This window comes from Hemitrygon akajei, chromosome 18, assembly GCF_048418815.1.
Source record: "Hemitrygon akajei chromosome 18, sHemAka1.3, whole genome shotgun sequence".
In the NCBI taxonomy this organism is placed as follows: Eukaryota; Metazoa; Chordata; class Chondrichthyes; order Myliobatiformes; family Dasyatidae; genus Hemitrygon; species Hemitrygon akajei.
Window position 1 is genome coordinate 42,563,980 of NC_133141.1, and position 144,179 is coordinate 42,708,158.

General features: G+C 41.8%; 1 protein-coding gene across 1 annotated transcript; it reads right to left on the reverse strand.

The window, feature by feature from the left end:
• Positions 1-43,840: 43,840 nt before the first annotated feature.
• Positions 43,841-101,019, reverse strand: cavin1b (caveolae associated protein 1b). Its single transcript, XM_073071503.1, has 2 exons — positions 100,359-101,019; positions 43,841-47,674 (listed from the first exon to the last, which is right to left on the reverse strand). Exons 1-2 carry the CDS (start codon positions 100,815-100,817, stop codon positions 46,949-46,951), a joined length of 1,185 nt encoding a protein of 394 aa, XP_072927604.1. The 5' UTR covers positions 100,818-101,019; the 3' UTR covers positions 43,841-46,948.
• Positions 101,020-144,179: the final 43,160 nt, after the last annotated feature.

Sequence of the window (144,179 nt, forward strand, 5' to 3'; positions counted from 1 at the left end):
TCAATCATGTATTCCACTAATGACTCTGAGAGCATATTTTCCTACTTGGTTTCCAGCTTTGCAATAGCTGGATGTGAACGGTGTTCATGTTAAAGCAGCTATTCGACATGATATAACTTCATATATCAAAAACCAAATATACCATAATTCTTTACTCTGAGCATAAAGTAAAGCAATTGTTTACTTTTTACCTTGAAACATATGGTATGTGTATAAATTAGGACACAAAGCTTCTCAGAAAATGATTTTTGCAGCTCTATCAAAATTTTAAAATGTAGTCAGTCTGTGAGAGAAAAAAAATACATGCAGCAACATAAACAAATTTTCTTGTGAGATGTAGCCATATTTCATTATCTCTGAGAAAGTAGTTAAGAGCTGCCTTCCCATTCCATTGGCGATGGAGCCATAATGGTGTTTTTCATGGAGCTGAGGTATTTTGAAGGATGAGTGATATGTCTCCAGGTTAGAATGATGTGTGACTTGTAGGGGCTATTGGAGGGGGTAATACCACTATAAACTTCTGGTGCTTGTTCTTCTAGAGGTGGCAATATTATTGAAGAAGGCTTGGAAAGTAACTTCAAAATTCAAAGTAAATTATTATCAAAGAACATATATGTCACCAAATACAATCCTGAGATTCATTTTCTTGCAGACATTCACACTTGAACAAAGAAATACAGTAGAACCAATGAAAAACTACACACAGTGACCATCAAACAACGAATGTGCAAAAGAAGACAAATTGTGCAAATACAAAATAAAACAAATAATAATAATAATAATAAATAAATTAGTAAATAAATAATATTGAGAACATGAGTTGTAGAATCCATAGCTTGTGTTCAGTGATCATTTCTGAAGTGAGTGAAGTTATCCATTTTGGTTCAAGAGCCTGATGGTTGGAGGGTAATAACTGTTCCTGAACCTGGTGGTGTGGGACCTCAGGCTATTGTACCGCGTTCCCAATGGCAGCAGTGAAAAGTAACTGTGGTGCACTTTGTACATGCTGTGCTCTGAAACTATGGTTAGCTAATTGAAGAGAGTAAAGGCCTAGAGTAAACAAATTTAGTGTAAATTTAGTATAAATTAAGTAGACTGGTGGTCCTGGATGGTGTTGTATTTTTAATAGTTTTGTAGCTGTATCACACTCCTAACCCTTGTCTTGTGAATAGTGGAATGACTTTGGGGACCCAGAAAGTGCATGACTCACTAGAGAATACCCAGTGTCTGAGCTATGCTTTTAGCCAGAGTATTATGTGACCGATCCAGTCAACCTTCTGGTTGAGAGTAAGTACAGAACATTGATGGTGAAGGATTCACTTGGGGAAGTCCTGCAGTGATGCCTCTAAGTCAGAGATGAATGGTTTAAGATGATTGTAAACCAGTGACATTTTCCCTTTTTACCAAATATGATTCCAGGTATGGAAAAAAATCTCCCCCCTTGGTTCTCATTAACTTTATCTTTACTATGGCTAATAATTACTAACAATTGTCCATCCTTAATTATTCCCGAGAAAAACGGTGACAAGCCATTTGCTTTGATATAGTCGTAAAGTGAGCTTTTGACACATCGGTCTTTATAAATCAAAGCACTGAGTACAGGAGATGGGTGATATGTTGAAATTGTATAAGATATTGATGAGGCTTAATGTATTGTATGCAGTTCTGGTCACCTACATGCAAGAAAGAGATCAATAAGATTGAAAGAGTGCAGAGAATATTTAGAAGGATGTTCCCAGGACTTGAGGACCTGAGTTATAGGAGAAGATTGAATACGTTAGAAATTTATTCCGTAAACTACAGGAAAATGAGGGGAGATTTGATAGAGGTGTACAAAATTATAAGGGGCATAGAGAGGGTCAATGCAAGTAGGCTTTTTCAACTGAGGTTGGGTGAGACTAGAACTAACTGGGTTAAGGGTGAAAGGTGAAATGTTTAAGGGGAACCTCAGGGGAAACCTCTTCTCTCAGAGGGTGGTAAGAGTGTGGAACGAGCTGCCAGCAGAAGTGATGGATGTGGGTTCGATTTCAACATTTAAGAGAAACTAGACAACCGGGTGACCCGTTGGGGCACCCTTTGAGAGAAAGGTAGTGCAGTCTGATGTGATGTGCTTTGGAAATTAACGAAGAAAAACTCAGTTTATTAAAGTAAGACGCATAGCAGGACAAATATAGCTCCTCCTCGTTTAACGAAGGACACTTTTGATGGCAACATTTCTGGTTGATCTGCCAACCTTCAAGAATACTCTAATGTTTTCATTTCTTTTTCCCCGGCTTAAAGCCACATACAGCTGACCATGCTGGAATACCGGTTTCTCCAGATAGATCAACACATTCTCCATGGTTTGGCCTTGTGCCTTATGTACAATCATAGCAAAGCATGACTGTATCAGGAACTGGCTCTGCTGAAGAGGGACATCTTCCCCTTCTGATAAATTGAGAGTAATTCTTGGGATCATGACAATGTCATTTTTGAACGCACCAATGTTTATCTTTGCTACGATGAGATTGTCGTGCAGTTCTTCCACCATCATTCACATTCCAATGCAAAACCTTGGTGGATCCAAGTTCCTCATTGAAATTATGGGAGATCCCCTCTTCAATTCTGGTTTATTTGGTGGCAATCCAGAGAGTTCAAATGAATCAAGGAATTCTGTTGGAAAATGAGTGGTGTTAGCTCCTTCACTTACGGCATTGAAGGAACAGTATTCTTTCATGATTCCAGGGGAGCGTCTAATGCATGTGAAGTTTATTTTTCGCATCATTTCATTGAGAGGAACCAAGATAGAATTTCTCGAGAACAGTTATGCAGGATTGTCGAATGTCGGGTAGATGAAATCAATGCATTCTTCCATAGCTTTTGCTGGTAGAATCATATCCTCAGGTAATCTGATTTAATCGTTTTCAATTTTTTTCAATCTTGTCTTCTCCAACATCCAAATCTTGTCCTTCTCCCTCACTCAATCACATGTTTCTCTTCAATTGAAACTTGATGAAGCTTCTCCATAAGTAAGATTTTTTTATGCATGAATTCTCCACATCAGCATCATTTCCACGTTTCACAACTGGTAGAAGCTGACAGACATCGCCACAGCAAATGGTTAAAATACCCCCAAAGGCCTCATTCTTGCCGCATACATCACGAGGAGTCCAATCTCTCCCTCCTAATCATGGGGCACCCATCCCAGACAATAAGCCTCGCATTTTGGAGTAAATTTGCTGTATTAGTGTTTTTATCGATGTTACAAAGGGCGTCTTCGTTGACTTTGAGGGGTATTTTGAATCTTGAATGTGATGTCCTACCACCAGGCATCAATGTTGCTGCAATACCTGATGATGCTACAGCAATAGCAACACCTCCATCTCCCCTAAGATTAGCGAGGATCAAATTGATGATAAATGTCTTGCCTGTTCCTCTTGGTGCATCAATGAAAATTATTGAACAGAGATTCCTTTCCAAGCAGTCGCACACATATTCATCTACTTCCTTTTGCTCATTATTCAATAGGGGCTCCTTCTGTGAAACAAATTCCTGCTGTTCGTCTCTATTTTATTGCAGTTCACACAATAATTCCAGATTGCCAGCACTTTGAGTAATTGTACCGTTTTTTGGTGTTGGCAAGTTATATTCTTCAAGTGTTTTGCCCAAGTTCTCAAGTTTCTCTTGGAAATACAGAAGAGCTTGTCCATGATGCCTCTCATCGATCATGATATTAGGATCATTGATAATTCTCCTCTCCATTTGTAAGAAATCTTCAGATATTGCATTCTTGAACTGGTTCCATAATTGCTGTGGATTGTTGATTTCTGTGTTTGTTAGCAAGACAACAAACAAATCTCTCAATGCTCTGGGCATTCTTGTTCTCTCTGCTTCTTCCATAGTTTGCTGGCAATGATCGTCAGCTTGCAACAATCCTCTGTCTCTCTGCAGACATCTTTGAATGATGGAAGGATATCACCATCATGTGTTTTCAATGATTCGAAAGATACTGGTCCCTTAAGTGATGAAGAAGTCTCAAATAGTAGAGGCCACCACTTCCTGGAGAAACGGTATACACTCGACCCAGAACATTTGCTTCAAAAATCCCGGAGTACTCCTCCATTCTTTTCTCCATTCTCCTTCTTCCCATCTTTTATTAGTCCAAGTGTAGAATCTGGGAATATCCGCATAGTACAGGGTTCTTGCAAATGGATCGCGAGTGCAAAGATCCATGAATTCCGTTAAAGTGGTTCTTGCCGTATCATTATTCAGTTGCACAGCAGCATTATCTCGAAAGAATACTTGATGCTGTTGGGGAAGGTGCACTTGAAGGCGAACAACAGCTGGTTCCCTCTCGTGAATTGGAAATCCAAGTATCGATCCAACAGCTTCAGAGGGCCCAATATATCTGCCTGTCAAATACTGTGTGATTTCATCTTCTCTATTCACTCCAAAAATTGCCTGATCACTCCCCTTCATGGTATACTTGATACGTATTTGATGGACTTGACAGATGAGCATATCTCTACATTTAGATGACAATTGAACAGCTTCAATAGTTGGGCATTATAATGCAGGGGTCACCAAACGTTTTTGCCCTGCGGTCTGGTTTAATATTGATAATATTCTTGCAGACCGGCCGACAGGGGGGTGGTGGTGGTGGTGGTGGTGGTGTTAATCACAACCGTATTACAGTTGTTAAGTCAACTATAAGTCACTCATAAGTGGCTAATACACTCAATTTCATTTCTAAAAGGGTTTATCTAACGAATTTAATATTAAGCACACAGCGCATAGTTTCCTCACATGAATATAGTGATAAGTCAATTATAACTCACTTATAAGTCAATAGCATCATAACATTTTAAGTAACGTTTGGATATTAAACACACAGTGCATATTTTCCTTGTATGAACATATAAAATCATTGCAACACACCAATATCGTTGAATCAGTGGGAGCCCTGGGCTTGTTTCCCTGCAACAAGACGGTCCCATCTAGGGGTGATAGGAGACAGCGATACTCGAAGAGGGTTCCTTACGTCCAGTCTATTCCTCAATTTAGTTTTCGTTGCATTCATTGCAGAAAACCCCACTTCGCAGAGATATGATGTTGGAAATGGAAGCAACGTTTTCAGTGCTTTCGTGGCTCTCTCAGGATATTCAGCCTTGACTTTGATCCTGAATGCCGGCAGATATGTTATGTCAAACATACTTTTCAGCCCATCGTCATTTGCAAGCTCAGGGAGTTGATCTTCTTCCCGTGCTGACATAGATAATTCACCGGGGACATTCACAAATGGGTCATGGATCCATTCCTTTGCAGGTCTTGGGTCATTTGCGGTTGGGAAGTAATGCTCGAATTCTGTTGACAATGAAGAGAGGTGATCGCGCACTAGCTGTGGGAAGGACGGTGCAGCCTCAGTCTCTCCCAAAATCCCAGCTAATGTTGGGAACATGTGAAATATGTCCCTGTCCACTCGCCGTCTCCACAGTTCCAGTTTGGCTTTGAAAGCAGACACTTTCTCTGCCAATTTGAAGACAGTCGTCATTCTCCCCTGAAGTGACAAATTGAGTTCATTGAGCAGGTTAAAGATGTCACACAGATAAGCGAGTTTTGCTATCCACTTCTCGTCACTGAAGTGTGCTGCCAGTGGTGACTTTTTTCCTGAAAGAAATCTCTGTAGCGGCTCTCTTAAATCAAAAACCCTGGCCAGGGCTCTCCCCCTTGATAACCACCTGAATTCAGTGTGTAAGAGAAGGCGTTTGTGCTCCGCATCCGTTTCCTCGCAAAGCTGCTCAAACAGATGTGAGTTAAGGTCTTTTGCTTTGATGTGATTGATAACTTCAACAACGTCAGTCAATGCGCTGTTAAGATCAGGTGACATTTTCCAGCTAGTCAGCATTTCCCTGGGTATGACACAGTGTGTAGACTGGAATTCAGGAGCAACCTCTTTGATTTGAGTAGTGAAACCAGACAGCCGTCCAGCCGTCCAGTCATAGCTGTAGCCCCGTCTGTGCATATTCCAACACAGAATGACCAGTCCAGTTTGCCTGACATGTAGTCATTCAAAGACTTGAATAGTTCTGCCCAGTGTGTTAGTTGGCAGCTGAAAGAGAAACCTGTGCCATCTTGTTAGCTGCAGCTTCTCCCAACAGTTCACGGCACATGTCCTTGGCAACAGGCAGAATCAATTCTTCACCAACAGTGAAAGGCTTCTTAGCCTTAGAGATACGGCTAGCCACTAAGTACGATGCTCTCAGAGCAGCGGCGTTTGTGGAGGTGGTGGCTCTCAGCACTTGTTTCTGTCCTGCTTGCTCACATTTTTTCCACTCAAAAAACTCAACAGGTTTGTCTTTAAGTTCAGGGTGCTTGGAGTCAAGGTGCCGAAGCAGTTTTGAGGGCTTCATTGCCTCTCCACATATCACACGCAGGGGGCTTGGAGCGTGCGAGTCACTGGTCACATTAAAGCCATATTTTATGTTCGACTCGTCATATTTTCTGTTGAAGGAAGTTTTCTCTTTTTTTTTGCAGTCTCAGCCTCAGCTGTCTCTGCGTTATCATCATCATTAGACCTTTTATGTCCCCTACCACCTCTTTCAAAGAAACTCTCAAGCGACGTTTTGTTTTTCACTCATTGAGTAGTTGTAGGTTAATGACCAACTGATGACCTCGCGTGGGTAATGACCTCGGGTGCGTTCAAGTTCAACAGTGGGTGTGACAGGGAATGAGGAAAGGTGCAGCTGACTCATATGGTTTCATACCGCCAAATCATATCGTTTCCTCATGGCCCAGTAGCACATTCTTTGCAGCCCGGTACCAGTCCACGGCTCGGTGGTTGGGGACCACTGTATAGGGGACCACCCATTCAGAAGTTATAGTTCAACTTTGTCGTCCTACTTGATGACCTTCGAATCCTCCCAGTTCCACAGACCGTCTCCTATACACAGGATATGAATAATCCCCACACCTTGTATGCTCAATAAATGGCTTCGGGTACCTCTTACTGCATGTACCGTTTTGCCAACACAGTGATTTAGTGGTGCGATACGGACCATGTATCATGTGCTTCAATACCAATTCATGCAGCTCTGGATCTTCGTTTGGGTCTGGTATTTCTGCTTGCATGAATCGATCATAATCTTGTGGTCTCAGCTTGGATGCCTCATCGAGCCACAGCAGACAGTGCAATTGAGGCAGACCCTGCTTTTAGTATTCAACACTTAAAAAGTAAGCGATACACCTACCAAAGAGACCATCTGTTCCAGTGAGGTACTTCATAAACAACTTTCCCTTCAATCAAACACTTTCGCGATTAAATCTGGCCGATGGCTTGGTTGCTGATGCAAAAAAAGATGCTGTTGGATTTCGGGCCAGTTTGGATTGCATGTCATTGTAATGAACAATGAAGGATTACCATACTTCCGTACATACATCATGGCATCCTGACATCATTCCATCATGTATCTCGGTCCACCGACAAATGTTGAGGAGAGGATGATGTGCTTTCCGATGTTTCTGAAATCATCGTCATCATTCAATGCATCAGTCAGGCCTCTGTATGTTGTTCATCTCAAGGTTGCTTGATTCATTCAAATGTAGCTCAGCCTCTTGCCTTCAATCTTAGCAGCCATATCGCCCAAATATTGTTGGAATAGATGTCCTCCTCTGAGAGGGTTATTAAACTCATTCTCATGGTTCATTATTCGATACGCATAATAACGCATTGCAGTCAGTTTCTTGTTGTTTGTCATTCGGAGTTGATGATGCCAGCCATCATCTCCAAGTGGAAAGAGAAGTACATATTGAAAGCTGTCATATGAGCAATGGAACTCTGAAATCATTTGCAAATCACCTCTTCATTCTTTCAACACAATGTGCCGTGATCTTGCTTCAGGTTCGGTGCTGTTCGGTATAATGACGGCGACTTCGTTAGTAATTTGTGCATTAAATCTTCTCTCATGTTCAAATGCCGGTCTCCGGTCAGGACCAATGACAATGGACACCTCTGGCATGCCTCGAATTTGTTCTTTTGCAAGTAGAAGGCACACAATGTATGGGTTTTGTTGTTGTAGTAGGTTTTCCAATAATTCGACAATCTCACGTTGAATTCCATCATTCTGGAGTATCCCCTTTCTCAATTCTACGCTGTCTTGAGGATCCATGAAGTAAATTTGAAGGAATTGGGTTTGTTGGTTGGGGTCTGGCATAAAATGTCCGATGTAATGATGGATTTGGCCTTGAATAGTCACAGGAGGATTCCATCCATTCCTCGTTGGAAGGACTTATTTGGTACCAAAGGATGTCATTCGGAAGAGGCAATTGTATTGTCTGATGTTCTTCCTGAACTCGTTTGCAATAGGTTCATCATTGCTGTATAAATTGAGGAGTTCATTGGGTAGAGGCTGCAAATTGCCTATCCTGACCTTTCCCTTCATACAGCAGATATTTGCGGTTTCTCCAGTGAATAGGAAGGCACAACAGTGAGGGCGTACTCTGGTCATCGTACCAACATTCACAAAAATGTTACGCCGTGCGAGTCATGCATTTTGCCTTGCTCTTTCTCTGTCGAGGTATTGTCGTCGAAAGCGGCCATTGTCATCTTCAGCAACTCTCGCAATAATTACTCTTTGCTGCATATTCTCGAGTTGATCTTTCCTTTTCTTCTCTGTCTCTTCCTCTCTCTTCCTCCTCTGCCTGTTTTTGTCATTCTGGAGACGCGCAGCCCTTTCATCCTTCGTCTCTTCATCTCTTCTACAATTTGTTCTTTCTCTCTGATCCTGGAGTCGTGCGGCCCTGGCCTGATCCGATTCTTGTTCTCTCCTCCTTCTGTGCCAATTGTCATTTTGGAGACATGCATGCCTCTCCTCCTCTGTCTCTTCTTCTCTCATCTTTTTTGTTCTTTCTCTCTGATCCTGGAGTCGTGCGGCCCTGGCCTCATCCGATTCTTGTTCTCTCCCTCTCCTTGCTGCTTCCTGACGACATTTGGCGTCATCTCTTGACCATGATGTCCCCTTTCTCTTTCCATGCAGCATAATTAGGCTGTCTATATGTTTGTATTTTTTCACCCTAATGCTTGATAGAAGATATGAAGCAGTAACACCAAAGCCTCCAGGATGCTGATTATTCTTGATGATGTGGTTGGTGCTCTCCTAAATGGACGTGATATAGTCACCGTTGTCCTTTTGCTCCAGTTGGTGTTGCTGCTGTGAGCATCGTGAGGCGCTGCTGAGGCTGGCCGTGCACATGCGTCATGGTTTCCATGAAAGCTGGAATTGGCTCAGGTTGTGGAAAGCGGAGCCTGTTGATTGATGAGTGAGCAATTTTATACGAATATATAACCCTAAAATTTGCATGTATTCTGTAAGTTAGTGCATTTTAAGTCAATTTAGTCAAAAAAAAGTGCCGCTGTAATGCACCGTTTGGGCTCATTGGAAGTCACAAACAGACAAACAGAGCATGAGGATTTTAGTAGTATATAGATAATAATCTACATATAAAAACAAGCCTGACATTTTTAGATGGGCTGAAGGACATGTTTCTGTGCTGTAGTGTTTTATGACTCTATTTAGAGATAGAACACTGTAACAAGCACATCTGGCTCAATGAGAATGCCCTGCCCAATTACACCCATGTGACCAATTAACCTCCTAATCCGTATGTCCTTGGAGTGTGGGAGGAAACCGGAACACCTAAAGGAAACCGATTCTGTCACGGGGAGAATGTACAAACTTCTTATAGACAGTGGCAGAACTGAACCTGCGTTGCTGGCTCTGAAATAGTGCTACACTATGTGCCATCTTTCCTTTACATTGTCTTACAATTTTTTACATGTGAAGTAATGTGATTGCTCATATCTGGCATAAAACCAATAGGCAGAATGTTTATAAGGAAATATGGAACTACCTTTTACAAACTTTCAAGATTACTTGCTGGATTTTGGCTTGTGTCCATAGCACTTCGGGTAACTACAATGAAAAGCCTTAGGTCATGGGAACCTTGTGTGTAACCATTGTACTCCTATTGTTCTCAGCACACTGTACAGAAATTGTGGGTTTTTCAAAAAAATCAGCATTTTACACAGCTATGCATAGCTACTTTCAAAATAAATGTTATTGTTGTGTTTGAATCCATTGAACGGTACTGTCATGCAACACGCAAAGGACTCAGTCCAGTCAGAGAGAAGTTGAGCATGACTTATTGGAAATTCAACTTACCTTTTTAGGGATACACAAGTTTTTACACAGGGTGAAAAGATTCTAATTCATTCAACTTGGCCATGGGGAGCAGAGTTAGTTGGATTATGATTAATTTTTAAATGCCAAGTCAGTTCAGAAGCTACACACACAAAATGCTGGTGGAATGCAACAGGCCAGGCAGCATCGAAAAGGAAGAAGCACTGTCAACGTTTCGGGCCGAGACCCTTCGTCAGCACTAGCTGAAAGAAAAGATAGTAAGAGATTTGAAAGTAGGAGGGGGAGGGGGAGATCCGAAATGATAGGAGAAGACCAGAGGGGGTGGGGTGAAGCTAAGAGCTGGAAAGGTGATTGGCAAAAGGGATACAGAGCTGGAGAAGGGAGAGGATCATGGGACAGGAGGCCCAGGGAGAAAGAAAGGAGGAAGGGAGCACCAGAGGGAGATGGAGAACAGGCAGAGTGATGGGCAGAGAGAGAAAAAAAAGGAGGGGGGGAAATAAATAAATCAGAGATGGGGTAAGAAGGAGAGGAGGGGCATTAACGGAAGTCAGTTCAGGAGCTGTTGCACAGTTGGGCATGTTAGATCCTACAACCCTTCTCTGGTCTGTCTGAGGAATGTACGATTATGGCCCAAGTACAGCGAGAGGTACTAAACCAGATGAACAGTTTGTTGACTTTTAATAAGAACTGTGTCGAATTAAAGGGAAAAAAAACAATAGATGTTTAGCCAACAGGTTAGTGAACTAAAACTCTCAAGCTGAAAGCTAACACTGACATTGTGGTTCAGATGCAATTACTTTATACTAGATAAATACCGCTCCTTTACAGCTTCAATCTAAATGGTAGTCTTCTTTCCTAGAGCAAGGATAAAGGTAAGCAGGGAGCATTGATGTTGCTGTGCTTATGGTCAAAATTCGACAAGACTGAGACAAGAGGAAGGGAGTTAAATGCAATCACAGTGAAACAATAGTTGCTTTGAACATGCATACTCACAAGCATGATTGCTGACCCTGTTACACAGCCCAACTGCGAGGGTGCTCAGATGGCAGAGTTCATGGTTGTGACAGGGCCCACCTCCCTAGGCGCAGCTCCAGGGCACCAGAGGTTTGTGCCCACCGGTGGTCCTAGATGAGAGATTTGTCCAGGCTGCATGGGCCAGAACCCAAGAACGTTCCTCAGGGCCATACCCCACCCAATCCATGAGATATTGGACCCTGCCTTGCACCCTGTAAGATGCCAGGAGGTGCCATACAGCATAGACCAGAGACGCATCCACCAAGCAGGGATCAGGGGAAGAGGGGCGACTGGAGCAGGGGGGACTGGAGCAGGGGGGAGGTAGCTACTGGCTTAAGCTGGGAAACATGGAACACTGGGTGAACCTTCATTGATGATGGTAGGCAGAATCTGTATGAGAATCTGTTGATAGCCTTCTACACTACAAATGGTCCCATATAGTTCCGGGCCAACTTGCGGCTCTCAACATTCAAAGGAAGATCTCTAAACGCCAACCAGACATTCTCCCCTGGATTGAGAGGAGGAATTGATCAGCCTGTCGGGCATATTGTTTTTGAGTATGCAGCAGAGAAGCCCTGGCTGGTCTCCACGTGTACTTGTAGCATTGGACTAGTTGTTCAGCAGCAGGAACTTCCACATTAATCTCTTAGTCAGGAAAGAGCGGTGGCTGGAATCCCTTTTGGCATTTCAAGGGGGACATGCCAGTGGAGGGTGACTGGAGGTTACTGTGGGCAGTCTCTGCTCAAACCAGTTGGGAGCTCCAGGTCATGGAGTTGGAAGAGACAAGGCAGCTCAGGGTTGTCTCCAGCTCCTGATTCAGCCTCTCAGTCTGGCTGTTGGATTGGGGGAAGGAAATCTGACGAGAGGCGGACTGTGGCTCACAAAAGAGAATAGAAAGCCTTCCAAAAATGGAATGTGGTCCTTGTTCAGACAGCATGTTCTGAGGGATGCAGCTGAACACATGTTGAACTATGAGTGTGGCATTCTCACGAGCCAACGGAAGCTTGGGGAGAGCAATGAAGTGGACAGCCTTGGAGAATCGGTCCACAGCTACCAGAATGGCAGTATTTCCATTAGACAGGGGCAGACCAGTGATAAAATCCAACGAGGGGTGGGAGCAGGGATGGTGAGTCACAGGCAGTGGGCAGAGCAGACCTGCAGTACTTTACATGAAGTCTTGCTCTGGGCACAAGTGGGACAGGCAAAGAAAAGGTTCTGGACATCCTGGGACATAGACGGCCATCAAAATCATCTCTTTATAAATTCTAGGGTCCATTGAATTTCTGGATGACCAACTCTGGGTGCACAGTGACAGGGACAAACCGGTGGTTGGGAGGTCCCCCATCTGGACCTGAATCCAACTGTTGGGCAGCCCTCACCTCTGCCTCTATTCCTCAAATCACTGGAGCAGCATTGCACGAGCGAGGAAGGATGGTCTCTGGATTGTTGATGTGCTCAGAGATATCAAACTGGTGGACGACAGCATCGGCCTTAGTATTCTTGCTGCTCAGATGGTAGGTGAAGGTGAAATTAAGCCGGGTGAAGAAGGAAGTTCAATGGGCTTGACGGGAGTTGAGCCTTTTGATGTCCCAAATGTAGAAGAGGTTCTTGTGATCTATCCATACCAGAAAGGGGTGCTCTGCCCCCTCCAGCCAGTGTCGCCATGTTTTCAGGAGGAGATTTGCTGTCAGGGCTTGAGCTTGACCCAGACCTGTAGACAGACAAGCAGGTTCCCACTCTTGCGGTGAATCGATCCACAGGTCGTATCGAGATAGCCAGGAAGGACAAGTATCAGCGGCAGTTCAGGCAAATTAACAAGATAGAAGGCATTGAGCTGTTCCCTGTTGTTGCCTTCGAACACAAGTTGGAGAGGTGCTGTAGAAAGGTGAATTTTGCTCGTGTCCAGAGGCTGAGCATCCAGAATCTCGACACTGATATTCTCTCAATTGCTGAGTCGGATCTTTCCATCTTTGAGCCAGACATATCCGTGTGATTCCCAGTTGCCCCAGAGTCAATAAATGTCTGAAGCTCATGGGTCTGGGACCACCCCCCTCCCATGGTGAGGAAGCTGGGAGCATTATGTGATTAGGGGAAGATAGTTGCAGGAAGAATCAACCCATCAGAATTCCTCTTCCTGCTGATGGGTATCTCTTTTTACCCCCTTTTACTGGGCACGGAACGTGATGCCCAGAAGTGTCCTGGATCGCCATAGTAGAGGCAGAAACCTGTTCTTCTGCGTCAATCTCATTCCTCCTGTGATAGGTGCATGCACCCCACCTGCATAGGCTCCTCCATGGACTGGGTGCTGGGTGATGAGGGAGGGGGTGAAGACTGACGGTGATCTAATAAGCAAATGCTCGGTTGCATGGTTGTCAATTCGAATGGCCATACTTATCAGGCCATCCAAGCTGTCTTGCTTATCATGCAGTGCGATTTCATATCGAAGCCCTACACTCAGCCCACGCTGCAAAGCAATGATGAGGGATCTCTCATTCCAGTCCGTCTCAACTGCAAGCATGTGGAACTTTACTGCATAGTCCCTCACTGTCCCTTTCCTTTGGTGCAGGTCCAGGAGTTGGTGGGCTGCCTCGAGACCCTGTACTAGAAGATCAAACACTCTCTTGAACTCAACCACGAATTGTTGGAAGGACTGGGCTGCACGAGAATCTTGTTCTCGTACAGCGTTGAAAAGACTAAGTGGCAGGGTCCATCTAAGACATATATGTCAAACTCAAGGCCCGCGGGCCAAATCCGGCCCGCCGTGGAATTATCTTTGGCCCGCCAGATAATATCTAATTACTATTAAAGCTGGCCCCAGTAATCGAAGCGCCTATGGCGTATGATATGGCTAATGCTGAGTTTATTCAGGTACCAGATTTTCAGGGTTTTTTGTGTTTATTCGTCAGTCTTGCTCGGCAGTCTTCTTCATAAGAAACGGAATTTGTAAAGTGAAACACTTTGTAGTTATAGCAGAGACTGAGACACATGAGAGCAGGCTGAAAAAACGGAGGCAACGAAAGCTGCGTTCGCACGCGTCCGACTAATCCGGCCCGCATGAAGCTGCATTTTGCTCAATCCGGCCCATGACCTAAAATGAGTTTGACATCCCTGATCTAAGAGATTCACCGTGTATGCCAGTTTATGTGCACCATCACCGAGCCAATCTGGCTAGGCTTGGAAAGGCAGTTCACATTGGGTAATAAAATTCCTGCAGCCCTTGGGGTCACCAGGGTATCTGACTGGTGGAGGAATATTTGGTTCTGGTCCAGACATTGGCATGAGTGGCCGAGGCTGACGAGGAGGATGGAGGAGATGTTGGGAGTGGGACTGACATGGCTGCAGGCTGCTGAACCGTGGTAGGGAGAGCAGTAAGTGCTGTCACCTGATTCCAGCTGTCTGTGGTGAGAAGCTGAAATGTCACTCTGCGAGCTGACACCTGCTTGGACTGGGTTTGTCAGTCTGAAAGTAGCCATCCCACTGCATGGGTCGCCTCTGCCAACGCAGCCTCCACTGACTGTAACTTCTCTCCTTTCTGCTTAAAGAATGTCAGGGCCATGGTCAGCTGTTTGCTCTTTGCTGGGTCAATTTTCTTTCTGATCTAATCTTGCTGACTGGAATGTATGGTTACGGCCCAAGTGCAGAGACAATTGAAGTAGATGAACAGTTCACTGACTTTTAATAAGAACTGTACAGAATTAAAGAAAAAAAGGCAATAAATGCTAGGTTAACAAGGATGTTGACTAAAACTCTCAAACTGAAAGCTAATGCTGACATTTTGGCTCAGAAGCAGTAACTTAATACTAAACTGGTGCTGCCCCTTTACAGCATCAGTCTACACGGTAGTCTTCCCTCCCCAGAACAAGGACAAAGGTCAGCGGGGAGTTTGACGATGTTGAGCTTATTGTCGAGATTCAACAAGACTGAAATGAGAGGAAGGGAGTTAAATACCACCAGAATGAAACACTTATTGGCTGGAATGTGCATAGTCATGAGCATGATTGCAGAACCTGTTCCACAGCCCGCCTGTGAGGGCATGCAGACCTCACGGCAGAGTCCATGGTTGTGACAGAGGTGAATTGAGTTACCTGACATTATGAATGATTCTTTGACAGAGTAACCTGATGATAATCAGCTTCTTTCCAGGCAAGCATGGCCATTAGGCTCACAGGAAGCTGGTTTGTCCTTTGACAGGTCTTGTTTTCAGTCCTGCTGGTTGCCAAGTAAGAAATCAATTATGTTCTAAGTTGCAGAAAGGAAGAGGGAACCTGTTTTAGGGTGGAGACCAACGTTGTCCAAATGACAATATGATATTAATATCAATTGACGGAGGCAGATGAATGTTAATCGTAGCTATGCTGCCTGTAAGAGTGTTTGGGTGCCTAAGGGAAAACAAGTGGTGGAATTGTGAAATGCAGAACACAACATTTGATGAAAATCTGAAATAAAACTAAATGATACCCAGTAGATTAGGCATCATCTGTGGAGAAAGAAAACCTCAGTTAATATTACAGATGGGTAAACACTGTTCTGTTCTGACGTGAGCAAGGAAGGCTGTTTACCTGAAACTATTGCAATCAATACTGAGCAACACACTCAAAATGCTCGAGGATCCCAGCAAATTAGTTAGATCTATGATAGAAAATAAACTGTTGACGTTTTTGGCAGAGACCCTTCATCAGAACTGGAAAAGAAGGGTGCAGAAGCCACCTTAAGAAGGAGGGAAGGGGTAAGAAATACAAGTTGGCAGGTGATAAATAAGGGGGCGGGGTAATGTGGGTGGGTGGGGTGAGAGGATGAAGTAAGAAGCTAGGAAGTGATAGGTGGAAGAGGTAAGGGGCAAAGAAGAAGGAATTTTATAGGAAAGGACAGTAGACCATGGAATAAAGGGAAGGAGGAGGGGAAACCAAAGGGAGGTGATAGGCATGTAAGGAGAAGAGAAGGCATGAAAGGGTAGCTCGAATGGGGAACGGCAAAAGAGAGAAGTGGGGAAGAGAATGTAACTACTAGTAGTTAGATAAATTGATGTTCATGCCATAGGTTGGAGACTACCCAGACACTCCTCCAGCCCTAGTGTGGCCTCATTCTGGCAATAGAGGAAGCCATGGACATGTCAGAATGGGAATGGGAAGTTGAGTTGAAATGAGTAGCTGCTGGGACATCTTGCCTTTCGTGGCAGCCAGAACAAAGGTGTTTGATGAAGCAGTCTCCCAATCTGGGCCAGTCTGACTGATGTAAATGGGGCCGCACCGGGAGCGCCCAATACAATAGATGACCCCGAAAGATCTGTAATCGGTCCTGCATCCTATGGGTTGAAATACTAGAGGATGAAGTGCTGTGACAGAGCTGGAGTGAAACAGTTAATATTTCAGATCAATGGCCTTTCATCAGAAATCTACTATGGAATACGCTGTACCAATACCAGATGGCATACCATAAGAGACTTGGCCTGACGTATCTTATTAAGAAGCTAAAGATTAATGTGAGAACTAATTCTTGTACATAATTTATGGCACTAGCCTTTAAGGTATAGACCTTTGCACAGTTCCATTCACTGAATGAACAGATGAAAATGTAACATGGTAGAATAGGTGCCAAGAATGCTCGCTGACTCCATAACAGGTCCCAGAGTTTCATCCATTTACTATTCCAGACAATAATTTTGTTTTTAATTTGACAAACACAAGTGTTTCAGGCCAAAAGTTTTCCTTTTCCTTCATAAATCTTAAGCCTTACATGCGTCAGAAGCAAAGATTTGTAAATTAAATATTGACTGCACATTGGAGAAATCAAGCTCTGTTTCAAATCATCTTAAAAAAACAAGAACCAAGAATTTTGTTTCTGATAAATCAGGTCTGCAGTTCTCTAAGTGGATGAATCATAGTCATATTTGCTTTGGTACCAAGCCATATGTTTCAGGAAAATGTCAAGTTTAATCCCGGTTGTGTGCTGAATCGATCGACAATTGAATCCAGGCTGGGAATAGAATAAAAAGCCTTCAATGATTCCACTCTTAATGGCTGTTCATAAATAGTCACTTGAAAGCTCACGTGTGCAGACTTTAGCTGTGATCAAGACTCTGCTGTTTAATAAACTGGTCAGTGCATTGTCTTTTTTCACAAGTGAAAAATTACCTCTTAGCTGAGTTGCAGGAAAACTGCTTGTGTGACAGGACATACAGACCCTGTCTTCAGGAAATGGCATTAGAGGGGAAGGAAAGATTATATGACAAAAATACTTTTTTCCTTGCCCTGACTAATTAGTGATCATTACATACGGTAGTTATAGATTACCTGTAATGAAACTTCAAAAATCTGACATAGGATTTTGTTGGAGCTGGATTAGCAATTTTTTTGGGTTATTGTATGTTATTTCTATTATTACCTAAAAATTTTAAACATTCACTTTCTTTGTGCTGCTCTGAAGTATGATAATACATTTTCCAGGCAACCAGTTAAGTAAACAGGGAGCACAGAAACCAGGGTCCAGGTGAATAGAAAGAGAGCACGGGAACAGGGCTGACTTGAGTTGAACTGGGCATAGAAACTGGGGACCCAGTGTGTAAGAGGAAACAGAAAAATGTAAGCCAATGATGATTTTGTACATAAAAGAGGCTAAACATTGAGTCATTACCATCGTGGAGTCTCCCACTTTCATTTAAGAGATGTTTGGATAAGTACATGAATGGGAGGGGTTTAGATGGATATGGTCTGGGTGCAGGTAGATGTGACTATGCAGAAGATCATGTCGGCATGGACTAGATGGGCCAAAAGGACCTGTTTCTATGCTGTGGTGATCTAAGACTCTATAAAAATAGCAGGTATGGTAGAAATGTGAATATTCAATGTTATTATCTCTGGTAGAGATATTAACATTTTGTGGGCTACTGTATATTTATGAAAGGGATTATAATTAGTAATACACTTTGCATTCTCTTTATATTGACAAAGCTTGCCTCTAACTGCCCTTGAGAAGTGGTGTGGTGAGGCAAGTTCATAACCTGCTGCAGTCCATCTGTTGAAGGTATTCCCATAATGGACTGGGTGGAGAATTTCAGGAATTCAGATAACGTCATCCATTCGAAAACGACTGGAGGATGTGCTGCTTGTGATAAAAGCTCTGTGAAAAGTCTGTTGAGGAAATTAGTAGCTTCAGTAGTGAAGCTTTTCATTGATTGCCTGCAATAATTACCTTCCAAGTTCCCGCAGGCTGAAGATGAGTAGACAAAAGCCATTATGGATAATGTCAATACTCAATGGTAGTGATGTATTTATTCAGGGAATCATCGTCAACTCAAGCACTGAAATAAACACCAATTTTCTCCAACCGCATTTCCAAGCTGCTCTAAACCATAAAAAGAATTATAAGATGAGTTGTTGTTAAGTGATTACTTTTGTAATAGGTGCTTTCCATTCAGTGTTCGGTGTCCATTTCATTCAAACAAGAGTAATATTAATTCAAGCTTTGCAGATAAAAATTGATGGTTTATGAAAGTAAAATTCACTTGATAATTTATTATAAACACAAGAGATTCTACAGATGCTGGAAATCCAGAGTAACGCACACAAAATGCTGGAGGAATTCAAAAGAGAAGAACAAAGAGCCAACGTTTTGGGGTAAGACCCTTCACCAGGATGAAAATGAAGAGGGAAAGGGCCAGAATAAGAAGGTGGGGGAAGGGAAGGAGTGCAAGCTAGAAGGTGATAGGTGAAACCAGGTGAGGGAAGGGTTATTCAGGTGAGGGGGAAGGTAGATGAGTGCTACCTCTCTTCCCCCTCACCTGGTTTCACTTACTGTTTCACCTTCTAGTTGTACTCCTTCCTCTCCCCCACCTGGCCCAAAACATTAGTGTGCTCAATCCACTGCTGTTCACTCTGCTGACCCACGACTGTGCTGCAACACACAGCTCGAACCACATCATCAAGTTCACTGATGACACGACCGTGGTGGGTCTCATCAGCAAGAACGATGAGTCAGCTTACAGAGAGGAGGTGCAGCAGCTAACGGACTGGTGCAGAGCCAGCAAAACAAAAGAGGTGGTTGTTGACTTCTCCTGAGCAACCACTCCCTGCTGAACTTGAGATTGTTAAGGGCACCAAATTTCTTGATGTTCACCTGGCGGAGAATCTCACCTGGTCCCTCAACACCAGCTCCATAGCCAAGAAAGTCCAGCAGCGTCTCTACTTTCTGCGAAGGCTGAGAAAAGTCCATCTTCCACCTCCCATCCTCATCACATTCTACTGAGGATGTATCGAGAGCATCCTGAGCAGCTGCATCACTGCCTGGTTCTGGAATTGCACCATCTCGGATCGCAAGACCCTGCAGCGGATAGTGAGGTCAGCTGAGAAGATCATTGGGGTCTCTCTTCCCGCTATTACAGACATTTACACCACATGCTGCACCCGCAAAGTTAGCAGTATTGTGGAAGACCACCCCCCCCCCCCCCATGCACCCCTCATACAAACTCTTCTCCCTCCTGCCATCTGGCAAAAGGTACCGAAGCATTCGGGCACTTACAACCAGACTGTGCAACAGTTTCTTCCCCCAAGCCATCAGACTCCTCAATACTCAGAGTCTAGACTGACATCTACATCATTTATTATTATATTGTAATTTGTCCTTTCCTGTGCCTATTGTCTTGTTTATTAATTATTGTACTACCCTGCACTGTTTTGTGCACTTTATGCAGTCCTGTGCAGGTCTGTGGTCTAGTGTAGTTTTTATGTTGTTTTACATAGTCTAGTGTAGTTTTGTGTTGCTTCATGTAGCACCAGGGTCCTGGAGATGTTGTTTTGTTTTTACTGTGTACTGTACCAGCAGTTTTATGGTTGAAATGACAATAAACTTGACTTGACTTGACTTATTCTGCTCCATTGATAATTCCTTAGAAGTTTTTGCTTAGAGTCTAACTATGACTAGCTGAAGCTTTTGTCTGCAAATGGTTGTGCAATCTTGTAAACCCTTTATTGTCTTGTGGTCAGTGGCTGCTTACTGTTATTTCCGAAATGGACAACATAGTGTAAGCACTATAAAAACTCCAACATGGCCAATGAAATTCCCTGTGAAGTAATTAGAAAGAAACTTCAAGTGGCAAATTATTCACGGTTCCACCGACGACACTGAATCATAGACATTCAGACCTCAAGGTGAACTGTGGGGAAGTGGAGTAGGAGGTGTAGAAGTCTTCTTCCCTTCAGCTATTCGTTCCTTGAAACAACTAGCAAAACCCTAATCACTACAATTTGGCAACACTATGATCATTTGACTCCTTGCACTAAAAAATAGACTTAATTTTGTAAAAAAAGATGTGTATAATTTATGTTTAGGTTTTTTCTTGTGAATGATGATGATGTGTGCCTGTGATGTTGCTGCAAGACGAAGATTATTATTACAGCTGGGCATGTATGTACTTGTACATGTGACAGTGAACTCCACTTGAATTTGACTTTGGGATAGAAATTGTATTGCATAAGCAACATTTAAAATGTTATTTGACTTCTATATTACAAAACTAATTGTTGCAACTCCATGCATGTTTTAGGAAATAATCATGCAGGTCACTTTAAGTATGATGACGGAATATTCTTCAGTTGCCTGGATAAGTGCAGCTCCAACAACTCTCAAGGAGGCCGGTTTGATCCGGGACAGAGTAATGCTTTTGACTGGTAGCTTATTGAGCACTCTAAATATTTATTTTGCATAGCATAGGTGCAAGAACCTGCATTTTATGCCACCTACAAATGCACTGACAACATCTTCCAAACCAATCCTCGTTGGGTGGATATGGAATTCCAATAATTACTGCAGTCAGTATCCAATGCCTCATTATTGTCCTTATTTTGATCCTTTGGTGTAAATATGCTTTAGAAATGCTCCAGGCTCTTGACGAAGAACCAGATCTTAACTGGACTATGAAAATCTGCTTTCGAATAAGTTAAATGGCTTGTCCTTACTTTGCAGTTGTTAAAATGTCTGGGAAGGAAGCAAGGTCTGATATCTTCAAGAATCTCCCAACACCTTCCGTTTTCCAGAATAGCCCTTCTTATTTCTGACTGTGGGAAAACCCTAGATGATTCTTGCCCATTGTATTAACATCTAAAGACACAAAGTTTTATTGCATGCTTGAACACTGTGCTGAGTCTTCTTAAAGGAAGATAACTATGCTATGATGGGTGATAACACGAGAGAGCTCACACTTCACCTACATCTTTTTTTTGCCTTTTCAAAGTGGCTGGGGCCCTGTCAGAGTCCATGATCTACAGCTACACTCAAACTGTGGTTCTACACAGTGGTGGGGTTCCCATTTCTGGAGCTCGCCGAACAGCCTAGGGTTTTCGATATCTCCAGGAGTGGCCTGGAAGACATGCGTCTTTGGGGCCTTCAGCATGCAGTCTTGAGCAACCCCTGTGGATGACTCGATTCCTCACCAGTGTTGCCAACTGGAACGCCACAAGGCTCAGAACATCGAGGTAGTGTGTGTGGCTGTCAGAAGCCTCTCTATTTAATTGTGGTGGGGGAGGAGTCTGCTGTTTCTCGAGTTGGGTGAGCTCAAATAAGCATCACTTCAGACTGCAACATCAAAACAGTGATTTGTTGGTCTTACTCTCGCTGTGGACAGGGTGACACCTCTCACCCCTTGTGAGTGAGAGAGAGAACCTGTGGCATGTCAATGTGCTGGGTCGTGGGCTGTAGTTTTTGTTGGACTGCAGATCATGGGCTTCTTGGGGGCTTTGCTATTACTTGCTTGGTGGGTGTGGGGGCTGGTGTTTCCTGCTGGAACAAGTGGGAAGAGGAGGATAGGGGAGGGCTGATGCTTTGTTGCTGCTTGTTCGTGGGAGGGGTGGGGGCTTTTTGAGGGTCTAATGTTTTTCAGTCATTCGTTCTTCGGGGTTTTCTTCTGTTTTGTGGATGCCTGTGAAGAGTAAGAATTTCAGGTTGTATGCTGCAAAAATTCTCTGATATTAAATTGAACCATTGAACTAATGGAGACACAGGAGACAACAAATGTTGTCATCAGGAGCAAAAACAAACTGCTGGAAGAACTTAGTGGATCCGACAGCAGCTGGGGAGGCAAAGAATTGTCAGCATTTCAAATCCAGATTCTGATTGAAGGTCTTGACTTGAAACATTGACCATCCCTCCATGGATGCTGCCCAACTTGTTTGTTAGTAACGAATGTGCTGCTTCTATGCATAATCGCATAGATATTGCAGGATTTGTGATTCTAATGTTTGTGCCACATTAAGTTTTTAGGCAGATATTAAATACAAGAATATGTGGATGGAAATGGAATGAGAACAACACAGGAAAAGACTGTAATGTTCTATTTCTCTTAAATTTCTTTCATAAAATGGTCACTGAGCTAGCTGTTGGAAGGTGATGAAAGTGTATGTGGTTAATGAGCCATCATTTTCAAAATGGAAAGTGCTGGAAATAAAATTACAAAATAACTAACAAGTTTTTGACTACTTATTATTTTGGCAGGCAATTCTATTTCCTTTAATATATTATTAACCTAGCAATCTAAAATAACTATGGTTAATTAATTCAGCTGAGACAATTATTAAATCTCAGTTGCTTGAGAGCTTTTGCACTGGATAGAGGATTTATCTTTGTTAAATCAATCAAGGCAAAACGACAGGAATCGATCTGACCTGCGTTTGTGGAGGAAAATCCTACCAGGCTGATGTTTATAGAAAGAATGTGTAAGACTTAGAGAGGAGATTTACCAGGATGCTGTCTAGATTAGAGAGAGCATGTTTTACCAGGAAAGGTTCAAAGATTCAAAGTACATTTATTATCAAAGTATGTATGCAGTATACAGCCCTGAGATTTGTTTTCCCCCAGACAGCCACAAAACGAAGAAAATCCGTTCAAAGAAAAACATCAATCCCACTCCCCTGTGCAAAAAAGAGTCATGCAAATAGCAAAATAAAAGTGAAAAAGCACAGAATATAAAACACAGAATTGAAAGAACACAGGCATATTCAGAAAAGGTAATGTTCATTATCTGCAGGCTGCCCCAATTCAAAGCTGCCCAAAATAAAAGGAGTGACCAGGAATCAGAAACACATCAGAACGTGACCTACAGAGTCCAATCCACAAACCGTGTCAATTAAACCTTGCCCAAGCCCCAAACTCCTGCACCATCCTCTGACAGCATTGAGGAAGAGAAATAGAGAGCATTCGAATGCAGGGACCCTCCTCCGGCGAGAGACAGGCTGAACACCCGCTCGCCCTCCACTCTCGCCTCGATAATTTCAGTCTTCCCCGGTGCTTTAATCAGAGAGATCAGTGAGAAATTGAGTTGATCACGGGTTCATGCCCTGTCTCCAGGTTTCTTAGCCTCAAGGCCACACCCTTTGCTCGAAACCTCATGGAACACCCACAGATTGCTCAATCGGCCCAAAATCACACCACCAAACTATAGATCATGGGCTCCAACAGTAGCAGAATCACATTTGAAAGGAAAAGAAGTCATAAAAGAAATGAAAGAAGTGGTTTCATGAACTATCCGGAGGATGTCGCTCTTGGTTGCGTTGTTTGCTGGTGCCATCTTCTTCCAGTTGAGCGAGCTTGGGCTTTTCTCTTTGGAACAAAGAAGGATGAGAGGTGACTTGACAGAGGTGTGTAAGACAATAAGAGGCATAGATAGTCAGTGCCTTTCTCCCCAGGGTGGTACTAGCTAATACGAGGGGACAACCTTTTACGGGGAGTGGAGGAAAGTTTAGGGGAGATGTCAGAGGCAGGTTTTCACACAGTGTATGGAATGCACTGCCGGGGATGGTGGTAGAAGCAGACAGGTTTGGGCATCTTAAAGAGGCTTTTAGATAGGCACATGGATTCAAGGAAAATGGAAGGCTATGCATGAGGGAACGGTTAGATTAATCTTGGAGGAGTTAAAAAGTCAGTACAACACTGTGGGCTGAAGGGCCTGTAATGTTTTGTATTATCCTATGTTCAACATTGAAATTCAGACAATATCAAGCAAAGATTACAATTAAAATAAAAACATCTTGTTTCAATTGCCTGCCCACCTAATTTCTGTAGTGAGGTTTGAATAAGGAGGCAAGTCTTACAGTAACTGAGGGATGAAAGCCTCACAAACACCCCACTACATTGGGAATGCCTTACTCATTCTTTGCATCTGCGTATAACTTTAAGATGTGGAGATCCAGACTTTGTAGCTGCCCTAAAGAACTGGGGGCACCATTTAGAGGTGATGACTCAATAAAAAAGGAGTCTATTCAGTTGATAATTAGTCAGAAAATTAGCGATTGCTCAATGAACATGAGTGATTCATTATAGGCCACTTCTGCATTCCTTCTTTAGGCTCCATGGGAGATATTTTTGAAGGCTAACTGATTTGTACCACAGCTAGAGTATGAACAATATGGTGAAGGTAGATTTGGAAGTTTGATTTTACTTCTGAATGTCATCCAGGATGATAAAACTGACCTGGAAGAAATAATGCTTGCGACCTATTGCTTTAATTTGTCAATCGCCATCAATTATTTGGCTTTGGCAGGTAATAGAGGGGCAGGTGAATGGAATATTGAGGACCTGGATGGTTACTTGTAACATTCCTTTCCTTTTACATTTCTTCCATATACATACAATTTGAGTGCAGAGGGCAGCACCATAACATAGGGGTTAGCACAACTCTATTACAGCGCCAGTGATATGGGTTCAATTCTGCACTGTCTGCAAGGAGTTTTGTTCATTACCCATGTGGCCATTTGGGTTCCCTCCAACATTCCAAGGACATACAGGTTAGTAGGTTAATTGCTCACATGGGTGTAATTGGTTAGCACAGGCTCATTGGGCTGGAAGGGCCATTACTATGGTTGTATCTCTAAATAAAAATAAAAGATTCAGATTCAGATTCAGATTCAGATAAAAGATAAATAATTAAGAATTATTGATATTTATTGCCAGAAGAAAAGCTTTTGCCCCCATTGAACCCATGCCACCAAAAACTGGACTTCAGGTTAAATCCATTTCCCAGCTCTTGGCTCTTGGCCTTGCAGGTTTCAGTTCTTCCGATACTCATCCAAAAACTTGAAATCTTGTGAAGGTTTCACCTCTGTCACCTTTTCAGACAATGAGTTTCTGACCTGACCAGTGCTGAGTGAGTTAACTATTTCTAAATATCTCTCTGAATCATCCTCCAATGAACTTAAATCTCTGTGCTCCAGTTATTCCCCTCGCTAGCAAAGGAAATATGTTATTAATGTTTCCCTTCTCCAAGCTTTTGGTAATTTTATGCATACCAGTGATGCCCTGTTTCAGTTTCCTTTGGTTCAAAGAAAACACCACCAGTCTAGTTTGTCTCATCTCATTCTCCAGACCTAGCAATATTCTCATCAATCTCTTTCACACCCTTCCTGGTGCTACCACATCCTTGCTGTAGTTTGGTGTCCAGAATTCGATGTATTACTCACACTGCAGCTTAATTAATTAATGCCGTATACAGTTCCAGCATGACCTTCCTGCCCTTCTAACTCTATGCCATAGCTAATAAATGTGAGTAAGCAAGGAACCTTCTTAAATATCTCATGCTTGGGCCTGACTTAAGTTAAACTGAAAGGAAATAAGATATGTCACTGTTTAAGCTCCTGCTGTTAACGTTTGATAAAAATAAAGTGCTGGGATTACATAATGTGACAGGTCCTTTTCTTTATTTGTTTCTTTATTTATTCCACACCCCTGGACAATGATTTTTAACTTTCATGGTCTACGGCAATATGGCAGCCATATCTTCATTTTTAATCTCTCCCTCTCCCAGTGTAGAGTGCCGTCCTGCTTCAAAACATCTACTATTGTCTTTGTATCTAAAAAGACCAAGGTAGCATGCCTGAATGACTGGCGTCCCGTCACACTCACCTTAATGATAAGCAAATACTTTGATAGGCTGGTCAGGGACTACATCTGCAGCACACTAGCACCCACACTGGACCCCCTACAATTCGCCTACCGGCACAACCAACCAACAGACAATGCAATAGCCACAGCTCTACACACCATCCTTACACTCCTAGAGAAGAGGGATGTTTATGTGAGAATGCTGTTCTTGGGCTACAGTTCAGCATTCAACACCATAATTCCCTCCAGGCTCAACAAGAAGCTCAGAGACCTCAGCCTTCACCCTGTCTTGTGCAGCTGGATTCTGGACTTCCTGTCAGATCACCAGCAGCTGGAAAGAGTGGGCTCCCTCACCTCTGCCTCTCTGACCCCCAGCACAGGTTCGCCTCAGGGCTGTGTCCTAAGCCTCCTCCTTTACTCTCTGTAAACCCATGACTGTGTTGCCACCCACAGCTCCAATCTGCTAATTAAATTTGTTGACAATATTACATTGATTGGCCTTATCTCAAATAATTACGAGGTGGCCTACAGGGAAGAAGTCATCACCCTGACACAGTGGTGTCAAGAAAACAACCTCTCCCTCAATGTCGCAAAAGCAAAGGAGCTGGTTGTGGACTACAGGAGGAATGGAGACACACTCACCCCTATTAACATCAATGGATCTGGAGTTGAGAGGGTGAAGAGCTTTAAGTTCCTCGGCATACACATCACTGAGGATCTCAGGTGATCTGTACATACCGGCTGTGTGGTGAAAAGAGCACAACAGCGCCTCTTTCACCTCAGCCGGTTGAAGAAGTTTGGTGTGGCTCCCTAAATCCTAAGGACTTTCTACAGGGGCACAATTGAGAGCATCCTGACTGGCTGCATCACTGCCTGGTATGGAAACTGTACTTCCCTCAATCGCAGGACTCCGCAGAGAGTGGTGCAGACAGCCCAGCACATCTGTAGATGTGAACTTTCCACTATTCAGGACATTTACAGAGACAAGTGTTTTAAAAGGGCCTAAAGGATTATTAGGGACCTGAGTCACCCCAACCACAAACTGTTCCAGCTGCTACCATCTGGAAAACGGTACCACAGCATAAAGGCCAGAACCATCAGGCTCTGGGTGAGTTTCTTCCACCAGGCCATCAGACTGATTAATTCACGCTGACACAATTGTATTTCTATGCTATATTGATTGTCTTGTTGTATATACTATTTTTTACAAATTACTATAAATTGCAATTGCACATTTAGATGGAGATGTAACATAAAGATTTTTACTCCTCATGTATGTGAAGGATGTAAGTAAAAAAGTAATAAATAATGTAAGGTCCATCAAAAATACTTCTATGTTCTTTCACAATGTTGGATTCGAGTGTATTTTTAAATTTTTCTTGTAGTTTAACTTCTCTTCCAGTTGCTTGTATTTTTATATTATCATTTATATATGTGTAATAGTTCAGTGATTTATTTTTAGTAATTATAGAGTAGCTGATTCTGATTTTTCTAGACGTTTCTCTGCAGCAGGTGTCATACCACTGAATCTGGCTATTTCATATGTTATTCTTATCACTGGTATGTTTGTTATCTGGCTAGTCTGAGCTAGTTTTTTAGTACAAGACAATCACAACATTTTTTTTCCTTTTTCTGCATTTTTTTCTCTTGGCTTTTCTTCATTCTTTGTCTTACAGAACTGAATAAAGCAATGGTAATTGCCAGGTTTATGCCTCATTCTTGACTTCTGAAGAACATCTCCAGATCCAACAGCAACCAAGAGCCTCATTCTCAATGAAGCCCATGAGATGGATTCATGACAATGCATGCTGTGATTAGTAAGGTTTAAATTAAAAGACTTTCAAGAGCCAAAAACCTATTTCATCATCAATAGAAGCCCTCTGGAGGATAGAGATTGAAGTGGGATTTTGCTGGTTGAGGGACTGTTGTGCATCCTTCATTATAAGACCATAAGAACTTAAGACATAGAAACAGAATTAGGCCATTTGGTTCATTAGATCTGCTCTGCCATTCCATCATGGCTGATTTATTATCCTTTTCTACCCCATTCTCCTGCCTTCTCCCTGTAACCTTTGAAACACTTGCTAATGAAGAACCTATCATTATTTCTACTATCAGCCTCTGCTTTAAATACATCTGATGACTTGGCCTCCACAACTGTCTGTGGCAGTGAATTCCACAGATTTACCACCGTCTGGCTAAAGAAGTTCCTCCTCATCTCTGTCCTAAAGGGAGGACCTTCTTTTCTGAGGTTGAGCCCTCTACTCCTAGACTCGCCCACTAAAGGAAACATCTTCTCCACATCCACTCTATCATTGCCTTTCAATATTCAATATTCAGTTATCCTTGAGAAGATGGCAGTGAGTGGCCTTACTGTCTTTTGTTGATGGCACTCTCACAGCACTGTAAGGTAACAATCTTAAATTGCTATCTGCATATTCACTGATGACATCGCTGTTGGTGGTAGAGTCACTGACGGTGATGAGGAGGTGTACAGGAGTGAGATAGGTCAGCTGGCTGAATGGTGTCATAACAACAACCTTATGCTTGGCGTCAGCAAAACCAATGAACTGGCAGTGGACTTCAGGAGTGGAAAGTTAGGTGAAGTCATGCCATTTCTTATTGAAAGGTCTGTGGTGAAAAAGGTTAACAACCACAAGTTCCTGTGTGTCGGCATCTCGGAGGAAGTGTTGTGGACCTAGTATATACATGCAAGTATGAAGAAGGTGTTCCAAAGTCTCTACTCTCTTAGAATTTGAAGGAAATTTGGTATGTCATTTAAGACTCTGGCAAACTTTGAGATACAGTGGAAAGCATTTTGACTGGTTGTATCCTGATCTGATATTGATATTGCCATTTAAAAAAAATTGAATAGGTATATGGACAGGAAAGGAATGGAGGGTTATGGGCTGAGTGCAGGTTGATGGGACTAGATGAGAGTAAGCATTTGGTATGGACTAGAAGGGCCGAGATGGCCTGTTTCCATGCTGTAATTGTTATATGGTATAGAAATTACAAGCACAGGAATAGAAAGCAATGGACTCAGAAAGTTCCATCAGAAGCACAGGTCTCCCCATTTACAAAAGGGTTTTAGGACTACTGCGGCTGAAATCCACAATCACAGCCATAGGTACCTCAGTAAAGAGCATCGTTTTAAGCTGTTTAATAAATCTTTGATACTCAAAATTGGACTGCAAAATTGAGTTGTAAGTGCAGCTGCATGGAGGTGGGGAAGATGAGCCAGTCTACGGTACATCTGAAACACAGGCAGCCTTACACCTCCACTCCAGACTATTCTGCTCTCTGGAAAATAAAATTGAAGACCTCAGAGAAAGATTGTAACATCAGAGGCTCATTAGGGACTGCAGCATACTTTGCTTCACAGAAACGTGCCTCACTGTCGCCATTTTGAATGCAGCACTGCAGCCCAATGGCTTAACCATTCTCCACAAGCACAATACAACTCAGTCTATTAAAGGTAGAGGAGGTGGAGTATGCTTAATGATTAACTCATGATAGTGCACAGACATGATGGTTCTGTCTCAATCCTGCTCACCCGACCTGGAACATCTAATGATGAAATGTTGTTAATTTGATCTGCTGAGGGAGTTTTTCTGCCATCATCCTGGTAGAGGCATACATTCCACCTCAGGCCAACATCAGGCAGGCACAGAGGAACTGAGAAATGTAATCAGCAGTCACAAAACAGTGCACCCAGATGACTTCCCTATCATTGCGGGGTATTTCAGCCTGGCCAGCTTGAAGATGTCTCTGAACAGCTACCACCAACATATCACCCATGGAACCAGTGGAGGCAACACACTTGACCACTTGATCAAGAACACTTACCGTGCCATTCGTGCCCACACATTGGAACGTTTGATCACCTGGCTGTTCTCCTACTCGCAGCATATTGTCAGAGACTAAAGAATCCAGTACCAGTGGTGAGGACTAAGAAGGTGGTGGAGCGCTTATAGGATTGCTTTGAGTTGATGGACTGGACAATATTCAGGAATTTATTTTCAAGCTGGTCTTGTTGAAATCCTCCTCAATGATAAGGAAGGCATCTGGGTGTGCTGTCCCAGCTACTAGGAGGCAGAGCGGTTAAGATGGTGCTATACAGAGACTCCTTTGCTTCTATCTTTGGAAACAGCTCTATTTCCATCTTTAATCTCTTTATTTTTCCCTTTCAGGGTTCTTTTGAAGACCCTGACCTGGAGTTACACGCTGACCTCGGGTCTTTGCGGGAATGGGACCTGTTCTCGGAGTTTCAGGACCAGTCGATGTTCGGCACGCCAAGGGTTCGGCCTAAGAGTCCGGCTCGTATTTGGAAGCCTAGGATCTCAGGGCTCTGGAGACGGGTGGATCGAGGGTCGGTGTCATGGCAGGCCATCTGTGTGCCGTTGGGGGAGTCAGAAAATCTACTGCTGTGGTGTCCAAAGACCCGGGATCTTTGAGATCTTCAGGAACAGAGCTCAGAAAAAAATGATATAACGGACTTTTAACATCGTAAGCCAGCGAGTTGTTTGTTATGTCTCCCCACTTGCTGGGGAAATGGAGACATCTCCTTCTCTCTTATTAGGAAGAGAGAGAACCTGCGGAATGTCAAATGCTGGGTGAAACACGAAGTCTTTGGGGTAACTGCAAGTCTGTGTCTTTGCTACCGCTTTGCTCACACTTGAGTGCTTGGTGGAGGTGCCAATGCTTGCTATTTTTTGCCGGTGGGGGAGGGGGGGGATTGTTGCTTGCTGTCGCTTACGTGCGGGAGGGAGGGGAGCTGTGGGGGGACTTTGAGGTTCTAACATTTAACTGTCATTCATTCTTTGGGGCACTTCTCTGTTGTCGTGGATGGTTGCCAAGGAAAAACATTTCAGGATGTATATTGTATAGATTTCTCTGGCATTAAATTTGACCTTTGAACCTTTGTGACGGCTGATCACAGTGCTCAGCTCCTCCAGTGACTGCCTGACATGGCCTGAGGTGGAATGTACACAGCTACGAGGATGATAGCAGAAAACTCCCTCAGCAGATAAAAAAGGACAACATTTGACCACTCGATGTTCCAGCTGGGGTGAACAGAACTGATACAGAACTGCTACGTCTGTGCACCACAATGAGATTATCACAAAAGAATGCTCCACCTCATCTGCCTTTAAAAGATTCAACTGACCTGTCTTTAAGGTGAGTAGTGAAGCCATCAGGCTGCAGCGCTGCATCAGAAAGAACAGCGGTGAACCATGTTTCCATGAAGTAAAGTACACAGCAGTCACTGATGTCCCTTTGATAGTGCAATCTTGTTCTGAGATATTCAATTTTATTTTCCAGAGATCATACATTTGCCAGCAGAGTAGTCAGGAGTGGGGTCTAAATCTTCTGCATTTCAACTGTACCTACAGATTGGTTCAGCTTCTGTGCTTCTGTTTTCTTAAAGGGGAACTGCACTCACTACCTGAGTTTGCCACCCAGTTTCCGCCGATCTTAAATATTGATCAATTTTTTAAACATCTTAAATGATGCTGTTTACTGAAGTACCCATGGCTGTGACTGTGGATTTCAGCTACAGTAGTCCTAAATGGGAATACTTGATTGTTCCCTTTGGAGCTGCACACTAAGACTCACCACTTATCAGCACCATCTTAATTAGTTTATAGCAATAAACTTGAACTTGAGTAATACTGTTGGGATCCCATGAGCAGTCAGGTACATGTTTGTCTTCCAGGAATTTCCTGTAATCCTCCTTGTTTCTACTTTATTTATTTATATTTACTTTGAGAGAGATACAAATCATGGTGAAGAGCCTGTCGTCCCAAACCACCAAGTTCAAGAATAGCTAATATCCTTCAACCATTTGGTTCTTGAACCAACCAAAACACCCTTAATCCCTAGTCTAACAACACTATGACCACTTTGCACTAAAATGATTCTTTTTATCTAGTTGTGTTTTCTTGTAAAAATCATGTATAATTCCTGTTTCACTTGTGAATGGTACTTATATGATGATATGTGACAGATGTACTTGACACCTGTACTTGTGCATATGACAATAAACTCAGATCATTGATTTTCATCTGATAATCTCCAGTCCATTGTGTTAAACATTTGTGAACAAAAGTTTTACATGAGGGAATGGGGAAGTAAAACTTCAGCTCTGACAAAGTACATCACCAAACGTTAGTTATGCAGGATGTTCTTGTGAAATAGGGAAAATTCTATTGTAGCATGTTAATTATTCTCCTGCATTTTCTTTACCATGCAGATATGTATGTGGTTTCCCCTAACTGTGTACATTTTCAGGTGTCAGAAGTCAGTGCTATTCTGCAACTTAATTGAAACTCTGCCATTAATCATGTTCACAAATGTTTATCACAGTGGACTGGAGATTATCAGATGAAAATCAATGATCTGAGTTTATTGTCATATGCACAAGAACAGGTGCCATTAAAGAATTATTTGCAGCAGCATCACTGTCACATAGCATCATATAAGTACCACTTACAAGTGAAACATGAATTATATATGATTTTTACAAGAAAACACAACTAGATAATCATGTGTTTATCCAAAGAGGGATCTTGCCATGAGCACCAAGAAACCTAAACCATTGACAGATCAGTCTTGAACAGTTGGAGAATGGAGTATACTTCCCCTTTCGAATCTGTTGTTCTCCCACCACTGTATTTCCTGGACTCCACCTGCTCATTTGATCCTTACATTTATGTTGTAGAGTTGTAATGTCCTCCTCTCCTGAGAGTATATATGATTGGTTCGGAGTTACTGCAGAAGGAAATGGTATACATTATTGATAATCATTAATTATCATATAAAATTTATATTGACTATCAGTATGAAATATATTGATATTACAAAATGTAGATGTGCTTAATAGTGGGGAGGGCTTTACTCTGATGGACTGGGCAGTATCCACTACTTTTTGTGGGATTTTTCATTCAAGGGCATTGATGTTTCCATGCCAGGCTGTGATGCAACCAGTCAATAAAATCTCCACCACACATCTATAGAAGTTTGTCGAAGTTTTATATGTCATGCTGAATCTTTGCAAACTTCTGAGGAACATTTATTGTGTTCGATTCTGGTCACCTCATTATAGGAAGGATGTGGAAGCTATGGAGAGGGTGCAGAGGAGATTTACCAGGATGTTGTCTGGTTTGGAGAACAAGCCATATGAAACAAGGTTAGCAGAGCTGGGACTTTTCTCTTTGGAGTGTAGAAGAATGAGAGGGACTTGATAGAGGTCTACAAGATTATGAGAGACATAGATAGGGTGGATAGTCAGTACCTGTTTCCCAGGGCACCAACAGCAAACACCAGAGGGCATATGTACAAAATTAAGGGAGGGAAGTTTAGGGGAGACATCAGGGGTAAGTTTTTTACACAGAGGGTTGTGAGTGCCTGGAATGACTTGTCAGGGATGGTGGTGGAGGCTAAAACATTAGGGGTATTTCAGAGCCTCTTGGACAGGCACATGGATGAAAGAAAAATGGAGGGTTATGGGGTAGTGTGAGTTTAGTACTTTTTTTTAAGGATTATATGGGTCGGCACAACATGGAGGGCTGAAGGGCCTGTACTGTGCTGTAGTGCTCTATGGTTCTATGGTTCTATGGAAGTAGAGAGGCTGTTGTGCTTTCTCCATAATGGCACTTATGTGCTGGGTACAGGACAGATCCTCTGAAATGATAGCACTGAAGAATTTAAAGTTGCTGGTCCTCTCCATCTCTGATCCTCTGATGAGAACTGACTGGTGTACCTCTGGTTTCCTCCTCCTGATGTCAATAATCAGCTCCTTGGTCTTGCTGGCATTGAGTGAGAGGGTGTTGTTGTGGCACCACTCAGACAGATTTTCAATTTCCCCCCTCATCTACCGATCTGTTACCACATTTGGTTCAGTCAACAACAGTGGTATTGTCAGCACTGGAGTTGTGCTTAGCCTCACAGTCATAAATAAAAAATGAGTAGAACAGGGGAGTAAGCACATAGCCTTCTGGTGCACCTGTGCTGATGAAGATTGTGGAGGAGATGTTGTTGCCAATCTGAAATGACTGAGATCTGCAAGTGAGGTTATCAAGGATCCAAATGCACAAGGAGCCCAAGGACTTGAAACTTATTGATTAGTTTTGAGGGGATGATAGTGTTGAATGCTGAGAAAGAGCATAAAGAACGGTAGTCGATAAAGAACATCCTGATGTATGTATCTTTGCTGTCCAGATGGTCCAGGGTTGAGTGAAGAGCCAATGAAATGGCATCAATGAAATTTCATCAGTTAAAAGTATCATATTTCGGATTTCGACAGTTTTAACACAGAGAATTGATTGAAGAGTAACATTATAACTTCATTCCCAGTGGAGAGAAAAAAAAATTGCATTATGGCAATTTTAGTTGGGCTATATTGCTGTTAGCTTAGGCCTTTCATACTAATTTTTTGAGATTATCAGTTCTCCTTTGTTTTCTTCATTCTTTCTGGTTCTACCCTTTATCTGTCAGTTTGTGTCTTCCTCCGGCACTGTTCTTTAGCTGGTTACTGGATGGCGTCTCTAATTTCTCACGTAACTAGAGAGGAGATGCTTAGTTCATAGTCAGGATTATAGCTGAATGGGGAATCAGGCTGTATCCTGTACTTTGGGGATCATGTGATTCCTCCCATAGATGTCAGATTGTTAACCATTTTTAAGTCTACCAATATTCTTATAATAATGTTCATTGGAATGGTTGGATTGGTCCTGAGTTGTGTGTATCTATCAGCTAATTGGCAGAGGAGGACTTTTCTCTGTGCCAGTGTATACAACTGGCTGCTCTTGAAGGTACACTGACCGATCTTGAACTTTGTTTGTATTTATTCTTTTGCATACAAAACTAACTAAGAGGAAAAAAAATTGAAGGATTTATGCAGTTCAACGACACTCTGTTGACACAGATAGATTAAGAGATTTTACAGGATGAGGTACTGCAGAAGTACAAGTTCTATCACAATAGTTTTCAACAAATTACGATCCATTGAATTGTTCAAATTCCATCAATGCTTGTTTCAAATAAAATTTAAGTGAACTTGGACTTCTTAAAATTAAATTTTACTTTCTTGTAAGGACTTGTGGCTGCTTTAATATAACTGAGGTCAAAACTGGAAAGTCTTTTTACAGAGTGAGGCAATGTTGGCATTGATTAACCCTGACAAGAATATTGGTGAGCTGCGTAGTTAGGGAGACTCAATAACTTCCAGTAAGTGACAACTCCCTAAATCAATGTCTGACTTGGAGAGGAACTGTAATACCATGATGGAAGTTGTGAGTTTCGGCAATGGTGGAAGAAACCTTGGGGAGTTGTTGCAGTGAATCTTTTACACTGGAACCATGGTGTACTATTAGTAGAGGGAATGAATGCTAAGGGTGGAGGATAAGAAAGTTATTTTCTCTTGTTGAGTAAGTTAATGGCTGGTAAAGTGTTGGAAAATTTTTGGGTGGCAGGGGGTGAGCTAACCTCTACACTTTTGCAGCCAGGTGGTTAGTGGCCAACCCAGTTAAGTTATCAGGCAATTACAAGGACGTTAATAGTAGGTGAATGAAAAGTGCCTTTGGATATCAAGAGTAGATATTGCTCCGTTGGAGTTCTTATGTTAGACTGAGGTTTCACGTTAAGCCAAGGTTTATTAAGTTAGACTGAAAGACTTGGATGCAGAATTAGGCCATTTGGCCCATCAAGTCTGCTCCAACATTTTATTACGCAAGATCAAAAGATATAGAAGCAGAATTAGGCCATTCAAATCTTCTCCGCCAATCACGGGGGCTGATTTATTTTCCCTCTCATCCCCATTCTCCTACCTTCACCACATGAACCTTAATACCCTTTAAGGGACAAAAGCAAAATATTTAACAATGGTCAGTAGGTTAGGAAGGAAGCTTTGTTTTTATATCTGTGCTCCCAAATTATTCTGGGGCATGACTTTTGTCCATTCTTGTAATATTTTCTTCACTGCAGTCTTACTTTTCAGGCATAGGTTAATTGGCTACAAATTGCTCCTCGTGTATAGATAGCGATAGAAACTGGGGGAGTAGTTGCTGGGAATGTGAGGAGAATAAAATGTGATAAGTACAGATTGGTGCCTGAAGGTCAGCATGGATTCAATGGGCTGAAAGGCCCACTGCATGACTCTGTCTGTCAGAAGATGTCCCAATTCCCCTCAATTTAAATGTGCCATGGTTACAAATCTATAGTCTTCATGTGGAATTCACATGACAATTCACTATTACTTTTCTCTGTAAACCCTCTGTTCAATCCCGGCTTTTCCAGTGTGACGTTCTATTCTTCCAGTAGACCTTCCATCTCATGCAATTGCAAATACTCCATTTGACAGGCACAATTGATCAAATGCTCCAATTCATTCTTGTTTGGAATCTTTCTAATATTAAATAGGCAACTGGATAAAAATGCTACTTTAACAAAGAGATACTTATATTTCTTCTCAAGTTTGCAAAATCTTCTCAGGAAATTATGAAACCAAAAGATCTGTATCACAGTTAACAGAAATACCAGTACATGTACAAATGTGCATTAGCTATTCAATTTTTTAACCCTTAATTTACTTACTTAAGCTTTCCATCATGCTTTAGAATTATAGCTGGATATCTAATTACAAATAAAAGATTGTGGGATTTATTGTATTTCAACAGATTGTCCCTGTTGAAAATGGCTATTTCAGCCACCTGTTTGGCATGGTCATTGGAGTCATAGTCTACTACAGCACAGAAACAATCCTCTATGTTCTAGGGAATACAGTTCTAACCTATTCAATCTTTCCTTATAAATCAGGTCCTCCAGTCCCAACAAAATCCTTGTAAATTTTCTCTGTATTCTTTCAAACTTACTTACATCTTTCCTGTAGGTAGGTGACCAAAACTGCACACATTACTCCAAATTGGGCATCACCAATGTCTGGTACAACTTCAACATAACGTCTCAACTCCTGTATTCAGTACTTCGATTTATAAAGACTAATGTACCAAAAGCTCTCTTTACAACCCTATCTACCCTTTCAATAAATTACGGAACTGTATGTCTAGATCCCTCTGTTCTACTGCACTCCTCAGTGCCCTACCATTCACTAATTGGTCCTTCAAAAGTGCAATACCTCACACTTGTCTGCATTCAACTCCATCTGCCATTTTTCAGTAATTTTTCCAGCTGATCCAGATCCCACTGCAAGCTTTCATAATCTTCCTCGCCATCCACTACACCCTCAATCTTGGTGCCACCCGCAAATTGCTAATCCAGTTAACCACATTATCATCCAGATCATTGATATAGATGACAATCAACAATGGGCCCAGCACTGATCCCTGCGGCACTCCACTAGTCACAGGCCTCCAGTCAGAGACAACCATCTACACCACTCCCTGGCTTCTTCCGCTAAGCCAATGTCCAATCCAATTTACTACCTTATCTTTAATGCCAAGCAACTGAACCATCTTGACCAGCCTCCCATGTGGGACCTTGTCAAATGCCTTGCTAAGGTTCATGTAGACAACATCCACTGCCTTGCCTTCATCAACTCTCCTGGTAACTTCTCCGAAAAACTCTTTAAGATGGATAGACACAACCTACCATACACAAAGCCATGTTGACTATCCTAATCAGTCCCAGTCCATCCAAATACCCATATATTCAGTCCCTTAGAATACCTTCCAATAACTTTCCCACTACTAATGTCAGGCTCACCAACCTATAATTTCCTGGTTTAATTTTAGAGCCTTTCTTAAGCAGCAGAACACCATTAGCTATCCTTCAATCCTCCAGTCCCTCACATCTCACCAAGGATGATTTAAATATCTCCCTTCAGGTCCTGCACTTGCCTCCCACTGGGTCCAAGGGAACACCTTGTGGGGCTCTGGGGAATTTATTCACCCTAATTTGTCTCAAGACATCTAAAACCTCCTCCTCTGTAATCCATATAGAGTCCATGACCTCTTTGCTGCTTTACCTCACATCTATGGACTATGTCTGTCTACTGAGTGAATATAGATGCAAAATGTCCACTCGAGATCTCTCCATCTCTTTTGGTTACATGCATCGATTACCATTCTGATCTTCCAGAGGTCCAGTTTTGACCCTTGCAATCCTTTGGCTCTTAAAGTATGTGTAGAAGCCCTCAGGATTCTCCTTCATCCTGTCTGCTAGAGCAACCTCATGCCTTCTTTTAGCCCTCCCAATTTCTTTCTTAAGAATTTCCACCATGGATGCCCAGTCGCTATGCACTTCTATCCCCCATCAAGAAGGCCTTAATGCTCTCTACTTGTTTCTGAAATAAAGAACCAACCATTTCCCCTCCACCACCACCCTTCTCCAGCTGGGAGATCTGGTCCTTACCCTCAACAATTTTTCCTTTGGCTGCTCCCAATTTCTCTAGACTGGAGAGGTAGCCATGGGCACCCGCATAGGTCCCAGCTATGCCTGCCTATTTGTAGGCTTTGCAGAACAATCCATGTTCCAAGCCTTCCCCAGTAACACTCCCCCAACTCTTCCTGCACTACATTGACGACCGCATTGGTGCTGCTTCTTTCATCCACGCTGAGCTCATCAATTTCATCAACTTTGCCTCCAACTTCCACCCTGCTCTTAAATTCACTTGCTCCATTTCTGACACCTCCCTCCCTTTCTCAATCTCTCTGTCTCCATTTCTGAAGACAAGCTGTCAACCGACATCTTTTATAAACCTGCTGATTCTCATGGTTATCTTGACTATATCTCTTCACCCCAGTCTCCTGCAAAAATGCTATTCCTTTTCCACAGTTCCTTCATCTCTGCCACATCTGTTCCCAGAATGCAGCTTTCCTTTCCGGGACATCAGAGGTGTCCTCCTTCCTCAAAGAATGTGGTTTCCCTCCCTCCACACTGGATCTACCCTCACCAACATCTCCTCCACTTCTCAAACATCTACACTCGCCACATCTTCCCGCTGCCTTAACCATGAAAGAGTTCTTCTTATCCTTACCTACCACCCCATGAGTCTCTGCTTTAAACACATCATCTTCTGCAACTTCTGCCATCTCCAATGGGATCCTACCACCAAACGTATCTTTACCGCACCCTCCTCTCTCCACTTTCCACAGGGATTGCTCTCTCCATGATTCCCTTGTCCATTTGTCCCTCCTTCCCAGCACTTAACCATGCAAGTGGCCAAAATGCTATACCTGCCCATTCACCTCCATTCAGAGTCCTAAACAGTCCTTCCAGGTGAGGCAACACTTCATATTGGAATCTGCTGGGGTCAGCTATTGTGCTCAGTGCTCCCAAAGTGACCTCCTCTACATTGGTGAGAACCATCATAAATTGGGGGACTGCTTCATCAGGCACCCCCACTCCATCTGCCATAAGTGGAACTTCCTGATGGTCAAATATTTTAACTTTTATTCTCATTCCCTTTCTGACATGTTGGTCCATGGTCCCCTCATGTGCCATGATGAGGCCACCCTCAGGTTGGAGGAGCAACACCTTATATTCTGTCTGTGTAGCTGCCAACCTGATGGCATGAAAATCGATTTCTCTTTCTGATAAAAAATTTCCTTCCCCTCCCCTCTTCTTCTTTTCCCCACTCTGGCCTCTTACCTCTTCTCACCTGCCTTTCATTTCCCCTTGGGTCCCTTCCTCTCTCTTTCTCGTATGGTCCACTCTTCTCTCCTATCAGATTCCTTCTTCTCCAGCCCTTAACTTTTCCTACAGGCCTGGCTTCACCTATCACCTTCTAGCTATCCTCTTTCCCATCTCCCCACCTTTTTGTCCTGGCATCTTCCCCCTTCCATTCCAGTCCTGAAGAAAGGCCTTGGCCCAAAACTTTGACTGTTTACTCATTTCCATCGATGTTACCTGGCTTGTTGTGTTCCTTCAGCAGTTTGTGTGTGTTACTTCGGATTTTCAGCATCTACAGAGTTCTTATGTTATTTTTATGCATTTATTATACTCTGTACACACCTCATTTGTTCCCACCTGCCTATACCTGCTATGCCTCTCCTTTTTTCCTGAACCAGGGCCTCAATATCTCTTGAAAACCAAGGGTCCTTAAATCTGTTAACATTGCCTGTTATTCTGACAAGAATATACAAGCTCTGTACTCTAAATTTCACTTTTGAAGGCCTCCCACTTACCAAGTGTAATCTGTCCTGTCTCATTCCTAACAGTAGGTCAAGGATCACACACTCTCTCATTGGGACTTCTAGGAACTGATTAATGAAATTTTCCTGAGCACATTTGACAAAATCTATCCCATCCAGTCCTTTTTACAGTAAGGGAGTCCCAATTAATATGTGGAAAGTTAAAATTACCTACAATCACAACTCTATATTTCTTGCAATGGTCTGTGATCTCACTACATATTTGTTCCTCTAAATTCCGTGGACTGTTGGTTGGTCTATAATATAGCTCCATTAATGTGGACATACTTTTCTTATTCCTGAGTTCCACCCATAAAGCCTCATTAGATGAGTTCTCCAGTCTGTCCTGAGTGAGGACTGTCATGACATTTTCCCTGACTAGTAATACCACCCCTCTTCCCTGAATCCCCCCTGTTCTATCACATCTAAAACAACGGAACCCCAGAATATTGAGCTGCCAATCCTACCCCTCCTGCAACCAAGTCTCACTAATGGCTACAATATCATAATTCCATGTGTTGATTCATCCCTGAGCTCATCTGCATTTCCTACAATAATTCTTGTGTTGAAATATATGCAGCTCAGGACATAAGTCACACCATGTTCAAACTGCTGATTCCTGACTTTTTCTGAGATCTTAACAACAACTGTCTCCACAACCTCTCCACTATTTGTTCCAGCACTCTAGTTTCTATCCCCCTCCCCGTGCAGTACTAGCAAACCTTCCCTATAGGATACTTGTACCCCCACCTCCAGTTTAGGTGCAAACTGTCTCTTCTGTACAGGTCTCATCTTGCCTGGAAGAGAGCCCAATTATCCAAAAATCTGAAGCCCTCCCACCTACACCAACTCCTTAGCCTTGTGTTAAACTGTATAATCTTCCTATTTCTGGCCTCACTGGCACGTGGCATAGGTAGCAATCTTGAGATCACAACCCTGGAAAGTGTTAACACCTAATTCCCAGAACTCAATTTGCAGAATCTTGTCCCTCTTCCTTCCTATATCATTGGTCCCTATATGGACCATGACCTCTGGCCTCTCACCCTCTCATTTAAGTACGCTGAGAACTCGATCTGAGATGTCCCTGACCCTAGCACCCGAGAGGCAACATACTATCCCAGAATCTCTTTCTTGTCCAGAGAACCTCCTTTCTGTTCCCATAACAAATCCCTTATCACCACAGCTCACCTCTTCTCCCCCTTCCCTTCTGAGTCACAGAGCTAGACTCAGTGCCGGAGACCCGACCACTGTGATTTCCATCTGTTAGATCATTCCCCACCCCCATTAATATCCAAAGTGGTATACTTGCTGTTGAGGGGGCTGGCCATAGGGGTACTCTGCACTGGCTGTTTAACCCCTTTCCCCTTCCTGACTCTCACCCAGTTTCCTGTGTCCTGCACCTTGGGTGTAGCTACCTTCCTATCCGTCCCTTAGCCTCCCACATGATGTGGAGTTCATGCAGTTCCAGCTCCAACTCCTTAACGCAGAATGTTAGAACCTGCAGCTGGATGCACTTCTTGCAGATTAAGTTATTGGCGGACACTGGAAGTCTCCCTGCTTTCCCACATCCTGCAAGAGGAGCATTCAACTATCCTGCCTGCCACCCCTACTGCTCTAACTGTGCAATTATAAAGAAGGAAACATTAAATAAACTGGAAAAAAATCTACCTACAGCTTTTTGCCTTCTCTCACTCTAGCCTCTCCTCGCTGAAGTCTTAAGGAGCTAAAGCATCAGATCCCCACTATATCACTATCCACACCAACAATAGCCACTCAGACAAAGGCTGCTCCATTTGCCCCTGCATTTTTTTATATTTGGTCTTACTAAAGAATCCAATCTCTGATTGGCCGCTGTTCAAATGCTGAAACTCCCACGAAACGCTGCTTTTTAATGCACACTCGCCGACTGAGTGAGTCGCCTCTTCTCTCATTCCCGATCTCTGGTCGCTGTTCAAATGCCGAAACTCCCGCGAAGCGCTGCTGTTTGATGCTCACTCGCCAGCCTGTGTGAGTCACCTCTTTAACCCTAGTCTAATCACAGGACACATTACAATAACCAATTAACCTACTAACCAGCATGTATTTGGACTGTGGGAAGAAGCACCCATTCTTCATGGGAAGGACATACAAACTTTCTTACAGAGGACACCAGAATTGAACTCTGAACTCCAATGCCCCAAGCTGTAGTAACGTCACGCTAACTGTTACACCGCCATAGTGTTCACCTTGTGTGGGCTTCCTCTGAATGCTGTGGCTTCTTCCAGCAGTACGTCAACTGTCTAGCCATGTTTTAGAATTGCAAATTTGTGGCAAAAAGAATCAAAAGGGAGCTGCTATGCACGTAAAGGAGAATAAATTGCAGATGTCCAGGGGAATGAGACTACTGGGAGCTGGAATGGAGCAACACACACAGAGTGCTGGAGCATCTATGGAGAGTTCAAAATTCATAGTTCAAAGTAAATTTATCATCAGAGTGCATTTGTGTCACCCTGAGATTCATTTTCTTGTGGGCATACTCAGTAAATCCAAGAAAAATAGTAGAATCAATGAAAGACCCAAGCCAAAAGGACAACAAACTGTGAAACTACAAAGGAGAAAAATAAGCAATAAGCATCGGGAACATGAGATAAAGGGTGCTTGAATGTTTGTGGTGGGTTCTGTATGTAGTGGAAGAGTTCAGTGATTGGGCGAGTGAAGTTGAGTGAAGTTATCCCCTCTGGTTCAAGAGTCTGATGGTTGAGGGGCAATAACTGTTCCTGAATCTAGTGGTCTGGGTCCTGAGGCTCTTGTACCTCCTTATGATGGTAGCAGTGAGAAGAGAGCATGACCTGGGTGGTGGGGGTCCCTGATGATGAATGCTGCTTTCCTGTGACCAGTGCTCCATGTAGATATTCTCAATGGCGAGGAAGGCTTTACCCGTGATGGACTGGGCCATATCCACTAATTTTTGGAGGATTTTCTGTTCAAGGGAACTATTGTTTGCATACCAGGCTGTAATGCAGCCAGACAAAATACTTTCTACTGCACTTCTATACAAGTTTGTCAGAGTTTTAGATGTCATGCCAAATCTTCGCATGAAGTAAAGGCGCTGCCCTGCATTCTTTGTAATGTCACTTACGTGCTGGGCCCAGAGCAAATCCTCTGAAATAATAACACTAAGGAATTTAAAGTTGCTGACCCTCTCCACCTCTGATCCCCTGATGAGGACTGGCTCATGGACCCCAAGCTTCCTCCTCCTGAAGTGAATAATCGGTTTATTCCAGAGGAAAAAGCAATTGGTGTTTCGGGCTGAGATCCTCCATCAGGACTTTCAAAGGGTGTCGGCCCGAAACATCAAATGTTTGTTCCTCTCCACAGACACTGCTTGACCTGCTGAGATCCTCCAGCAGTTTGTGTGTGTTGCTTTGGGTTTTCGGCACATGCTAATCTTTTGTGCTTATGATTTGCTGGAGTGGACTAAGTGGATTGATAGCCTCCTTCTGTAGTGTTATGTAAGGCTGAAAATCGCATAAAATCCATCAACATTAAGAAAAGATGCAATAGGTATGACATGGTATCACTTTTAACTCTTTTAACTCAAGTAGTGTTTATAGTTTCATCAGCGCAAAGGAATAATAACAGCCCACAAGCAATAAATTTCTGTCTATGAGACTGATTTTTATTATGAATTGTTAAGCAAAATGTAAGTACAGTATATAGTAGGCAAATATTAGAAGTCTGCTGCATAATGTTGATTTATAATTGCTATTGCTGTACTGACAAAATTGTAAGCTAAATATAAACTCAGTTTTTTATACGTCTCAACATTCAGATATTTGATATGCCATTTACTTTCTTGTTTCATGCTGATATCCAGAATACAGTCATATATTTAAGGAAACTATTCAAAATGAAGTCAACACTTTATAGAAATATACATTTTGGAAGTTTATATTCTGTTGAAAAAATACATACTGCAAACATGAAACTACCTCTTCATTCTGCATCATCCCTTTTGCTTTCAGGTGTGACAGCATTTAACGAAAATTGCAGTTTCGTTTCACAAATACATCTTTAAAGAGGAAGTTATAAGTTGCATGACTTTCAAAGCAAAAGGAAGAATGTCTCTAAACATGTGGATTGGCAGATATATCATTGAAAGAGACAACAAATTAGTGGAAAAATAAATTTGGTAAACTTCTCAGTAAAGAGATTGTAGAAATGCTGAAAAGCGTAATGAGTGATTGACTTACTGAGATGGAACAGGCTAAATGGTCAAAAACCATTTATCTCTTCACTCTCAATCACATGCTCTAATGATAACACACTGTTACTGACTACTGGTATGCATTTGGATCTCAGATGTACAGAATAATGTCCAATTTCTAAAGTATGGTACTTGGAAAGTTTTCGTACTTATTCCAAAATATGTCATACCAAAATATTTTGATTGCAGATTTCCAAGTGTCATTGAAAAACAGCAGATGTGTTTATGGAATCCAAGCTAATCAATTATTGGTACATTAACCATGATATTGTAGTGTATAGTAATTATGAGAATTTAATACATTTGTATAAAATGCTATTTCTACTAATTGAACAGAGTCAATGACCCTTATATTTCAAACAAGCATTCATTATAATCACAGACAGTATTTCATATAAATGTTTAAATGTTAAGAGTTTATATTTTAATACATATGATATATTTCTGTGGTCATTAACTATCAGAAAGTTGAAAGTTTCTTTTCATCGGTTTGTAAAATATTACTTGTCAATCTCCAATGATTTTACTTATGGGCAAACAAATCTAAATAGGAACAAAGGGCAGAGGCTATTTAAATCAGAAAGCACAGATGTTGCCCATTTTAAGGTTATACATTTTGCCTTTGCATTTGAAATTGGTCTGTCCACATTTACAATGGACATTGGCTAGGTGGATTTGGTTTGCTCTTTATGAGTTCATTCTTGCCAGTGGTGACTCTATAGCACCTCTGTTGGCAGGAATATGAAATTACAGTACTACTCAGTTTATAACAGTAAATCTGGTAATAATATTGAATATATAATTACTTCAATATACTGATAAATGCAAAAAGCCCTTGTATACTACTGCATAGTGTTAAAAAATTATAATGTAGGACTGCTTTTCAGTAAAATTGTATACTGAAGGAAAGTTATAAATTCCTTGATGAACTGCAAAATCTCCTTTCCAAAGTTCAAGATGTTACTTATACAACTCATCAACTATCTTCTATTACTTATAAGCAGCTGCTATAGCAGGTAAATGCAATAAGTATATAAATTCTTAAAATGAATTTTTATTATTATACAATAGTGATGCAGCTTTAAAGCTTGTGTCATGCAAGACGCTACAACTCTGCCTGCTAATCTGGTTACTGCGTGTAAAAGCAAATTACTGAAAGCTGGAAAGGTAAAATGTATCCAGTAATTGATTTGTCTGCTATGCATGGATGCAAAAGATATTTCATTTTGTATCGACAAAAGCACTGATGTCATACAAAGTCTCTTTTTTCACCCATTGGCAAGAGCAACATTTCATTCTACTTTTATCATGTTCCAAAGCACATTAACCTTCTGAATCATTCCCCATTCTCTGGCCTTCTTTTCACATCCTTACTGGACCAAGTTTAACCCTTCTAAATAACAAGGCTTAATTTTATCTTTCCCCTGCCTCGGTTATAATATGAATAAAATACTTTTTAACCTTTTAAACCTTCCATTATACAGGTATATTCTTTTCTCCAATGCAGAAAGTAGTTGCACAAACTTTAGTTATCCTCCTGATTACAATTTTCCACTTCACTTTGGATTTAATATTTCTCACACAGTTAGTTCTGAACACCCCTCACATTTGATCCTTGGCCTAGATTTTGCTGAGTTTTGCCAAAAGTTACACAAAAAACCATCAGCGTTCCTCTGCATATCCACTATCAGGTTTTGGGATTCAGAAATCTATATTTAAATGCTGAAAACTGCTGCAGGATCCATAAGCCCATTTATTTGAAAGGGATCTGTGGAAGATATGGATAAGTTACATTGTTTCTTCTTGAATTGGCTTAATGATTTAATTATTCAAAACTATTTGGAAGTTATCTTATTTGCCTTTCTAAACTTTAGTGGTCATTTTTTATTTGTTTCAATTTAGTTTTTCAAGATGTCTGAAGTTCAGATGCACTAAAAAAACAGTTTTGACAGCCAGCAGAATTGGAGCATAACCAAATGAAGAAGACTTGATGTACAGGGCTTATTCTGGCTCACCCATGTGACTTAAATATGTCACATCATATCTTGGTATGACCCTGAGTTTTGTCTCTTGAGTTGGTGAAATTGACCTTTAGGATCTAGGGGAGGGTTGGCAATTCCAAGTGGTGAGTGAAGGTAGTAGGTCCCACTCAGGAAAATCTAGCTTATTATTTAATGTACTCATAATGTAACTTATAAAGTCATAAGTACATTTTTAAACGGCTGTTTCCCAAAAGTGATTTGACTGGGAAATGAAATCCCGTTCAGTATTCTAGTGATGAAATGACAAACAGCTTGCTTTATTTCATCAATGCAATGCTTACTGGACATGTCCTTAGATTAACTAAGACAAGAGGGTAACAAAGTTGTGCAATATAAATTTCTTAATGCATTCAAACTTTATGATCTACTGTTCCAAAAACATTTCACTCCTTCCTTTCTATTTGCCTCAGCCAACTAGCAAGAGCCAACTGACATCTCTTCCACTAAATAAAGTCATTACTCAATTCTCCTTTTCTGCAGCAGGTGTTCGGTCTCATTATCTGGATCCTCCTCCAGTGATTCCTCATGGATTTCTTCAATAAGGAGGTCGGTGTGGTCTTCATCTTCTGCAGCATGATCTTCTCCCTGACCTTCCATCATCTCCACCTCTTGAACCACCACATCCCCATCTCTCATCTTTTTAACCCAGAATGTAAATGGCGGGATCCTGTAGACAGTTGTTCGACACCGTGCTGACTTTTGATGATTTGGTGTGAAGGACTTCCTCAGCCTTGATCTGGAGTCTCTAATCTTCTCCCTTCGCTCCTGTGTTACTATCTTGCTGCCGAGCTTGTTCATTTTCTTTTCAAATGTAAGCTTTGTCTTTTCCAGATTTTCTTTTGTTGCTTGTTTGGTCTTCTCCACATTCTCCTTTGTTCTTATCCGAGTCTTCTGCAGTTGTTCCTTTGTCCTTTGCCTGGCCTTTTCCATGGACTCCTTGGAGAATGCTTTCTTGAAGTCATCCATTCGCTTCAGGCTGCTCTTCTTCAGACGAACAGCTGTTGTTTCCTCTTCAATTACTTCAAGTTCAATTTCTTCATCAGAGGAGAGCGAGATGGCTTCACCTTCAGGTTTCTGCTCATTAGACACAACCTCTTTTCCTTCTTCACTTTCTTCAGGTACTTTCAGACTTTCTTTTACAGACTTCCCAAGGCTCAATCTCGCAGGCATTGGTGTTTCATCCTGAAAAATACAAAATGCACCATTATGATTTTTTGACTAAATCTATTTAAACATATTCAGACATTGTATTTGGTTATATATTTTTGTAATTAGCTGCATGAGTACTGAGTGAGTACCTTTCATTCAGATTAGCTTATGTGCATATACACCAGGGAGCAATAAAACTCCTTGTTCACATGTTACTCACAGAATAAATAGCATACATGATAATATTAAATACAATGAATAACACAAAGTAGCAGAACTGTGCAAAGATTGATAGGGAGTATCCTACTACACTTGAACCACTGGTCCAATAACTTGACCTGCAATATCTTATGCTCTACCTCTCTAGTGTGGATCCCATTATTGTTCTTTCTGTTGAACCTCATATTCATGCAAAGAGAAAGTGCTGAAAGGATATGTGCCCATTTTTAACGGAGATAGAAAAGCCGTTTAAATTGTGGAAGTTGCTCATGAGTGAAGAATTCAGTTCAAAGTCCATTTCCACCAAAGCTTTCTGATGGTATCAAAGATAAGGTAGGATTAGCTTTATTTGTTACATGTACATTGAAACACCAAAACATGATTTGATGACATTGTTATTGTTTCAACATCAAAACAATAACAATGCGTTATTTGTGTCAAAACAAATCAGTGAGGATTATGCTAGGCAGCCTACAAATGTTGCCATGCTTCCAGCGCCAACATACCATGCCTACAACTCACTCACCTTATCCATACGTGTTTGGAATATGGGAGGAAACCAAAGCACCTGGAGGAAACCCACCTGGTCACGGGAGGAATGGTACAAACACCTGACAGACTGCGGCAGGAACCAAACCTGGATGGTGATTGTTGGTGCTGTTAATGTGTTACTCTAACCACTACATTACCATGCCACCCAACATGATCGTAACAATTTTAACTCTATAGACGAGAGACCTTGCCAGCATTACGCAGTCTCTTCTGGCTATTGGGCATGTACCAACAATGCAAGGAGCAACACAATTATTACAGTGAAACAGCTGCTCAGAATATAGGACCCACACAAGACTGAGCATGTTTCTCTCCAATGGAGCTAGAAAATAGCCAGCAAACTGAATGTCATTCTTAGAGGTCCCCAAAAATCCCATGACAGCATAACGTTTTACAGTACCAATGACTGAGGCTTAATTCCCACCACTGTTTATACATTCTCCCTGTGACTGCGTGTGCTTCAGTTTCCTTCCACGTTCCAGCTACGTATGAGTCAGTAAATTGTGGGCATGCTATGTGCGTGACAGTTGTGGGCTGCCCACAGCACATCCATATGTTGGTCATTGATGTAAAAAAAATGAGAGTTTATTTCACTGTATTTTTCAATGTGACAAATAAGGCTAATCTTTTAAATTTAATCTTTATAAGGAAGGGCAGACTATGCCCAAGCAGAATCCTCAGTCTCTCATGACTTTCTTCCAACATTTCAATGTTAGTCAACACTTTGACAGCGAACAGTTGATTTGCAACTTTATTGTCCAAGGACTGACCACTGAATCTCAGGATTCCAGCCTTCTGCCAACAATGCAAATATTGGAACATATTGAATGCGATATGGAAAATGTACCTCATCATTGAACAGAGGGGGCATCGAGGATCGAGAAGAGCAGTCAATGAGGTATGTTGCAACTTCCTGCCCTGAACTTGCATTTCATGGGGTAATGAAGTAGTTCTCAAAATCATTCAGACAACAGACCTCTAAACCTCAACATATTCCTTTCACCTTCACCTTATCTGCTGTTGCTCGTCACCACCACACAAAAGAAGAGTCATAGAATCATTTAGATAGAAGAAATCGTTCAGCCATCAGGTCTGCCAGATCAAAGTAAAACAATCTTGTCAGTGCATTGCCCAGCCCTGCAAATCATTCTATCTTGACTTCCAATCCAATTCCCTTAAGAAGGCATTGTTTAATCTTGTTTTCACCATCTTACAATAATTTAATGCCACATCATAAATGACTTCTATGTAAATTTCTTTTTCTCAAATCCCCCTTGTATATTTTGCTCAAAATTTGAACCTGTTCCCTCTGCTTCAATCATTTGCTAATAGGATCAGTCTCCTTCCATCTAAAACGATCATGTTCTTGCACACATAAGAAAGAAATGAACCAGCAAATGATTCACTGCAGTCAACAAAAATGCCTTTCTCGTGCATTTATTTCAGCTGCCTCAATTATCTGTCTCATAATCATGAAAAGAAATGACAATATAACTCAGGAATTCCTGATGCTTGATCAGTAGGACAAGCAGACGTTCAGCATGGGGAGCTGAATTCACTGAACACTGAACAAATTGCATAGTGGCAGCCCTGGCTCTGTAGTCAAAACCTCATTGCTAACTCGGGAGGAATGTGTTCAAGATCCATTCCAGAGAAAAGAGCAGATATTCTATCTAGGGTGACATTTCAGTATAGTAGCACTGAAGGTGTCAGTTTTCAAGTGACACATTAAGCTGAAGTCCTGTTTAATCTCTTGTGCTGTGTGAGTATTCAAAATAGACCAGTAGAGTTCTCAGATCCTGTGGATTATTTCTCACTTATCCAATGCCACTAATAACATATTATCAGGTCACTACTCTCATTGCTATTTTATATTCATATTTCATTTTTTCTTCTTATAAGACAGCATCCATTATTAAGGACCTCCAACACCCAGGGCATGCCCTTTTCTCACTGTTACCATCAGGCAGGAGATACAGAAGCCTGAAGGCACAGACTCAGCGATTCAGGAACAGCTTCTTCCCCTCTGCCATCCGATTCTTCAATGGACATTGAATCCGTGAACACTACATCACCTTTTTAATATATATTATTTTGTTTTTGTACGATTTTTAATCTATTCATTATACCTATACTGCAATTGATTGATTATTATTTTTTTCTTCTTCTATACTATACTATACTATGTATTGCATTGAACTGCTGCTGCTAAGTTAACAAATTTCATGACACATGCTGGTGATAATAAACCTGATTCTGATTCTGATTTTGATTATAACAGCAAATGGAGGGAGGATATTGAGTGAAAATTATACAGTTTTAAATGTTTATTTTCACTGAAATGGCAGAGCACACAAAATATGGTTCTTTGCAATCAGAGTCTACATTAATGCTCTTTCTTTCATGATGTAGCATAAAGTAAAAGCTTCAGACAAAATCTCTGATCTTCATCAAATATAGATACAGGGAGTCTGAAATAAATCTTAAAGGAGCTTTACAAAATACAGTAATTTCCACACAATTTGGGGTGGGATTTTCCCTAGAGTAGGCTAGACCAGATTTACTGCCAATGACTGTGTTATACTGATGGGGAAATCCTACCCCATCTGCATTTGATCAAACTGTTTCAGAACATCTGTGTGCAGAGATGCTGTTGTATACTGTACTTGAACCTCTAATTTGGCAGCAAGAGGAATTGGATTTGCGGGCTCAGTTGTATTCAACTACATATGTTGCACAGACTGACCAGAAGTCTTCAAAGCAGTTGGCTTAACTTTTACCCGAATGGAAAGGGGCCTCACAGTTCATCCTGCAAATATGCTGTGCGAGAGGGACTGTATTGCATCATTTTTAAATTTCCACTTCCTGTATCCATATTAACTGGATTACCCAGAACTGCCCGGATAGAGGAGATTCCCCAACTGTGACACCATTACATTTTTTGCATTGTTTATATTGGCCAGGACGTCCACCTTGATCTCCAGCATGAGCAAGAAGGAACCCATTGCCACTGAGACAATAAAATGGCATGGAGCCCATTTACAGGGCAGTGGGACCTTTACTTTTGTTGAAAGAAAAGTTTGCATTTCCACATGAGAGCTACAGAATATACCAAAACACCTTGTAGTTAATTAAGTGCCTCAGAAGTGTAGTCACTTTTGAAAAAGAATCAGAATTACACCCAATTTATGAACAGCAAGCAATGACAAACAATTACCTGATACTAGACAGATGATCTGCTTTTAATGATGTTAAGTGATTCCTAGACTCCTAAGCCTGGTACACAATACCTCTCTTAGCAACTGTATTCTTGTTTCCCGAACAACAGACCACAATCAATACGGATAGGCTGTAACACCTCCTCCACTATTATCCTCAATAGTGGTGCTCACAAAGCTCCTCAGCCCTCTACACTTCCCTCTATACACTCAGGACTGTGCGGCAGGATTCTGCTCCAATTCCATCTATAAGTTTGCAGGTGACACCACTGTAGTAGGCCAAATCTCAAATGACAATGAATTGAAGTACAGGAAGGAGATAGAGTGCCCAGTATCATGGTATCATGACAACAACCTCAGTGTCATTAAAACAAAAGAGCTGGTCTTTGACTCCAGGAAGGGGAGTGGTGCACAATCTCCTGTCTACATCAATGATAGTGAGGTCAAAACAGTTGAGAGCTTCAAGTTCTTAGGAATGAACATCACCAAAGGCATGTCCTGGTCCAACCACATTGATGCTACAGCCAAGAAAGCTTACCAGCACCTTTATTTCCTCAGGAGGCTAAATAAATTTGGTATGTCCTTTTTGACTATTATCAACTTTATCGATGCATCACAGGAAGCACCCTATCCCAATGCATCACAGCTTGATATGGCAGCTACTCTACCCATGACTGCAAGAGACTGCAGGGAGTTATAGACTCATCTCAGCATATCAGAGGACACAACCTCCTTCCATGGACTTTACACTTCTCCCTACCTTGGTAAAGCAGCCTGCATAATCAAAGACCCCACCTACCTTGGACATTCTCTCTTCTTCCCTCACCTCCTATCAGGCAGAAGATACAAAAGCCTGAAAGCTCGTACCATCAGGTTCAAGGACTGCTTCTTTTCTGCTGCTATAAGACATTTGATGGTTTCCTAGTACGAGAAGATGGACACTTGACCTCACAATGGGTCTTCTGCACTAGTGTCTACCTGCACTATATGTTCTTTGTAACTGAAACACTTTATCCTGCATTCTATTATTGTTTCACCTTGTACTGCCACGATACATTGTTGTAATGAATTGATCTGCAGAAACGGTGTGTGAGACAAGTTTTCCACTGTACTTCAGTAGATGCGACAACAATAAACCAATTTACCAATTTAATGGAAGGATAAATTGACAAAATTGTGCTATCGTATCTTTGACATTTATTTGAGACAGCAGAAGAACCAGTTTAATAGCTAATCCAAGGGAATCTCTAAAAGTGTAGCACTCCCTCAGTAGTGTACAGAAATATCGGCCAAGGTCTCTGTGTTCAGGTCTTTAGAAGGGAAACCTTCTGATTCATGGCAGACTGAAAGTCCTCCAAAGCTGAATGAGTACTTTCATGGTAACTGAGGGAGAGGGGATGGCAATGGTCTTTGTAAAGGGATGGAGACCATTTATAGGCTTAACCTCTAAAATTTCACCAACCATGGGTCTTCCCACCAGTATCAAAGGGTCCACCACAACTTCTGATGTTCCTGGTACCAGTGGATATTGAGCTGAGTAACATCATGAGGCAGAGACTTTGCATTGGAATTTCTTTTCATATTCATTTTAGGATGTAGGCAGCTCCAGCTTTTATTAACATAATCTAATTCCCTGTGAGAAGGTGGAGCAATTGAGGTCATGAGCCTTCTTGAGTTGCTATTGGCTAGTGTTTCTAGGAGTTAGATCCAGCAATTATACACATATCTGTTGCAAATACATGATTCTGGCCTGTGAATATCTCTGGAGTCTAGAGGTGAGTGGGAAAAACAAACCTATACTGCCAGCTGTTCATTTCAATAGCTAACACTCCAGCAAGCTACAGTGGAGCTCTCTGCTTGCCTAATTCTTAATGTTGAGTCTATTTAATTTGGAATTGTTTGAATGAAATACAAAAACCCTTGAAAACTGAGCTGTTCTGTAGATACATCTATTCTTAATTTCCACCAAGGTGGAATTGCACTGTAACCAGTGAGGAACGCACCTGGAATCATTAAGGACCCCCATCACCCAGGACATGCCCTCTTCTCATTGCTACCATCAGGGAGGAGATACAGCAGCCTGAAGACACACACTCAATGTTTTAGGAACAGCTTCTTCCCTGCCACCATCAGATTTATGAACAGTCCATGAACCTATGTACACTACCTCACCAATTTTTTGCCCTCTATTTGCATTATTTATTAAATTTAATATATACATATATCTTATTGTAATTTATCGTTTGTTTTTATGTACTACAATGTACTGATGCCACAAAACAACAAATTTCACAACATATGTCAGTAATATTAAACTGACTCTGAATAAGTTCCTCTGTCTCTTGTGTATTCCAGAGTCAGACTGAGATCTGACTCCTTTGCACTTACTGTGAAATATGAAAGTGACGGGATAATTACAAATGTTCTTGCAGATGGTTGTGTTTTAAGAACATTATTTAATTATTTTAAAATTGTAGGTGTTTAAAATTCTTAAAGGCTACTTTACTACTTAGCTATTTCTTGTGTTGTGCATTCAGTCAAAAGCTATAGCTCTGCTACATCCAGAACAATTACAATTGCAAGGTCTTTGAATAGCTTGCTGGTGCCCTCTGATGACAACCACTGCATACTTCACAGCACAAACACAGAGCAAGGGTGTTTTCCATTTCATTTTGCGAACAATTTTTGATTTTTATTTTGGCAGAAGGTCAAGATTGAAATTGTTGCATAATATTTCAAAGATTTTGGCTCTGATGTTAATACAATAGCAATTGTGGTGGATCATTTAATGTTAAGATCCAGAAGTGACATTTAAAATTTGGATTTAATCATCATACTGATCATTGAGAAAACACCGGCATCATTCCATGCACTCTCCAGAAATAATTAAAGGCTTTAATGAAATATATAAATGAAGAATGTATGAAGGATTCAATTTATAAGTGAGTGTGGAACAATCATGAAGTGAAATGTTGGAATGTCCACAGCTGAGGGTTTTAAGGATTTCTCCATAAAAGGCATAAACAAGCACTGACATTGTAATTACTGTCTGTGTGGCAGCAAAATACCGGGGGTAGGGAATGTGAAATATCTATGCTTGCATTAAGCCAAAAGTAAGTTGGAAAATTACTTTTAATGCTCCATGTGGTTGAGAAGGGCCAATTTTAAACCTGTTGGTTAAACTTAAAACACACACAAAAGCTGTTGTTGGATGTAGAACCTCGGGGGATTGTAATAAAAGGTAATATAATATCTTCTTGGGGATTAAGTAAATGATGCAGACAGAAGCCTTGGCCACAACACCTAAATGTGACAACTTAGAAGAAATGGAGATTGATGGAGCCTCCCCAATGTTACCTGATATCTAAGAAACTCCTTTCCAAATATTTAGGCTAAACATTGGAAGGAATTTGAAGCTCTGATTCAATTCAAATAAAAATATCACATTTCTATAGTGCACTGAATCCATCCTGGTGTTTTGCGTGGAATTATGTGGAATTTACTTCTCAGTAACTTTCCACTTGGCCCAATCTATGCTGGTGTTTACACTCATGTATCCTTCCATCCTTCACCTAATCTCTTCTGTCCTTGTCATAGAATTACGGGATAGCTACGATAAAAGAGCAGGCCGTTCAGTGTGTTCAGTTCATACAGTTCTACATAATGTAGCTAATCCCACTTCTCAGTCCTCTCTCCACAGCACTTTCTGATATTGGTTCAGCTTTCCTTTGTACGCAGCAGTTGAACCTGCCTCCACTAATACCTTTGGCAGAGTGCTTGCTGTTTAAATGTTGTTTCTTGTGTCACTTTTAGAGATGTTTCTCCCCATGGGGCACAGTGACGCAGTAGCTGGCTGCGTTCTCTTACTTCTGCTGGCTTCGGTTTGATGCATACTGTGGTATACCTTATGGGTTTCTGTAGGATGCTCCAGCTTTCTCCCAAAGCTGCGCTGATCGGTTAATTGGTCACTGTAAAAAATATGTTCTTAGTGTTTGTAAGTGGCAAAAAGAATCAAAGGAGAGTGATGAGGGATAATTTGCAATGGTTCAAGAGAAAATATGGAACGGACGGGACTACTCTGCTCAGAACAGCCATGGACCTGATGGACTTCTTCGGCTTTTGAAAAACAATACTCTCATTATCTTCTCAAGCAACACACACAAAATGCTGGAGGAACCCAGCAGGCCAGGCAGCAGCTATGGAAAAGAGTACAGTCGACTTTTTAGGCCAAGACCCTTCAGCAGGACTTGTTTTTATGCACTGTTTTTTTTTAACCCACATCATTTATCTAGCATCCCCATAAGTACTATAAAAAAACAGAAAAATAAATGTTGGAAACACTAAGCAAGTTAAGCAGCATCTATGGAGAGAGAATCAAACATAATGTTTCAGGCCAACGACTATTCACTAGATCTATTGAAAGGTCTCGTCCTGAAATATTAACTCTATAAATTGCATATTTCCAGTACCTGGAGCATTTTGTTTTAATATATTTTTATTTGAATCCTCTGCCAGGAGATTATCTGAGAAGAACTTTCTCTGCATTCCTTATTGGATTGGTTTATTCTATTAGAAAGACAACATCACTATAATTCTAACTGGATAAATGGGATCAGTAGAGTAATGCGGTCTATGGTACTGGACTGCAAACTAGAACCGGGCGAACAGTTATGCCATGCTACAGCATGGGAGGATGTAGGATTGAGCCTCTGACTTCTCACAAGCTCCCAAGTGGATGGTTTAATGACTTGAAAGAATTCCTGAGGAAAAATCTTCAACAGTAGAACCTCGGAATGCAGCTCCAGAGTAAGACGGGACTGGGATCGTACTGGGAATAAACTAAAACTTAGCAGTGGATGTATTAACTTCAGGATGTATTGGGACAAAGCAGGTATCAATCCAAAGAGACAGTGTGCTGTCTTGTACGTAACTCTTGTTTAAACTCTTGGTGCAAGCTGAATGTCTGTAAAGCTATTGTTTGAGAAACTAGAAAAGGACACACTATCCAGTGTGATTGCAATGCTAACATACCAGTGAATACAGGGAAACAGTATTTTCCATGCCGAAAGAGACATGAGGTGGATAAGCCTAAGAATACTTATAGTTACCGTAAGCACATTTATTTAACAGTTAAGCCTTTCCTTCAACATCAAAAGGTCTATATACGGACACCATTGACAACATAGGCTGCGATAAGGAGGAGGCATTTAAGAATGGCATTAAATGTTGCCCTTGCCAGCTTGCCCACACCTGACAATCAAGTATAAACCAAATAATCTATTCTTGTTAAGCAATTTGAGGAAACTCATTTTGGAAGTAAAGCCAAATAGATGCTACTGTAGATGAGAATTATTTTTCTGCTCATCTCGGAAGTCTTGAGAGGTTCAAACAATTTATGGCACATACAATTTTCTTAGTATAAAGTATATGATAATAACTTAGGTTCTTCTTCAAATGAGTCAGATGTCAAACAGCTGAGTCTACTGAGAATATTCAATCCCTGATAATTAAAGTGAATAATAATAGTTTAAAGTATCATACTTCTACTCCCTTAACTGATAAGCAACCATTCTGTGAGATCTGGAGGAGGGATCTCCTTTTAGAAGTGAGATTCTTTCCGTTACAATCTAGCGGCTGTAATGAATAGCTGTCAGATCAAAGTTAATTAAGCTGTAAGCAACATGGGTTATCCTTTTTATATTTATTCATTTACAGGATGTGGGCATCACCAGCTAAGCCAGCATTTATTGCCCATCTTAATAAGTTGCAACTGGCCTTAACAAGTGGTATAAGTAAAAAAGAAGGTGGGGAAATGGAAGGAAAAAGGTCTGCACTTAAATTCAGATGAAAAACAATTGAATCTTTACACATGGGCTTTCAGGTTTGCCCTATGAAGAAGGGCTGAGAAAGGTCGTCCCACGCTTACTGAAGAATGAACGGTGATGCAAATGGAACTTCTGAAGGTTATTGACAGGATGGATGCAGAGAAACTGCAAACTTAGGCCAGAAAATCTAAAAATAAGAGGCACAATCAGAATCAGAGGTTGGTCATTCAGGACCAAGATGAAAAGAAATTCTTTTATTCAGATGACAGGAATCTTTGGAATTCTTTCTACGGATGTTCACTTATCAAGTAAGTTCAAGATCAATAGACTTTTGGAATTTCAGTCGGGTGAAACAGGATGAGACATTCAGACCAGTCACAAGCATATTACTGAAAACAGGAGCCAGCTTGAAGACCCTTATTCCAAGCTCTGTTTCTTACATGTAGTACATGAGATGCTACAAATCAGCTGTATTCCTTGAAGGAAGGGTGGGCACATGGGAGAGGAGGGAAGCACATTCTGTTGGCTAATAGTTAACTGTAGCATTTTTGCTGATCTCAACTTCAACATTTAAATGGAGTTGGCACAATGAATTTTTAAGCAACCTCTCAGTTGAAAAAAAGCAGATTAAATGAGAAGCCATTTCTAGTTTGTCATCATATGGGTCTTGGATTCCAAGGAGCAGTTAAGGATCCCAACAGCCTCAGGTGTCTGTCCTTCAGGTCTCAAAACAGTTAAATATTACCTGCGTTGCCAATACTGGGCGCTTTGTAATGCAGGGCTAAAAGCAGACACTACACACTAAATTTGCCTTTTGAAACATCTGAACATCCTGAAATATCTTCCAGCTAATGAAATTATTTTTGACATTAGTCCTTGCTGCAACTCACACTTAGAGCAGCCAATGTGCCCATAGCAACAGTAATGAGATAAACTTCATTTACAAAATTAGTAGGATATGGTAACGAGCGCACTTTATTCAGATCATGCTGCTCTGAATAAAGTAATAGGATCATTTCCTTTTACCTTGTTTTAGCATTTCAAAAACTAGATGGTGTCATAGTGTCCAAAGACTGCAGAAAGAATTGACAAGGATATTGCTGGGACATGAGGACCTGAGTTATAGGGAAAGGTTGAATAGGTTAGGAATTTATTCCCTGGGGTGTAGGAGAATGAGGGGAGATCTTATAGAGGTATACAAAATTATGAGGCTTAGAGTGTGAAAGGTGAAATGTTTAAGGGGAATCTGAGGGGGAACTTCTTCACTCAGAGGGCGGTGTGAGTGTGGAATGAGCTGTTAGCAGAAATGGCAGATGTGGGTTCGATTGTAACATAAAAAACAAGTTTGGATAGGTACATAGATGAAAGTAGTATGGAGAACCATATAGTGCAGATAGATGGGACTATGCAGACCTGGCCAGCATAGACCAGATGGTCTGAAGGGCCTGTGTTTTCTAGTGCTTCATGATTCTATTTTTAAATTGTTAAACGTGGTTCAAACACCTGATCTTCTGATTTAGGCATGAGAGCAACTTCTTAATCAAGGCAATTGTCAATTAGAATTAAAGATTTCTCTACTAAAATTATGAATTCCATTCAAATTCAACCTGTTTCCCACACAATAGATATAAGCCTGAAATCAATGTTTGTGTATCAGCTGGAAACTCTTGCCTGCAGTTGCAAGGGTTAAACCATCTTAAACCATCTATCTGGAGGTGGACATACCAATCAATGTTCCACCCATGGGAGTAGAATTCTGGACAATGTCCAACAAACCCTCCCATCAAATCAAGGCGTAGAGTTGGTGTGAGTCATGGAACAATCTCTCCATTTCTGCTGGTGGAGGGCAAATGCTGGGGAGAACGCATTGAAAAAATACAAATGAAAAACAGATCTGCAAAATCCATTCAGCAAAGAATGTTGGAAGCAGGAAGTCTGACAGAGGGAGTGTCCTAGAGGCAAGTCTATTAGAACTGGTATATACTAAGAGACAAAGGCTCAGCTTAATATTGCTCCAATTTACAACAATTAGACTTTGTTTTATTTTTCCACAGCTTTGTCCACACTTAGAACTAAACCATAAAATGGATAGCTTTAGTTCAATGTAGAGAGAGATTAACGTTAACTACTTGCAATGAGCTAATCAGAAGTGGGGGGGGATAAGAAACCAAGTTAGCCACAGAGGGAATGTATATTCCAACATTCACAGCCATTTTAACTGCACACTCTCTAAGATGGATAGCATTTTAGTATGGATAGAATGCCCATGCTAGAGTGAAACTGAAAGTCGATAAATAAAGCAACCCCTTAATTGATCGTAACTAAATTCCATTGCACTGTTGGGTTTGACTCAAACTCATTTCACAATGCAGTCCACTCACATTCTGATCCATGAAGTCAATGGAAAGTAACGTGGCAGAAAATTCCTCACTTAAGAATTCTATGGCACGTTTCAACTCTTATGTGTACTACATTAGAGAATTCTATTGGAAAACCAACTGGAAGACATGATCAGTGATCTATTGAAATTCTGAAACATATTTTGCTCACTAGGGGACACAAGAGACTGCAGATGCCAGAATGTGGAACGAAAAAAATAAACTACATGAAGAATTGAGTGGGTCATGTGGCATCAGTGGAGGTAGAGGGACAGTCAATGCAGCAGATCGAAACCCTGCATCAAGATACATTCTACATTGATGTGTGTGACTGAAATACAAGTTTTGACTGTGCTTTTGTAACTTATCACTACTATTTAAAGATTATTTGAAAGATTGATACTTTTCAAACAGTACTGCATAATCTTTCAAATGATTATATATATGGAACTAATGTCAGTATTTACAATGGAGCCAAATGTGGGACCAAACAAAAACTAATAACTTGGAAAATATGCAGAGCTCCCTCAAAATCTGCTCTGAGGTAGTCAGCTCCAGAGTAGAGAACATTCTCTACAGAAGGGAAAATTACCTTGGAATAGCTTTTAAAAGGTATGCCTTGGGAGACCTGCCTGTCCTGTAGAATTGGGATAAATGCTCATTTAAATGTTCTGCTAAATATTGTGGGCATGCTATGTTTTGTGCCTGAATGTGTGGCGACATTTTATGGGCTGGCCCAGCACACCCTTGAGTGTGTGGTTGTTAGTGCAAACAGCGCATTTCACCATATGTTTTGATGTACAGTACATGGGATAAATAAATCTGATTCTGAAGCATTTAGAAGAAATTTGCAAATTCTGATTCTCTCTCTCTCTCTCTCTCTCTCTCTCTCTCTCTCTCTCTCTCTCTCTCTCTCTCTCTCTCTCTCTCTCTCTCTCTCTCTCTCTCTCTCTCTCTCTCTCTCTCTCTCTCTCTCTCTCTCTCTCACACACACACACACACCACACACACACACAGAGTTTGGAATGTGTCCTGGGAAGGGATTCCAAGCTACAATCCCGACTTTCCCTGGCACAGGGAGATACTGTGACAACTGGTAACATAGCACTGCCATATCGTAAAATTCCCAAAACAGCTCTCTGCTCTGTTTTGTCTCTGCTTTTTTCACTGGAGTTCTGCTGGAAATTTGCCCACATCCCTAATGAGCAGTGTTCCACATTTCACTAACAAGAGGGAATTTCTCTGGGAAGTTTTCAGCAAAACAGATGCTAATAGCGGTAAAATGCAGAAGAATGCTCACTCTGTTCAAACTTTCCAGTCATTTCCACCCTGTTGACATGTTATTTTGGCTGTTGTCTTAGCAACAGTATGCTCATCTCCCCTCCCCCATATGATTTTATCTGTGGATGAGTCATGAGATTAAAATCAAAAGCTTTGGAAACACATTAACAGTCCAGTGTTGAATATCAATGCCATCCCTTAAACTGTGTTGGATGTGTCCTCTTTTAAACTCTATCCACCTCCTACAGTTTAAATCAGGGTGTGCCCTGGTATCTGCTTGTGTTTTACACAGTATCACAAAATAAAATCCTATTTCTGTGCTCAAATCCATCCATGACCTTGATCCTTTTCTCTGTTACATCTCCCATTTTACAATTGTCTGAGACACAAGACACCAGAGGTGCTTGATTATGGAGAAAACAATGAGCTGCTGGAGGTATCAGTGGTAGCATCCATGTTGGGAAATCCTGAGCCCAAGATATTGATGCAATCATGAAAAAGGCATGCCAGCCACTATACTTCATTAGGAGATTTGGTATGTTATCAAAGACTCCAGCAAATCTTTACAGTGGAGAATGTTTTGACTGGTATAGAGGCTCTTATGCATAGGTCAAAAGAGGCTGCAGAGGGTTGTAGATGCAGCAAGCTCCATCACAGGCACAAACCTCCCCACCATTGAGAAGATCTTCAAAAGGTGATGCCTCAAAAAGCTGGCATTCATGATTAAGAACCATCACCACCCAGGATATGTTCAATTCTCATTACTACCACCAGGGAGGAGGTACAGGAGCCTGAAGGTACACACTCAGCATTTTAGGAACAGTTTCTTACACTCCACCATTCAGATTTCAGGATCAGTGCAATAGTGATCCCCAACTCACTTTTTCCTCCCTCGCTCTGATGGCACAGATTCATCCTCATTGAGGTGAGATAAGGGTCAGCGTGAGTCTCAGTACCTGGTTATTGCTCCAGTCGCTATGGCTACAAGCATCCACAAGAAGGAACTGGGACACTTGGCAACATTGTGAAGGGGCTCATGAAAAGTCCCATTGATTGGTCAGAACTTGTAGCACTGGAAGGTGTTATCTGGGGAAAATCCAAACATGTTGAGCTACACTATTACTAAATTATTCATTATACCACAGAATTTCCTTGCTTGAATAAAGAGCTTTTGGGAGCCTAACTGCACTTACTTTCTTTCATCTTTAAAGTCAGTTCTATTCAAAGAATTAGGACACCAAAACAACCCATGCTTTTTTGTGAGATGGTTGTGGTGGGCCATGATTATAAATGTAAGTATTTACAAACGTAAATATCGGTCTTGTCATTAACAACTCTTACCAATTCTTGCAGCCTTCCAAAGGTGCTGTAGTGGTCAGCGGAACACTTTACAGCACCGGCTGTAAGATCGGGGTTCGATTTCTGCCATTGCCTGTAAGGAGTTAGTACGTTCTCCCCATGACTGTGTCGGTTCCCTCAGATGCTTCAGTTTCCTCCCATATTCTAAAGATGTATGAGTTAGTGCTGGTAAGTTGTGGGCACGCTAGTTGGAATCGGAAGCATGGCAACATTTGTGGCTGCCCCCGGCACATACTGTTGCAAACGACACATTTCACTGTATTTTTCAATGTACATGTGACAAATAAAGCTTATTTTTAATCTTTATCTTCAAGTTGGCTGGCTGCCTTTGTGATCCTTATAAACAGGATGAGGAGTAGCTTGATTCCACGTCGGTGATTTTGCAAAGGAGACCACACAGGCTTGCTCTGTACAGCCACACCCATACTGCTGAAGGAATTCTCTGGAGCAAATAGGGGAGCTGAAATTCTCCCCTGGAAATACAACTTTCTGTCTGCAAGGACGCGCCAGATGGAAAACCTCAGCATAAATTCTTTTGCCCCATTGTGACTGACTGCTGGACTGTGTACTTGCTGATAATATGCATAGCAATATATAAACCATTACTGTGTGATTGCCAACTTTCTTCATTTTAATATATTGTTTGCATTAATTTATAGAGCTGACCGTGGAAAAGACAGAAAATGATCTCTCACCACTTTATATTTGGGAATCCCGTATACTTAAGCAATGGCGCAAATTCAGCTAATGACTGTATTTAGGAGGTCGTGAAACATTGGCAGTGTTGCTGTTTAGTTCACAGATTAAAGTTAATGAAATCATCACTTTGCACTTACAAAGTGAACATTCTTTTTTGATTCTTCACCTCCCAGCAGCTTGGGAATGCCCCACCCAAGACAGCTGCAACCTGATCTGACTGATATTCCTGACTGAAGATCACAGGAAAATTCAATGTGCATCTGCCACAAAGCAGATCTTTGTCTACACTTACATCTTTATCTCAAAGGTTCCTGTACAGTGATTTTTTTAACTGATGGTCTTTATTATTATTCCTCCTGCAGGTGGTCTGACAGAGCAGTACTGAGACCCATTAGTCCCTACCAGTACCATTCTGTGATCGGTGCAGATGAGGAAGTCTTGAGGGAAACGACCCAAGGGTCTGTATTCACAGGGCGGGCCTCTGTGGACCTCAAACCCAATCACTGAGATGAATCATGAGAGAAAGATAAGCAGAGCTAGGCCAGGGCGCTGACCCTCAGAAGAGGGAACAAAATAGGGAGGTTAGAAATTTTTCTTTGTTCACTTAGAATAGAGTCAAATCTGATTTTAAAAGGACAATATTTTGGGAGAAGAGTACCACTCACAGCTGCTGTTTTCGTATGAGTGAAATAAAGCAAAAATACTCAGTGGCCACTTTATTAGTACCTCTTATACTGAATACAATGGCCTCTGAGTGTATGCTCATGGTCTTCTGCTGCTGTCTCCCATCCCCTTGAGGTTTGACATGTTGTGCATTCAGAGACGCTCTTCTACACACCACTAATTTAACACGTGGTTATTTGAGTTACTGTCACCTTCCTGTCAGCTTGAACCAGTCTGGCTATTCTCCTCTGACTTCTCTCGTTAATAAAGCTTTTTCACCCACAGAACTGCCACCCACTGGATATTTTATTTTTGTTTTTCACACCATTCTCTAGATGCTCTAGAGAGTCTTTAGGAGATCAGTAATTTCTGAGAGCTCAAACCACCCCATCTGGCACCAACAATCATTCCATGGTCAAAGGCACTTAGATCACATTTCTTCCCCAATCTGACGTTTGGTCTGAACAACATCTGAACCTCTTGCCCATGTCTGCATGCTTTTATGCATTGAGTTGCTGCCACATGATTGGCTGATTAGATATTTGCATTAACGAGCAGATGTACATGTGTACGTAATAAAGTGGCCACTGAGTATTGTACTCATTAAGAATTGGTTGGTCTTCTGAAGCATGAAGAAGGTGCTGGACTGATGATTGAACTTCAAGAACCATGCGATAATAGCCCTGGTTAGACCACACTTGGAATATTGTGTTCGATTCTGGTTACCTCATCATAGGAAGGATACAAAAGCTTTAGAGAGGGCTCAGAGCAGATTTAAAAGTCTTATTAGTGAGCATGTCTTATGAGGATAGATTGAGCAACCTCTGGAGCAAAAGAGGTCACTTGATAGAGGTGAACAAGATGATGAGAGGCATAGATCGAGTGAATAGCCAGAGACGTTTTTTCGCAGGGAGGAAATGGCTAATAAGAGGGGGCATAATTTAAATGTGATTGGTGGAAAGTATAGGGGGGATGTCAGAGGTAAGTTTTTACATAGAGAGTGGTGAGTGTGTGGAACACCCTGCCAGAGATTGTGGCAGAGGCAGATACATTAGGGGCATTTAAAGAACTCTTAGATAGGCATATGGATGGCAGAAAAATGAAGGGCTATGTAGGAGGGAATCTTAGAGTAGGCTAAAAGGTCAGATTAACATTGTGGGCTAAAGGGCCTGCATTGTGCTATAATGCTCTATGTTCTATATACAAAGCATTTGTAGGGTAATAAACACTGAACGTCATTCCAGACCTGCCATCTGCTTTTAACATTCACAGAATTCTATTTTTGTGGAGACAGTTTTCTTTAAATTATCTGAAATGTTTAGAATATCAGAGTTTGACAAGTGACTTGATTAATTCTTTTAAAACTACATTTGTTTGTTTCTTGGCTGTTTGTTTAGTAAATAAACTGATAATTGGACTAAGCAAAAAAATCTATGAAGCTGTACTTGAAATTGAACTCAGCAGGAGTGGGAGTGCACTACCTGGAATGAATGTCCCAAATTGTACTGTCCTTACTGTATATCATGTTGCAGTGGGGTTGGCTTCTCTGGGATGTGACCTGTATCTGTCATTTGGGGGAGATAACTGAAGCAGCTGATAAAGCAAAGCTTCGGTAATTCCATTCATCAGCTGACATTCCCATTTGATTAATGTCAGCTTTGAAATCTCGATCCCACGCAATCTTTCAATCCATGAGACTTAACTCCATCGCTACTGATGCCTAACAATGAGGCGTGGCAATGTCAGCAAACAGCTGCTCACAAGCCTCCCTTGATGATGTGGCCTGGTCCCCTACTAAAGGTAAGTGGTTGCCCACTGGTGAATGTAGGGGAATCCAGGGATTGAAGACAAACCTCCAAAACACTCTTGCAAGCTCTTTAGGAGAAACTCATGACAAAATGTTTCCATCTTCTTTAATTGATTTATTAATTCACAAAAATTATAGATGGTGGAAGGAATAGAAAACGTCGGGGTGGTGAGACTTTGCTGTTATTGGTGGGGTGGCTGACAGAGGTAATCCCCACCATAGGGAAGATCAAAGCTTTATTTGTGAGAAATTGAGAGGCAATCCTGCTTCTCTTGACCCAGGAGAACCTCCCAGATATAGTAAAACAAATCAACTATACTGGGCATTCAATGTCGACAATGCCCAGTGAGTTTGCCCAGGCAATGAAACTACAATTCCTCCCCACTAAGGCCTCAGGTAAAAATAACCTACTGTATAGGTCCCAATGATATTACTGAAGCATGACTGACATTTAAAAATGTCCTTACCAGCCTGGGTGAGGATCCGTTGCATCTGCAATTTAAAATGGTAGTTTGCCAAATGTGGCAAGGAATCAAGTGTTTAAATCTATCATCTATTGAAACAGCTAAGAGGTCACTGGGTTAAAGGTTGTTCACGTTTGCGCAAAGATTTATCAATCAAATCAAAAAATATCAGTTGCAATGAACCAGTCAAAAGGATTTTTAAGAAGTCTTTTAGCATACAACTCTGGTTGCTACTAAAGCTGATCTCCCCTTCCCCAGACTGGACCCAGGGTTGCCGAAATTCAGGGATTCTCCAGGGGAATCTAAAGATTGAATTCCAGAATATTCCTGCAAACAACTTAGGAGAAAATCATAACAAAGTGCATTCATCTCCTTTGATCACACCGAGCCGTTATAGAGGTGCACGCTGCTTCTATCACAGCTCGCTGCAAAACAAACGCTGAACACTATTTTTGCTTTTTGTAATACCCTTACGAGCTCTCTTAGGCTTTTATATAAGGGACTTTAGCATCCACAATTTCTGGTATCCGCGGGGGGTCCCGTTACCAATCCCCCGCGGATACGGAGGGCCGACTGTACTTTAAAAATAGAGATGATGGAGAAAACTCCCACTCAGAAATAACCCAATTACTAAACAGATTCAGTTCCCCTTCTAATTTAAAAATTTGCCCTTGACAGCAACAGTGAGGTCCAAGCTCCATTTCCAAAATTCGGTTCAGTTGAAGTCAATGGTTTGAATGTATCTTTCCAAGACTTAAACACGAGGAAATCTGCAGATGCTGGAAATTCAAGCAACACACACAAAATGCTGGTGGAACGCAGCAGGCCAGGCAGCATCTATAGGGAGAAGCATCTGTAGGAAGACTGCGCTTCTCCCTATAGATGCTGCCTGGCCTGCTGTGTTCCACCAGCATTTTGTGTGTGTTGCCTTCCAAGACTTAACTCGTCTTTTGATATCCCTGCGGCTAAATGGAAATCACACAAAAGCCAGATCAAGTAAGGATTGCAGTGACCTTCCCGAAAGGATGTTAAGTGAAGCAGATTGATTTTTATTAGAACAAGCATGTTCACCACTACCAATATTGCTGTTTCAAATTGAGACTACTTAATTAACTGATTTCACCTTCTTCGGCTGCCATGATAGCAATTTGAACACATCTCCAGATCATCAGTCCAGAACCCCAGACTATTCGACCAATAACTTGAAGTAATAAATTTAAAAATTGCAAGAAAGACTGCGGGCTAAAAGTAGCTTGCAGATTGGAGGTTTTTTTTGGGGGGAAGGTGATAAACTCTGCACAGAACTTTGAAACTTTGAAAGGCTTAAGGTTTCAATTTGGAAGTGAAGCATTTGGTACTTGGAGAACAAGAAAGGAAAATTTGGAGGGACAGTTACTTTGGTGGAGCATAAGATATATTGTGACTGAGAAAGGGAGGCTACAGATAAGGGAAGGTTCACTAATTGTTTGACAAGCTGCCTGAACTTTCTATTTTGTACAAAGGAGAGCACTAGGTATGTCGCAAAAGAGCGGAATAACATCTGATGGGAAATTCTAAAAACAGATGTGTGATCCCAAAGTGGGTGGAAGAGACACTGTTTTTCATTAATCCCTATCTGAAAATAGTATTCAGTTACTGCTTGTAGCACATCTCGTTTCAGATAAATTGAGCAGTAGTAACACAATAACATGAGACTGCATGATCACACCAAAATTCCAGCTGGAGCAAGTATAGACCAACCTCCATCCTGAAGCACATTCAAAGTAAAGCCTGCACTGCACTGGATACATATTCAATGGTTTAGAACTACAATTGCAGTTAAGCTCCCCAGATGTGAAATTTGTTGATCAAATGCAATGAAGTTAACTTCAACATTACAGTTTGACGTCTGGTTTTGGTTTTAATATTCTTTCAAACATATCCTAAGCAAATCCCTGAAAAATGTCCCTTTAAGGGAGAATCTTTGCTGGGAGTTTTTTTGGCAATGCCTTAAACTAAACAGTCTCACTCACAGCATGGAAAAAATTACTGCTCTTGCATCCCCTGGGCCCCTTTGATAGTCTGATGGAAATAGAACTTGCAGCCGGCATACAAAGGACGTGTAGTTTTTTAAGCTGAGGTTTAGTACTGGAAACAGTGAAGAGACTTGGCATTAAACAGCAGTGCTTGATGTGTTTGTATTTGAGGTGGCTGCTGGGCAGATGAAATCACAAGGAAAAAATTATACACCTATTTCATCAAAATGTTCAATTTTTGACATGCACTGTTTAATACAATTTCTCACTCTTACTTCTCCACTGAATGCAAAGCGCCATTATCTGGCTGACAAACCATTTTCTGCTTATTACTGCTTCTCTTCTCATGAAGCCACAGACTTCTGCTTGGTTATAGTATCATGGCCTAACCATTAGCTGCTATGTTGGGTGTGAAACTGGAGAATGGGTGTTGATAGCTGTGAGTGTGAGAGAAAAAGATTTGATTTTCTGAAGCGACTGAAGCTAACTAACACCGAAGTGTGGTTGTATTGTGGGAAACATCACAGCTGCTTAGTGCACAGCAAGCTCCCACAAAGAGCACAAAGAGATAATGATCAGATAAACTGCTTTAGTAATTGTGGGAAGCAAGGAGAGAAATTGTAGGAGCCCCAGCTGTGATATAGTCTTGTGCTTTTATTTAAGAAGGGCTAAAAAGAAAAACCTGGGAACTACAGACCAGTAGGCCTGACATCTGTGGTAAGTAATTTACCAGTGGTGGTTCTGAATGATAAGATATAGAAGCATTTGGAAAGACAGGGGATGATTAGAGACTGTCATCATGGCTTTATGTGTGGGAGATCATGTCTCAGAAATTTGATTGAAGTCTTTGAAAAGGTATCCAGGAAGATCAATGATGGCAGGGTGGTAGACGTGTTCCAAATAGACTTCAGAAATGTCTTGGATAAGGCTCGGTTTGGTAGGCTATAATGGAAAGTTAGATCACATGGGATCTAGGGAGAAGTAGCTAATTGGATACAGAATTAGTTTGCTGGTTGGAAGCAGAAGCTAACAGTGGAAGGTTACTTTTTCAGACTAGTGGCGCATGACTATTGGTGTTCCTCAGTGCTAGGTCCAATGTTTTTTGTCATCTCTGTCAATGATTTGGATACAAATGTACAAGGCATGGTTAGAAAGTTTGCAAATAACATTAAATAGGTGGTGCCATTGACTATGACTATTTACAGAGGCTTATTTGATCAGATTGGACAAGCAGGCTGAGGAATGGCAAATGGAATTTGATTTGGACAAGTGCAGTGTTGCATTTTCAGAAGACAAATAAGGGTAGGACTTTCTTAGTGAATGATGGGGTCCTGGGGACTGTTGTAGAACAGAAGGACCTGGGAGTACAAGTATATTATTTCCTGAAAGTGACATTGCAGGTAGACAGGGTGCTGAAGAATGTTTCATAGGTCAGGGTATTGAATATAGAAGTTAGGATGATATGTTGCAGTTGCACAAGATGTTCTTGTGGCTATATTGTAAATATTGTGTTTAGTTGTGGTCACCCTAGTGGAGGAAAGATGCCATTAAGTTTCAATGAGAACAGAGGAGATTTATGAGGATGTTGTTTGGACTTGATGGACTGAGTTATCCTTGAGCAGGTTGGGACATTTTCATTAGAGTATAGGAGAATGAAGAGTGATCTTATAGAGATTATAAAGGGGATAGATAGAGAGAAGGTGCACAGTCTTGGGGAAATCAAGAACCAGAGGACATAGGTTTAAGGTGAGTGGGGTGAGATTTAATAGGAAACTGAGGGTCAACTTTTTCATCCATAGAGTCATCAGTCTATAGTCAGAGGAAATGGTTGAGGCCGGCACATGAACAACATTCCAAAGCTACTTAGACAGGTAATGGATAGGAAAAGTTTAGAGGGAAATGGCCCAAATACAAGCAAATGGGACTTGCTGAGATGAGAATCTTAGTCAGCATGGACCAACTGGGCCAAAGGTCCTGTTTCCGTGCTGTATAACTTAATGATTGAAGGGTAAAATTCAGCAACTATTTTGAAAGTAACTCCCTGGTCTTCTATAAAATGCAGGGTGATGTAGCTGTGCTTTCTATTTCTTCGTTGTATTTTTGAGTACATTGCCTTTGTCTTCTCTGCAACGGGTTATTTGCTTTGAGCTTATTTGCAACATGTTAACTAAATAATTGTTGTCAATAAGTTCTTTGTTTTCTTTCAGTGTCTGATGAGATTATATATTTTAATGATTTCTTTTAATGAGTTCTAAGCCTATACTGTAATGGCCCTTAGGAAGGTAAGTGTGATAATCCCCAAGACCAGAGGGAGGGATATTGATAGGCATTGATTGTAATGTAGGAAAACTTGTGCTGCCTGATCATTATAATATTGTCAGCATTCAGCTGAAGTTCAAACAAGGTACTGATTGACAGATCAGGTAGAGGTCAATGTTACATGTTACAATTCAGTTAAAGCTACCTAGCAGCTCTTAAAGGGATGGCTGAGTCTGCAGCAGGTACCATAAATGAATTCAACCTGGAAAATGATGAAGTATGTAACAATAAGGGGAAGAGGAAGCTCTATAGTTTACAGATGCTGCTTTGAAGTCTTGGAGAAGGTGTAAAGCAAATTAGATGTTCTGATCAGAAGGCTATGGGAGGAGGTAACCTTGGAGATCAATAAAAGGGGTGAAACCCTTATCAGAATTTACACATGGACTTGAGAAACCATTATCAGCAGGGCAATGGACACGACTTATGGAAACTGGGCCAGCAGAGAGCCAACACAGATGTGATGGACTGAATAGACTCCTCCTGCATTGTAAACTTCCAATGAATGTTGTTTTACTAGGTGCCGAGAGTTGTCATCATTCTTTTGACAGTTCTGGTAATCCTCAACATCTGTTGGCTACTCTAGTTTTCAGAGCTTGGAGATTCACTGGAATCGGGGCATTGGCACACTTTTAGACTGAACCCTGATGCAATAACTGATGGCTGACATCAGAACTCCCCCTGCAGCACGAGCAAAGGCTGCTTACCCTCAGATCACTGCAGCAGAAACTCTGACTGTTCCATCGTGGGGCAAAGAGGCTTTGAAGGGGGTCACAGTAGTTCAGCAGACAGCTCACAATGTTGAGCTCCTGACTCAGGGGACCTTAAGAGTCTGTTCAGGACTGCAGGGTAGAGGCTATCCATGAGCCTGGTAGTGTGTACTGGACGGTACGATGGTTGTGTTATAGCTGCAGCAAGGGCTGTCCTCTCCTATGCAGCAAACAGACTCCAATCTCGCCTTCTGATGACTACTGAAGGCTTCTCCAGTTGTATGTCTGTTTCATCAGACTACGTGTAGCAGCATGAATTCGTCTGTACGCACTCAACACATTCACACATTTGGGGGCTTCATTGGAAATCCCTTGTCATTGAAAATCTGCCATTTGGCTTTCTGTAGCTCGCACGGCAGCTGTTGCAGAATGGAGGCATTGAGTCCGTGGCCAAAGTACCAGATGGCGATCAGAATGATTCACTACCTGTGGCCAGAGAGCAGCTGCCCTTGGTGTTCTTGGTGCCAACACACATGGCAGAGTTGGCATGTGTTACCCGCAAAAACAAAATGACAAGATTAATGACACCCTCAACCTGGAATCTCAGTAAGGCTGTGTACCTTATTCATCTGTTGGTCTCTACAGGTCTTCCCCAGCTTATGACTCCTAACTTATGTACAGCCTGCGGAGACAAAGGAATCTCGTGGGATGGATTTGCCAGCTGCTGCAAGGCTGAGGTCGTCTTTGGTTGCGTGGGAGCTTGGTTCGTGGCCACACTTCCGATTTGTACCCTGTCTGGATTATGAATAATTCGCAGGAATCAAATACTACCCGTAATTTGGGAATGACCTGTCTAACTAACTCTCTTTGAATGGAGAGGCTTAGTGATCTGGCTTGTGAAACTTTGGTCACAAAATGGCAGGTACTGAAAATATCTCCCAAGGAAGGATCCAGACTCAAACGCTTGCACTGCTAAAATCAGCTTGGTGAGCACTGATAATGCTGTCCTTTTTCTGCTCTAAAGCTTTATTCGCAGCTGCAGCATCTGGAACATCTCAATGGGGATGCCCTTTGTCAACTGCCTCACATGTTGTTCATTACTATAAGTTCAGAGAGGAGAATGAGACACTAAATGCTTTGGGTCAAAATGGTGTCTTATCTTCTTCCCTCCCTTCCCCTTCTCTCTCTTCTATGGTGGTCCTGCTCATTTTCCCAGCCATGCTATATTCTAAAGGCAATGCCAACTAATGCACTCAGATATGGGTGAGGATAATTTGTATAGAAGCTTTGGAGCCACCAAAAAGTCCTTCAGCCCCTGCCACAAAATAACCACGCATTACAACAGTGGTGTGCAGAAGAGCATCTCTGAATGCACAACACGTTGCACCTTGAAGAGGGTGGGCTATGGGCTACAGCAGCAGAAGTCCATGAGCATACACTCAGTGGCCACTTTATTAGGTACGGAGCACATATCTCTATCACAATTCCCCACCTGCGCTTAACCTTCTCCACTCCAGGGTCAAAAGACCTAAGCTTCTCCAGTGTCTTCTTATCACTGAACTGCTCCAACCCAAGCAACATCCAAGTGAATCTTCTCTGAATCTCCAGTGCTATCACATCCCTCCTATACATTGTTGACCTGAAATGTACACAGAACTCCAGTTGAGATCTTATACAGTTGGAGCATAATCTGTCAATTTCTATATTCAATGCCCCGACTAATGAGGACAAGTATCTCGTATGGCTTCCTAACCATGTTGTCTACCTGCATTGCTACCTTCAAGAAATTCTACATTCATGATGAATATCCTAGCCTTGTTAGTACTCCCAATATGCATCATCTTATGTTTGTCATTCTCTTGCAAAACAAAATGCAGCTTCTGCTTCTGTAAGCTGTTTCTAGGAAATGTGTGATGTCACTGCATTGCTGCTAGTCTTTCCATCTGCAGACAGGACTGACTAATATGGTCCCAGCTTACAATCTAACACTGCATCCCTCACTTTGCCCACAACCAGACAGCAACAATCTCAGGAGCAAAGGAGTCATCTTAGATCTTTAGGTTCATTAGGTTACTAAACTATACATTTGAAGGTAGCAATAAAAGCAGTTTTATTAAACCCATTTCTCAGGATAACTTGAAGAGCTCTCAAAGCATTTTCAGTCCCTGTCAAGCACAAATCTTCAGTTGTCCTTATAAACCTGTAGTTTGATAAAATATTACACTGTTTGAAAATTAGAATGGACAAACTTATTCATATTCTGTACTACTATTCATGAAAATGGTGGTAGCTTTGACTTTGGCTGATTTTCATTGAAGTCAATCAATATTTAAAATCAGGAGAGGAGTGAGGATATTATCAGGACAACAAAATCAATGCCAGACACATTACAAAGGTTAAAGTTTTCCTTAGTATCATTTCAAAGTCAAAGTAATCAAGATAATGCAAGACTGGGCAAAATCCAGGAAATTATTTTGTAAAATGCAATGTTCCCCGGTCTCTTGACTTTGGTGGAAACACATTGAAATCAATTGTATTTGTTAGTCGTTATACATCAACGTAAGTTTCCAAAAGTAAAGCCAATAAGTTGGATTGTTTGCCAGATTGTGCACTTATGTCTGGGTCTTGCCAAACCTAGAAGCAAACTTTCCCTGCTTGCATTTGTGTTAATTATCTGGACTGTGAAGGTGGAAATCAGCTATTATCTTTCCATGCCTGGTGCCTCAGACACAATAAGTTGCAGCATGGGATTGGGTATGTAGCACAGAGAAAGGCCATTTCACCCAGCCAGCCATTAACTGGCTTTACATTTCACTCGAACCTTCTTCTGTTCAGTAGTGTAATCTTCCAACTATTTCTCCCTCATGAGCTTATCTCCTTAAATGTTCAAGTTCAAGTTTATTATCATCAGCATACACACCCAGGGTATAAATGCCATGAACATTAGTGTTCTGCAGCAGCAGCAGCAGCACAGTACATTACAAACAGGGCAACACACGTCAACATAAATTTAAATCGACATAAGTTATGCAAAGTTTATTTCTTTATTTATTGGGATACAGCATGGAATAGGCCCTTCTGTGAGGCAAGCCACCCAGCAATCCCCTGATTTAATCTGAGCCTTATCATGGGACAATTTACAATGACCAAATAACCTCCCAATCTGGAATGCCTTTCGACTGTGGGAGGAAACCAGAGCACCCGGCTTCATATCTTTATTGTTTCATGTTTAATAGGCTGATTCACTCTTGAGACCAGAGTCTCTGGATTTCATCTCTGCCCACCCAATGCCATTCTTCAGACTCACCTATTTCAGCAGCAGAATCCACGAAGCAAAAGCAATCAGATCCCCGAAATGGGGTCATGAGCTACTTTGTGTCAACGGTTAGATGTTTTTAAAAAAATGGCTACTGAATTAAAACTCTCCACAATCAGGATGTACAATTAATAAAGTAATTTAAGCTGCTCCCTTCCCAGAGTCACCACAGTTGCTGAATTTTTGAATTGATCATGGATGGTAAGAGAAAATATTCCTTTTCTGCAACTCTGTTCTGTTTGCAAATCAGCTGTTGTTTTTTTTTAAAGTTATCCTCAAATTGAGGCGGGCCATATCTGGAATGCATTTGCATCAAACATCACAGAGCCACTTGATTCTGTGATGATCTTGTGCACACATCAGTAGCAGTAATCTGTGTGCAATGCACTCCTGACATTATGCCTGCAACATTCGAGTTGGAATCAAGACACGGTGGAAGGGAGCAGCTCTGCTTAAGCACCCTTAAAGGGACAGGCCTGTACAGAAAGCACCAATGGATCAAATTTCCTGAAACTTAAAAGGCACCACTGTGTGTGTGTGTGTGTGTGTGTGTGTGTGTGTGTGTGTGTGTGTGTGTGTGTGTGTGTGTGTGTGTGTGTGTGTGTGTGTGTGTGTGTGTGTGTGTGTGTGTGTGTGTAGGGCTGGTAGAGCCAGGGGATGAAGTAGGTTGGGGGATAAGTTCTGTTCTTTTTCCCGGTGACCACTTCTGCTATCACTATATATGGACGAGTGTCAGGGAAGTGGGATGCCTGATCCTGCTTAATTCTTCTGCGCTTCATTTACTCCCACACGAAGTTGCCGACTACCGTAGATTCCGGACTACAGAGCGCACCTGATTAAAAGCCGCTGGCTCTAATTTTAGAAAGAAAATCAATTTTTTACTTGTACAGGCCGCACCAGATTTTAGGCCGCACCGGATTTTCGGCCGCAGGTGTCCCACGTTGTAATATGAGATATTTACACAGAAAGATATTACACGTGAGGATTTTTTAACTTTTAATTAAATCCATATGGTAACATAAACAAATACATATTGCAAATGCTTTTTTTCGAACCGTGCCTGTAACGCGGCTACTTTTAAATATACGTTGCGTATACTTTTTTACTGAACAACATTCCAATATCTCCTAACGACTGGTAAAAAATATATATACTGCAGCCTACCAGGAAAAGTTATTGATCGCCTTTAACTTAAAAGCAGCGTTTTCGCTCGGGTCTGATGCCGCTCCGCCGCTCCCCCCCGCCTTCCCGTTTATCGCAAACTGGCATTTTTCCCACAAGACACGGCGAAACCGGGTGTGACATCATAGCATCCCGCGATGTAGTACAGAAAACAAATATAGTTAAAACACTTCTAACTTTAACTAGAAAATGAATTACTAAGCGAAAATATTATAAACTAAATAACTGCCATAAAGGCAGCACAATGCTTTTCTTCGAGTGTTTTCCATGTTGATGAGGGTGAGTACAAATGACTGATTTACAATAATTTAATTGTGAAAGTGCGCTTGATTTATCGTACAATTTCATTGGACCTCTGTGAACTACTCATCAATTTTATTGGTCTACTGTTACGAGGCAAAATGTTTTTGGCGGCATGAAAAAAAACCATGCATTAGCCGCACCGTAGTAAAGGCCGCAGAGTTCAAAGCTGTTCAAAATATGGGAAAAAAGTAGCGGCTTATAATCCGACATCTACGGTACTTTCACGTTAAAAGCTCTAGGCATGACAGGATGCATTTTGGGCCTCATTGCAACAGTGCAGGGGGCTACTCGTATCGCATTGCATGATTTTAGTACCAAAAAATTTCTTCAGTACTTTATTGATGACTATATTGTTGCATGTGGCACTGAACCACGCCAACTCAGGGGGCGGAGGGAGGGGTGAAGCAAAGAGCGCCTGTAATGGCCCCCTTCACCATTCCCCATTCCCATTTCCCTCTCTCACCTTATCTCCTTGCCAGCCCATCGCCTCCCCCTGGTTCCCCTTTCCCTTTTCTTTCTTCCATGGCCTTCTGTCCTCTCCTATCAGATTCCCCCTTCACCAGCCCTGTATCTCTTTCACCAATCGCCTTCCCAGCTCTTTACTTCACCCCTCCCCTCTCCCGGTTTCACCTATCAATTGGCATTTCTTCCCCCCCTCCACCACCCACCTTCTTACTCTGACTCCTCATCTTTTTTTCCAGTCCTGATGAAGGGTCTTAGCCCGAAACATCGACTGTACTCTTTTTCATGGATGCTGTCTGGCCTGCTGAGTTCCTCCAGCATTTTGTGTGTGTGTTGCTTGGATTTCCTGCATCTGCAGATTTTCTCTTGTTTGTAATGGGACAAAAATTAAATAAACAACAGGACAAGGAAACAGAATAGAGCCTCATGGCAACCTCAGGCCCTCTGGAATCAAATAAAAGCAATGTTGGTCTAAGCATATTAAAATCCCTGGCAAAAACCAACCAGCTTTACCCAACCTCTTGAAATGGAGCTTCCTTTGATTTTTGCACAGAGAAATTGTGCTATACAATTGCATATTTTATGGCAATTTTTTTGCAGATGTGCATCTGTTTTTAAGTTTAAAGGATTTCATGGGGAACTTTTCAAAGAACTTCAAAGGACCTACCTCTTTAACCTGCTCCATAGTATAACCTGCAGAACGAGAGGGCTCTCTTGCTATGGATAATTTCTTCCATCTTATTCACTGGTAATTTAAAGATGAATTTTACATCTGCTCAGTGGCCACTTTATTAGGTACCTCCTGCACCTAATAATGTGGTCACTGAGTGTACGTTCATGGTCTTCTGCTGCTGTAGATCAACTTCCTCACTGTTTAACGTGTTGTGCATTCAGAGATGCCCTTCTGCACACAACTGTTGCAACCTGTGGGTATTTGAGCTACTGTCACCTTCCTGTTAGCTTGAACCATTCTAGCCATTCTCCTCTGACCTCTCTCATTAACAAGATGTCTGGCGCCAACAATCATTCCACGGTCAAAGTCACTTAGATCACATTTCTTCCCCATTCTAATGTTTAGTCTGAATAACAACTGAACCTCTTGAGCATGTCTACATGGTTTTATGCATTGAGCTGCTGCCGCGTTATTGGCTGATTAGGTATTTGCCTTAACATGCAGGTGTACAAGTGCACCTAACAAAGTGGCCTGTGGGTGTTCACGAATTCTTTGTGTGCTCACAACTTGCATTCTGATCCATTTTTGCATTGTCAGAGACTCTGACTATCGTACACTCAACACTTGATTGTAAATCAGCAATAGAATGTAAATAGCTGAAGGCAAAGCAATGATCCCGATAAATTACAGCTTGGCAACCTGAAAGTGATCTGTTTATTCTGACTCTCTGTTTTCTGTTCTTTGGCTAATCCTCTAATCATGCGCTATCCTAGCAACAGTGCCATGAGCTCTTGTATGGTCAAACACTATAATCAAACAACAGTTAATATATACAAGAACCGTCAAGTATTCCCAAGTTCAATGTCAAGCAAATGCACTTATTATCAGAAAGGGTTGGACAATAATTATTTGTCCATTTCTTAGTTATCAATCCATCTTATAATATTTTGGCCAATTCAAAGGATGAACAATGTAGGAGCAGTTCCTGAATTTTATCTTTGCTCTACAGAGGAAATGCAAGGAGGATGTAGATACGAGGAAATTCTGCAGAGGCTGGAAATTCAAACAACGCACACAAAATGCTGGTGGAACACAGCAGGCCAGGCAGCATCTATAGGGAGAAGCGCTGTCGACGTTTCGGTCCGAGACCCTTCGTCAGGACTAACCGAAAGGAAAGATAGTAAGAGATTTGAAAGTAGTGGGGGGAGGGGGAAATGCAAAATGATAGGAGAAGACCGGAGGGGGTGGGATGAAGCTAAGAGCTGGAAAGGTGATTGGATGTAGATAGCTTCTCTAATGCCTCTTCTCTCTGTGCAACCTGGGAACAGTTGAGTGGAGAAAACTGGACATGGTCCACAAAAAGCACAACTCAGAAGTCTTTTAAAAAAGAATTTAAAAAAAAAACAACTGAAAGCCACAGAAATACTGTAGTATAAACTGAAGAACCTACAGATAATATGTGTCACAACCACAGATTTGGCAATTGTGCTTGTGAATATGCCCGCGTCAGCTAATTATTATTTCAGTGTGATAGTATTTAACACCTTTATTTTCATCGTAGTGTTTGTTGAGACTTGAGCAAAGCACAGCAATGTTTCGCTGTCTGCTTGCATTCGGCCTTGCCTGAGAAATTGGTCTGTCAAGTCAACTGACTCTGAAGACTAGCGGGATTCATTTTATATTTAGTTATTCCTTTCAGCCACAGTGTAGGCTTCATTTTTCATCTCAGAGTTTTAGATAACAGCCCTGTTTGGCCTAGCATTTATTTACTTCTTTTCCCTCTAACTCTGTTCGCATTAAAGTCTGTGAGCTATCGACCCACTTCAGTGTCTCTCGCTCCTCACTTGGGCCATATCTGAACGTAGTGACAGCATGACATGAGCTGTTGCGTGAAACCATTGAGGATATAATATATAATGCTTCAAGCTGTTGTACTCTAATTGGATCTATGTATTTTGTGCCTTACGCATCTTTAAACCTTAACTGTAAACCTCATTCTTTGCAATCCATTCTTTAACTTTAATTATTACTTGCTCTTTAATTTTCAACATTTTTAGACACAACTCATCCTGACAACCATTCTGAATATGCAATACTGTGTATAAGTTGCTTTCTTTCTCTGAGTTTCTATCACCCATGATAACTTCACTGATTCAGCCTTCCCTTTAGATTGTACCAACTCCACCCTATTTGTTGACTACAAGACCAAGAATTTGTCGATGTCTAATACAACAAAGATGCTTTAATAGAGGTAAAGTTTTAATTTTATCAGCATCCTACTCATTATGAACAATTGTCTCCCCTGCTGCACCAAAGCCAATTTATATTGTTTGCAATGAGTTTTCACTTCAGTCAACTTATCATATAGCGAAGGTCCAGAAGTAAAGCGTATGACTATAAAATCAAATATTTCAAGCTTTCCTTTCTAGCTTATAGCATATTCGTAAAGTTCAGGACTGACACCACCGGATAGTTCATATGGGAATGGTGGTGGTGGTGGCCTTCTTTTGGTCGAGGTCGACCATGAATGCTGCATAATAGCTGTCAAAGACAATACGCAAGCCAGGGCAGTACGATATGGAGAGCAAACTGTTGCCCATGTAGCAGGCTCCCCCTCTCCACAGCTGATGAATCCAAAGGAACGACAGAGACTGGTGAGGTTCGGCACCAGTGGTGTCATAGGAGATGCCAGCCAGCAATTAACTCAACATAGGACTGCCTTAAGAAGCCCAGCTCTGGCTTCGGGTGTAAAGCCTTCCCCATGAGTGGGTATGGTTGCAAGGCAGCAGAGATTTGAGATCAGCTTTCCTTCTCCTCGGTGAGCTGCCAACCACGGCCGATGAGATCCATCTGCCCAAAATCCGGGGGGGGGGGTTGCTAGGCTGGGAAAACTTCTGTATGCACTTCACACTTCAGATTTTAGGTATTTTATGCTGGATCACTCAAGGGCATCCTTGGAATCTGCAATAACTAGTTTCAAAGAAATACAGGATCACAAACAGTTTCGTTAGGAGAGATGGACTCAGCAAAACCACTTGTTCATCAGAAGGCAATGAATCATCAAGATCAATCACAGACCAAATAAAATCTGCTTCATAATAATAAAGCAGATTAACACATCTTTGATAAGCCATCTGCTCTAATTGCATGGAAACTACAATTTTCCTATTATTGGCCTAAAATGAACATCATTTTATCTGACACAATATATTGCTTTCATTTGCATTGTGGAAAAACATCTCATGATGGGAAGAAATAATTTAGTCAATTTGGCCTGCTTCTTTAAAAGCAATCACATGCAAGGGCACTAGATTTATGGTAAATATACTTAAAATTGTTCGTTGTTGAAGATGAGTCATCCTGTACAATAACCATCAATTTTCCTAAACAGGTTAATGTATGCCTACTAGATCCTGGTGAGATGCCAGCACGTTTTTGCTTAACTGACTGCTCCTGCTTGTGGAAGTGGTTAATGCAGTGACAGAGAATAGTATAATTTGCCTGATAGCTTACTGGAATGCCTGAAGTCTATTTTTGTGTAGTCATGTAATGAGTGCAGTCGTGAAGGATACCTACGGTAAGTGGCAGAGTGTGGAAGGAACAGCTAGAGTTTACTGTCATGCATATGGTATTTTGTTCTGAGAGCAGACAACTCCAGGAAAGATTGCAAATGATTTGTTCTGGGAAGAAGCACATTGTGTGTTCCTGTTAACACTTTAATTACCTTTAAAATAAATTAAATGATTTTTCCGGTATGCCGTAATTATTTGCTATCTTGATAGGAGTATGATATTCACAGAAAATATAAGGTAAGGGAGTTTAAAAGTAGTACAGAACATGCACAGTAGGATTTTAGGGAATCAAAGTTAGGAAGCAGAGGGGAAAGGGTGAGAGAGAGATTACGAGCCTCAGTCTGACCTAAGATGCTATGTGTATTGCTAGGTTGGACCTAGGCTGTTTAGACCAGTATTGTCAAAGATTTCACCCTGCGGCCAAGAAATTAAGCCCGAACTACATTCATTTTTCGATGCGAAATATCCAATAACCCCTCCCCCATTATGGCCAGTACATTGTTATACTGGTAAAATCAAAATATACTGTACCACTAATAGTGCCCACATCTTAAATTGGCCTCACATTTTTTGCACATGCTATATCTGTGATGTCTTCCACTTTTAAATAGCTCACTGACACTCAGCAGGTAGGTTCAATAAGTGGGCAAAACTTTGGCAGATGAAGAATATATAAGGAGTAGTTTACTTTGGTAGAACACACACACAGAACAGTAGGAAGAATAGAAAAGTAAATACTGCTTAAATAGAAAAGGATGTACAGAATGCTGCCACAGAGATGGTCCTCATGCATGGAACACTGAGAGTCAGCATGCAGGTACAACAGAAATGCAAACCCTTTACAACTGTGGAGGGCATCGGGTGATACAACATCTGCTTAAAAATTTGGTCACTTTATTTCATGGGGAATATAGGTGCATTAGAGGATATTTATTAAAAGTCCATGAGTTGGTTTCTAGGATGCAAGGCTTGCCCAGTGAAGAATGCTTTAGTAGATTTAGCCTATACGCATTGGCATTTAAAAGAGTGTGAAGTGATCTCATTAAGCATGCAAGATTTTGATGGGTCTTGACAGGGTAGATGATGAAGAATATTTCTCCTCATAGGGGAATCTGGATCTTTGGAGTACCTCAGAGTATTTAAGATAGAACTGAGGAGGAGCTTCTTCTTTTGAATTTTGGGTTGTGAATATTCAGAACTCTCTACCGAAGAAAGCTGTGGAGGCTGAATCATTGAATATATTCAAGGCTGAGATTGCCAGATTCTTAGTTCATAGGGTAGTCAAGGGGTATGAAGAACAAGCAGGGAAGTGGATCTGAGACCAAGGTCTTATTGAATGTGAAATTAGGCTCAGGGTCCAGAGGGACTGACCCCATTGCTTGCATGCTTAGGCTCTTGCCCAAAGCTTGTATGACTATCATTTCCTTATTTGAACATCTTCTTAATTCCAAGAATGTTCCATATAAAACCAATTCTAATAAGATTTTACAATTTCTGATTTGCATATCATAAACTCTCTCATCTTATCCTGCTGCTGGGTTCATCAGGGCAGGGCAAAACTACCGTACAAACTAGACTTGAGCATGTGGACCCCACAGAGGAACGAAGGGGTTCCAAGGTTCGTAACAAGAGTCAGGTCCTGTTCTGCAACCCACTGAAACACAAGGTAAAATGGTTTACTTCCCCAGAGAAGCCTGCATTTATTTTTTTTGGGGGGGGGGGGAATTGATTCTTTTTTTGAACGTTCACTTGCAATGATCAAAATTTGAAAGTCCCTTTAAATTCCCCTTGTCTCTCGTTTGTTGTCTCTCTTACAGGGGCCATGCTGATAGGCTAGTGCAAATGCTTTTCAGACAACTGAAATTTTATTTTAGGTTGGCTGAACTAAAGCTCTATTTTACATCTGGGGTGAACCACATATTCTGTGCAGTGCAGAGGATCCCAAGGCCAGCCGCGAAAGGAGGGTTGAGCATGGGGCTAGCAACCCCACCCCGTAAAAACCCAGAGCTACAGAAATTCCGAAAGAAGCACCAAAGGCCTCATCCATGGGAGAAGAAAATTTATAAGATGGGTTACACCTGGGGACAACTTGAAGGACTGGCCCAGGACAGCTCTGGCAAGCTGCTGTCAGTGGTCTATGCCACAGTAGGGCTGAGGGCTTAAACTAAAAGCTCCGAACAAAAGGTTCTAGGTATTCTATCTGGATACACAGCCTGTTTATAAGGATAAAAAGTCTTGCATTTCTACTGCACTCTCCATTTCAGCTTCAGTACATCCAAAATCACTGTCATTGAAGGATATTGAAGTGTAATCACTGTTGGGATATATGAAATATTGTAATTAACTACCATGACTACCAGATAACCTGATTCAGTGGTGTTAATTGTGAGATAAATATTGCCTGTCAAAGAAATTGCTCCCCTGTTCTTTTTTGAGATTATGGAAACTTTTCAATGATCAATAATCAGGGACTAACTTTATTCGTCATATACAATTACATATATTAGGAATTTGTTGTGGTGTGTTAGTCAGGGTGAGACACGCAACAAAAAAACAACTCCACAATTATAAAGAATAAAAAAAATAAAAAGTGTATTATATATAATTAAAAGCTATCAAAGTTAGAGGTTAAAGCACGGATATGGAAAAAAATCTCCACCTAAAAAAAATACGCGTATCTTTGATTAATGTCTCATTGAAAGGGTAAGATCATTTCAATGCCATCCCAACTTTTGTGCTTAGGTCTCTGGAGTTGAATGTAACTGGAAAATTCTGATTCAGGATTGATAGTGCTAACAACTGAGCTGGACCCTGACCCCAACAAACCTCCAAATCTGACATTGGGACACACCTGTGTAAAACCACAAAGATTCTCTCAAGCAAAGCTTGAGATCCTCCTGATAAAGTTCATCCCTGGCTTCCACATGATCCTGCATTTCTAAGCAGCCACAAAGAAGCAAAGTACAAACCCTTTATTTAATGAGCAAGAATGAAAGAATGAAAGAACAATATCAGGAACAGGCAAGTGTTTTGCTGGAAAATACAAGTTACTTCAGAGAGGAATTGATTGTTTAGCTTTTAATCAGCCTGTTTTTTTTCCACAGCTTGTAACAGGAGCTGTGCCACAGTGTTATGGCGACCAACTGAAAACTCTCTCAGAATAGGAAACAACACTGCACGCAGGGGCCTGTTAGCTGACTGGTCTGTGAGGTCCCCTGTTGCTCATTGTTTTATAAACAACAATGGGAATTGGGTGTGAGTCTGAACACTTCCTTTTCAGAAAATGTGGAGCTAAGTGCCCGAATATTTTGCACAGTTACATTTACACGTTCACTTTCAAAATTGCTTTCCCCCACTAATACTTCTGTCTTTGATCACTGAAATAAACGGGATACAAATTCCTGTTGATATTAATTTTCACATGAGCAGCAAATACCATCTGTCAGACCCCAATGAATCATTTGAGCCTGAGCCAGGCTACAAATAGACTGCTCTTGGATGGGATCTGCAGCTGTAAGTGAGTCTATGCAAAGGACTGGCCCTGGGATTTATTAGTCATGCACATTTCCACTAGAGAGGGAGGGCTTGGTGAATAATAGAGGACAAATCTGGAACGCAAGAGCTGGACCGTGGCTTTGCTTATTGGACCAGAGGAAATATTTGTTGGAATTGGAGTCTGTTAATGGGTTGTTGCACCATATCCAAAGAAAATACAAGAGTAGGATTTTCTAATTTTCTCAGGCATTACCCCAAAAAACCATGTCAAGTGTGAAGTCTAACTGCTTGCTAGAATAGTTACAGTATTTCATGCCTGTGAAGGAGAGAAAAGGAAGAAACTATTCTGCTGTGCTGTGATTGAAACGTATACTTTGAGACGTTGCACACAGCATTGATTGAGATTGGCTATTGGTGAAAACTGGCTAGATGATTTTGGGACAAACACTGTATATAGGTGAGGAAAAGCATCCAGATAATCAATGCAAACAGTAGATTTACCGTGGAGAGCATTGTGACAGGCTGCATCACTGTCTGGTATGGGGGTGGGGGCTACTGCACAGGACCGAAAGAAGCTGCAGAAGGTTGTAAATCTAGTCAGCTCCATCTTGGGTACTAGCCTACAAAGTACCCAGGACATCTTCAAGGAGCGGTGTCTCAGAAAGGCAGTGTCCATTATTAAGGACCTCTGGCACCCAGGGCATGCCCTTTTCTCACTGTTACCATCAGGTAGGAGGTACAGAAGCCTGAAGACACACACTCAGTGATTCAGGAACAGCTTCTTCCCCTCTGCCATCCGATTCCTAAATGGACATTGAACCCTTGGAGGCTACCTCACTTTTTTAAATATACAGTATTTCTGTTTTTTTGCACATTTTTTAATCTATTCAATATATGCATATTGTAATTGATTACTTATTTATTATTATTTTTTTTCTTCTTCCAGATTATGTATTGCATTGAACTACTGCTGCTAAGTTAGCAAATTTCAACGACAATGCCGGTTGGTGATAATAAGCCTGATTCTGATTCTGAAAGGTGTGAGCATTGGGAAATATCTGGCTGGTTGGGGGGGACATGATTTATTTTGGAATGATTGAGGACAGGATGTCAGACCTATACCTTCATAAATATTCCCAAGTCTGGATCTTTTACAGGAATGAAACCAGTTAATATCTACCTCTTTTAGAATTACAGTAAAATATGACTTTATTTATTGAGATACAGCGCGAAGTAGGCCCTTACTCCCCTTCAAGCCGTCCTCCCAGCAACTCCCGATATAATCCAAGCCTTTAGGGAATTGTCACAAGTCAACTTGCAATGACCAATTAACCTACCAACCGTTACGTCTTTGTACTGTGGGATGAAACTGGAGCACCCGGAGGAAATCTACGTGGTCACATGGAGAACAAAGTCATTACAGGCAGCAGTGGGAATTGAACCTGGGTCGCCGGGACTGTAAAGCGTCGTGCTTACCACTAAGCTAGTGTAAAACCTCTGACTCAATGGCAGGAAACTGTCGGTATAAAGCTGTATGCGTGAATGAGAGCTCACTACTATATTCTTACTCAACCACAGATTCCCTAAAGAGCTAACTGCAGTGTGCTTCCCTTTGATCCAGTGCTCAGTGTGTGGTTCTTAAGTATGGTGCTAGTGTTTTACTAAGGGGGTTATGGTTGAGATCAGAAAGAAACTTAACATGGAACTGAAAGTGGAGGCAGTTAAGGGATGGTCTCTTACTTGAAAAATAACAAGAGGTGGCTAAACAGGTTGGCCTTCAAAATCCTGAGGTAAATGTACTAGAAGGATTGCCACAGACTGGATCCACATAATTGAATGGATGAACCATATCTTTTACTTCAAAGTTTAAAAGAAATTTATTATTGAAGAACCTATAATGTGTGTCACCATATACAGCCCTGAGATTTATTTTCTTGTGGGCAGTCACAGTAAATACAAGAACCACAATAGAATTTTTCTGGGGGAATTAGGAATAGACAGTAAATGCTAACCTTGTCAATAATGCCAGCATCCCATGTACGAATAGATGATAAAATTATAATCTGTTAATTAATAATCTGTTTGCCTAAATGATAATCTGTTAGTAGTCAATGCTAGTTAATGGATGAATGTTAGCTGGACAGTAACATCAACCTAAGAGGCAGATGTGGCCTATGTCATCCGAAGGATGAAATCTTCAATAGTCAGCAGCTGTCCAGTCTCTGTTTGTTATGTTAAACACTTCAATTATAATATAAATATATTTGTGAACTCAGGATTACAGGAACAATGATGACAGCTGCCAAATCTTGAGTTAATTGGCTATCACAAACTAAAGAATCACAAGAACATTTGAACTACCTTGTGAAGAAGTCTTAAAGGGGGAATTTATGATCCAAAACCAGGATCTGATGCTTGAACCAGACGGAATGACTTCATACAACCTCACTCGCCTCATCACTGAACTGTTCCCTCAACCGTAGACTCACTTTCAAGAACTCTTCATCTCATGGTCTCTATATTTATTGCTTATTTATTTACTATTATTGTTACTTTTTCACTTTGTTTTTGTATTTGCACAGCTTGTTTTTTTTGCACACTGCTTGTTGTCCATCCTTTTGGGTGTGGTCTTGCATTGATTCTTTGTGTTTCTCTTGTGTCTCAACCTGGCTGGGTCATCTCATCAGAATGGGAATCTTCCAACTGTTTATTACTCCCTCAGTATGTTTAGACCTCCGGAGGGGACTCGAGATAGTAGAACACTGATCCACCAAAGTAGAACATGTAAGATTTAACTTTGGAACGGATGAAGACAACAAATTCATTATCAGGGGCAACCCACAAAAAGCTAAAGGAACTGAGAGCGTTAGATAGCATCTGCTGAGGAAAATGGACAGTTGATGTTTCAGTCTGAGATCCTTCATCTGGTTCGAAAGATGGAGAGGAGGTAACCCATATAAAAGGAGGAGAGAAGGGTTGGATCAACGGCTGGCACGTGATAGGTAGATCCAGGTGAAAGGGAGGAGGGGTAGATATGCAGAAGCAGTAAGGGGAGAGAGGAAAGATGTCAGAAGCTGGGAGGTGATTGATGGGGATGGAAGTGACAAAGAGCTGAAGATGATGGAGTCTGATACGAGAGGAAGGTGAAGCATCGAATAAAGGGAAGGAGGTGGGGAGGGGACCCAGTAGGGGGAGTGTGAGGGTGATAGGCAGATGGAAATAGTGAAGGAAAAGAAAGAGACATGGCAACTGGTGCCAGGGATTACATTATCAGCCTTGCTAGCTGATTCCTCTTTACCCTCGCATGTTTACACCAATGCCCAAACCTAAGAGACAAGCATATAACTTACAAAATCCGTGATATAAAATATCTAAATAAGCTGGCCTATATCAGTAAACAGATGAAGTAGTGGTTATGGAATCTGGTACTTCTGCATGGAATCTGTTGGCAGCTTACAATTGTGGGAGGCACAGCTTCTTGGCAAGTTAGCATTGCTGCCTCACCGCACCAGCAGTTCAGATTCGAGCCTGACCTCCGGTACAGTTCATATGGAGAGTTTCTACATTTTCCCTGTGACCAAATGGATTTCCCCTGGGTGTCTGGTATCTTCCCACTTTCCAAAGGCATGCAAGTTGGTAGGTTAATAAATTACTTTAAAAATCCCCAAATGTGGGTGGATGATAGGAAAATCAGGATGAAGTGGTGGGAATGGTGGAATGATTATAGGCTTACAGGGAAGTATGTGAAAAAAAAGATTGATGGAATTTATCTGAGAGCTGGCATGTACTTAATGGGCCAAGTGGCCTCATACATTGTAAGGAAACAGGGTTTATTTTGAACCATATAGGTTGATGACAAAGGCTGTGGTAACAATACTGGACTCTGTCCTACTTTGTTGTTGATTTGTCAATGTTATTTTGTAGTTGAAACCAGGTAAATGTTTAACAATTTGCCATGACCTACAATGTTTAGATGGAAATCTGGGTACTGGCAAGTCAGTGAGTATAATACATCGGAATTCTTAAATGTGGCTTAGTGTTATGTTTGGATTTTGCAGACTTTTATCTGGACAAGTCTGCACCAGTCTGCACACCCCACAAAAACAGAGGTTTGATAGATGTCCTTATCTATGATATGAAAGAGGCTCCCTGAAGCCAAAAGAGTACTTAAAGGAGTGAGTCTGAATAAATTTTGTTCCGAAAATACCCAATTCTATAAACTCAGACAGGAAGAAAACAAACTTACAAACCTGGAAATTGGAACTCTAAATAGAAATGGTGAAAGGAGAGGGGAGATCCATCAACAACTGGAAACAACAGAGGACATGGCCAGCTCCTTCAATCAATGAGATCGTGGCCAATCTACCTCCATTCCATTTCCCTGCCAGATCATCATAATGATTAGTCGCAATAGTGTCCAAAATAAATGAAGGAATGAAGTATAGGATACATGTAGTGCTCTTTATTTTGAAATACAAGTAATTATAAAAAAGAAAGGGGTACACCAGCAAGACAATGCATCTTTTCACTGGAGGTGGCTTCCTGTCACCAACTTAAAACAGAACATTTCTTCAGCAAAAGAGAAAATCTATCTGCTTTTTTTTGATGTTCAAATGTCTCGACACCACTGAATTGTCCATCAACAATATCCTAATATTATAATTAACTAAAAATCAGGGCTCCTGCAGTGAGTGACTCACTTCTTGATACCCTCCCCAAACATTCCACCATCTACAAAGTACAAGTCAAGAGTAAAAACAGGAAATACTGGAATTATTAAGTAAGCCAGGCAGAACCTGTGGAGAGAGAGAGAAGTTAATGATTTAGGATTGTTGGAACAGAAAAACAAGTTGCTTTTACTTTGTGGAGGGCAGCGGAGGTGGTGTGGGGGCTGCATTGGAGGGGTGGGTTGGGAAATAGGAGTATCTGTGATGGGATGAGACCAGGGTTGCCATGGGGATTAGTAGTGGTTATTGGGTTATGGCAGTAGTTTGCGAGTGATAAAGACAAAAGGAGTACAACATGTTACACAATGTACAGCTGTCAGGCTGCACTAATGGTGTAAGAAAAATGAGCCAATATGTTATGTCACCCTTCATTAAGTTTGCCACCAACATCAATTTTTATTTTTATAAGAATTTCTATGCAGTAAAATATTCACAGGAATGCAACTGAGTAAAATATAACCCTGAAATAAAAACAACAAATGCTGGAAGCATTAACAGAGACCTGAAATGTTAATAATTTTTCCACAGGTGCTGCCTGGCCTACTGAGTGTTTCTCGCATTTGCCGGTTTTATCTCATATTTCCAGCATCTGCAGTTTTTAAAAGAAAATTTCGGAATGTGGCACTGAGCCACGTAACCAGAGGCTCAGATTCATGGAGCACTTTAGTGGAAAGAGTGATAGAGAGAAAATTCCAAACATCATGCACCAAGTAGCTGAAAGCCTTGGTATCAATATTGAACTGGAGGGTCAGAGATTGCAGAGGTTATTCACTGTTGTATTGCGATCCAGTGACGACTTGGGTCATGTATGTTTTTATTACACTTGATTAATTCTAGATGTAGGATGCAGTTATGGAACATTATTTTCTGTCTAGCATTAGCCATCCGGTCTGTGCCCGAGGTAAGAGAGCAAGTATACACAGCAAACTTTGAAAAGTACAAAATGGAAATGGATCTTACAAAAAGAACCACATATCATTAACATGTTCCTAAATAGGTAATGCCGGCTGGTGGCGCAGTGACATCAGCATCGGACTCCGGAGCGAAGGTTCCTGAGTTCAAATCCAGTCAGGCCTCTTCCGGACACGCTTTCTATCCATGCCGGGTTGAGTGTCGAGCTTGCAACTCGACCTCGTGAAAAAAACTGCACTGTGAGAAGGATGTGGGGTCCACTCACAGAATCTTTCCTCCAAGATAACCACTTTGAATAAAAATGGTCGCCGAGGCTCTGGCAGAGTACAGCACACAAAAAAACAGGTGATAGTTGTGTACTCTGACCCTGTTTGAATAAGTGCAAGCCTTAATTTTCAGTTGTGACTAACATTGTGTAATTGATTCCAGCTACTTGCTTGAAGACATGACTGAAAAAAGATAGGAGAAAGAAGAGATGGGAGTTCCTTTATGAATGGGTAACCCAAGGGGATTTTGGCTTTATGTTGAAGGATGGTGAATTGACCAACTCAAACACACCATTAAGGTGAGGCAAATGAACTCTATCTCAAAACTAGGCACACACCCATCTGTTTAATCTTCAAACTGTCCATAAATTGGCACCAACTTCTCAAGCTCACTTGACGGTCCACTGACTCTCTGGGAATTTCTGACTCAATAATGACTAACGTTTTTGTGACTGCAGCCAAGCTACCATCGTAAAAACAAAAGCCACAAAATAAGGATGCACAGAGATGAATACAGCTTTGTAAATGCACTCACAGAAAAACTACAGGTTCAAATTCTGGTGAGAAGGTAGAAGACTCTTCCAGTGGGTTTTTGTTGAGTATATTTTTTTCACAATCTGACTGCATGAAAACTTCACAAACAAGGAGCCTGAAACAACCTTGACATAAAGATTAAGTATTTGGAAATGCCTTGATCCTGACTATGATATCCAGCATGATGCTGCTTTATTAAGGATAAATCCATCTGACGTGACATCTAATTTATTTTTTTAAATTGAAGTCTCCTGATAAATAACTGAATAAATCAGTTTATTGCATTGCATCAGGCAGCAGACACCGCTGCTCAGACGTGCTGGAAGAACGAACCAGTCTCAACATTTACTGCCCGGCTATTATCGCAGTCTGCACCTCAGCTCCTGAAGAACATTCCATTCCCTTTATCTCTCCATAGAACGTGGTATATTTTATAATACTTGCAATTTTTTGACACATTATCAAGTTGTAACATCTCCAGTATGAATTATTGTTTGTGCATTTACTGTAGTTACGTAGGGAAAGCTTTCAACACAATAAAGAAATTGTTTTCTCCGAGCAATAAAATTATGAATAAGTGTATGTCTTTGAAATTATGTATCTGCTTGCATGTGTCTGTAAGTTAACGTGCTTCTGTGCGTCTGTTCGCCTATCTAAAAGATAGTGTCTTGTGTTCCTGTTGGATCGCGTGTGAAGTTTTATGTGTTTGCTTGTTTGTATTTTAGTGTATCTGTTGAATTGAGTCTTTCTGTGCATCTGTTAGTTCATGTTTGTGTGAGGGAGCCTGTCTTGAGCATGTTCCTACTGGATGATGTATGTCTGTTGGATCGGGTGTATTTCAATCTTGAGTATATACCTAACGTGTGCTATTTTGCATTGTGTGTTTGTGTGTATTTGTTTTTCTGTTAGCTCATTCTTTGGGACCTGTGTACTTGTGCATGTCTGATGGATCATATGTGCTTGACATATCATCTATATGACAAATGTCACTTTACAGCTATACATTCCAGTAACTATGCAAAATCCCGCAAATATCCAATCTGACAGAGTAATCAACATCATATATACTGTAGTTCAATAACCATATAAACACATACAGTATAGCCTAACAAACACAGAAAGTACACAAATAACAACACACACAAAATGCTCGTAGAACACAGCAGGCCAGGCAGCATCGATAGGGAGAAGCGCTGTCGACGTTTCGGGCCGAGACCCTTCGTCAGGGTTACCCATTCATAAAGGAACTCCCATCTCTTCTTTCTCCTATCTTTTTCCAGTCCTGACGAAGGGTCTCAGCCCAAAACGTCGACAGCACGTCTCCCTATCAATGCTGCCTGGCCTGCTGTGTTCTACCAGCATTTTGTGTGTGTTGTTGTTTGAATTTCCAGCATCTGCAGATTTCCTCGTGTTTGCTCTTTAAGTACACAAATAAGTCAGTCTGACTTAAACATTCACTACAATAAATACAAACGAAATCTGGTGCATACAGTATATATACATATAGAAAATCAAACACACACACTAATCCGTCCATAAAAGGAAAAGGTTAATTATAGTTGCATAACTTTCTTATGACTTGGTTTCCTAAGTTAGCTTTTAGCAATTAAGGATTGAAAAATCCTTGGACACTGAATTGAAGAGTTGGTAACTTATTAATAGCATCTGCATAATAATGTAAAACAATTTAAAAGGATCAACACAGCAGATGTGCATAATGTTACCATCCTCTTCAGAACTGTCCGAGGGTCTTCATTGTAGATTAATCCAATGCCAAGCCTTGAGGCGAGTGAGCCTCTGAAATAAATCTATTATCTCGTTTTATTATAATCCAGCTGTTGAAAGGAAACCTCACTTATGGCCAAAATGACAGATGACATTTACAACTGAGGGAACCAAAGAAAATCTGTTCACTTCTGTGGGAAGCAAAGAAATGGGTGCATCAATCAATATAGAGTACTGTGCAAAAGTCTTAGGCCCATGTAAAAAAATTCTGTAAAGCAAAGGTGCTTTCAAAAATAATGAAATGAAAAGTTTCTAAAAATCCAAAAAATTACTATAAAGAGCAGTGAACAGTAAAAAACTAAAGCAAATCAATATTTGGTGTGGCCACCCTTTGCCTTTAAAACGACATCAATTCTCTTAGGTACACTGTCATGCAGTTGTATAAGAAAATCAGCTGACAGGTTGTTCCAAGCATCTTGGAGAACTTATCACAGTTCTGCTTCTGTCCCTCCAGGTAATCCCAGACAACCTCAATAATGTTGAGATCAGGGCTATATATATGGAGGCCATACTATCTGAAACCATATAAAAAATCTAGGGTGCCTAAGACTTTTGCACAGTACTGTAACCCACCAGTTACACTTGCTTCACTTGGTACGTAACTTAATGTACATTTGGAATACTCAGTGTTTGGGGGTCAAGAGTGAGGGCAGAGGGTTGAAATGAGCATGAATGAGTGAAATTCAGCTTTAGGGATGGAACAATACAAGTAGCAATTTATTAGTTGTCTTTATGGGCCTTTTCAGTATTTTATGTACATACCTTGCATTAATCAGTCAGAAAGAAAAGTTCTGGAGGTTTGTAATGATTGGTTGATCCAAGCTCACAAATCACACAACTACCAGCACTGAATTTCATTCTTTTTCTCGTTCATTCGCTGTTTTAATGGTGAAACTGCTTCATAGCTTTCTCGGTCTTCTTTTGCTGTCACTATTTTGCTTCCTATCTAGCCATGGTGTCCAGGTAACCATCAAAAACTACATCAGACTGTCTGCAAACTGGTATTGTATGTGACACCAATATTGCCACCTGTGAGATTGCCTACCATAACTTCTACAACAGTACTTTGTCCTGTGCTTTCATTGACTCTTCCTTCTCATTTTCTGTTGGTATCCCACAATCTACAATATGCAAACTTCAGCTCACCTTCACCCAAGGCTTTGCTGTAAAGGTCCTAATTTGTATTAGAACTGGTAAAATCATCAACTTCCCCCATCTCCTACTACCACCCCAACTACATTAGCTCCCTTGAGCTTCCCACCTGCACTACCCAGACCCCAACCCACTGAGCCCACTCACACTACAATAATTGACTGAGTGGAAAAAAAGGTCTTTGAGCATGTTGACCATGCTAGATTGCTTCAGTTATGCCCTGGACCCCTGTACATAATAGGATTTTACACTAGTAAGCCCTTAAAGATACTTTAGATGAGAAAGATTAATGTGCCATTCCAGGTACAGAAGATTTTCTCTGCCACTAAATATTTTAAACATTTTTCATGACAGAACCATGCATGGTGAGTCACTATGTACAGTCAAGTGTGAGTCAGATAGATTCTTGGAATACAGGAGAATCCAAGATCATACAGGGAAACTTATGTTGAGACTAAGGTGAACCCAACCATGATCTAATTGAATGGTGGAACAGTTCCAAGGGAGATTATGGCTTACTCCTGCTCATTGGTAGACTATGTGAAGGGTGATTTTCACTGGGGCTCTTCCAGCTGAGAGCGGGTGCTTACCATCCAAAAATGTAAATAATGGCAAACCCAACTCCCTGATTCCCATGTGGTAGGACAATCCAAGAATACAACAGAGTGTGGCAACTCCTTGTGAGCTGACTTCAACACATCTCTTCATAACATTTATTATAATCATTCTACTTCTAACTACTAACTAAATCCAGAGAGTTTAAGAATAAATTAGAAACATAAAAACATAGAAAACCTACAGCACAATACAGGCCCTTCAGCCCACAAAGTTGTGCCGAACATGTCCCTATCTTAGAAATTACTAGGCTTACCTATAGCCCTCCATTTTACTCCCTCTATTTTTCTAAGCTCCATGTACCTATCTAAAAGTCTCTTAAAAGACTCTATTGTATCCACCTCCACCACCTTTCCCGGCAGTCCATTCCACGCACTCACCACGCTCTGAGTAAAAAACTTACCCCTGACATCTCCTCTGTACCTACTCCCCAGCACCTTAAACCTGTGTCCTCTTGTGGCAACCATTTCAGCCTTGGGAAAAATCCTCTGAATATCCACACAATCAATGCCTCTTATCATCTTATACACCTCTATCAGGTCACCTCTCAATCTCCGTCGTTCCAAGGAGAAGAGGCCAAGTTCACTCAACCTATTCTCATAAGGCATGCTCCCCAATCCAGGCAGCATCCTTGTAAATCTCCTCTGCTCCCTTTCTATGGTTTCCACATCTTTCCTGTAGTGAGGCGAACAGAACTGAGCACAGTACTCCAAGTGGGGTCTGACCAGGGTCCTGTATGCTGTAACATTACCTCTCAGCTCTTGAATGCAGCCCCACAGTTGATGAAGGCCAATGCTCCGAATGCCTTCTTAACCACAGAGTCAACCTGTGCAGTTGCTTTGAGCGTCCTATGGACTCAGACCCCAGGATCCCTCTGATCCTCCTTCTAACAGATTAAAAAAGTCAGCAGTCCTAGTCCTGTATCTCTTACTTCCAGCATTCAGATTTATCTTCATCTCCTGGTATTTCAGATTTCCTTCAGCTCCTCCTCCTAAACCCTTCCCGAGGCACACCCTATCCCCCTCTTTCAGCCAGTAGCACCTTCTCAAGTTCAAGTTCCCGTACTCTTTACCTTATCACACACTTTCCCTTTTCTCCTCTCCTCTGCCTCGCTGTTTTTCTCTCCACATCTGCTGACTATTCTCAGTAATTTTTGTTGCTAATTGTGAGCTTTGGAACAGGTTTGCAAAGGACACAACTTAGGGACGTTTCTCATCGGTCAACTAGCTTTTACCATACCACATCAGCAAAGAACAGTAATCTCCCCGCAGGTTAGTCTTAGAGTTAAACAGATGTACAGCACAGAAACTTTCAAAGTTCAAATTGCTCATTGAGATGCCTTTCTACGCTTGTCACATTTGCCCATATAAGGCCTGTGTGTCTCTACTTCTCCTCAATCCAGTACCTGTCCAAATACCTTTCATATACTGTAATTGTATCTGCCTCTCCTCTTCCTCTGACAGCTCGTTCCATGCAATTACCACCCTCTGTGCAGAAATCCTGGCTCGCAGCTCTTGAGCTTGGACCAATCAATGCTTCTGAGCAATTGTTTCCAATGACATCCAGAATAAAGTGGGAAGAGTCCCGCATCCTGGGTGGCAAGTCTACATCTCAGATCACAGTAATGTGTCAGCTTGTTCTCTCAATTATCAGAGCAAACTAGAGTACATGAATGTATCTGACTCGGATAATCACCAGCTCTGTCACAAGGGACACGCTCAGGTCCTGATGTTCCATCAGCAGACACGACAAAGATAGTACTTGGAGTAAGCTGGGGACCTTCATAACCTCAGCAGTGCAAATGGTACAATAATTCTCTGCATGGTTCAGAAGCAGAGGCTTATGATAACAAGCACATAAGAAATTGTAGGTGGAGACCGCAAAATAGCTTAGATCTATCCGCTATTTAATAAACCATTGGTTGCTTATCTACCTCAGCTACTACCCTTCACCATTATCTTTTGATACTTTTAGTCTCTGAAAGTTTATCACATTCAACTTGGTCAACTGTCGCAGAAAATCCTGTGTAAAGGCAGCAACGCTCATTCTCCCTTCAAAGCATTGGATGGATTGTTCAGTGTGGCAAGAGAGGTCAATGAAAGAATTGTTAGATTGAAAGGCCATAGTAAACTGACCTTTAAGCGGGATGTTTTGGCATCTCTGCTGAAGGTGGGTGTCAGATTTAGGCCCTTGTTTTAAAGGTTGTCTTCAATCTTGCTGTTATGTCCAAACCCAGCACATTATTTTCTTCATAGCAGTACATTAATCCCTTTTGTCTATAGTCACATAGAGGGAGCAAAGAAATCTGAAGCAAACTCCCTCTAAGCCTAAGTCCAAAAGATGAACACTTTCAGCCCAATCTTTTTCTCTGGAACAGAGTGTGTTTTCTACAGTAAAACTTTGAAGTACTGCAGACTCTGCATCATCAGCAGTCATATAAAATAAAGCCATTGCTGAAATGGGGACCGGCTGTGTGCAAATTTCAGCAAAGAATCCAACATGTGTTTTTTATGGATTCTGACAAAGCTCCAGCAGCTCTTTTGAACTCTTTCAGTCCCAATAAGACTTAAAAAGTTTCAAGCCAAAACCAAGTTTAACCAAGAATGTATTAAATAATAAATATTACTGATAATTAATATTACTGATTATTATGTACACTCCGCTATTTCTAAGTGGGTTGCGTATAAATCATATAGGAAAGCCGTGGGTGCAACTGAATAGGTACAGTTCTAGGGCTGTGTGGGACTTTATAAGGCTCTGGTGAGATTTGATGATGTGGAAGGAATTACATTACTGGATGTCAACTGACCATTCATCCCAACAATTCTGTGCTGCTGCTGTTTGTTCCACAGAATCCTTTCCTATCTTAATTTATACTCCTGAACTTGCCCTTCTAGTTCTTTTGACTGGAGAGTAGCTGGACAACCTGAGCCTTCAGCATGTATCAATATGCACTGGGTTAGGTTTAGGCTGGTTCCAGCCACCCCATATTGACCTGGTCCAGTATTTTATCCAGGTCATGATTAAATACGGAGTTTTACTGCATGTGCATTCTGCTCTTCATCAGTTGCAGTGTATGCGTGACATAGAAAATGGGATTTTTCCCCACTTTTTTGCAAATGCCTCTGAGTCAGATTGGCTGTGGAAAAGTTAAAACAGTGCTGGGCAGGGGTTAGATTTGGACTGACTGCTGTTAGAGCAGAGCGTGCAAGTTTTAATTTTATACCCAAACAGACCCCAATTTTCTGCCATATGATCTTATCTAGCTTCTGTGTAAATCTATCTTCACTAAGCATCACAAGCACTCCCCATGTAGCAGTCTCCACAGTTTTCTAAATTAAGGAATGTTTCTTGATTCTCTATTGACAATTATGTGATATCTACAACACTGAGCTTTGGGCTCCCCTCATCAATGGAAGAGATCGTATCATCAAATAACAAAACAGTAAGTGTATTGTTTTCAAGATTATGTGAAGTGTAACTGTGAATAGGTATATCCTGACTTGGCCTGTTAGGGAATAATTGCAAATACCCACAAACTGTTAACAATTAGACGTTATTTCCTGCAGTTGGTATTTTTTTTCTGGCGGATATTAATGAACTGCTGGTGTGTTCTCATAGGCTAATTTAAATGGTTTTTCTTTGTTGCTATCTGCATTAACACAAAAATTTGTATATGTGGCAACAAAAATTTGAAATTTTCACTTAGAAGCCACTTTATGAGGTGCTTCCTGCACCTAACAAAGTGGCTATGAGTGTATGTTTGTGGTCTTTTGTTGTAGCCCAGTCACTTCAAGGTTTGATGTGTTGTGCATTCAGAGATGCTCTTCTGCACAGCTCTGTTGTAACGTGTGGTTATTTGAGTTACTGTCACCTTCCTGTCAGCTTGAACCAGCCTGGCCATTCTCCTCTGAGCTGTCACATTACCAAGGCATTTTTGCCTACAGAACTGCTGCTCACTGGATGTTTTTTGTTTTTCTCACCACTCTCTGTAAACTCTGGAGACTGCTCTGTGTGAAAGTCCCAGGAGATTAGCAGCTTCTGACATAGTCAAACCACCCTGTCTGGCACCACTGTCAAAGTCACTTAGATTACATTTCTTCCACATTTGGATGTTTGGTCTCAACCCCTTGACCATGTCTGCATGCTTTTATGCATTGAGTTGTTGCCACATGATTGGCTGATTAGATATTTGCATTAACAAGTGGGTATGGGTGTTCTTCTCAGAGTTTGTCTTTATAAATCAAAAGTACAAATGCAAGGAAATCATCCAAGTTAAGCCAGCTCTTTCAAATACCCTTTCCACTTGGTGATGGCAAATTGTCAAACCCTTAATTTTACCTCTTCTGTTATTGTCACATTAAGATTTCGTTCTGCAATACTTCAGTTTGCATTACTGTAGTTTGTGCCATTCTGCTTTGCACCCATCACTGTCTCTGTTGCTACATTTATTATTACCATATATATATTGTTTACTTTGTGAGCTTCACACAAACTAATAATCTGAAAAGTTAAAGTGTAGAAAGAAGTTGCCTGGCATATTCTTATCCAAATGCATTCTCCTTTCCTTTCCATTCTATCCACATAAGCACATTCTTTCTTTTAAATGGTCTTTTTTCGTTTCCTTATGCTATGTCAAAAGCTGTTTGAATAAAGGAGTTATATTTGCTTACATGTCCAATTTCTTCCATTTCCCTTCTCTGATATGATCAGAGTTGAGGATTTATCAAAACACTGAAGACAAGATTTTGCATTGCTGCATTTCAAAATATTTTGCCATTTTAAAAGATATTATTACTTTCTCTCTTAAAGTTTGATGAAACCCCTGGTTTCTGAGCTTTCCTTCATAACTACAATCTTATATTTTTGATAGCAAGAAAGTGAATCTTCACAGATCATTCCCCAGGCTCAGTTATCACTCCTGTCAGAGATACGCACAGAACCACATACAATACTCTAACTGTGATCCAATAAATGCCTTGCACCAATTTAACAATCCTTTTCTTTCATAGTCTACACCCCCGTGAATAAATCCTCCGGCTACACTCACTTTAATTTCCATTCATTTTAATTTAAAATCTTTGAATTCCATAAAAGTTCGAATTGAATTTCAGCTTGTTAAGTTTAGTTTGTTTGACTGCTTCTCAAAGGCTTTGCATGTTTTAAGGAATAAACCTGAGGAAATGTTTAACAAAGTTGCTTGAGTTGCACCTGAATTCCTTAATATTTGTATCCTTTTTATTGGGCCCATCCCAGATCAAGCATTGCGGTTGGTGGCGGACAACTCCCACTGTCTGCCCTCTGCCACTCTCTAACTGAAGTTGTGCTGAACATGGACAAGCATTTCCTTTTTACTGATGTGCAGGAGCAAAACTCAGCATAGAAGCTGTGAAGCTTGATTCTTTTATTATTAATATTACATGTGACTTCCAGTCTGCGTCAGATGGACCGAAAATATATTCCTAGCCAAGAAAAAATATTTGCAATATTTTGCAATATCCTAATTGCAGCACCATGCAGGCAAGATAACTGTGCAGAAATAGATGTTTGAGGTATTTTGGAAAGGGTTCCCTCAGTATGCTATATTAGTGATGTTAAGTGCAGCAGCCACCTTAGAACACCTTTAGAGTTTCACTTTAATAAGATAGGAAATAATTGCCTCCAATACAGAGACAGACAATACCAGACAATATCTCCCAACTTGTAATATACTTGATGCTCTTTGCATCTTAAGTTGAATTGTCTGATGTGCAGTGAGGACCTGAGTTTTGTTTTGTGTGCAAACTGGAGTCTGGTTATACGCCGGGGAGGTCGCTGTGAAAATAGTTGGAGTAACTTGTTACACCAAAGAGGTCATCGATCAGCATTCCTCACAGTACAGATACAATTATCTCTCACCCCAGATAACAAGCAATCCCACCCCATTCTTGTCTACTTCTGAATGAAGTTTACTGTGGTTACTCTTTATTAACATTAAGACAGTAAGCCTCAGGTGAAAATAGACTCTTTGATGGCTAGATAGGTGCATAAACCCTCATCCACAAACCACACACACACACACACACACACACAAACACACACACACACACACGCACATACACACACACGCACATACACACACACACACACACACACACACACACACACACACACGCACACACACACACACACGCATGCACGCGCGCGCGCGCACTCTTCAAATCAGCAAACATCTTACCTGATAAACCATTACTTTGAAGTTATTCCGTTTCAGTAGCACGGCCTCATTCGCTTCGAGTTTCTTGATCTGTGCTGCCTGCTTCTCCATGTTGTGCTTGATGGTCTTGACGTTGACACTGACTTTCCGAATCTTCTCCAGCATCTTGTTGACGCTGTTGCTGGAGGTTGCCTGCGACTTGGTGAGCTTGCTCAGCTCATTCTGAATGGTGAAGACAGCGTTCTCCATCTCCAGATGCCGCTGCTCCAGCTGCTGTTGGCTGCTTTGGATCTGATCGACCATGCCCACCACTTTGTCCAGGAGAGTGAGCACCAGTACGCCATTGAACTGAGGCTCCGGCTTTGAGCTCTCCTTCTGCTTCTCTGGCTCCGGGACTTCAGGGATGTTCTGCTCCCACTCCTGCTCCTGCTCCTGCTCCTGCTCCTGCTCCTGCTCTTCAGTCTGCATGATGTCTGCCATAGTTGCAAATGTCAAACTAGGACTGAAAATACTGATTGAACCTAGGTTCACTGCGCTGGGATGGAAGCCAGTCCCGTGGAGAGAGAGAGAGAGAGGAGCCTGTATGTATGTGCTCTCACTCCAGTTACACAGCTGCTCAAGAAGTGTCCAAAATAAATCTGCAAGCTTAAAAGGACACCAGCTACTCCACCTAGCTGCACAGAGCGAGACTGCTGGAGTTCATGCCAGCCCCCTCCTTAAATTGTTTGAATAGTTGGGAGGGAGTTGAAGGCTTCCAATGCAAGCACAGGCAAATCTAATGAGGAATGCGCACCGCCAACAACAAAAAAATCCCAGACCTGAGATAGGAATGTTCAGAGAATTGGGCTCTACACTTTGCATAACAGACTCTGGAAATACTGCTGGATGAATCCCGCTTCAAAACAGGCTGCTGCACAAACCAGCTACGCATGTCTACTCATACAAAGGGACAGCTGTAGTAAATTTACTAGTCTAAGCTATTTCTCTTAATAAAGGAAGGCAGTTTCTAGTACAGCCGGTAAAATTCAGCAACAGTTAACATCAATTTCTATAGTTAGCAGAATGAGCACAAATCTGCGTGTACAGTAGATTCTCACTATTATCTGCATTTCTCCGAAGATGATAAAACTTCCCATCTGTGAAACATTCTGCACATGAAACAGGCTAGAAACAGCTGGAAACACTTCCCAAAAGAGGTTTTTCTTTGAATCAGCGTGCTAAAATGACATCAAGCATGTAGGACTCGATGCAAAAGGGAATCTCTTTAATGATGCCTTTATGCAAAGCATCAGAGTGAGTGTAGAACATGGAGAATGCTTTCTTTGCTTGATTTTATACACTCAGCGGCCAGTTTATTAAGTAAACCTGTACACTTGCTCATTAATGCAAATATCTATTCAGCCAAGCATGTCACAGCAACTCAATGCATAAAAGCATGCAGACGTGGTCAAGAGGTTCAGTTGTTGTTCAGAACAAACATCAGAATGGGGGAAGAAATGCGATCTAAGTGACTTTGACCATGGAATGATTGCTGGTACCAGACGAGGTTGTTTGAATATCTCAGAAACTGCTGATCTCCTGGGATTTCCATGCATAACAGTCTCTAGAGTTTACAGAGGATGGCGTGAAGAACCAAAATACATCCAGTGAGCAGCAGTTCTGTGGGCGAAAATGAGGCACATCAGAGGAGAATGGCCAGACCGGTTCAAGCTGACCGTAACTCAAATAAGCATGTGTTACAACAATGGTGTGCAGAGAGCACCTCTGAGCACATAACCCATCGAACCTTGAAGTGCATGGGCCATAGCAGCAGAAGATCATGAACATACACTCAGTGATCATATATTTCTTAATGCAATTCAATCATCTTGGAATGAGTTTATTATATTTTTCTTCAACTATCTGCTCTGCTGCAGAGAGGACATTTTCTCACTGATTCCATCTTTGAGTGTTCTTCCAGATGACCAATTTCATGGAAAATAGCATTTAGGAGAGGAATTAGGGAGTGTTTTCAATATGCTCTAATAAATCAGCCATGATGGAATGCAGAGCAGACTCAATGGACTGAATGGCCTAATTCTGCTCCTATGTCTTATGGTCTTATTCAACCACAACAAACATCACATGAGCAGTTAAGACCATTCCTCTTCTTCCTCAAGGGAAAGGTTTACATACACACTTAAGCCTATTACTCTTACAGGGGCATAGGCCGCTGACAGCAGCTCATCAGAGTCCTCTGTCCTGGGCCAATCTTCCAAGTTGTCCCCTTTTGTAACCCATCTTTGAAGATCCTTCCCCTCCCAGGGATGAGGTCTTTGGTGTTTCTATAGCTCGGGGTCTTTATGGGATGGGGTTACTAGCTCCATGCCCAATTCTCCTCCTTTCACAGCCAGGCTTGGAACCATCCATGGTGGAGTTAAGAGAAGGATTTGCTGTGTTATTATTTGTGACAGCATCCTATCATGTGCAATATGCTTGAATACTTTAAATTTGTTTACAAATAAGGATCAAAGTCCTGAGGTTGATTATTCCTGTCTGGGCAAGGGATAGTTACATTGTCCTCATCGTATGGGCCACCCACACAGTTTGATTTTTGATGGCTTAATCCATGAACAAGGCCTTGGTCTGAGGAATGGAATTTGGAGAGTGGAGCACATCTAAGGACAGCTGGGTAACAAATAATTGGTACAGTGCTGGAAAAAACATGGGGTAGAGGGGCCTCAGTTAGCTTTACCTTACTGTTTGTCTCCTGGTGTGAAGGGTCTCAATGCGCCAATCAAATAATTGTCATGGATGTGTCCTCCTTTGAAGGAATACAGTGAGGAAATGATTACCCGAATAAAAAGAAGGTATGAAAAACAGAATCTGAGCAGGATAGACAGGATCAGTACTTCTGAACAGGGGAGATCATTAAAATCAGCAAATGTGGACAGTGTTTCTCTTTGGATGGAAGAAGAACCGGATGCCGTCAAGATAAGAAAAGGTCTAAGATTTAGAAAGGTCATTAAAAAGAAATTCTTTCCCAGAGAGTGGTGCGGATGAGGGCCTCTGGATAAAGTGAATAGCATTGATCCACAGAAGGGTGGGCTGGATAGACACTAGAAGTGAAGGCTCATACACACTCAGTGGCCACTTTAATAGATACACCTGTACACCTGCTTATTAATACAAATATCTAATCAGTCATCAATCACCTGGCAGCAACTCAATGCATAAAATCATACAGATGTGGCCAAGAGGTTCAGTTGTTGTTCAGATCAAACATCAGAATGGAGAAGAAATATTATGTAAGTGACCTTGAACATGGAATGATTGTTGGTACCTGATGGGGTGGCTTGAGTATCCCAGAAACTGCTGAGCTCCTGGGATTTTCATTCACAACAGTTTCTAGAGTTTACAGAGAGTGGTGCAAATAACAATAAACACCCAGTGAGCGGCAGTTCAGTGGGTGAAAATACCTTGTTAACGAGAGAGGTCAGAGGAGAATGGCCAGACTGGTTCAAGCTGACAGGAAGGCGACAGTAACTCAAATAGCCACACGTTACAACAGCGGTGCGCAGAAGAGCATCTCTGAATGCACAACACGTCGAACCTTGAAGTGGATGGGTTATAGCAGCTGAAGATCACAAACATACACTCAGTGGTCACTCTGTTAGGTGCAGGAAGCAGGTGGTGCTGGATGATGAAAGATAGCTAGAGGCTTGAGTTAATTCCAATTATCAGCATGGCCTGATTCTGTGAGTTCCACCTAAAACTACGACGGCAGAATTTGAAATAGCTTCCTGCTCCTTGCTAGCATAATAATGTTCCTGACACCTTTGCAAGACCAAACTCTGCTTTGTGCATAAAAGAACCAGAAAAACATACAAGGACAAACAACTGGTATTGCAGGGGGTCATTCATAATGAGGTTATCACTATTTTACAGAACAATAGCCAATAGATGAGCATCAATAATTAACACTGAGAATGTGTGTTATTACCTCACATTACAAAAAACACTTTTGTTGCTTCTGCGTTTATTTAACGTTGATTGCCAATGTCACTGGAAATCAACCTACCCTATCATTTTGCCATTCCTCTGGTCACACCATTTATCAGAGCACACTAAACATGGACAAGCGTTGCAGGGATTTCAAGCCCTTGGAGTGTTGGGAACTGAGATATTTTGCAATTTAAAAAAAATAAATTAATAGGTTGACTCAACAAATGTTAATCTTTTTCTCTGTTTTCACAGCTGCTCTGACAAGATGTGCTGATGTTGGATGGTGGAAATTTTCCATAGTTTACAGTTGTCAAAGGGTAATAGTTCCAGAGAAATTCTTCTAATATCGCCAATAAAACTGACATAGTGTCCCCTATAGGTAGTTGGTGGAATCAGCAACAGGCAGCTACAGTTATTAACAAAGGGTTGAAAATGATCTATTTCATGATCAGTGTTGCACATCAAAGCTGGGTCAATCAACATGCCAATTCGGAATATAACTAGTGATAAAGACAAGAGATTCTGCAAATCTTAAGCAACACACACAAGAACTCAGCAGGTCAGGAATGAGAGCAGAATAAACAGTCAATGTTTTGGGCTGAGGCCTGATGAAGGGTCTCTTAAAATATATTCAAAGCTCGGGTAGATTGTTGTATAGAGGGGAATTAAGGGTTATGGGGAAAAGGCAGGTAGGTGAACCTGAGTCCATGGCCAGATCAGCCATTATCTTATTGAATGGTGGATCAGGCTTCTTTTTGGGCCAAATGGCCTCCTCCTGCTCCTATTTCTTATGTTTTCCTGTACTTGTTGTCTCCACATTAGAAGGCTTCAGTTCTGTTTTACTGTGTTGTTCCTCTTTTTGCAATCATTCTGCTTCTTCAAGTTTGGTCTGTTACTTGAAGAAGCAGAATTAGAGGCCTGGTGGGATTCGAGTGAGCGACAGCTCACTACATCTGCATTCTTGCTTGAGCTTCTGACTGGACCGGGTAGAATTGTAAATTCTGATTGTGTCACCTGGGCTTCATTCTTCCACTACTTGTCCATCCTCCATAAGGTCCTATTTGATTAAAAAGGGAACAGATTATTTGAGGGAAATTTTAATATATGTAGTTGTTTGCATAATATCAGGTGTTGGTGGGGATTGCGTGAAAAGGAGGGAAATTCCAGATGCATCAGTGTTTCCAACTCAGCAACTTTGATATTGGCAAGTGGATACGAGTGGGCTGCCAATCTGTGCCCACAAGCCAAGGTAGAAATTTAAAGATGTCAGTAACTTCTGTTTTAACACAAGCCTCAGGAATTCCAGCATATGAAAGGAGGTGAGAATAGTCTAAAGTTGAAGCTAAGTGCCTTTTCAGCTGTGTTTGTGGCTCAGAAAGAGTACAACTCTCTCCTTCCTACTCCCCCAAGCTCTTCTTCATCATAAACCCACCAGAGCTGTCCTGTGGTCCCCCATGAGTCTGGAATTGCAGTCCAATTGAAAATGTTTCTTCCCCTAAGTCACAGACTAGGCCTAAATGGTCCTAAATCTGTACAGGAGTCCTAAACCTGCCAATCGTGCTAACTTTCAGCTGGGTTTACCATCTTCACTTCACAACATTTGCGGAAACCTGAAACTTACTCCCCATCCCATCATCCAGATAATTTGGCCCATTGAACCCACCAACCCTCTGCTACCCAAATAAATATCCAGGTCATTGGAGCCCTTGTGGATTAATTGTGACCATTAATGAAGCCCCTCTTTCCTCCACCATCACCAACATGTTTGCAATTGGCCCAAAATAAATTCTCCGAGATTTTCTTCCTGAGTCACTCAAAGCAATTTTATTCCCAGAGACTCCAAGATATTTTGCAAAATTCCACATGATCCCACATGACTTGATAAGATACAGTATATGCATGGATGAGGTTTGCTCTCGCTGTGATGACAAGAACCAAGGTTTGCAGACTCAAAATAAGGAGTCAGCCAGTCAGGTCTGAGAAACAAAGACACTTCTTCACCGAGAGTGAATTCATGATCTTACTGACTGACCAAACTAGATGAACAGTGCGGACCATTGGCAAAGCTTAGATAAGGCTTGCTAGCTCTTGACCCTTTTAAAATATAAAGAGATTGTAAATTCATCTTAAGTGGCTCGTATACTAGAATCCCTGACTACTCAAAGTTCAAAGTGAATATCAAAGTATGTATACACTCATTGGCCACTTTTATTAGGTAGAGGAGGTTCGTGGTCTTCTGCTGTTGTGGCCCATCCACTTCAAGGTTTGCCATATTGTGCACTCACAGATGCTCTTCCACACACCACTGTTGTAAGCTGTGGTTTCTTGAGTTATTGTTCAAAGTAAATTTATTATCAAAGTACATATACTGTACATCACCATACACAACCCAGAGATCAATGTAATTGCAGACGTACACAGTAAATCCAAAAGACATAATAGAATCAATGAAAGATCGTACCCAACAGGACAAACAACCGATGTGCAAAAGACAACAAACTGTGCAAATACAAAGGAAAAAAAAGAAATAATAATAATAAATAAAAAAGCAATAAATATTGAAAAAAATGAGATGAAGAGTCATTGAAAGTGAGTCCATTGGTTGTGGGAACTTTTCAATGATGGGGCAAGTGAAATTATCCCCTCTTGTTCCTGTTGGCTAAAGGGTCATAACTGTTCCTGAACCTGGTGGTGTGAGCCCTGAGGCTCCTGTACTTTCTTCCTGATGGCAGCAGCGAGAAGAGAGTATGTTCTGGCAAGTGGAGGTCCTTAATGATGGATGCTGCTTTCCTGAAACAGCGCCCCATTTCAATGTGCTCAACTGTTGTCTTCCTGTCAGCTTGAACCAGTCTGACCATTTTCCTCTGACGACTCTCATTAACAGAGCAAATCCAAGGAGATCAGCAATTCCTGAGATAGTCAAACCACCCTGCCTGGCACCAACAATGATTCCACGGTCAAAGTCACTTAGATCATATTCCTTCCTCATTCTGATGTTCGGTCCAAACAATAACTGAACCTCTTGACCATGTCTGTCTGCTTTTATGCATTGAGTTGCTGATGCATGATTGGCTGATTGGATATTTGCATTGTACAGGTGTACAAGTGTACCTGATAAAGTTGCCACTGAGTATATGTTACCATATACTACCTTGAGATTTATTTTCTTCTAGGCACTTATAGGGGAAAAAAGAATTTATGAAAAGCTATTCATAAACAAAGACTGAAAAACAACCAATGTGCAAAAGAAGACAATCTGTGCCAATATATAAAAGATAATACTGAGAACATGAGTTACAAAGAGTTTTTGAAAGTGAATCTATAGGTTATGGAAGTAGTTCAGAGTAGTGGTGATTGAAGTGATTCACACTGGTTCAGGAGCCTGATGGCTATAGGGTAATAACTGTTCCTGAACCTGGTGGTGTGGGGCCTAAGGCTTCCATATCCCCTTTCCAATGGTGACAGCGAGAAGAAAGCATTGCCTGAATGTTTGGGGTCCTTGATGATGGAAGCAGCTATCTTGTGGGAGCACTCCATGTAAATGTAATCAATGGTGGAGAGAGCTTTGCCTGTGATGGAGATGAGCTGTATCCGTCGCTTTCTGTAATCTTTTCCATTCCTGGGCATTGGTGTTTCCAGACCAGGCCATGACCAACCAGTTAGGATATTCTCCACTGTGCAGCTATGGAAGTTTATCAAAGTGTAGCAGCCTGGGAAAGGTTTCACTGCTAATGTAATGGTTTCTCTGTAGCAGCAGTGTTTGGGTTATGACTAGAGGTAACGGGGGCTTTGGAATGTGCGCCGACCAATGAATGGAGTGTTTTTTCTTGTTATGTGCCTGCGACCAAGGTGATCTGGGTCTTTTGTTCGGCAGAAGATGGGGAAAGAGGATGCCAGAAAGGAGAGGTCGTAGACACCAGAAAGGAGTGGACTTGGAGTGGGGTCGGGAGTCGATGAAGCCTGGGGAAATCGATGGAGGACCAGCGGAAGGGAAGCTGTGAGCTCCAACTTGTGCACGTTAGACTGTTTCATTGAAATGGGCCCTTTTCTGTTTGTTTTTCTTTACTAACCCTTTGGTCAAATTAAGAGTTATAAAGTTAAATCATTTAATTGCATATGGTGTACTGTCTGTTACTTCGTGGTACTGATGTGTAACAGGGTAACACATCACACAGCATCCACACAGACTGGAGGTTTTGCATCTCAATCTCACACGTTTGGTGAGGCCAGACATTGTCTTTCCTGGATTTCCGCAGCTGGCAGAACTTGAGAGTTACAAAAGTTTTTGATGACATACCGAATCTATGCAAACTTCTAAGAAAGTAAAAGCACTGTCATGCCTTCTACAAGATAACACCTAAGTGCTGGTCCTAGGACAGATTCTCAGATATGATAATACCAAGGAATTTAAAGCTGCCGATCCTCAAACAAGAAGAGGTATATCTGGGAAGGTGCTAAGCATTTTGTGTTTTTTTTCAATGAGATAAGGATTAAACTAATACTAATAAATGCCCAAGTTCTTTTTGCCACACCTGGGGAAGATGAGTTCCCCGCAGGTCCTACAGACTCTCTGACAGATCTCATCTGTCATCTCAGGTGACTCTTATCAATTCAGCTCTCCTATCAGCTCAGGTGGGAGTAAGTTCAACTTAACCATAAGGGGGTATCAAAGACAGAGAATTAGCTCCACTCATACTCACCTTCAATTTGGTATTATCAGCTTCAGTAATGGAATGGTAGACCAGCACATAGAGAAAAAATAGTTTTGTAGAGATGAACAGAAGTTTTAAGAAGCATCTTGAAGGAGGAAGGAGAGCTGGACAGGTTGAGAGTTTTAAGAAGGGAATTCCAGAGCTTTGGGCTGTGGCAGCTGAAGGTTTGGCTGCCAGTAGTAGAGACATTAAATACTGGCATCAGTAAGGGGAACGCAGGTATAGGACTGTGCAAAAGGCTTAGGCACATATACTGTATATAGCTAGGGTGCCTAACACTTACGCACAGTACTAAATTTGTCAACGTGGAGTAGAACACCAAGTTTGTAAATCTGGTGGAGAAAAGGATGTTGAGAATGACGAGTGTGGGGCAATGTGGGAAAGGTGTAGGAAGGTGGCAGGGAAGGAGTGCCAGGGGCGGCAGTTAGCATGAACACAGACACAGCCCACCCTGAGACATTAGACAAGGTCATTTGACTCCAAACAATTGGTTAATTGATCATTACAGAATGTTTCTCTGCTGCTTCCCGCTACCTCCTCTCTCCCTTTCTCTTTTCCCAATCATGATTCCCCTCTCCCTGCCCCCTTCCCACTCTCAGTCCACAATAGAGACCCATATCAGAATCAAGTTTATCATTACTCACATATGTCTTGAAATTTGTTTTTTTTTGTGTCAGCAGTACAGTGCAATACATAAAATCAGTACAGTACTGTGCAAAATTTTCAGTCACCCTTCCTATATGTATGTGCTTGAGACTTTTTGCACAGTACTGTATGGGTTAGTGTTAAACTGTGGGCATGCTATGTTGGCACCAGAAGCATGGCGATACTATATCTCAGACTGTCCTAGAAATGGAGGAAGTAATAGGCACAGGAAGCAGAGTAAATCTGAAATGGAGCAGGATCCAGTGAATGGGGCATGTATCTGCTAAGACTTCACAGCAGAGTTTTGGATACATGGTTTGCTGGAGAGCAGGACAAGGGAGCACAAAAGATACAATATCATATGGGCAAGATTTTTTGCTATCACAAGGTTGCACAACTATGAGCCTTGCTACACAGAGCAATGGACAAAATAGTTACCATTGTGATCAAGGGACTGGTTGGCAGATGACAAAATGAAACAGAATAAATGTCACCCATTCGGGACCGCTAGGTGGGTTCTGATTCAGGTGAACATATCTGGGAGGATTTGTAGTTAGCTGATCTGGAAAACCCACAGGCCACTGGTTTCAACTTGTCATAAAAGCAAACCACCTCACCAGGTATGCTTATGTGCTTGGAGGAGGGCATTGCATCCTTTGAACCTGGAGAGACCTGGAGGTTCAGATCCCCAGAATCCAAGTCAAATCCCAAGCATGTGGCTCATGACCTGGACTTTGGAAATCTAGTAACGGTGTCACTGCAAAGTATTTCTCTTTTAATTCACAATTACCACATGAATCCAATCTTAAGCAGCAAAATCAAACATTGAATTCATTGGAAAAAAGTTGTATCTGATGGAATGCATCATCAAGCATATCTGACTAACTTTAATTCAATCAACACTGTCTACAACAGATACAACAGGCTGTTGAACTAAATATTGTTGCTCTATTCAATTGTGAATCTGAGAAAGGTAGGCATAAGATTTGGAGCTGATTCCATCATCAATATGCTTGCGGTGAATCTATTGGCAATTCTTTGCCTCGTCAACATAACATAGCTTTTATTTTTTAAATTGCTTATACAGCAGGCAGTGGAAACTGATTTCCTCTACTTCCTCTTTGCTGCTGATGGATTAACCTTGGATTAACGTCTCTTCCTGTCCTGAGTTTTGTAGGAAATGTGATCAGCTGTAAAATCATGCTAATCTACAGAACCGACACACAGAGAAAATGATGAAGTAAATATTTAAAATACTCCCAACAAATGCTAACATTTTAACTGGAACATTTTGCAAAAACTTCCTTGCTGCATTGCACCTCTGTTGAGTAGATTAAGATTTTATTTCCTGGAATGTAGGAAAATGAGGGGAGATTTGATAAAGGTATGCAAAATTACGAGGGGTATAGATAGGGTAAATACAAGTGGTCTTTTCCCAGTGAGGTTGGGTGAGACTAGAACTGGAGGTCATAGGTTAAGGGTGAAAGGTAAAATATTAAAGGGGGACCTGAGGGGAAATTTCTTCACTCAGAGGGTGCTGAGAGTGTGGAATGGGCTGCCAGCACAAGTAGTGGATGTGGGTTTGATCTCAATATTTAAGAGAAGGTTGGATAAGTACATTTATGGAAGGGATATCATGGGCTATGTCCAGGTGTGGCCTGATGGGATTAGGCAGAATAACAGTTTGGCTGGACTGAACAACAGAAGATGGGCAGAAGGGCCTGCTTCTGTGTTGTAGTGCTCTATGACTCTGTGACTTCCTGGGAACTCAACTAGGAAATCCAGTTCCAGCAGAGGGTCTAGGACCTGACATGTTCATTGTTTTCTCTCCACAGATGATGCCTGACCTGCTGACCTGCTGAGAGTTTCAAACATTTTACGTTCTGGTTTCATATTTTCAGCCTCTTAGTTTTTTAAAATATTCATTTACTACTGGACAGTTTTGCTGTTCTCCCTATCACCAGGAGAGGGAGATTTCACACCTCTATCAGCTGCCATAATTTATAACAAAATGTTTATTTGATTAGGTTTATTACTAGCATTGTAATATATTTCTTTAATCTTCAGATTTTCTTGCATTTGGAAAGTAGTTTCTACTACGATCCCACTCAGTGACGGATAAATAATGTAACAGTTTCTAAATATACTGAGTTAATTATAACCCTAGTGTCAAATTCTGGACTGTGATAGTGATTCTTGGAGTAGTTCAGCTATTAAAATCTTCCACATCATAATGTGAAAAACTAATTTCCTTTGGTTCTTCAGATAGCTCTATTAATTGGCTAACAATTCCTTTGTGGAGGGATTACCCAAGTGGAATAACAAAAGGAAATTAAACAGGTAATTCATGGCCACACAACAGAAGGCGATCACCTTATCTGTGTACAGGGTATGAGCAAAACCACTTATCATTGTTTACCTTTCAGTTGACCTGGAAATCTGGGACTCAAAGCTCTGTTGTAGTTTGTACTAGTCATTTGAAAATTGATTTCTTCTGGAGTGGAAACTGATTGCATACATTGCTGTTTGAATTGCACCTCTATAGGAACTCAACTGGACATTTTGGAGCAGATTCTCGCTTCTGTATTTGATGTGATTTCTATATCAAACACACATCGAATGATAACATACCCTGAGCGGTGCTCGAGGAAAATTAGTTCTCATTTTTCCAAGAGTGTCCAGTGATGGGCCTTCCCAGGAAAACCTGATTTTACTGACACTCTTCTGATCTGAGATCTCGTTCAGCGTGGTTCTCCTTTCCACCCTCAGCCTTCATATTTTACAAATCATCCTCTGCTATTCCCAAATTTTCACTGAAAAAAAATTCTTACCACTCCCTAATAAACATTCAGAAGTGGGTGGTTCCTCCAGCTTACTCCGCTAAACTCCTTATTCATCACTGATGACATCGCAGGTGCAACCCTATTGGTTAAATGTGTGGGGGAGACGGAGTCTGCAGGCAATAGATGTTGTGGAAGAGTAGTCTGTCAACTCAATTTATGACAGACCCCTCCTGTAGACTCCTGCAAATCTCAAGTTGCTTTGCAGTGATCTTTTGCTTCTTCACTTGTTATACTGTTATCTTCTTTGGCCTTGTATTATTAGAACTGAAGTCAGTGGGTATCACTGAAAAAAATAATTCAAATGGTTGGAATCAAACTCCATGCAAAGAAAGGTGGTCTGTGGTTGTCACGGGTCAATTCTCCCAGCCCCAGGACTTCACTGCAGGAGTTCCTCTGCCCAGTATCTCGGGTCTGACCATCTTCAGCCGCTTCATTTGTGACCTACCTTCCATCAAGGCCAGAGTTGGAAAATTTACTAATGACTGTACAATTTTAAGTTTAACTCACGATAGGCAGCAGTTAGCATAGCGACCGGGTTTAATTCTGCCACTGTCGGTAAGGAGTTTGTACGTTCTCCCCATAACCATGTGGGTTTCCTTTGGATACTCTGGCTTCCACTCATATTCCAAAAAACTACCGGTTAGTTGGTTAACTGGTCACATGAGCGTAATTGGGTGACAAGGGCTCATTGGGCCAGAAGGGCCTACTACTGTTCTGTATTTCTAAAAATAAATAAGTTTCTCACAATTCCTCAGCAAATTAAGTGCCCCATTCCTGCATATGGCAAGCCCCAGCAAACATTCGGGCCTGGGCTGAAAAGTGGCAGTAACAACTGCAGGAAATGGTCATCTTCAAGGAGAGAAGATCTAACCACCAAACCTTGGCATTCAATGGCTACCATCACTGTGTCCTCCACCATAATATTGTGATGAAAAGAGTAGGTCAGAGGTTGTCTCCTCCTCAGAGCCTCTCACCATCAACCATGCGAGAACACCCTGGATGAATGCAATACCAATAGCTCTCAAGAAACTGTCACATTATCCACAGCAAAACAGCCTTCTTGATGGGCACCCCATTAATCACCCTAGAATATTTATTCCCTCTGCCTTGGCCACTTGGTGTGCACTGTCTACAAAATGACCTACGGTTACCAGCTCAGGCTACTCTGATAGAACCTCCCAAACCTATGACCTCTATCACAATGAAAGGCAATGGCAACAGACAGTTGGGAACATCTCTTCCTCCAGGCACCTCTCCAAATTGCACACCATCCTGACTTGTTGCTAAATCACCTCTCATTTGCCCTTGCACTGTAGGGTACCTTCAGCAAAAAGGAAAACAGCACTTTAAGAAGGCAGCTCTCCATCACCAACTCAAAGGTGATTAGTCTTGCAAAAATTATCTTATGCAGTGTTCCACTCCTTACAGACCTCCTTTTATGTTCTCCCATCAACTACCTTCTTCCTTTTCACATGACAACTTGGTTTGTTTCTAGCTTTGCCAGGCTTTGAAGAAAAGTAGCTGGCCTGAAATGCTAGGAACGCACACAAAATGCTGGAGGAACTCAGCAGGCCAGAGAGCATCTATGGAAAATAGTAAACAGTCGATGTTTTGGGCCATGGCCCTTCATCAGGACTGGAGACAAAAGGTGAGAAGTCAGAATAAGAAGGTGGAGGGGGGAGGGGAGGAAAAACACAAGGTAGTAGGTGATAGGTGAAAACAGGAGGGGTGAAGTAATGAGCTAGAAAGTCAATTGGTGAAAGAGATAAAGGGCTGGAGAAGAGGGAATCTGATAGGAGAGGACAGAAGGCCATGGAAGAAAGGATAGGGGTGGAGCACCAGAGGGCAGTGATGGATAGGTAAGGAGATAAGGTGAGAGAGAGAAATGGGAACGGTGAAAAAGAAGAGGGGAACCATTACCGGAAGTTCAAGAAATTGATGTTAATGCCATCAGGTTGGAGGCTACCAAGACAAAATATAAGGTATTGCTCCTCCAACCTGAGTGTGGCCTAATTATGGCAGTAGAGGAGGCCATGGACTGACATGTCAGAATGGGAATGGGAAGTGGAATTAAAATGGGCAGCCACTAGGAGATCCTGCTTTTTCAGGCAGACGGAGCATAGGTGCTCAGTGAAGCGGTCTCCCAATCTACATCAGGTCTCACTGATATACAGAAGGCCACACAGGGAGCACCGGATACAGTAGATGACCCCAACAGATTCACAGGTGAAGTGTCGCCTCACCTGGAAGGACTACTTAGGGCCCTGAATGGTAGCGATGGAGGAGCTGTAGGGGCAGACGTAACATTTGTATCGCTTGCAAGGATAAGTGTCAGGAGGGAGATCAGTGGGGAGGGATGAATGGACAAGGGAGTTGCGTAGGGATCGTTCCTCTCCCCACTTTCTGTTAACTCAGTTTACTCCCTCCACAGATGTTGTGTAGTTGAGTATACAAGCTGGGATGTTATGTTGCAGTTGTACAAGATGTTGTTGAGGCTGCATTTTAACTATTATGTTCAGTGTTGGTTACCGTATTAGAGGAAGATGGTATGCTGGAAAAGAGTGTGGAAGAGATTTATAAGGATATTGCCAGAATTCCAGGGATTGAATTGTGGAGAGAGGTTAAGTAGGTAGGGACATTTCCCACTGGAATGTAGGAGAATGAGGAGTGATTTTATTGAGGTATATAACATTATGAGGAGCATAGATCCAGTGAATGTATATAATCTTTTCCCAGGGTTGGAGAATGAAGAGCTAGAGGGCATAAGTTTAAGGTGGGAGGGGAAAGATTTAATTGAACCTGAGGGGCAACTTCTTCATCCAGAGGGTGGTCAATATATGCTGGAGGGAGTGGTTAAAGCAAGTACATTAACAATACTTCATAGATATTTGGATAGATAACTGAATAGGAAAGGATTAGAGCAGTGGTTCCCAAAATATTTAGGATTAACATCCCTTTGGCTCCCAGCCCACATCCCCAGTGCCCCCTTCTCCCTTTCTGGCTATTACATAAAAACTAAAGAATTTTGATTTAGGATGCACAGAGAAAGAAAATAGGAACTGCAAATTCAAAGCAGCAACAAATACAGGACATTGTAAAAATTATTTAAATCTATTTAAAGCTGCAAATAAAGTTATTTCTTTATTTAATTACAGTAAAAGCAATTTTCCTCAACAATCTTGGAGCATACATTAGTAGTCCAACTGTTCACTACTTCATTGCTTTTTCACCTTTCAATGAGACGGACGGGCTTGGTGCAGTGATATCAGCTTCTCAACATCAGGCTGAATGTCACTCAGAAGGAGTCTCAGATCCCCATGTTCGATAATTTGCACTCTGTTTCATTGCTTTGAAAGAAGTTGGGAGACTTCACTGAAACCGCGCTCCACTAAATATAATGTTGGAGAGGGAATAAAGAACATCTTGACCTTTTTCCATAGTGCAAGATAGCGTTCAGAGATTAATTTCTGCAACCAAAAGTCTTGATATGATTTTCTGAACCTTGGCTTCAGCTCAAAGTCATTTTGTAGCAAGATCAGTTCTTCTCTATCCTCCCTGTTAATTCCTCATTACAAATGTTCAGGAATGCATTTATTACCCAATCTGGGATTTGGATCAGGAGAAGATCCTGAAATCTCTCTGACATGTCTTTATGCTGTTCACCCAGATGGACACAGTATACTTGAAGATCATCATCTAGTATTTTTTTCTTGCTCTTTTAACTCAGAGAGGCTTGGAAATTGAAAAAGGTTGTGACAGCTAATTTTGCGCTTAATTGAATTATACAGTGAATGGTAAATATGTAGGGTACAGCTTTTATTCAAGAAAGTAATAACCCAATGGTAGGCTCCTGTTGTTGATGATGTCCCATATGTTGCACAAGACCATAAGATATAGGAGCAGCATTAGGCTATTTAGCCCATCGAGTCTACTCCATCATTTTGTCATGATCAAGACCATTCAAAAGGGCAGATTCTGAATGTTACCCCATTGAATGCCATAATTCTTTGGAATTACGTCACTGCGTGATTAGAGTGTGGGAGTGTACATACTAGTTAACAATGTACTACATTAGTGAACAGCAATAATGTGCAGGTATTCAGTACAGATTACTTATGTCAAATACAGAAGAGTCGCATTGATTTTCAGCAATTATAATGCGCCTCGAGCGAAGTCTCAGAGAACAGTGGGTTAGCAAGAGATGAGGTAATTACGTGATCATTGTAATCAATTATGAGGCAGAGGATAAGTAATTTATTTCTTAAATGAAGCCTGTAATCCTTCACCTGACCCCCTTGCTACTGAGCGACCCACTACCTCTTTTATCTTTATCTTTTAGAAACTCTCACACCGCCCCCGGGGGGGGGGGGTGATACCCATTTTGGGAACCACCATTTTTGAGGGATAAGGATCAAACACAGGCAAATGGAACCCTCTTAGATGGGAATCTTGGTCAACATGGACCAATTAGGCTGAAGGGCCTGTTTCCTGTTTCCATGCTTGCATGCCTCCATGACTCTCTGAGATGACCTGCCAAGTATGTCTGGCACTGTCTGTATTTATATTAGGTTCACAGTATCTGCAGTATTTTGCTTTGGGATGGAGTATTTAAGATGTGTCTCACGATACATGTAATATTTTAAGGACAGTGATGTAAGTAACATGGCAATTAATGACAAGAGTATCTAAATGCTTGACATATTCATCTTGTGAATGAGGAGGCCAGCTGCTCAGCTTGCTTATGAGACAGGTACTAAATTTGGCAAAGAATTATAACACATTCAGTGAGAGAAACCAACCCCTGCACTGGAGACTTAGCTAGCTAACAGCAAACGTCTGAAATACTTGCTATGCTCTACCACAAACTGTGCTCTCACTACCATACTTCCCTTTTGTTTTTCTCTGCAGTTTAACTAAATGAAACTTGTGCCCTTGCTAATCAAAACCAATAAATAAGTGAACCTCAATCAGCCAGAGTCAGACTTGAAACAAAACCAATGTCTAGGCAGCCTCATTTCTGACTAATCTTGAACCTATTTTAGAGCTGTGTCCTTAAAGAGGCATTGAGTACGTCATTAGCTTCTGAAAGTGACTGATGAGCTCTTTAAGATCACTGACAGAAGCGCGATAACATCATGTTTTTGTACAGGATATTGCACTGCTAAGTTAGGCATTTTCTCTTTCCTTCATAGCCACCACCTCCACCGCTGCATATCAGTTGCCATATGTAAAGTTGGAAAGGTTGGGTATGGGCCAAAACATGGCAACGTGGTCCAGGCCCAGAGCTATCGATGTGATAGAGCCCAGGTCTTCGAGCAAGGAACGACCCAATGTTTGGATGATTTAAATGCTGGGCCAGATGGATTGAAAAGGCAGGGTGTTAGGGCCAGAGGTGAGGGTCGAGCCAGTTCTTCTCGTTGCTCTGTGACGTTTACTCTACTCTGCGCTGCACTGAAGCTGAGGCTGAGGCTGTGGCTTGCCATGGCTGCTCTGGACTTCGTGTCTGAGGACTCACTTTCATTTGTTTACTTTTATCGTTTGCACAATCTTCTTTTCTCTTTGTTCAACTGTTTTCTTTTTACGTGGGTTCTTTTGGGTCTCTTTGTTTTGTGGCTGCCTGTAAGGAGACGAATTTCAAGGTTGTATAATGTATACATGCGAAGATAATAAATATACTTTGAACTTTAGTGTAGGTCAAGGGCTGAGATCATCATTGTGATCTGTCCAGACGAAGGACATATCATTTGGTTCATGTCCAGTGTGTCATTTGTGATGTGAGAGAGAAGGGAATGTTGCACAGTTTATATTAAATTTTAGTTTAGACTTATTGTACCATTTTGTATCATTCACTCACAAAATTTGGAGTAGGAAATCAAAAACACAAGAGATTCTGCAGGTGCTGGACATCTAGAGTAACACATACAAAATGCTGGAGGAACTCAGCAGGTGAGGCAGCATCTATGGAAAGGAATAAACTGTTGATGTTTCGGGCCAAGGCCCTTCATCAGGACTGGCTGAAACATCGACTGCTTATTCATTTCCATACTGGCGGTCTGACCTGCTGAACTCCTCCAGCATTTTGTGTGTGTTACTTGGAATAGGCCCCATTTATTAGCCATTCAGAGCTCAATATGAACTGAGTGACTGTAAGTCATTGCAGAGGGTAATTAAGAGTTGGTTTGGAGAAGTAGATCGGCCAGACTCTGAGGACACAACACCTGACCTTTTATATTTTCGCTTTTTCCTTTCTCATTAACCAGGGAAGCAGCTATTCACTTGCACGTCTTCCAATCTAATGTTCAAAATGAGGTCTTCTCTTCATTGGAGAAATCAAATGCAGATTGAGTGACCAGCATGCAGAACATCTTCATTTAGTCTGAAAGGAGAACCCAGAGCTTTCATTCACTTGTAACTTTATTTCTCCACTTTTCTGCCTTCATCCTCCTACGTTCCTCAAGTGGTGTACTACCTAAGCTCAAGGAACAGCATTCCTCTCTCTGCGGCAAATGCTGACATAATACTCTATTTAAAATTGTCAGGTACCACAACTTTAAAAAAATAATTATTATCGTGACAAATTTGGTCAATGCCCCCTAATGCTAGAACCATTCCATCTGTTTTTTCACACTCCACCATTCTGTATAAAGTAAGCATGCACATTTTGCTCACTTTCCCAGTTCTGATGAAGGGACCTTGACTGAAACATTGACTTTGCTTCTCTCCCAGTGGCTACTGCTTCACCTGTCATACGTTCTCATCATTTTCTGTTTCTCAGCATCTACAGCTTTTTTGCTTCAGCGTGTCTATTAAATGTATATCCTTGTACCTCACTAATAAGGGAAAACGTGATCAGAAAAAACAAACCATTTTAGAGCATAAACTCACATGCTAAGAATGCATTCTAACTCCATTGAGATAGCCATAAATTTATTGCTGTACCGTTTGCCATTTTGAACTCTGTACTTCCTTTGTCACACTGTTTTTAATGGGTCGAGTGGACCTCTGGTTGTGACTTCAATCAATGTACAGCCTTTGAAGGGCAGAGAAAAGAATGCATCATATACAATAACCATTGTATTGACATTCAAGCTATAAATCCCACTAATCCAATGAGAATGATTTACACAGCCTTTGTTGGCGTCATTGTGCCACTTGGTCTTGATGTACACAAATGTAAATTCAATATTATTTCTTTTGTGCCTAATACCTAATACATCTACAGAGATGACTTCTGTATTGTATTTAATATTTCAGCTATATTTGAGTAATATTGTAAATATAGTGCTTGATTAAGCATTCTTTGTTTTCATAATTCATTATGGGTTATATTCATTGGGGTGGAACAGTAGCGTAGACACTTTACAGTACCAGCAACTCGGGTTCAATTGCCTGTAAGGTGGTTGTACATTTTCCGCGTGACCACGTGGGTTTCCTCTGGGTGCTCCGGTTTCCTCCCACTGTCCAAAAGTGTACCGGTTGGTAAGTGATTAGGTTAGGATTGCTGGTGGCATGGCTCAAAGGGCCAGAAGGGCCTATTCCATACCGTATCTCAATAAATAAATAAATTTGTAAGAATTACGTGAATGGCATATGTTATTACACCTTCAGTTACCTTGTTGCCTGTGAGTTTAGTATCTGTTCTCCCTTGTTTTGTGGCTCCTCATGGCTTGTTATTTTGCAGTTGGTTAGTAAAGTTATCGCTCATCACTAAATTGTCCCTGCAGTTCCGCATTTGGATCAAGCCTCCTCTACATCTCCTGAAAGGATGAGTGAGCCAATTTGACTGACCCAGCAGAGTATGCTCACCATCTGCTTGCCAATCTCTTCAACTCTCTGTCTCGATACAGCCAACCTGTGACCATCCAACTGCTCCATCAAAGCCCTGGTTTCCGGGGCCCAAACACTTTGATGGATCCCCAAACCGACGGCACAACTTCCCATCATCGTGCATCTTTCACTTCAACCTTCAGCTACCTCTGTATTTTATAGACTGAGCCAAGGTTGCCTTTGTCATCTCTCTTCCTTGATTGGGTGAGCTCTGACCTGGACCGCTGTTAACTGGGACTATAGGACCACCATTTGCAATAAATGTGAAGAATTCACCATGGAGGTGCACTGGATTTTCACCCATCTGGCAAGTGGAAGGGAGGCAGCAGATCAAGGCTTACTCTTGGTGCTGAATTGCACCATGGAATTCAGGACCCTTGTGGCAGAGTACGGCATCTCGGAGACGAATCTCAGCGTTTGTTCCTGACGAGAGCTGCCAAAGCAACCTGCACCTTAGCCCTCTCTGAGGCTGAAGTATGCAGGTGTTTCCAATGAGTGAATAGTCATAAAGCTGCGGGACCGGACGGCATCCCAGGGCGAGTACTCAGGATGTGTGAGGTACAACTGGCAGGTGTGTTTGCAGACATTTTTTAATCTCTCCCTCTCCCAGAATAGAGTGCCCTCATGCTTCAAAACATCCACCATTGTCCCTGTAGCTAAAAAAGACCAAGGTAACATGTCTGAATGACTGACGTCCTGTCGCACTCACCTCAATAATAAGGAAATGCTTTGAGAGGCCGGTCAAGGATTAAATCTACAGCTTGCTGCCACCCACACTGGACCCCCTACAATTCGCCTACCGACACAACCGATCGACAGATGACGCAATAGCCACAGCTCTACATACCGTCCTTACACATCTGAGAAGAAGGATGTTTATGTGAGAATGCTGTTCTTGGACTACAGTTCAGCATTCAACACCATAATTCCATCCAGGCTTGACAAGAAGCTCAGAGACCTCAGCCTTCACCCAGCCTGTTTAACTGGATCCTGGACTTCCTGTCAGATCGCCAGCAGGTGGAAAGAGTTGGCTCCCTCACCTCTGACCCTCAATACAGGAGCCTCTCAAGGCTGTGTCCTCAGCCCCCTCCTTTACTCTCTGTATACCCATGACTGTGTTGCTACCCACAGCTCCAATCTGCTAATTAAATTTGCTGATGATACTACACTGATTGGCCTAATCTCAAATAATAATGAGGCAGCCTTCAGAGAAGAAGTCATCACCCTGACACAGTGGTGTCAAGAAAATAACCTCTCCCTCAATGTTGCAAAAACAAAGGAGCTGGTTGTGGCCTACAGGAGGAATGGAGACAGGCTAACCCCTATTGACATCAATAGATCTGGGGCTGAGAGGGTGAATAGCTTTAAGTCCCTCAGCATTCACATCACTGAGGATCTCACGTGGTCTGTACATACCAGCTGTATGGTGAAAAAAGCACAACAGCGCCTCTTTCACTTCAGACAGTTCAAGAAGTTTGGCAAGGACTTTCTACAGGGGCACAATTGAGAGCATCCTGATTGGCTGCATCACTGCCTGGTATGGGAACTGTACTTCTCTCAATTGCAGGACTCTGCTGAGAGTGGTGTGGACAGCCCAGCACATCTGTGGATGTGAATTGAGGACTATATCCACTATTGAGGACATTTACAGAGACAGGGGTGTAAAAAGGGCCCGAAAGATCATTGGGGACTCGAGTCACCCCAACCACAAACTGTTCCAGCTGCTTTCATCTGGGAAACGGTACTACAGCATAAAAACTAGGACCAACAGGCTCCGGGACAGCTTCTTCCACCAGGCCATCAGACTGATTAATTCACGCTGATACAATTGTATTTCTAAGCTATATTGAATGTCCTGTTGTACATACTATTTATTACCAATTACTATAAATTGCACATTCTGACAGAGACGTAATGTAAAGATTTTTACTCCTCATGTATGTGAAGGATGTAAGAAATAAAGTCAATTTAATTCAATATACTGCATACATACTTTGGCAATAAATGTACTTTGAAATTTTGAATCATGGCCATTAACGGACATCCCTTGGGGTCTGGGATGGTCGGAGCACACACACGGCCTACAAACAGGAGCATTGGAGAGTACCATGAGTCCTCAACACCCCTCTCATCTTGGGATACCCCTGGCTCTCCACTCACGGCCCTCACTTCACCTGGTCATCCGGTTCTCTGCTAAGTAGGGGACCCATCAGCTAGATCACCTGCCTGCAACCTCAGTTGACTTCACCCCATAAATCTGTGGAGACGGAGGAAACTCTTGACCTCACCAAAATCCCATCGGAATACCACGACTTCAGTAAAAGGGAAGTCACCTCATAGACTACACAACAGCACTACCGACCTCCTCCAACATATCACCCCTCCCTAAGGTCATCTGTTCACCCGCTCCCTTCCTGAGATTGAGGCCATGAGTAACTATATCACTGAAGCACAGCTTCATTCAATCACCTTGTCCCCAGCCAGTACAGGGTTCTTCTATGTCAAAAAGGAGGATGAGGGTTATTGTCCCTGCATTCACTACCATGAAGAACTGCTACCCTCTCTGCTTGATGGATGGTGCATCTGAAACACTTCGTTGGGCCCAGATAATCATCAAACTGGATCTGCAGAGTGCGTACAATCTGATCCACATACGTAAGAGGGATGAATGGATGATGGCATTCAGAACACCCATTGGCTACTACAAATACTTGGTAACACACACAAAATGCTGGAGGAGCTCAGCAGATCAGGCAGCATCTATAGAAATGAATAAACAGTAGGCACTTCGGGCCGAGACCTTTCTTCAGTAGTGAGAAGGAAGGCAGAAGATGCCCGAATAAAAAGGTGCAGGGAGGGGAAGGAGGCTATCTGGAATGTGATAGGTGAAGCCCGATGGGGTGGGAAAGGTCAGGGGCTGGAGAAGAAATCTGATAGGATAGGAGAGTGGAACATAGGAGAAAGGGAAACATAGAAACATGGAAACATACAAATCTACAGCACATTACAGGCCCTTCGGCCCACAATGCTGTGCCGACCAAGTAACCTACTCTAGAAACTGCCTAGAATTTCCCTAGTGCATAGCCCTCTATTTTTCTGTGCTCCATGTACCTATCTAAGAGGCCCTTAAAGGACCTATTGTATCCACTTCCACCACCACCGCCGTCAGTGCATTCCACACACCCACCACTCTGTGTGAAAAACTTACCCCTGACATCCCCTTGGTACCTGTTTCCAAGCACCTTAAAACTATTCCTCTTCCTGCTAGCCATTTCAGGCCTGGGAAAAAGCCTGGTTATTCATGTGATCAATGTCTCTCATCATCTTATACACCTCTATCAGGTCACCTCTCATCCTCCTTCGCTCCAAGGAGAAAAGGCCAAGTTCACTCAACCTATTCCAATCCAGACAACATTCTTGTAAATCTCCCCTGCATTCATGAGGATTTTTATTCCTCATGTATGTGAAGGATGTAAGTAATAAAGTCAGTTCAATTCAATTCTATAGCCTCCACATCCTTCCTGTAGTGAGGTGACTAGACCCGAACGGAAGTCTAACTAAGTTTTATATAGCTGTAACATTACCTCACGGCTCTTGAACTCAATCCCATGGTTGATGAATGCCAAAACACCATGCGTCTTCTTAACAACACTGTCAACCTGCCCAGCAGCTTTGAGTGTCCTATGGACACGGACCCCAAGATCTCTCAGATCCTCCACACTGCCAAGATTCTTACCATTAATATTATAAATTTGACCTACTGAAATGAAGCACTTCACACCGATCTGGGTTGAACTCCATCTGCCACTTCTCAGCCCAGTTTTGCATCCTATCAATGTCCCGCTGTAACCTCTGACAGCCCTCCACACTATCCACAACACCTCCAACCTTTGTGCCATCAGCAAACTTAATAACCCACCCTTCTACTTCTTCATCCAGGTCATTTATAAAAATCAGAAAGCGGAGGGGTCCCCGAAACAGATCTCTGCAGAACACCACTGGTCACCATCCTCCATGCAAAAGGAGTAGGGGACTCAGGGGGAAGTGATAGGTAGGTGAGAAGCAGTGGAAGGGGAATAGAGGAAAGGAGGGGTGGGGATATTTTACCGTTTTCCAAGCCTTTGTTAACAAGATCCTCTGAAACATGCTACACAGGTATGTGTTAGTTTACCTCAATGACATCCTCACCTTCTTCAAGGACCCCCAAGATCATGTCCATTCAGTCCTTCAGTGTCTCCTCAAAAACCAATTCTACTGCAAGTTAGAAAATTACCAGTTACACCCAAGTTATTTCCTTCTTTTGTTACGTCCTTTCACCCCAAGGCTCAAGAGATGGTTCACTACCACTCCAATTCTCCGCCATCTGAACCCCTTTGGACCTTTTGTGGTGCAGGTGGCTGCATCTGACATGGGTGCTGGGGCCATCCTCTCCAGCAAGGACCAGACAAGACAGACCCATGTATCTTCTTCTCACATAAGTTTAACTCAACTCTGTGCTGTTATGGAGTAGGAGACAGGGAGCTACTTGACATCAAATGGGCCTTGGAGGAATTGAGCCTTTCCTGATCTGGACTGGTCACCAGAATTTCATATCCATCCAACAGACCTGCCAACTCAAGCAACATCAGGCTTATTTGACTGTCTACTATGAGCAATTCAACTTTATCTCCTACTGACCCGGCTCCAAGATCACTAAGGTGGACTCCAGCTCAAATGGAGATCTCCCCTCAGCCTATCATTCCATCCTCGCAGATCCTCACTACAATCATCTAGGATTTTGAGAACCAGATCTGCCTAGCCATACAGCAAGTGCCTGCACCAGCCAACACACCTGCCAACTGTACCTGCAACTGTGCACTCTGAGGCACTCTAGCCGGCTCACTTGTCACCTCTCTCTGGCCATCCAGTTGCACAATGGACCCTGGATTTTTTGTGACACCAGTTCTGGTGGCCTACCATGATCACAAATGTATGGTATTCGTTGATACCTGCTGTCAATTTTCCCAGTTAAATTCCTCCGACCAGCGGCTCTCTGGGTTCCTGTGGCTCCTACTGATCCATTGACGCCCATGGTGCCACATCACCATGGATTTTATCATGGGTTTACCACCTTCCAATGGGGCCACGGTGATTATGACAGTGGTGGACCAGTTCTCCAAAGCGGCCTACATCATTGCCCTCCTCAAACGTCTGTCATCCACTGAGAAGGTGGACCTGGTTCTCCATCATTTACTTCGCCTTTACGGCTTCCCTCAGGATATTTTCTCTGACTGAAGTCCACAATTCATCTCTCGCTTCTGGTGAGCCTTCTGTTCCCACTTCCACACCTCAGTGAGTTTGTCCTCTGGCTTTCACACGTAGACCAACAGTCAGTCAGAAAGAGCCAATCACCAAGTGGAGATGTTTCTGCGATGTTTCATGGACTCTAACCCTTCCACTTGGAAGAAATATTTACTCCGGGCTGAACTGTCCCACAATCTACACACCTCCTCTTCCATGGCTATGGGTATGTCACCCTTAGAAGTGCTCCATGGCTACAAATTCCCATTGTTCCCAACGGAGGAGCCAATGGTGGAGGTCCTGTCCGCCAGGGTCCTGGTTCGCCAATGCTGGAATGCTTGGAAAAGGGCACGAAAGCCAACATCCTAGCTGCCAACCATGCCTACTGCCACCAGACTAACAGCTGTTGGTGCCCAGCCAGACTACTACAGCCTGGGGACCATGTCTGGCTGTCCACCTGAGATCTGCACCTGCACAATGACTCCTAGAAAGCACTTATCCCAGTTCATTGATTCATTCATTCAAGATTACCAATTGCGTCAATCCAGTCACTTACCATCTCCAGCTACCACCATATCTCAGGATCACACCTACCTTCCATGTTCCTGCCTCAAGCCTGTTGTCCATGGGCCACTCAACCTACCTGAGCCTGCACCTCTGGATCCTAGGATGGTGGAAGGTGGTCCAGTGTACATGGCTTGTCAGTTGATGGATTGTCTTCATCCTGGACAGGGTGCACAATACTGGTCAACTGGGAAGGATATGGCCCTGAGGAGAGCTACTGTGTCCCATTCAATTACATCTTGGATCCATCACTCATTCGAGGAGTTTCACTGGACCCATCTGGATCATCCTGGGCCATTAGGTTCTAGCAGTGAGGGTGGGCAGGGTAGGGGAAAGAGTCCTGTGAGGCCTGCACATGCAGGCTCATCCCAGTCGCTACCCAGTTAACAGGACTCAACTGCCACTTGTTTCCAACGCATCACTTGTAGCCCATTTAAACCCAGCTCTTGTCCACAGTCACTGTTCACTCATATGAACCAGTTGCTCTGAGCCTTTAGTTACCTTGTTGCCTGTGAGTTTACTATCTGCTCGCTCTCATTTTGTGGTCACTTATGGCTTGTTATTTTGCAGTCGATTATTTCAGTTATCACTCACTACTAAATCATTTCCGGTGTTCTATTTTAGGTGACACCTCCTCTACATTTCCTGACAGTTCAAACATGACTGTTACTCAACATGGGCCCAAAGGAACATGTGAGGACATTAAATAACTGGTCAGAGGACAATATCCATTAGAGTGGCCATTAATGTCTAAGCTATATCCTTACCATAAGGAGGAAACAGTACAGAATCCAGAAAAAGACAATTTTCACGACTGTCATTATATTTCCAATTTATATTAATGATTTAGGTGATTGAATTAAAAACAATATACAGTGGCATGTAAAAGTTTGGGCACCCCTGGTCAAAATTTCTGTTACTGTGAATAGCTAAGTGAGTAAAAGATGACCTGATTTCCAAAAGGCATAAAGTTAAAGATGACACATTTCTTTAATGTTTTATTTCTTTTTTATTACCATCTTTTACAGTTTCAAAATAAGGAAAAGGGCCCGAAGCAAAGGTTTGGGCACCCTGCATGGTCAGTACTTAGTAACACCTCCTTTGGCAAGTATCACAGCTTGTAAACGCTTTCTGCAGCCAGCTTTCAATTCTTTCAATTCTTGTTTGGGGAATTTTCACCCATTCTTCCTTGCAAAAAGCTTCTAGTTCTGTGAGATTCTTAGGCTGTCTTGCATGCACCGCTCTTTTGAGGTCTATCCACAGATTTTCGATGATGTTTAGGTCAGGGGACTGTGAGGGCCATGGCAAAACCTTCAGTTTGCACCTCTTGAGGTAGTCCATTGTGGATTTTGAGGTGTGTTTAGGATCATTATCCTGTTGCAGAAGCCATCCTCTTTTCATCTACAGCTTTTTTACAGGTGATGTGATGTTTGCTTCCAGAATTTGATGGTATTTAATTGAATTCATTCTTTCCTCTACCAGTGAAATGTTCCCCGTGCCACTGGCTGCAACACAAGCCCAAAGCATGACCAATCCACCCCCATGCTTAACAGTTGGAGAGGTGTTCTTTTCATGAAATTCTGCACCCTTTTTTCTCCAAACATACCTTTGCTCATTGTGGCCAAAAAGTTCTATTTTAACTTCATCAGTCCACAGTACTTGTTTCCAAAATGCATCAGGTTTGTTTAGATGTTCTTTTGCAAACTTCTGATGCTGAATTTTGTGGTGAGGACGCAGGAAAGGTTTTCTTCTGATGACTCTTCCATGAAGGTCATATTTGTGCAGGTGTCACTGCACAGTAGAACAGTGCACCACCACTCCAGAGTCTGCTAAATCTTCCTGAAGGTCTTTTGCAGTCAAACAGGGGTTTTGATTTGCCTTTCAATTCTTAAAACAGAATCTGAGGCCACAAACCAGGCACGCCCGGGATCCTCTTCAGTTTGCGTATAAGGAGAAGGTGGGAGTGGAGGATGCTATCACGTATTTGCTGCACAAATCCCTCTCTCACCTAGATGGGGTCAGTGGTGCTGTGAGGATTACATTCCTGGACTTCTCTAGTGCCTTTAACACCATCCAGCCCAAGATCTTAAGGCACAAACTAACGGAGATGGGAGTAGACTCTCACATGGTGGATTGGATAGTGGACTACTTGACAGATAGACCTCAGTATGTGCGGTTGGGAGACTGTAGGTCTGACACGGTGGTCAGCAGCACAGGAGCGCCGCAGGGGACCGTGCTCTCTCCGGTCCTGTTCACCCTGTACACATCAGACTTCCAATATAACTCGGAGTCCTGCCATGTGCAGAAGTTCGCTGATGACACGGCCATAGTGGGGTGTGTCAGGAATGGACAGGAGGAGGAGTATAGGAAACTGATACAGGACTTTGTGATATGGTGCAACTCAAACTACCTGCGTCTCAATATCACCAAGACCAAGGAGATGGTGGTGGACTTTAGGAGATCTAGGCCTCATATGGAGCCAGTGATCATTAATGGAGAATGTGTGGAGCAGGTTAAGACCTACAAGTATCTGGGAGTACAGTTAGACGAGAAGCTAGACTGGACTGCCAACACAGATGCCTTGTGCAGGAAGGCACAGAGTCGACTGTACTTCCTTAGAAGGTTGGCGTCATTCAATGTCTGTAGTGAGATGCTGAAGATGTTCTATAGGTCAGTTGTGGAGAGCACCCTCTTCTTTGTGGTGGCGTGTTGGGGAGGAAGCATTAAGAAGAGGGACGCCTCACGTCTTAATAAGCTGGTAAGGAAGGCGGGCTCTGTCGTGGGCAAAGTACTGGAGAGTTTAACATTGGTAGCTGAGCGAAGGGCGCTGAGTAGGCTACGGTCAATTATGGAAAACTCTGAACATCCTCTACATAGCACCATCCAGAGACAGAGAAGCAGTTTCAGCGACAGGTTACTATCGATGCAATGCTCCTCAGACAGGATGAAGAGGTCAATACTCCCCAATGCCATTAGGCTTTACAATTCTACCGCCAGGACTTAAGAACTTTTTAAAAGCTATTATTAATGCTTTTTGAGATAGTGATTTAGATGCATGTCATATTTTTTACTGAGTTAAGTATTGTATGTAATTAGTTTTGCTACAACAAGTGTATGGGACATTGGAAAAATAAGTTGAATTTCCCCATGGGGATGAATAAAGTATCTATCTATCTATCTATCTATCTATCTATCTATCTATCTATCTATCTATCTATCTATCTATCTATCTATCTTTCTAGCAATCCTACAAGCAGTTCTCTCGGAAAGTTTTCTTGGTCTTCCAGACCTTAACTTGACCTCCACCGTTCCTGTTAACTGCCATTTCTTAATTACATTACGAACTGAGGAAAAGGCTACCTGAAAAAGCTTTGCTATCTCCTTATAGCCTTCTCCTGCTTTGTGGGCATCATTTATTTTAATTTTCAGAGTGCTAGGCAGCTGCTTAGAGGAGCCCATGGCTGCTGATTGTTGGGACAAGGTTTGAGGAGCCAGGGTATTTATAAAGCTTTGAAATTTGCATCACCTGGCCTTTCCTAATGATGACTGTGAACAAGCCATAGCCCCAACAAGCTAATTAAGGTCTGAGACCTTGGTAAAAGTTATCTGAGAGCTCAAATCTCTTGAGGTGCCCAAGTTTTTGCATGGTGCTCCTTTCTTTTTTTTCCCACTCTAAAATTGTACAAAACAAAAAAAAATACACTAATCTTGCTTAAAGTGTTGAAAAGAATGTTTCATCTTTAACCTTATGACTTTTGGAGTTCTACTCACTTAACTATTCACAGTAACAGAAATTTTGACCGGGGTGCCCAAACTTTTGCATGCCACTGTATCTAACACTGCAGACAGCACAGAAAATGTGTTATGTGCGGAAGATGCAAAAAAGCTCCAGTGGGATTTGGATAGGCTGAGAGAGTATGACAGATGCAATATCATGTGGATATACGTATGTGAGATTATCCACAATTTTCAATAAAATGGGAAAGCAGATTATCATTCAAGCAGTAGATTAGGGAAGAGGGAGATAAAGAATGTAAGCGTCCTCATACATTAGTGGTTTAAAGTCAGCAATCAGGTGCAACAGGCAGTTAAGATAGCAAATTGTATATTGGCTTCCATGGTGAGAAGATACAAAGGAGAATCAATTATACTGGGTCTCAGTGAGATCACACCCAGGGTATTGTCTCTGTATCTGAAGAAGGATGTTATTTCTATGCAGCTTGGCCAGCAAAAGTTTACCACAATGATTTCTGGGATCGATCTATGAAGAGGGATTTCATCAATTAAGACTATGTTGCTGGTGTTTTGAAGAATGAAAGGGTATTTCAGAAAAACCTAGTAGGACTAGACAGACTAGCTGCAGGAGGGATGTTCCTAATGGTGGGACAATCTCTCCTCAAGGATTCATGCTTAGCCCACTGCTCTATTATATCTACACCCATGACTTTGTGGCTAGGCACTGCTTAAAAGCCATCTATAAATTTGCTGGTGACAGAACTATCATTGGCAGAATTTCAGGTGGTGATGAGGAAGCGTACAGAAGCGAGATAAATCAGCTGGTTGAGTGGTGTCACTAAAACCTTGCGCTCAAGGTCAGTAAGACCAAGGAACTGATGGTGGACTTCAGGAAGGGGAACACACACCAGTCCTCATTGAGGGATCAGCGGTGGAAAGAGTAAGCAGTTTCAAGTTCCTGGGTGTTAACATCTCTTAAGATCTATCCTGGGCCTAACATATTGATGCAATTACAAAGACAGAAGCTACCGTATATCTCATCAGGCGTTTGAGGAGATTTGATATGTCACTTAAGACACTCACAATTTTCTACAGATGTACATGGAGAATATTCTGGTTGCATCACCACCGCACAGGAGTGGAAAAACCTGCAGAAAGTTGTAAGCTCAGCTAGCTCCATCATGGGCACTGACCTCCCCAGCATCAAGGACATCTTCAGAAAGTGAAGCCTCAAAAAGATAGCACCCATTATTAAGGACCTCTGTCACCCAGGACATGCCCTTTTCTCACTGCTACCATCAAGGAGGAAGTAGAGGAGTCTGAAGACACACACTCAATGTTTCAGGAACAGCTTCTTCTCTCCACCATCGGTTTCTGAATGGACAATGAACCCATTATTTTTTCTCCTCTCTACCTCACTATTTTTCCTCTCTTTTGCACTACTTAATTAACTTAATTATACACATACTTGTAATTTATAGTTTAAAAAATTATTATGTATTGTAATGTACTGCTGCTGCAAAACAACAAATTTCACGACAGATGCCAGTAATAATAAACCTAATTTTGCTTCTGATTCTGATTCTGACTGGGGGTCAGAGTCCAAGGATCAGGGTAAGCCATGTAGGTGAGGAGAAATTTCTTCACCCAGAATGTAGTGAGCAAAAAAACTCTCTACACCAAGAGAGGAAGTTCAAGCAAAATCATTAAATATCTCAAAGAAGTTGTTCTTTGGGCTTCTTAAAATAGGAATAGGGTTTTAAATTTAGATGATCATCTATGATTATATTGAATAGTTGAACAGGCTTGAAAGGCCAACTTTCTACATTATCTAATTTCTATGTTCCTATGTAACCTTAGAATTGGATAATGAAGGTCACATATAATTACGCAAAGGATAACTCACTGTGAGAGTTGTAATTTTAAGTCATCCTGGAACTCTGTGTCTGCGTGATTTCCTTACCTGTGGTGAAAATAAACAGTGAACAAAGGAACTTCAGTTTTAATTGATTGATGCAAGAAATGCAAAGGAAGACTAGACACTTACAACTCTGGGAGTGATAAATTCACTGGTAAAATGCAAGGAAAGGGAAATGTTCGTCAGTCTCTTCATCTCCTTGTAATGATTTTTATCCTGTGTGCCAATTATCTCAAAATAAGTTTGAATTTCGAATATAAGTTTATGATAGACCATAAGGCCATAAAACCATAAGATATAGGAAAATAATTAGGACATTCAGCCCATTGAATCTGCTCCGCCATTCCATCATGACTGATTTAATATCCCTCTCAACCCCATTCTCCTGCCATATCCCCATAACCTTTGATGCCTTAACTAATCTAGAACCTATTAACCTCCACTTTAAATATAGTCAATGACTTGGCCTCCCCATTTGTGGCAATGAATTCCACAGATTCACCACTTGTAAAAGGCTCAAAACTGCTCACAGATTGCCAAGTGTGGTCTAACCAATGCCTTATAAAGCCTCAGCATTACACCCTTGCTTTTATATTCTAGTCCTCCAGAAATGAATGCTAACATTGCATTTGCCTTCCTTACCACCGACTCAGCCTGCAAGTTAACTTTCAGGGAATCCTGCACAAAGATTTCCAGCTCTCTTTGCATCTCTTTTTTTTAAATTTGCTTCATGTTTAGAAAATAGTCTGCACCTTTATTCCTTCCACCAAAATGCATGACCATATACTTCCCTGTACTATACTTCTTTCTCTCGAAAGAAGTGATCCCAACACTAACTCCCACAGAACACCACTGGTCACTGGTAGCCAACCAGTAAAGGCCCCCTTTATTCCCATTGCTTGCCTCCTGCTTCTATCCATGCGAGCATCTTTCCTGTAATACCATGGGCTCTTATCCTGTTAAACAGCCTCATGTGCAAAATCTTGTCAAGGGCCTTCCAACAATCCAAGTAAACAACATCTACTGACTCTCCTTTGTCTATCCTGCCCGTTATATCCTCAAGAATTCCAACAGGTTTGTCAGGTAAGACAAATAAGTAAACTATGCTGACTTTGGCCTGTTTTGTCTTGTGCCTCCAAGTACCCTGAAATTTCATCCTCAATAATGGACTCCAACATCTTCCCTACCACTGAAGTCAGGCTAATTAGCCTATAATTCTTTGCTTCTGCCTCCCTCCCTGCTTAAAGAGTGGAGTGACATTTTCAATTTTCTAGTTCTCCAGAACCATTCCAGAATCTAGTGATTCTTGAAAGATCATTACTAATAGATAGATGAATAGATAATTTATTGATCCCAAAGGAAATTACAGTGTCATAGTAGCATTACAAGTGCACAGATATATAAATATTAGTAAGTAAAGATAAAAGTAGAAGTAAGAAAGAATTAAAAAAAAGTTACCTCAAGTAGTCTAAAAGGAGGGGGGTCATCACTTCCCTGGCTATAAGTTGACTCAATTTAGAGCCTAATGGCTGAGGGTAAGAATGCCCTCATGAAACGCTCTTTGGAGTAGTGCAGTTGTCTTAGTCTATTACTAAAAGTCCTCCTCTGTTCAGCCAGGGTGGCATGCAAAGGGTGAGAAACATTGCTCAGAATTGCCAGGATTTTCCGTAGGGTCTTTTGTTTTACAACAGCCTCCTGTGTGTCCATTTTGACTCCTATAACAGAGCCATCCTTTCTAATCAGTTTATTGAGCCTGTTGGCATCACCCATGTTGATACCATTGCTCCAGCACACCACCGCATAAAAGACTGTACTGGCGACAACAGACTGGTAGAACATGTGAAGGAGAGGCCTGCATACTCCAAAGTACCTCAGCCTCCTCAGGAAGTAGAGGCAACTCTGGCCCATCTTGTACACAGCCTGTGTTGGTGTTCCACTCAAGTCTGTCATCCAGGTGCACCCCCAGGTACTTGTAAGTCCTCACCACATCCACGTCCTCACCATCAATAGTAACAGGGAGCAGTGTAGGTGTAGGGTTCTCAGTACCTGTAACAGTGGTGTTAACTGTTCAGGCTAACAAAATGGCTTCTCTGTATCTTATAATGAAATGGCTTCTCTGTAATGCTGTAATGGGATCCTGTGTCTCATATGTTTGGGTTATGGGTATTGATAAGGGGAAAACTAACCAATGGAGAATTGTTATGCTATCTTGTCTGTGTAAGCTGAGCGGGAGTACGCGGTCTTTTTCAGGAGGAAAGCGAGAAGGACGGACGTGTGTGGAGCGGGCAGCGGCTCCAGGGCAATGGATACTGGACGTCGGTGGTTTGGACGGTGGCCGAAGGCTCAGGAGGTCGTTGTGGAAGGGAACCGGAGGCGTGAGCTCCAATGTATTTTACGTTGGGGTCAACTGGAGGCACGGAGGCTACATTGGCTTGGTCTTCCTAAAGTCCATCACCATCTCTTTTGTCTTACTGATGTTGAGCTGCAGATGATTCAGATTGCACCATTCGACAAAATCCTCTACCAGGATCTCTATTCATCCTTCCGTCCTCCATTTATACACTCAACTATTGCTGAGTCATCAGAGAATTTCTGCAGATGACATGACTCAGTGTTGTTTCTAAGGTCCGAAGTATACAGGGTAAACAGGAAGGGAGCCGATACAGTCCCCTGTGGGGCCCCAGTGCTGCTTATAGCCATGTCTGACACACAGCTCTGAAGCTGCACAAACTGTCCCCCATAATCTCTTCAGAGCCCTGGGGTGTAATCCATCTGGTCCAGTTGACTTTCCTACCTTCTGACCTTTCAGCTTCCCAAGCACATTCTCCTTAGTATTAGCAACTTTATTCACTCCAAACAAATCAATTTTCCTTTCTTTTTTATATCCGCCCTAACCAGTTTTGAATGAGGCAGCAAATTAAAACCCAGTGTTCTGGGACCAATCTTTAGAGCTGTTCCTCAGATCTGTCAGTTTTGCAAGGACACAAGCAATGTTGGAAATGTGCTTAAATTGTGTGTGGAATTCAACACGTTCAACATCAAAAATCCGACACAAAGCATCAAAAATTCCTGAACTAATTTAAAGGTGATGAAAATGACCAAAAGCTGATATTGAGAAGCCATATATCATGTCTCAAGTATGTCTACTCTGCCCATCAGAAATCATAGCCAATATGCTGTAGCAGCAACTAGTCATTACATGGCATTTTCCATCAATAAAATGGAAAAATTGCAGTGTAGAGATTGAGAGCAACAGATAAATGCAAAACAATAATCTAGGGTTGCCTATATTTTATAGGAGACTTCTGATAAGGCGTGACACGGAACAGAAAATAATTTTCAATGGGGAAAACATGTGTGGGCATCTGAGGCAGGGGGACGAAATGGATTAGCAGTGATTATCATTTGTTGAATTTCTTACTGATTTAAGAGTTTGAAGTTCTTTGGAGATTACCCCCTCGAGTGTCTACCAAAACTTTGGTGTCAAGGTCTTGCAGAAACATCAGGAATGGCACCTTCCATTGCTTCTTGCATCAATGTTACAGTGAACATTCAGAACAATCCCTGATGCTTAAAGAATAACTAGTAGGGTTGGGCATCAGTGGGGAAACAGGAAACTGAATGGCTCTCCATCACTTCCTTCTTGGAGCAGAAGATAGACAGAAAAGAAAATCCTAGTCCTAGAATCATGAGTGCAGAAATGACTATCCACAAACACCTATCGATGTGAATTCCCCCTTTTCTGGTTGCATTTCCATCATTAGCCCTCCGTCCTGATTCTCTGGTTACTAACTTACACTGCCAATTGACCTCAGGATCAGGATGTCATTTGCTGTGGGAAAAATAAAACAGAGCGGGGAAAGGCTATGAAGTATCAAGGAGAAGGCGCAAATGACACAGACAGCACCCGAGGTCAGGATCAAAGCCAGATCTCTGTAGAGTTGAAGACAATTTCTTATGAAATATAGTCATTTAATATTTTTACCCTTACACCATTTATTGCAGACATAGAGAATGACAGGATAATAAATAAATCATAAATTAATAAATATGTAAAAGACAACTCCGCTCAGTGGGATTTATAATGGGTGTGTTGTTCCAGCCTTCATCTTGTGTAGAAATCCAGTTCAGGCAGTTGGCCTCGTGCCTTTGCATGCAAAAATGGAATGATGTAACTATAACCCTGAAATGTTAAAGGACAAATGCACTGTGCATATTTGGATTGCAAATCCTGGCATTGAGCAATATGATCAGCAGTCCTCAAATACTTGTGACAAAATCAGTCCAGAGTTGTCTCTGGCTGTATACCAATGGAGACAGGAGGAGCAGGAATCCTCTTTTAGTCTGAGATAAGGCTTCAGGTTTCGGCCTATCTTATCTGCTTTTGTAGCAACCCTCAAAGGGCCTAACTACAGGTTGGCTGGGATTAAAACTCAAACCAGTTTAAGTGACTGTTGTTGACTATAAATGCAAGAGATTTAGTATATTTTGGAAGTCTTGAGCAACTCCCCCAAAATGTTGGAGGAACTCAGCAGGTCAGACAGCATCTATGGAGGGGAATAAACAGCTGACATTTCAGGCTGAGACCCATCATCAGGACTGAAAAGAGGGCAGAAGCCAGAATAAGAAGGTGGGGGTAGGGGAAGGAGTACAAGCTGGCAAGTGATAGGTGAGACCAGGTGAGGTGGGTGGGAGGGGAAATGTGGGTGAGTGAGGGAAGGGGGAGTGAAGTAAGAAACTGGGAGGTTAAAGGTAGAAAAGGTAAAGGGCTGAGATAGTTGTCATGTTCCTTCTGGTGACAGTACAGAAATGTCACTGTCTTGCAACTTCAGTGACCCTGGTTCAATTCTGATATCTGGTACTCTCTGTATGGGGTTTGCCCATTCTCTCTCATCACTGCGTAGGTTTCCTCTGGGTGTTTTACTTCCTCCCTCATCCCAAAAAAATGCATGGGTTAGTAGGTTAATTGGACACTGTAAAATGAGTAGTTGGATCTGAAGGCTATTTTTGGGACTGTGGGTAGAATAACATAGGTTAGTATAGGATTAGTGTAAATGGGTGCTTGATGGTTGGTGCAGCTGCTTCCATGTTGTATGACTGATGATATAATTGTAAAAATAAAACTGATTGTTTCAAGCCATGAAACATCTGTGTTTGTCAAACATACAAATTATTGATTGCAAGCCCAAAGTCATCTTCCTCCAACAAAGAGCTATTGTTCAGATTATTTCATGTGCATACCATGTGTCTGAATGCCTGAAGTGTTCTTCTCCATCAAGATAACAGGAGTGTAACAGTCTTTAGATATTTTCCTTGGAGTGACTTTAGCAATGTGGGAGAGTAACATTAAAATGCGTTCATTCAGATCCAGTCTGAGATACAAACTGGACAGTTGCTAATAGACAAGGGTGAATTAACGTGACTGTCGCCTCTGAGTCCATGAGGGTGGATTCAGGTCCCAAGCCCATTGTTGAGTACACAAATCCAGACTGATACTGCAGTGCTGTATTGAGGGAGGCATTCTCTTAGATGTGCAGACTTCAGGTGAAATGGCAAACCAAAGCTTGATCTGCCTTCTTACGTGGAAGTCAAAGACTTCAAGGGCTTAATGCTGTTGATGAAAATAGTTGTTAACCTTGAGATCCTGATCAATATTGATCATTTAATCAACATCACTAAAAAGGTTTTAACATTTTTACCTGGAAAATCAATTTCATATCTTTGACATTTTTCAGCATTTTGCAATTAAAAGATAATTTGTTATCGATTGAGAAATGTTCATATGACTTCCAGAGGTCATTTAGCACCAGGCATTTCCAGCTGTGAATCATCTGAGTGCCCTGATGCAATTTCTGTGTCAGGTGTCATGGGATAAAGTACAACGTTCGTAATTTCCCTATGCAATATTCTACTTGGAGAATTGTAGTGGAATTTGGAGCAAGTTGTTGCACAGTTAATCATTATTCCCAAGTAAAGTAAGGCTCACCTGTGCATGCTAGGCTCCTGAGAGGTAAATCTCCAGCTTACCTTTATGTTTTTGGCCACATCAGTACTGCCCTGATCCTTCTTACTCATTACCCACTGATCTCATTCCTGAAGAACAAACTACACAACTTGTAATTCCCCAACTTGCAGACAATGACACCCTAATCCAAAACTTAGTCTACAATGTCCCAACATCCTACACTCTGACCCAGTCTACCAGTGATAACCTACGATCCTTAATGGGCCCTGACTGAATTCTCAATTTCCACACCTCTTTGCTTTGTCATTTTCTCATCTCCATCTAGTATCCTCCAAAGTGGCTTGCTACATAATATCTATGAGTAATCATTGGCGTCAACATGGTTGTGATGTGTCTAGTGTGATAGTGTAGTGGGTAGTGCTTGTTGCTCTCACTTTCAGCTTCAACTGCTGGCTAGCAGTCTTGTGAAAAGGAGAGCTGAAGGTGTCAGTTTCTTCCTGCCAGTACACAGCCTCTCTGACAGCAAGCCTCATGTAGTGCCTCCTCACTGGCAACAGATGGAAACTGTATTCATTTCAGACTCAGGCTGAACTACAGAGGACAGGGAGGAGGTCTGGCCTCTGCACATGTAGCACGCAGGCCCACCAGTGTGTGAGCACGCACTGGTGCTCGTGAACCAGATCCCCAGCTATGGATAAATAGCCCCACTGCCTTGTGGGCAGCCTTGGGAGAGACAAAGGCTATGGGAGTAAACCCAGACTGCAAATCCAGAGTGGAGTCCCTAAGGCAGCTGGACGACATTGAACATCCTTCTGGCAGCTCCTGCAGCCAAGCCGGTGCCAAATGTATTGCTTCATTAGCTTTCCTTTTGACCACACTGGTGAGGCCAAGAGAAGGAACTTGATGACTGGGTATCTCAGGATCTCCATACCTTCCGCCCAGGCTTGTGATGATAATGATCATCACCCGTTGTTGTTCGAGACACATGGATGCCAATCACCAATCATTGCACAGGTTTGTCTATCTCCATTCCCTGCTCCAGACTTACAACCACTCCATGACCCAAGGTTCCAATCCCTCTTCCCCCGATCTCTAATCAAGAACAGATTTTAATCCCTGAACCCTCCATCCCAGTGACCACATCACAGGCCTGACTAGACTAACAGCTTCCAGTCATCCCTATCCACCACAAATGCAGCCATGGATCCAATCACTGAACAGCAGGTTTTCGTACCAATAATATTTGACACTTATTCAGTTATGGAACGATTCTTGATACAACTGGAGTTTGTTGTGGGAGGTAGACTCCTGTTGTGTATTTAATATTCAGTTGCAATCAGGAATGAAAGTGAGAATGAACAACATTGCAACATCTTAATAGAAACCTACCTGGTTGAACAAATTGTATTACTGCTGTGACAGGGGCTCACATACACCAGACCAGTGTAGACTTAGAGGCAAAACTTGCAGAAAATGCAACAAAGTAGGTCACGTTCAAAGAGCAGTGTGAGGCTGCTTTCCAAAAGGCAAAGGAAATGGTGATGGCAGACATTGTACTCACACATTCTGATCCACATTGTCCAGTGAAGGTTCCCTGTGAGGCCTCGTGTTATGGTATAGGTGCTGACACGTCACATGTTATGAATGATGGAAGCGAATGCCCCATAGTCTTTGTATCATGTTCCCTTACTGCTGCAGAGAAAAATTACATACAGATTGACAGAGCAGCCTTGAGACTGGTTTGGTGTGTAAAACATTTCAACCGGTACCTGTCTGGGAGAGAGTTTACCCTCATTACTGATCATCAACCATTTTCCTTCCACAGAAGGGTGTTCCACTAACAGCGGCACAAATGCAGAGATGGGCTCTATTTCTTGGAGGATACAATTTCAGCATCAAATTCAAGAGGACAACTAATGATGGAAATGCTGATGGAGTGTTCTGGTTACCCTTGGAAAAGGAAACACTCCTCTTGACATACTCTCCCAAATGCAAATCGAAACTCTCCCTATTACAACAGAGATGATCCAAAGGGAAACCAGAAAAGAACCCACACAGTCGCAGGTCTACATGGCAACCCGAAATAGCTGGAATATGCAGCAGAAATTCCAGCTCCCCCATTTTCACCATTGGCAGGATGAACTTGCCCTTAACAGGGGTTGCCATATGTGGAGATAGAAAGTTGTTGTACCATCCAAGCTGAGAGCTAAAGTGTTGGAGGAGCTACATGCTGGTCAACTAGGCAAGGTTAAAATGAAAGGATTGGCTCAAAGCTTTATCTGATGGTCTGAGATAGATCAGCAGATTGAGCAGCTCGCCATGCCCTGTTCAGGATGCCAACACATCCAGTACATGCCAAGAGCAGCACCTCTCCATCCCTGGGAGTGGCATGCATAGCCCTGGCAGAAGATTCATGTGGATTTTGCTGGACCATTCATGGGCACAAATTTCTTGGTTGTCGTAGATGCAGCTACAAATGGCTTAGCAGAAAGGTTTATCCAGTGTCTAAAGAATGTATTGTGAGCAATGTTAGAAGAATACACTATACTGACACTGAATCAGAAGGTCTTGAATTTCCTCCTTGCGTATCATAATGCAGCACACTCTACAAACAACAACTCACCAGCTATGCTGTTCCTGGGTCATCCCTTGCACTTACACTTGCATTTCCTCAAATCCACTCTTAGAAGGAATATGCAGGGCAAATAGCTGAGATGAATTGAATTGAAGGCTCTTCAAACAAGGAGGTTTGATATTTTTCGCCTGGACAAGCAGTCCTGGCAAGGCGATCAAAAGTAGGTACTTGGAAAGATTAGGGACAGAACTGGACCACTCTCCTACACCGTGGAAATTACATCTGATGTCATCTGGAGATGACACATCGATCTGCTGATGAGAGCAGAGTTAGAGAGGAAAGGTGGTCAGAGCTGTCAGATCCACATCCTGTAGTCCCAGAGTCAACACCTACAACCACTTCGAAGCCTGAAATTGTTTCACAGACACAAGTCTCACCTAACAAGGAGAGTCAACTCCCTTGTCAGGGAAGACATTATCCCACAAGAGTAAGAAATCCTCCACAGAGGATTTGCTAGAGAGCAATACATTACATATTTGAGATGCATTCTATATTGAGTTAAAGTTTATAGCTAAGCAGGGAAGAGTGTTGTGTATTGAATATTTCAGTAATACGTGAGTAATATTGTAAATATAGTGTTTGTTAAGCATTATTTGTTGTTTACATATTTCATTATGGGTTATATGTAAAAGTATATGAATGGCATACGTCATTACACCACCATGTCATAAGTGTGCACTTCCCTGACACATACACGAGTTATCCCTGGCTCCATGTTTTTCTTTCAATTAGTTTTATGTTTTGGAGTTATAAAACATAATACCTCCCACTAAAACAGTTGTGTACATTCCACTGCAATACACATTCCACACTCCTTCTGGTGTAATGCCATTGATTGGATGGTAAGTATGTTCTAAATTAATCTAGACAAGGATCGACATCTGCATCCATTACTTTCTTAAAATTTTTGATACTTTTTTGCAATTATCCATAAATGTCAATTAGATACACGCATGGAGATTCATCGCATTGAAACCTGTTGGAGTAATTAGCTCTTCTCTGCATATGAAGTATCTGTTTAAATGCAAAGTTATAGTTATTTTTAAAGTGAGTAACATTGCTGTTAAATGGTGTCAGATGATAAGTACCAATGAAACATATCTATCAAATACCAGTCCTGATGAAAGGTCTCACCCTGAAACATTGACTGTTCATTTACATAAGAGATTCTGCAGATGCTGAAAATCCAGAGTAACACACTCAAAATGCTGGAGAAACTCAGCAGGTCAGGCAGCATCTATGGAGTGGAATAAACAGTCAAACATTTTGGGCTGAGACCCTTCATCAGGAATGGAAAGGAATGGGGAAGAAGCCAGAACAACAAGATGGGGGGAGTGGAAGGAGTACAAGATAGAAGGTGAGAGGTGAAGCCAGATGAGAGGGAAGGTAGGCAGGTTGGGAAGGAGGGGATGAAGTGTGAAGCTGGGAGTTGACAGGTGCTACAGGTAAAGGACTGATGAAGAAGGAATCTGGTAGGAGTGGAGAGTAGACCATGGAATTAAGGGAAGGAGGAGGGGCATGAGAGGGAGGTGGTGGGCAGGTGAAAAGAAGAGAAGCAGTAAGAGGGGAGCCAGAATGGGGAATGGAAAGGGGGGGGGAGTTGGAGGAATTGCCAGAAGTTAGAGAAATAGATGTTCATTCCGTCAGGTCAGAGGCTATCTCCATAGATGCTGCTTGGCCCATTGAGTTCCTCAAGCTTCTTTGTGTGTTGCTCTATCAAATGCCGAGGAATATGAAGGAAAATGTAGAATTAGGAAGGAAATGGTGAGAGAAAACAATCGTCAAAATTGCCTACTGCCTTTGTAAAATAAATGTGGAACACAATATCCGTTGCACTTGATGCAAAGAGGTTTATCAAAGCATACTTTGTTTACCAAGTGTTAAATGGGTAATAATCAGGTGACTCTCCTTTTCCTATTTCTCTGCATATCCTTATCCCTTACTTCACACATTCTAGTCTCGCTGTTATTATGGAGGCAAGGCAAGTCCCAGCTTTTAAGTGCTAAATTGCAGCATGTAGAGAGAGTCCACTGAACAATTTCCTCTCCTATAAGTGCAGAAAAAAACTGTCATAAAATTCAGTTTCAAAAAGGAGTAAGACTATAAATGCCCCATCTATTATTACGAATTATAGAATTAAAAAGACAGTTACCATTATTATAGTGTCTGAGAAGTGGCTCTTTCATTATAAACACTATCTGGTGTTCTAGTAACTTTCAGGGAAGGAAATCAGTCAAGCCATTAGGTGACTCTAGAAACTCACAATAATGTTGATTTTTCTTTGCCTCCTCAGTTCAGAGGCAATTAGAGATGGATGATAAAGATGCTGACATCGCCCATGAAGGCAACATTCTGTGAATGGGCAAATATAACAAAATGCACATTGTGCACACCTTCTAGTTCAATGCCATTTATTGGATGGTAAATATATTCTAAATTTCTCTAGACAAGATTGACATCTGCATCCATTACTTTGATAAAGGAATAATTTCTAAGAACTTCTCAATTTATGCCACATCTACTGCCTACCCACGGGAATTCTGAAAACCAAGTGGTAGGCTCTTTTGTTTTGCTAGACACCTGTGTCAATGTTGATTTCATAAAATTAAATTAGGTGAAGAATTTCAGGACTTTCACCTTGTGAAGAAGAAAGAATAGTGGTGTATACGGAATTGTGTGAGCCAGCTGCAGGGGGATTTGAGGGGATAAAGAGGCCTTGCATTGCCTGAGCATGATGGCTGTCATGACATTTTCATTTACAGTACAAATGGAATATGATGCAGTTTTAAGGAAATTCTCCAGTGCCGGTCTGGGAACGGGGGGAAGGTGAATGAAAGTGTTTAACTGGAGGTTCAGTTCTGAGAAAATTCTCCAGTGACATTTTGCAGTTCAAGCAAGAAGGTGAGCCACCATCACCTTCTGAAGGGCAATTATGACTGGACTGTGCAAGAGTGCCCAATTTGTCAATAAGAAATTAAGAAGAAAATATTACCTTTGAACAGTCACAGTTGCCTTTCTGTGTATAGGTTTGAATGCACTCAGTCTCAGTTCTGCTCACTTCTTGTTTTGCTTGGATTTCTCGCTGCCATCCTCAATTGTACACCTCCACCAGATCTCCTCCTGCAGTTATGTAAGAGAAACTAATCAAAAATGTTAAAATAATACATCATTTAGCACACTAAACTTACTCTAAATTAACCTTAGATAACAGACAGCACAACAACACAACTGGAAGAACCTGTGATAGAGATACTGGTTCATTCCTTATTTTGGGTGCTGTATGTGTGGAGTTTGCATGTCATCCCTAAGACCATGTGATTCAGTTTACTCCCAAATCCAAAAGACTTGTAAGTTGGTGTCTTCATTGGATATTGTAAATTATACGCAGTAGAATCTGGGGAAGTTGAGGAAGATGTGGGAGAAATTAAAAATGAGACTAATGTAGGACTTGAGTAAATGGGTGGTTGATGGATGGTGCAGACACAATGGACAAGCAGCTGTTTTCCCGTGTTGTATCTCTCTATGATTCTCTTTCAAACTACTGTATATCAGTTCTTTGCAAATATTTACCTGTTTCTAACTTGATATTTCCATCAGGTTTCAATTAAGTCTGCTGTATCTGCACATTATGTTTCATAGCAGCACATTTCATTTAGGGGAACAGAAACTACCTTTGTGCATGTAACATGTAAAGGCCAACTCCAGAAATTCTGAAACAGATGCAGCTCTGATAT

What these genes read in the sequence shown, in the direction of transcription:
- cavin1b (XM_073071503.1), bottom strand. Translation starts at nt 100,817, where the DNA reads ATGGCAGACATCATGCAGACTGAAGAGCAGGAGCAGGAGCAGGAGCAG. An exon ending in TCAAAGTAATGGTTTATCAG is followed by an intron (nt 47,675 to 100,358) that starts GTAAGATGTTTG and finishes TGTATTTTTCAG; the next exon opens with GATGAAACACCAATGCCTGC.